We start from the raw sequence: 121896 nt of genomic DNA, 5'->3' as shown, positions 1-121896 counted from the left end.
TTACGCATAGTATTTCTTGAGGTTAGGGGTAGGCATAGTTTTACTGAGGTTAGGGTTAGTGAGGGTTTAAAATGCTCATGTTAATTGCATGGTTTTCTTTCTCTCAAGTTCAGTCTTCTATGTTTCTATGGCTTATTGTGCATATTACTTATCATTGCTTCTTTCTTTTTTCTTTCTGCATTCCCTGGCCCCGCTTATCGCTCCTTGCAGCTATAATTATTATTATCTGCTTCATTACTCCTTCCGATTTTATGCAATTTTCTCGCAAATAAGTACACATGATCTCTATAGTCATGTGATCAAGATGGATCTGTTTGATTTTTCATATTCCATCCTGATTGGCTAAGATTCACATCTAAAGTTTGCATTATTGGCTTGTTTTGAACAAAATTCCACAAATCATGAACGCACCGTCCGATTGCGGTCAAACTTTGCACGCACATTCACACTATGTTGAGGAACAACATTGGCCTTATAGCGCCACCAGCAGGTCTAATTTAGCAAAACAAATGTTTTAACATGCCTCAAATCATGAATGCAGTCAGTGTCCGATTGTCGTGCAAGGCCTAAGAAGAAATGGCACCCTTTTCACATTGGCCTATTATAGCGCCACCAGGAGGCCACAATAGCCCACCTGACCTGGCGGAGACCTGTGCTCCGAGGAGCACTTTTTCTAGTTCAGCATCAGATTCAAGACCTTAGTACGTAATTTGTGCCAAATACAATACTTTTAATTTTTTGAATGTTGAGCACTAATTTGTTGCTGGTCACCCATTCCATTACCGTTTTCAGTTCTTTGTTCAAAATATCAGTTATCTCACCGATTGTGGGAGCCTGTGTATATATTGTCGTGTCATCCGAGTACATAGAGACTTTGCTTTTTCAAGAGCTAATAGAAAATCATTTGTAAAGATTGAGAAGAGTAAAGGACCTAGTGAACTTCCTTGTGGAATTCCACTCGCAACACATCTAGCACTAGAGATACTGCCATTAAAGTATACACTTTGAGTTCTGTTATATAGATAGCTTTTCTAAGTAAAATTCTATGGTCTATCACATCAAAGGCAGCGCTATAATCTAATAGTACTGCTCCCACCATTTTCTTCACATCAATCTCTTTCATCCATTGATCTGTCATTTGTGTCTTTTACTTTTGGTACTTTAAGTAAATTTTTCTAACAATACTTTTGGACTTTTACTCTTTTTACATTTTGAATTCCGGACTTTTACATGTAACAGAGTATTTCTACATCGTAGTATTGATACTTAAGTACAGTACTTAAGTAAATGTACTTAGTTACTTTCCACCGCTGAGTAATATATGCAGTAGTCTTTTGTTGCACGCTGATGCTAAACAAGCACTGGACCTTGACTACGCCAATCGTTGATTTTGCTGTTATCTTCCTCTCTCTGTGGCGCAGATTGAATTTAGCTTAATCAGGTGACTGACTTCCCCGTTGACTGAAATATATAAAATGACATGGAGACACCAGAGATGTGTCAGTGAGCTGGTTCCTGCTGATGAAGCTTCATAGCCTGTCTTTATACTTCCTCTGTCTCTCCAGAACTACATCAGAATTTCAACATTGAAACCAGGTAAGATATTGAGACCCATGTATATAATGCCTTAAACAGTACAAAATAATATAATATATTATAATCTGCTCATAGCATTGTAAGAGGACTCATAAATACTCATAATGCTTTATAACAAACAAAAAAATGTCATGTAGACTTAGAATTTAAAATATCATAATACTTTATAATTACTTGTCACTTACAGACTTGTTTCTTTTGGCCAGGATAATAGTGTATTACAATTGTCATAGCTATAATCCATTATAAAAATGTCACAATGCATCATACTAATACATTGTTATAATGCCTTATAGGGTGATTATATGTCACTATAATGGTCATTGGGTGTTTTAAGTAAAGTAAATAAATATTAAATATATGCACCAAAGGTGCGATGCGACGCGTTGTGAGCTTGTAGATCGTCTATTTTCAAACATTTTAGTACCTTTTGAACACAGGCCTTTTACTTGTAACAGAGTGAGTTTATATTGTGGTATTGCTATTTTTACTTAAGTAAAATATCTGAGTACTTCTTCCACCACTGCCAAGCAGGTGGTGCTGCCTCAGTGAAGCCTAAATGTGAGACTAGTTCATATTACTCACTAACTTAGTTATTAAACTTATATCCACTGATAGGTTCTCCCTGCATTCAAAACACAGTTAAAGGACCACTAAAACAATCAGGAGGATAGTCTCATCATCAGGTCTCCTTTTCTTGTCTACAGGTGAGTGAGGAAATCTCAGTCAAGTTACGCATACCCACTTCATCAATACATGTCCTCTCAGTGGTTTAAAGTAACTAAGTACATTTACTCAAGTGTGTACTTAAGTACAATTTTGAGGTACTGTTACATACTGGAGTATTTCCAGTCGTCTATGCTTTTACTTCTACTCCACTACATCTCAGAGGCAAATATTGTACTTTTACTCCACTACGATTATTTGAAAACTTTAGTTACTAGTGAGGCCTACTTTTAGTACATTATAAAACACACATTAACCACTTTAGCCCCATTTTATATATTGGCTATTTGAAAATAGCCGATGTATACAGAACGTGTCGCATCGCGACGCGTTGTGAGCTTGTAGATCTGCTATTTTCAAACATTTTAGTACTTTTACTTTTGGTACTTTAAGTACATTTTGATAGCAATACTTTTGTAGTTTTATTCAAGTAAATTTTGAATTCCGGACTTTTACTTGTAACAGTATTTCTACATTGCCGTATTGATACTTTTACTTAAGTAAAACATTTGAGTACTTTTTCCACCACTGCATGTCCTGCAATAGTTGTCAAATCGTGCTCCACATTGATGTTGTATGTCAAGGCTAACATAAATACAATTGCCCATGAGCTAAATAAGACAAATCATTATTAGGAAATGGGTGAAGAGGCCTGTTAATGATGTTTTATTTGATGGTTTGACATTGTGTTGATAATGTAAACCTTTAAGACGTGCTTTCTCTTAGAGGACAACTCCCCTGCTTACAGTATAGAGACTATTACAACTCATTTGATTTTGTGATGAAAAACGGTTGCTATACATTGTGTTTAACATTATCCGTCTTATACAGTATGCAGATCTGTTATAATGATATCAACCTCTCTCTCTCTCTCTCTCACACACAGAGTAACACAAACTTCATGGCAGACATGAGTTCAAAAGGTACTGTATGTACACACACACACACACACACACACACACACACACACACACACACACACACACACACACACACACACACACACACACACACACACACACACACACACACACACACACACACACACACACACACACACACACACCAATATATTAGACAATGTTTTTTAGGAAACCTCTAATATGTATCATCCATAACCATATAATTTTAATCCACCAGCTCTCAAGACGAACGATGAAGAAGTTCGTATCGTGATGGTTGGAAAGTCCGGAGCAGGAAAGAGTGCCACTGGAAACACCATCCTGGGTCGTGAGGCATTTAAATCCGAATTCGCATTTGAATCCGAATCTCTGACAATGGACTGTCAGAAGGCCAGAGGTCTAGTGGATGGTAGAAACATCTCTGTTGTTGACACACCAGGATTCTTTGACACCAGATTTAGAGATGATAAAGTTATGAATGATATCAAACAGTGTATTTGTTTTGCTGCTCCTGGTCCCCATGTGTTCCTGATTGTGATCAAACTGGGAAGATTTACAGCAGGGGATCAGAAATGTGTGGAAATGATTCAGATGGCATTTGGTGACATGTCGAACAAATACACCATGATTCTCCTCACTAGTGGGGACCTGCTCAATGGTTATCCAGTTGAAGACTTTTTGAAAAAGAGTACAACATTTCAAGAAATGATCAGCAAATATGACGGTCGCTATCATGTCTTCAACAACGAAACCGAGGATCCCTCTCAGGTCACTGAGCTGCTGGCCAAAATCGAGTCGATGGTGGAGGTTAATGGAAGAAGCCACTACACCACTGAGATGTTCCAAGAAGTAGAGATAGAGCAGCAAAGAATTCTTGAAGAGGATGAACAGAAGAGACTTGAAGAATATTTAAGAGAGGATCTGATACAAGCAGAGACACAGCTGAATACAGATGATGTGCTAGAATCAAGAATTGAAGCTGAAAGAGTCTCCTTCCGTTCAAAATATGGGATATGTGCCATAGCGAGAGCTGCAAAGAGGGTTGCAGCGAATGTTGTTGATGTTGTTGTAGTGAAACCTATAGTTTTCTTTTTTTTGAAGGATAAACTAAAATAATCATCTCGTCTTCCAGGGGGTCCTCAGGGGAACAATGACAAAAAAACACATAACATTCGACAACAACGAAACATACACATGAGGGCTCTCACACCATCCCAGACCATTCCACATCTGTTACACATGTCATCTAAAAAACTGAAAATAAATAAATGAGAAAAAAACAAGAACAGTTAGATTTGAGCAATTCAAGCAAAGATATTGATTATTCTTGTTGATAATAATTTGTCTAGTGTCCTAACCTGCTTAAAATGTCATTTCTGATATAATAATGCTCCTCTAGTCTCCTATTCTCTCTATGCAAGGTCAAACTGGCTACAGCCTTTTTTTTTTTTTGCTATCTGTCGGCTCCTCGAGTTATGTCAATATTTCTAGTTAAGGAAGAACTGTTATCAGAACAATACTCTCTGTATATCTCGGTGTTCTCCCAATACAATAACAATTCTTTCAGTGCCACCGAGTGACCACTGACCAGTGACCGGTCAAAAGCCGAGGTCAAAGTGTTGACCCAGACACTCTGGCGCAGGTCACCTTCATCATTATCATCTACCATCATCATCCTCATCTGACGACGACGTAACATCATCACTCTCATCCAATCCAAGGAGTCCACCTTCGCCCGGAAACTCATCTATGTCACATGCTATGATGTCATTGTTTATGTTACCAAACTGATAACGGGTCCTGTAAAACCCAGTGCTTTTCTTGCTCTCATGGTGAGAGAGGTTCGACCGATGATGTGTGCCACCTGTGATACTGTAAACCTTCCCATTCTCTCTCATGTCTGACTAAAATACAATATTTCATCATACCCAATGGCTGCCTGTCTCCGTCTGCTTTCCTTGTCACCTTTCTGAAAGTTAGCGGTACTTTATATGGGTGATAAGGAAAAACAGCTCCATCAACACATTGGGTGCCAAAAACGTATATATATGTTTTTGCAAATACAACTGTTGAGTGCCAAAAACTTTTTTTTAATTTTTTTCCTTCACAGCACCAGGAGATATCATTTTTCGAAGATTTAAGCCAAATTCCAAACCCGAAAATCTCGGCCACTCGCTCACTCCCACTCGGTCACTCCGACTCCAAACCGGAAGTAGTCAGGGTCCAATTATTCAGTCGCTTCTTGGAGGAGGCGAGTGGAGTCGAGTGGAGGAGCCGAGGAGGCTCTCCACTTCCGCATTTAGCGAGTGTACATCAAGTGTAGGCTCGACCACTCTCCACAGCTCCTCCGCGGCAGACTTCCGCATCACGTGTTCACGTTTTTGTTTTTTTTCCCCTTCTCCCGTGACGTATACATGGTCCTCCTCCACATGTGGCCACACAAACAATGCTTGAAACCCGAAACCATGCCAAAAACACCGGCTGCCCCACCCCCTTCGCCCCCCCCGATCACTCGTTGCGCATCTCTCACACACACACACACACACACACACACACACACACACACACACACACACACACACACACACACACACACACACACACACACACACACACACACACACACACACACACAGTGTAAATTAACAGAAAAGACGCAACAAGCCACTGGCTTTATTGCGTTGTATGATATAAAGCATAATACAATTATATACATTGTAATATATTGTGCACACTTATTCTGTCTAAAGCTGATTGTTAATTTCTCTCCTTGCATCATGCCTCAATGCAGTGCATGGACTACTATAAATTACTGTGACAAAGATTATGTTTAAAATAATGTATTGTATTTATATATAGACTGAATATAGGAGAGGACACTTTATGCTTTAACTATAGCCGTACTCATTCAATTCTGAACCGATTCTTAAAATAAAAAATGCGTAGCTGTGAAGGGTCTTCTTTCATGTCTATCAGTCATGATTTATTTCGCTATCAAACAATATCAAGCAAAATCACAAAATCGTCTGAGTTTTTTTCTTTTTTCTTCGTCCCAGAAGTGGGGGGGATATCACCTAAACTCTCAAAACCCCGGACATTTGAAGGATTTTATAAAACCCCCCAGACAGCCCCCCAAAAGAGGATATGTCCGGGTAAAGAGGACGTATGGCCACCCTGCATGAATGATGTAATTCAGAGTCAGATATACTCTGTAATATACGGTGGCTGTTATAAGCAGCAGTGCCGTGCGGGACTGCTGCGGGGGGTGGGCGGTCTGGGGACTGTACGAGCAAAAAGAGGGACGGGTCAGGATTTAATTCATAAATGTAAGTTTGCTCATCCTGGCGCTTCGTTCACTATTTCAGGAATAAATGGCTTTGCACAAAATGTTAACTATAAAGATAACAATGTGGCCATCCACATTGATGAATTGTCTATTCTTATATTCTGTATTATTCTATACCTGCATATTATTCTATGTGTAACCGGGTGGAGTATTGACGTGTCATTTATTGTATTCCTACTAGTGTCTATGTGGGTGTGTCATTGACACCAACTAATCGCTTGTTAATGATTGCAGGTGTTTGTGGGTGTGGTGCCAGTGCTCTTTAAAAGCAGTGTTTTGGCACAAAGAGACTGAACATGGAGCGAGCAGAGTGGGATCCAGCGTGACCGGCAAGAGATGGGTTTATGGTATGGGGTTGATTTGTAAATGATGTGTAATGCTTATGGTTAAAACTGTATAAGTGAGGCAGCTTTCTGCGAAGGTGCGCTGCACTCTGCTCGCCCCGTGGTAAGTGGTTTTAGGTATTGCGTGCACGTAATGTTGACTTGTTGTTGAAATGTGTATTTATTTAACCTGGTAATGTTTTAAACCCACTGAATTAGAATGTTGGTCCTCCCTCCTTTTTATATGCCAGATTTTGAGATTGCAGTAAACCCTATTTGTAGTGCTGTGTGCTTTGTTTGCTGTGTATTTTATGTGTTTATTGAGTCAAAAGGAAATGGTAACTTATTGAGGAACACCATGACTAATTTATTGTGGCCTAAATTGTCACAAGCCGTTTTTAATTTAATGTGAATAAAATGTCATGTTTTCTAACTTGGTGTCTTTCCTGAGCCTCCCTACCCAGTTCTTTAAGCTCTGTTACGAACCTCCTTTTCTAAAGTTAAAACCTTAATTGGTTGTTGGTGAAATTCCAACTGGCGTAGTCAGTAGAGTTTGTTTTTAGTAACCCATAAAAAGTCCATTTGGTTACATTTGGCGTAAGTCGGCAGGACAGAGCACTGGGTGGGCGCTAGGTGAGGAACATCATGGTGAGACTGAAGGTGGAATTTGCTCTTTTGCCAGACCAGCAATGTTTTTAATTGGTTTTATCAAAGTAATGTGTATTAATTGTTTGCCCCCATTACCCCTGTGTGTGAGATGTGTTATCTAGGGGGAGAGAGCCGTTGAGGCGGTTGGCCTCTGCAGCTCCAGTGCGGGTCCAGGCTTTCCCATCAAGGGACTGGGCGTTAAGAGGCTTGATCGGGTTGGTTGCCAGTCCTTAAAGGAAGTTGGAGGTGGTCCAAAGGGACCACTTCCCTGGAGCCACTCCTTTCTGCAATGCCGCTGTGGCTGGGCTGTGAGGGGGACTGGGGTTCAGGTGCTATGGGCGATGGCCATGCGGCACCCGGTGGACCTGTCCCTGCCCAAGTTGAGTCGAATCGCCCATGAGGAGCAGCCACCCCATAAAGGGGGGACGCATGGTAGGAGTGCAGATGGCATGGAGCTTCCCCACGGATGGTGTGAGTGGTATGACTGAGGGGATGGTGTTGGGCAATATAAATTTGATATAAATGTTATGGGCAGGAATTAAATGTTGTGTGGTCTGGTGGGACTGTAAATTGCTGGTAGGTCCTGTTTTTGCTGTCTGTCTGATCCTTTAGGAAGGTGTGCTGCTGGGAACGGTATTGGAATCCAGGCGACCCCTTACAAGTCTGACCAATGTCGGTGTGATGTGACTGTCACTGACCAGAAGCAATGGAGGCCCCTCCAGAGAGCAGGACCATCCTGTAGCCTTGTTTATTATTTTTGTGAGCCATGAGGACATGGCTGTGTAAAAGTTGGGGTGGATGTAACCGGGTGGAGTATTGACGTGTCATTTATTGTATTCCTACTAGTGTCTATGTGGGTGTGTCATTGACACCAACTAATCGCTTGTTAATGATTGCAGGTGTTTGTGGGTGTGGTGCCAGTGCTCTTTAAAAGCAGTGTTTTGGCACAAAGAGACTGAACATGGAGCGAGCAGAGTGGGATCCAGCGTGACCGGCAAGAGATGGGTTTATGGTATGGGGTTGATTTGTAAATGATGTGTAATGCTTATGGTTAAAACTGTATAAGTGAGGCAGCTTTCTGCGAAGGTGCGCTGCACTCTGCTCGCCCCGTGGTAAGTGGTTTTAGGTATTGCGTGCACGTAATGTTGACTTGTTGTTGAAATGTGTATTTATTTAACCTGGTAATGTTTTAAACCCACTGAATTAGAATGTTGGTCCTCCCTCCTTTTTATATGCCAGATTTTGAGATTGCAGTAAACCCTATTTGTAGTGCTGTGTGCTTTGTTTGCTGTGTATTTTATGTGTTTATTGAGTCAAAAGGAAATGGTAACTTATTGAGGAACACCATGACTAATTTATTGTGGCCTAAATTGTCACAAGCCGTTTTTAATTTAATGTGAATAAAATGTCATGTTTTCTAACTTGGTGTCTTTCCTGAGCCTCCCTACCCAGTTCTTTAAGCTCTGTTACGAACCTCCTTTTCTAAAGTTAAAACCTTAATTGGTTGTTGGTGAAATTCCAACTGGCGTAGTCAGTAGAGTTTGTTTTTAGTAACCCATAAAAAGTCCATTTGGTTACATATGCATGTATATTTTCATCCACGGCTCTGGTCCAGCTGTTTGAGACGTCATAAGTGATCGCGGAATTTGCCGTCGCTTTGAAATGACGCTAAGTGCAGTCTGATCCTTTGACGGCAACCGCTCGACCACTCCGTCCTCGCAAATAATCCTCGGCTGCTCGCAGGGGCGGGGCTTAGGTGCGAGTGGAGGAAGCGAGGAGAGTGAGCGAGTGACCGAACTTTGGGGAATGGAATTTGGCTTTAGACTCCAATCCACTTCCTGGTTAACTTATGACTTCAAAAGCCTGTATCTCGGCTCCTGTGTACTTTTTTTTTTTACAATGTATGTTTAACTATTTTCAACTGGCTGCAACTATGGAACGGATTACCGAATGTTTTTAATTTTTTTCCCCCAATTGTACGAGACCTCTATGTGTGTAATGAGGGGATCACCGTGAGGACGGTGATCACTGAAAATATTTTGTGACTACTTGAAAAAGGTTAAAAAATTGTTAAAAATCCTGGCACTCAACGTATAATATTTTAATAAACCTCTGGCACCCCAAGTGTTAAGTAAAATATCTTGAGTACTTTACTAGAGTAGTTAGCAAAGCAGAGGCTTGGTCATCAGGGACGGAAAGACATATATATCAACAGACACTGCCAGGGTAATCATATCTCTAGCTCAATGAGAAGAAGGGCAGCCTATGAGTCCAGAGGTCACTGGTTTGATCCCTGTCCCCGACGATGTGTTGAGGTGATCATGATTTGGCATTCTTAGGCTTACGCATAGTATTTCTTGAGGTTAGGGGTAGGCATAGTTTTACTGAGGTTAGGGTTAGTGAGGGTTTAAAATGCTCATGTTAATTGCATGGTTTTCTTTCTCTCAAGTTCAGTCTTCTATGTTTCTATGGCTTATTGTGCATATTACTTATCATTGCTTCTTTTTTCTTTCTGCATTCCCTGGCCCCGCTTATCGCTGCTTGCAGCTATATTATTTATATTGTTTCTCTGTTATTACTAGCGGTGGTGGAAAAGGTAGTAACATTGTGTACTTAAGTAAATAGTAGCACACAATGTAGAAATACTTTGTTACAAGTAAAAGTACCAGTATTGTTACCAAATAATTGCAGTGGAGTACGTCTTGCTCAGGATCATACTGCAGCAATCGGGTCTTGAACCTTTAACCTTCGGCTCACTATGCAGCCACTCTATCCATTCACCTACAGCTGTTTCTATGATTTATGTGGATCTAAAACATTTTGAGGTCAAGGCCCCCATGTGAAAAGATGTAGTGTCATGGCCTCCCATGAGAAAGATTTATATTTAATAATTAAAAAGAATATATATTTTTTCCAAATTTGTTGATACTTTCACACAATGTCAGGGATAGGAATCAAACCTATAACATTATGGTTCACAGGCCAGCTAGAAAGTTTTAAATACAAATCTTTCTTATGGGGGGCCCCCCATAAGAAAGATTTGTATTTAAAAAATACAAATCTTTCGGAACAAGACATAGTTCACCCCAAAAATACTCATTTTCTATCAATTACACACTTCATGAAGCCTTGAATTCATGGAGATTTTTTTGTTTTTGAAACATTCCTGATCCTGAGCACAGACTCAGACATATTGGTTGGATGCATGGCACATATAATAGACTATAATCGCATTGTAGATTAGTAGGCGATAATTCCAATATTCACTATACACTCCTCATGTTTAAGCCTAACTGAATTATATATTTATGGACTTAATATAAATTGTATATATTTTTGGACGACTTGTACATTTAATTTGCCGGCACGGCAATACTTTGCTATGCTTTCTCCCTGGATCCATTTATTGCAGCCGTGTTTCCTTTCTTGCTTATTATACATTTTACTTCCTCGTATGATTCCGGGAGACATCAAATTTCTCTTTTGGGTCTTGAGTCAAGACCGAGGACATCAAATTTCTCTTTTGGGTCTTGAGTCTTGGCTCAAGACTCTTTTGGGTCTTGAGTCTTGGTCTTGACTCAAGACTCTTTTGGGTCTTGAGTCTTACTCTTGGGACTCAAGGCCCTAAACGTAATTCCTGGGAACGCCACTGTTCCATGAGCTGCTGCAGTGCTGCTGTTCAGCCAGAGAAGAGCCCCGCTCTGGTTTTGGGCTCCATGATTGGTCAAGTTCAAGGATTCTGCTATCGACTTTCATGGTCTTTTATAGGAATACGTGAAGCCTGGCTTTACCATCCTGGCTCGACACAGCCTGGCTTGACAAGGTCTAGCTCGACAAAGTCGCTCCTTTTCAGCCTGGCTTGGCGTTCATGGAACGGAATAAACCAGGCTGTACGGACCAGACTTTGTCAAACCTGGATTTGACTTAAATCCAGGCTTATTTAATTCTCCTTTCGTGTAATAGGCACCCGGTCATGGAGTTAAAGAGCCTAATTGCTGTTGGGACAAGTTGCAACAGTGTTCTTAAACCATTCATTCTAGCAGAGCATCGAACGGAACATTGCGACTGTTTTTCTGGCCTGCCAAGATGTTGTGGAGAGGATGACTCACATCGTCCAGTATGGCCTGCATCTTATTGTGTGCGCATCTCTCCACAACAGACTCCAGTGAGTCCGGCCTCTCACCCAGTACTGAGCCAACCAGCCTTCTTCACCAGCTTGTTCAGTCGCTCAGCATCCTTGTCCATCACACTGCCTCCCCAGCAGACTGCTGCATATAGAACAGGACACTTGCCACTGCTGACTGGTTAAACACTCAGGAAAGAGTAAGCCTACCCCATTTAACAGCTTCAATTTTATAGTGTTCCAGCTCCAATTTTGTCTGATGGTTTCTTTGTCCTCACTTGTAAAAATTGCACTTGTTTGTCTGTATTCTGCTGTGTGAGTTCTCTCTCCTGGTTGGATAAAATTGGTATCCTGAACTGAAAATGCTTTTTCTGTTTACTAGAGAGCTGGACAGACAGGGAAACCCATTACTGAACACTCTAGTAGTAATGACTCAATGACTTGGATCAGAAAATAGAGCTATTTAACATTATTTAAACAAAACAATATCACTTAGCCTACCTTGAAATTGAATGTCATTTGAATGTGCGATACGCACACGTTTCTGTTTTATGCAAATGTCATTTTGCATTGAAAATATATAAGCAATCGAATATGTCAGTTTTTCCATTTCACAAAATCATTCAATAGGTGTGTATAATTCACAAATGTGTAGCCTATGGGGTGTTTTATAGCTATGCAAGTTAAAGTTTGAATTATGGCCATAGCAGCTCATAAATCTCCTTTTTAAACAGGTTTTTAATCACCACTAGATGGAGCTCTTATCTCTTATTGAACCATTTTGATATACAAAAGGATGCAGTAACAGAGCAGATTATTTGTACCAATCAGGGGTGGACAAAGTACTCAAATCAACCCCAGTACTGATACTCCTGGTCAAATATTACTCAACTAAAAGTAAACGTTGCAGTCAAATTTATACTTGAGTTAAAGTACACTTGCTTTAAAAAATACTTAAGTATTCAAAAGTACAAATTAATCAAGGAAATGTACTTTGTTACTGTCCACCACTGGTACCAATACAGCGTGATTGTATTTATTTTGATTTTTTCCCAACCTCTACATCGTTAGTCCTAAATGACCATAATAGCTCCCGAATATCTGGTTCTCTCTGCAAGATGGGTGGGTAAATTAAGGCCAAACTGGATTAATAAACCGAGTCATATTGGGTATTTTACTTTCAGTACAACTGGTGATACAGATATTTATCAATTATCTGACCATGAATATGGGATTGGGTTATACAAATGTCCACCAGCAGGTTTCCCCCTAGGGGCCCCAAACGATTAAACACAATATCACCAATTAAAACTGCCATATGAGTTGAACACAAAAAAGCTGAAGATCGTTTCTATTGATGGTCCGTTATAAAACAGACAACACCCAACGGATTATACAAACAACCAAACAAAAACACAATTGTGTGCACTTGCCATGATGCATGCTGTTCTGGTCAAATCTGATATCCCTACCAATTCATGTGAAAAATTTCAAGTCACTTAAATTCCCATTGGCTCTTGTAGATTGGCTGTCACTACTAGGTAATGTGGGCCACCTTAGTGACATCATGGAAATGGTTAAATGGCAAATGACTCCGGCCGCAGCAGTGTAGTGGACAATGAGACGGGAAAGGTTTTGGGGTCAGTGACCCTAACAGACTCTGTGAAACGTGGCACTTATCGGTCAATTTGGTTTTGTGAGATTAGCCCTGAACACAGCGGCAAATGCAATCTCCCGCCTTGCCTTTGGCCTGGTGATGAGGATAGATCTATTAGTGGAATTGATACCTTTTTTTTTGTTAAAGGGCAAGACCACTTTGGTAGAGGTTTGGGTTGAGCAGTTACCTTGCCTTAATGCAACGCCAATGATGGACAAGAAATTTAAAAAAAAAATTGCTCCATTGATTAGAAATTGATCATTCAAATTAAGCTCCTCATTGACTTACATTGTACAGTGAAACAGCTCAGAAAGTCTCCCTTTTAGCCCGTAAACGAACACAAACAAGCTTATTCAGACACTATAGAACATCACCAAACCCAATACTGTTTGTTTTTTTCATAAAAATGTCAACTTCCTGTTGATTTCACTAGTTGAAGATCCGGATCCGCGGATCCAGTCCGGGTTTTCTTCCTAATAAAAATAGCGAAATCAACAGGAAGTTGACATTTTTATTAAAAACATAAATACTGGGTTTGGTGATGTTCTATATTGTCTGAATCAGCGTTGTGTCCGTTTGTGCTAAAAAAAGTGACTTTGAGAGCTGTTTCAGCGTACAATGTAAGTCAATGAGGCGCATATTTAGAATTTTCAATTTCTAATCAATGGAGCAATTATTTTTTATTTCTTGTCCACCTTTGGAGTTACATCATGGCAAGGTAAATACACAACCCAAACCTCTACCAAAGTGGTCTTGCCCTTTAAAGCTCTAGGCTATATGCTATTGTGTTTGATCAGTAAGGGGTCTCTCCAGGTCTTTTTAGTAAACAAAATACTGGTGCGGGTTTCCAATTTCAGCCAATCAGTAAAGAGTACCGATTTATCATCTTAGAATTTGTAGTATTCCAGTTCAATCACTATACTATCAGAATACAGAGCTATTTAACAATTTTTTTAAACAAAGAAATCACTTTAACGTTCATAGCTGTAAAATTACTTCAGCTATCATGTTAGACACAACAAATGAGACACCCTTTGGCTGGAGCATTTGGGGGTGCAGTGCATCAAAAATATTTGGCTGGATTGGGTGCATCTGTAACATTGATAGTTAGCTTTAGTTAGCTCGTGTTCACCTTTTATTAACACTGATTTTTCAATTAATTTACAATCTCTTAATTACACAATATGCCAATTTCTAGTCAAGGCAGCAAAAATATCCCTGTTGATGTACAATGAATTTTAGTTAATTTAAATGAGGGTGCATTTGGACAGGACTCAGTAATGAAGACAGTAAACAGATCATCAGTCATGTTTCAATCGTTTAGAAAAAAAAGTGTTGCAATTTAAGACTTTTGTACTACTTGCATTTCTAGTAAGATAATAAATTTTGAGTTTGACCCCCGTGACCCTACAAGATTGTGACCAAATGTAACCCCAGTTCAGTTTCTCCATATCAATTTAGGGGGGAAAAAAACAGTTAGATCAAAATAGTCTGTTAAAAAGAAGGCTTTTTCCGAGGGCTCTCATAAGTACATCCAAATAAAGGGCCACTTCCCAGATTTTACCCCAAATCCGATGTGAAAATATGACAAAAGCTCAAAATCCCCTCAAACACTCTGGGATCACCCAGCCAGCTTATTTAAATGTGGCAACAACAAATCTGCTCTCTGTTGGATGAAACATTTTACACAAATCGCTACATTTTTCCAGAGCGTTAGAGGTCGAGCTTGCGAGACAGGTTTTCAGTAAAATTTTTACATACAGAGCGACCCAGCACAAATGAGGCATGCAGTATGACAATTATTGTAGTTTAACCCAAACGCTTATAATCTTGACTAGTTCAAACCTTTACGATGACTCGCCTTCAGCCGTGTCAGGACAAACCAGCATTGGATTTCGAGATGTTTTTATTACAACATAGATTCTTAAAACAATACAAAGGATGCATACAGTTACCCTTTCGACCATGGAATACCATCAAGAATAAACCTGAAATGAAAAATAAAGCTATAGACTGCTAAGTTGTGAAGTCAAACACTAAAAGTACTTGGAATCACCGTTTTTGCTACTGAGACCCTCACCAACCATAGTTGGGGACGCAAGTCCAACAGCACCTAAGTGTGCTGTGAGGGCCCCAATCATTATCTACCAGGAAAATAAAATAAAAACATGTTTACAAAAAAGAAACTTGCCTTCGTAAAGAGTTGGTACGTTCATGCAACTCCAGCAGCTTCAGAAACAATAACCATATTTTAAACACACTTCACTTCTATGAACCTGAGTGGAACATAAGGGGGGGGGGGGTGGGTATCTGTATGTTTTCAGATCGGATTAACAAACAGTTGTCATCAAGTTGTTTGGGATTTGGAATATTTCCCATTAACTGTCCGTGTGTGTTGCAATATAGCATTTCTGTCTTCACCGCCATACAGCTCATTGCTTTGTGGCTATAGGTTTGAATAAAAGCACAGGATGAGAGAAAGGTGTTAACCTCCAAACCTAGTGAGGTGGCTCTCTGTTTGCCGCTTCAATACCGTCCCGCCGGAGACATAACCGGAGGCCTCATGCCCATGGGAGGACCTCCCTGGTAGGGCACCATTGGGGGGCCCTGCCCATATGGAGGCATCCCTCCGGGCATGTAGCCGGGCATGGCCTGGGGAGGGGCACCATACTGACCTGAGGAGAGAAAAGCAGGATGGTAAGGATTAAACGGTTAATAAATCCCATTTCCCATTAACCCGTTGAGACCTGGAACGCATATCTGTGTCACTTAAGATTTCTTTGGCTATTCAAAAATAGCAGATATAAAAGCTCATAGCGCGGCACCGAGTGCCGCCCTATGAGCTTGTAGATCTGCTATTTTTGAAAAATCTTGATTTTTTTTTTTTTTTTTTTTTAAACTGTTGGGATTAAAAAACGTTTTTAACACATTGCATGCCAGTCGCGTAGATCTACGCGAACCTATTTAAAGCCGCAGCGTGCCAGTCGCGTAGATCTACGCGAACCGCCGATTCCCATGTTAAGTGCCCCAGGTGCACTTTCCGAATTTTTTTGATCCATTTCCGTTTCCGGTTTCCGGTCGGAAACGGAATTATTCGGGTTCCGTTTTTTTCGATCGTATCCGCTTCCTGTCTGGGATCCTGTTTAAAACTCGATTTTCTCTGGTTGTTGTTTTTCTCCTCGCTGATCACTGTTTACCGTTGATCGGCTGTAGCTTCAAGATGGCGGCACGGATTTGGACACGGATTTCGCTGGCCGTTTCTCACGGATCCGCTGTGTGTTTAGAACCAAATGAACGCGCACTTTTAACTTATTTAGCGAGGTCTGTGGCGACATGAAAAAAAACTAAAAAACAACAATAAAACGCTGGCACTGGTGAGTACATTATGAGATTAAACTCTGGCATGGAATGTGTTAAGGATCGACTCAGGTCTTAATGGGTTAAAGTAACATTTTGGTGGCCAGTGAGGAAAGTAGATAATAGGGCTGGGCAATTAACAAAAATATAGCAAAACCAACATTTTGAACCAACAACTGACAACCAAGAAGCACGTTTTTTTGTCTTATACATTAACTCATTGAGTGCCAATGACGTCGCAGACGTCACGTTTTTCATAAGCCCAGAGTGCCAATGACGTCTGAGACGTCATTTTTTTGAAAAAAAAGGTTCAGAACCCAAGATATGATGATTTGAAGATTTGCTGCTCCATTCACTTCTTGTTTAACTTTTTACTGAAAAAGGCTGTATCTCGGCTCCTAAGCACTTTTTTTTTACAATGTATTTTTGGCCTTGGCACAGGGGTGATATAGCCAGAAATATTTTTGGCACTGAATGAGTTAACAAATCGACGCAAAAGTTCCAATAGATTTTATATAAATCGACCAAGTTGCGGGATGCAATTTTTTTTTAAATACTCATTAATCGTAATCGGGGCAAAAGTTTGAAATAGTCGGGACATTGGGATATTGATTTGTTGTCATGTCGCCCAGCCCTAATGGATAACTGGTGATGAAATTAAAGCCCTCTCTGTGCCACGCTCTCACCGTGCATGGGATGCCTCATGCCAGGTTGCTGTGGCGACATGCCTTGCTGTTGGGGCATCATGCCTCCAACAGCCGCCACGGGCGGGGCAGCCACATGGGCTTGCCCCGTCCTTGGAATGAGACGCTGGTAACGAGGGAGCTGGGCTCTTCTCTCCTCCTGTTGGCAGGGCACAACACACAAGACACGCCTTCAGACTAGAGACACACAGTGACACCCCCTCTCTGAGCAAGGGCCCAAACACTCAATACAAGCACACAAGATATTATTACACAGGAACCACTGAACCTTGAGATGGTGATAATAATGGTTCAAACTCTGCCCATCAAGTGCACCAGGTAATCTGAATTGAACCATCTTTTACCATTGGCAGAAGAAAAGATAACATTACATTATGAGATGTCTCAATACTAGAAGAAAAAAAACTACTCCATTTGGAATTTCACTGAACTAGCCATGAATATTTAATGTTACTTGAGTGACCATGAACGTCATTTTTTTTTAAAACCAAACATCATCATGACAGAGAAAGACGCTATTACATATATATCATATATTACTTACTGTGAAAAGTGCAAAATGCAAAGCTCAAGCAACTTACCAGAGAGATATCCTCATCAGGGTGGATCAACTTACTAGTTGCACTCGTGGTGGTGAGGGTGGCAGGCTTACTACTGGCCACTGTGGCTGGGGGCTTAGCCACAGTGCTGTTAGAGGGGTTAGAGGAAGAGGAGGAGGAAGAGGAGGCAGAGGGTTGGGTGTAGGCAGGGAATGTTGCTTTGGGAGGTTCGGAGGAGGCAGCCGTGGCGAGAGAGTTTGAAACGGCGGTTCCTGGTGCGCTCTGCTGGGCCTGTGCAAAGAGACGGACAGTTAGAGGAACACTCAAACTAATACGTCTTTCCAGTTTCAACAGTCTCCCGTTATTGTCAAAGCAGGAAATTGAAAGCAAACACAGATAGAACTACAGCTATTATCCCGTGCCACAATGGGCAATTGCCTCCAGTAACAATGAATTCTGGGTATTGTAGGGTCAGCTGCAAAAAACATTGCACGTGATCAACATGTTTTCACTTTGATCAACAGTTAATTTTGGTCGAAGCTAATGTCCTTAACTACTTTGTCAAAGTAGCTTAAAGTTAGTCACTATGTCAATGGTTGAAACCCTGAGATTTAAGAGCCAAAAAAAAAGGCAATTGTAGATTTCCTTTCACTTTTTTCAAATCTCAAATTCCTGTTTTCATTGTCAGCTAATGGTCATCCATACAACAGCATAAAAACCATCAGACGGGAGTAACATACACGGATGCCATCTAGTACACATTTCTCAATGTAGGAAATATTGACAAACGCATTCAATGTTGTTCATCCATATGCGATCAAAGTTGTTCATCCATACAAGGGCTTAAAAGCCTCAGAGGGAAGTAACAAACACGGATGCCATGTAGTGCTCATTGCCCCATTAGGAAATATTGAGCAATGCATTCAATCAATGTTGTTCAAGCATGTTCTCACAGCAAATGGCAACACTTACACATGGACCCATTCACAAACAGCGTGAACTCTGCCGCAAGATAAGTTCTTTCCAAACATGTGCGTCAATTGCAAAATCCATGCTTGTTAGGCAAGGTAGGGGGTGGATGATGCAACACATGCCTAGGAAGAATGAAAAAGAAAAAACACTACATGCTCGACAAAAAGAAAGCAGGGCAGTACAATGGGTTAACCAAATAATGCTGGACGTATTACATGTACTGTACCTCCCTACAAACACTCAGCCTCTTTATGGAAAAGCATTTACAGCCAGTCAACATGTAATAATGTACATGCTGCCGCCACAGCCTGGTCAGCGTACTTGTTGTGTGTTAGGGTACAGAGGCTGTGAGGAGGAGGAGGCTGACTGTACGTGGGCAGGTGGAGGGGAATCGGCTACTGTGCTACTGGGAACACAAGAGCCCATCTGCAGCTTGAAAGAGAAGGAGATTACGTTGATCTACACAGCATGTCTCTGACATACGAGAGGCAAACCTAGAGGGCGTGATAGATGCTTACACGTCTGTCAACATGCCAAAAGAGGATGAAACCCAATTAGACCGGAAAGGACGCAGGAACTAGAAAAAGAGGAACCACTAATGGAACTTAAGGATGGGTGGGGTAGCATAATAAAACCAGAGTCAAGGATCAGTCTGCAAAAAGCGCCAGGATACAAACCCAACTCCCCCCCTCAATGTAGCGTTAGTCACAGCTCTTGAAAGTTACAAATGTACACGTGTACTGATAAAAGAATAAATAAAGAGTGCAAGCAGGCATCATTGAGATTTCACGTCTAGTTCTATTAACTATTCACAGGCCACCTAAATAGGCTGCCAACTTCATTGATGACTTTGACAATCTACTGATTAAGTGAATTAAATAATCAATACAGATTAGTGCCAATGGCGCAAAATAACCATTTGCTATCTTTGACTGTTTCAGTATGTGAAAGGGCTGATAGAGAGCCTCAAAGCTTGTTTGACCTTGCCTTCTGATCATTTCTGTTTTCTTTCATGTCTATTACTGCTGACATTCAAATTAGATCAGATACTGGGGGGGAAAAACAAAAAAACAAGGGTCCATCAATGAAAACATTGCTGCACTGCACTGTTTACGATGGTGGTGATGTCACTATCACTAACCGCTACTTCAAAAGAAATCCAGAGAAGAACAAATTCATGTTGATCTAAATATTTGAATTAGGAAGAAGATCCGCTAGGTATACATCTGCAACCGAATAAGCTTTTGTTATTATGCATTTAAGAAACTAAGATGGTACCTTTATCAGTCATTGTTAACGTTCTGAAAACAAACGCTGAACCGGGTTTTGTAATATTTTACACATTGTCAGAATCCACTGACTATGTTCATTGTGACTTTGAGACCCGTTTTACCAGTCAATGTAATTTAAGTCAATGGGGATCAGCAGTTTTTAATCTACATAGCGAGTATTAGCGACTATTGAAGATATCACCACTATTTAGTTATAACATGGCAAAGTAACTACACAACGCAAACCTCCATGTTTAATTGTGCTTCAAGCCATCCACCGCTCCTGGTTTTATGCTCTGCCCAACCGTTCTCTTCTATAAAAAGGGAATTTGCCAAAGGATTTGAAACCTGCAGTTATTGAGACTATTTAAAGAAAGAAAAAAAGTCTAACCTAAATGCTTTGGTAATTATCAACTACATACCTACATCAAATCTACCCTTTATAAGCAACTCAAATAGTATTTTTTTCCAACAGCGTAGCAACTTTTTAATCATCAATGGATTACAATATTATGCGTTCCAATGATACTCGCTTTTACAAATAAGTGTTAAGCGTGTATATATATATATATATATATATATATATATATATATATACACACACACACACACACACACACACACACGCACATGGTTCATCACTAATATCCTGAAGATTAGTTGACCCTTGCAGACCGACACTCCTAAAACTGATGACCACGATAGTAGAGTTTAGAGTAGTTTACGACGGACATGATTACCAACTTCAAAGTCCACCACATTTTAAAGTGTATATAAAAATACTGATTGTTTTGTTTAGCAAAATAGCTGTAGTTTTCCCCATGTAAAAAGTGCTAATTTGCATATTTGACAATATATCTATTATATACGATCGTGGGATGGAACATACAACTAGTTCAGATTTTGAAGTGCAGAGAAGCACCCCTCCTCCAGTGGAAGAATGTGAAAACGGCACTCTAGTGGTTCTACACATACAGTATAATAATCTGTATAGTCAAAGTCATGCCTCCAACCCATTATTCACCACACACACACACACACAATGCCGTCGAAAAGCTACAGGAAAATCCTGGTTCTCCAACCCACCTGTGCTGCACTGGGGAACAGAGGTTTGCTGATGGCAGGTTGGGCTGCCGGTGCAGCCAATCGGCTGGGCATTCCTCCTGGTACAGGGGCCTGGGCCATGTGGGGCATGCCTGGCCTGGGAGCCATGTGGGGTGGCATTCCTGACAAGCAAGCAAAAAGTGAATATAACATTTTTAAAAAGCACAATTCTTTCAAAAACTGCTGAGCATAATTCTTTCAAAAACTGCTACTGTACATACTAATACTAAATGCCATAATTACATTTTCAGTCACTGGTACAGAGATTAAATTGATCCATTTGTAATATATAATTCCAGCAAAAATAATATTGTAGGCTTTGAATAAATGAATACATCAACACCAAATTATTGCACAATAATCTTGACTTGTTGGTGGAATACATTAAGAGTGTCTTTCAGAATACAATCAATTCTTACCTGGGGGCATTCCATGCATCCCTTGCATCATGGGAGGCATCATTCCTCCCATTTGCATCATGCTATGAAGACATCAAACCCAGACATTAATGAAAATGAACATTTGATTGAGCAGTACTGAAAGCATTGTTGAAACTTAGTAGAACCATGCGTTGCAGTAACCTGCCATAAGTTCTAAACGGGCACGAATTGACCCGGCCCAGGCCCGTTCCGAGCAATAACCAAAATTTTAAGCCTGAGAACGGACTGATGACCAGAGAAACAAAACATAAAAGCCAGTAGGCAGCACCAGTGGCTCAAATTATAGCAGAGTGTGAGAAAACAAACTTAGTTGGCGAAATGGCAGCTTCACATGTTCATACAAAACATGCAAAGTTGCACACAAAATAAAGTTAATTCCTCGTCACACTACAAGCCTAGCCTACTCTGCAATCCCTCTCTCCCCGACTGTCTCGGTGGCTACTGTTTCCTGTAATTTATACTTCACCCTACAACGGTCACACACCGAACACAACAGGTGGCATCCGCATCACATTCTGGGCTTGCAGATCTGCCATGTTTGGTGTGCAAAACCTCCATGGGACAAAGTACAAATCAGGCTATCGTCTGCTTCAGCCGTACTGATTTATGGCTCATTTAAGTAACAGATCTTCAAGTACACGATAGATGGTGACGCATTGTTAGCTTGTAGATCGAATGGCTATTCGGTGCGTCAGACCAGCGTGCAATTAAGTATAACTCAGGAAGCCGGGCCAGTGCAGAAACAACTTTTCTCTGCTGCCTGCCCTGTAGAATTTGAGAACTCTACTCTGCCATGTGCAAAACCGTCATCGGTTGCAGGGCTTAAAATAATACTTTTAGCACGGCTTAAAAAATAATACTTTTAGCACATTAATATGGTTTGGAACGCCCGACCAAGCCAGACGGTCCAACGTGGAGGATTCAAACCCCTAGTCTGCATGGTGGTGGGAAGGAACTTGACCCCTGCACCACCTGCAGACCCCATAACTTCAGCCCATCAAAGCTCAACATTGCTTGCCTTTAACCATAAATCAAAAAACATCCCAAACACAAAAACGTTCATTTCAACAACACAGGATTAATGGCATTTACTGTGACGTGAAGTGGGATGAGAAAAGACCTACCCTGGTGGCATTCCATGCATGTTAGGGGGCATCCCATGCATCATCGCTGGATGACCTGGCATCATAGGAGGCATTCCTGTAAAAGACACAAATTATCATCAACCAACAAATCAATAGTAAAGTAAACTACATAGCTTACCACACGCTCAAGCACATGTATGGTGATAGCTATGGTGTGTGCAGGACAAATAGCTAAGGACAGGACAAAGAAAAAGATAATACAAATACAATTTGTGTGTTAACCGATTTAGACCTGAGGCCGACAAATGTCTTCTAAATCGTAACATTAAAAAAGAAAAAAAAATCACATTTGATTTGCAGAAATTCAAGATTTAAAAAAAAAATTGCAGATCTACAAGCTCATAGCGCGGCATTCGGTGCCGCGCTATGAGCTTGTATATCTGCTATTTTTGAATAACCAAAGGAATCTAAAATGACACAGATGCGTTCCCCGTCTAAATGGGTTAAGGGTTTGTGTGTGTGTGTGTTTATGACCGAGTTGACTCTCCAAAGAGTCAGCTCCACCAATAACAACGTCCTTGCCTTGGTATGCTCCAGGAGGCATCCCTGGTGCTCCAGCACCAGGAGGAATGCCAGGCTGGGCCATAGGAACGGCATACGCTGCCTGCGGCTGCGGAGGCTGGGCTGCAGCTGGCTGTTGAAATGATGGGCCTGCCTCGTCGTCATCCGAATCCTCATCAGAATCATCCTGCTGTTTCTTTTTCTGGCTCTCTGGGAACAAACACAGTGACACATATTTGATAAGAGCACAATCACCTTGCATTTCTACAGATCCGGGTGGTACCCAGTTCAGAATGTCATTTAGATAGCATCTTGTTTAGACCGATGCCTACGTGGTGTCCTAGCTTTATTTGAAGCACTACTTCGCACTCTACTTATGAGGCTACCGATTGTTGTTGGAAGTGGTCGATTGTTGACTAGGACGGGTAAGGGTTAATGCCATTCACTCCAATATCGCACTTGTGAGACGCTCTGGATTATAAGAGTCTGCTAAATTGCAAATGGTTTTTGATGGACCCGGGTGGTAGCGTTTGATGGATTTTATGCAAGTTTGCGCTCGTTCTTTAAAGAAAAATATACTTCAACACCTTCACAGTAGTGATAGGTCGTTCATGATCTACTCATTCTAAAGAACTTTGCCGTGAACAGGAACCAACTAGTTCACCTCCTGAAACAACGTTCATGCTTTCGTTCATGCCCCCCGTACACAGGACGGGAGAGCGGGCTGTTCCCGCGACAGACAGCGGTTCGGTTGAGTTGTTTTTCACAGTATAGACAATATCGCTTGTAAAAACGTTGAATGAATCATTTGAACGAATCATTTCCGTGAACATGAGCGAAATTGTACGTTCACTGAAATGCTTTTCCCCCCACCAATACTTCACAGTACGATATTTACAGGAAAATGGGGAAATCACATTTGGTTCAAAAGGTTATTAGTTAAGCATCCACATTCATCTGACTATACTGCAGTAGATTCGGAGTATTTGCATATGTGCAAAAAAGACTGACACGCGACATGTACACTTGAAAGCCTGAAACCGTGTGTGTGTGTGTGTGTGTGTGTGTGTGTGTGTGTGTGAAAACACCTAAGCTTCATTTCTACTCCGTTGCATGATGGCGCCACTAGCCGTCAAAATCTGATCATCACGCCAAGTTCGCCAACACCACGTTGTAATAATAGATCTGAATATAAATGAGGAATTACTCACCTTGTGACTTCTGTTCCAACGTCCGTCTTCTCTCCTGCATATCTTTCTCTGGAATACCCTCCATGCCATAGATCTCCAGTTCTATGTCGACCCTTCCTGGTATGGCATTTGGAACACCATCAATGGTCTCTTTGTGTACCTGAAACACAGAGACGTGGGACTTTATAAGCCTGCATCTCAATCCATGCCTCATGTATGCTTCAACACACTTAATAAAGGACAGCTTGATGAGTGAGCAGACAGTGTGACACCCACCTGCATGCAGTGAATGGCCAAACCTGGGCCTGTGTACAACTTTTTGTGACAAATGTGGCATTTAAAGTGTTTGGCCTTCTGATGCTGGATTAGAATCTTCTCATCATCAAAGTCTCGATTACAATACCTTTACGACACAAGTTAAGGACTGTGACCACAGATAGGGAACAGAGACAAAACACTAGTTCATATGTCAACACATTACAACAGTGGGCATTACTTTAGGTATACAATCAGGAAAAGATTAGACACCGCAATTGAATATACAAAAACTGTACATAGTGAATTTCTCTCTTTTTCTTGGCGACCAAGTCGGGTGTCCCTTCAATTGAATTTCAGGTGTTGGCAACCTTACGTACAGGGACTCCCTCTTTCATTGATGTCGCCCAGGTTGCGCCTAAACCCTAACCTTTGACTTTGACACAAAAACTATGCCTAACCTCACAAAAACTATGCTTAACCTCACAAAAACCTATGCTTAACCTCACAAAAACCTATGCTTAACTTCACACAAACTATGCTTAACTTTACAAAAACTTTTTCCATATCAAGGTCCATTATTTATTCCACGGAGCACCATTTGATTAGATTTAACCTCAGACCCAAGACTTAGAATATTATGTTATCATCATTGGATACGATTTTGTCCGCAATTCCATGCTGTACATGGCCATAACGGGCCAACATTGATCAAAATAACATTTAATTAAGTAATACAGATGTTTAACAATAATTTAACTCTTGAGAGCATAAAATGAAAGCAAATGGACCTCTCAAGAGATAAAGCTCTACAAGAGTCCATTTGGTTTATGCCAACTCGCCAACATTTAGCTGAGGACCACCTGGGACCCGCTAAAGCAGTGGTTCTCAACCAGTGGTCCAGGGACCACCAGTGGTCCTTGAGGGGGTTCCAGGGGGTCCCCAGACAAATGAATAGTTAAGAACCAAATTGATCCTTATGTGTCTGTAACTCCGAGTGTACAAATGGAACCAAATGGACCAGTTTGTACACTCTCAGAGTTAAATGAACACGAATGCTGATGATACAGTGTCGATTGGGACCCCCAAGAAATCAAAATGGTTGAGTCCCTGGCATATCTTTTCAAACGGGGGTCCGTGGGCTAATATGTGTACATTTGGGAGTCCTTGAAGCGAAAAAGGTTGAAAACCACTGCGCTAAAGGACCACTGGCAGTCCGCGGACCACTGGTTGAGAACCAGAACCACTGCTATAGACGGACGCTCACGGCACAACAACTGGTCTCCACTCCACCAATGGAAAGATGAACGTTGTGTTCACATGATATAACGTCACATAGTGACATAGATATACAAAATAACAGCCAGAACATAATGAGCTCGGCTTTTCGATAATAACATGGGGGGGGGGGTAAGTTATTGCATTGGTAAGCAAAGGCAACACCGGACCAGTGACTGAACCCACACAGTTCATGTTATTACATAGCTAAAGATGCTAAGCGGTTAGCCCATGATGACTGGAGGAAGCCAACACAGAGGCCAACACCTCTGGGTTAGGCCCGTCCGGAGAAAACAGCAGATCTACCAGCTCACAGCGCGTTGCGGAAGACACGCGTTGTGAGCTTGTAGATCTGCTTGTGTTGGACACCGTGACGTCGGTGGAGCATAATTACATACAAGCGTTGTTTGTGACTGAAGCTAAATGCTAACGTGTAGCTAAGCTACTTCTTCCTCGTTTCACAGTGTAAAGGATACCAGCACCACGGCTTCATCTGCTTCTTCTTCTTGCGTCCCATGGTTCAAAAGATATATATTATACTGACAAAAACAAGCGCGTAAAGCGGTAATAATACTATTATTAGTGTGAGTGTTATCTGTGTGTTAACAGCATGCTGCTGTTGTTCCCTGCTTTTAGCCCCGAAATGGCGCTTTTATACCGGAAGTCTTCCGCGGAACGGATTACCCATAAGGCATTGCTGCTGAAACGTGCTTCTTCTTCTTTTGTGTTTATTTCCCCAGCATATTCTGGTGGCGATACGGACCCCTGCTGGTGAAAAACCCAAAAGACAAATTTCCTTCTTTAAAAAAAATTATATATATCATTTTCTGAAGTAGACCCCCAGGGGGCATTTATTTACAGATGACAATAAAGTGACAATTTAAGGACTTTTAAGACCTTTTTAACACCTAAAAAAAAAAGTGAAATGGAAAAAAGACCATTACCGCACCAAAAGTGATCAACAAACTATACTACAAAAACTGGTTAAACATTGGCCAAATTGTCAAATAATATAAGAAAGAGGCAACATTTTTTAAAATAGCCGATCTACAAGTTCACAATGCCGTGGCGTTGTGAGCTTGTAGATCGGCTATTTTCACAATATGTATCTGTGGGAATCGAGTCAAACTAAATGTAATGCCTCAACTCAAGTGATTGTCAGAGTGGGGGGTCTTCAGTTCAAATCTTTACTGTCTATGGTTCAAATATGATTATTTTGGGGGGTTGCGGCCTCAAAATTCTACATAATGTTGTTATCAGTATTTTCTTTTTGTAGTGTTGTTATTTTGCCCACTTTACCCGGAACCCCTCTATGTTCTGGAAGTCACTAAGAACCCAATCCATATCATTTCCACTGTGCATTCTCTTTTTACACTAAATTGGATTTCCCTCAACGTATTAGGATGTACTGGGTATAGGTTACACTAGAAGCACTGTTCTTCAATCATTACTGTGGCTATTACGGACTTTTACTTGTAACAGAGTATTTCCATTGCATGCAGCATTGATTGATAGTTTTACTTAAGTTAAAAATGGGAGTACTTTTTCCACCACTGCCACCACTGCCACCATGAAGCCCACACTGCCTTCTTTAACTCAGAACTGAAAACAGAAATGATTTAGAAGCCACCATAGCTGGATGTCAAGAAGAGGCGTCGCCATCCCAAATCCTCCTAGGATGCTAGACCAGGATCCACAGATCTGTGTTTGAAAGCCTCTGAAAGGCATTGGTGGAAGAAGTAGTACGTTTTGTTTTACTTAAGTAAAAAGTAGCAATACCACAATATAAAAAAAAAATCTGTTACATGATGTTACTAAAAATTTGTCGAACGTTTTCAAAAACCACAGATCTACAAGCTCACAACGTTTCACGATGCGACACGTTGTGTGCTTGTAGATCGTCTTTTAAAAAAATATAAAGTAGGGCTTAAATGGTTAATGTATGTTTTTAATAATAGTCTAAATCTGCAAAGTAACTAGTAATTGTAGTGGGGTAAAAAGTTCAATATTTGCCTCTGATATATAGTGGAGTAGAAGTATAAAATGGAAATATTCAAGTAAAGTAGAAAAAAATACCTCAAAATTCTAGTTAAGTACACTGCTTGATGCTTGGATAGAAGAGTTAACATTTGTTGTGGAAATCTACCAGCACGACCTCAGGAACAAAGACAGAGAAAAACAGAGACAGAGAAACAAGAACGTAGAATCTTAAAACATGAATCATTTGTAATTAAAAGTGTTACAACAATGAAGACAGACATAATTTGGTAGCCTACAAACTGACCCTCAAAAGATTTCTGGCACAACACCAGGGAGCTCCACTGATCTCGTTCAACCCAGATTCGGCACAAACATTGGGTTAAATTCATTCTACTGCCACCACAATTTAGAATGCCCTACCAACAGACATCAAAAAGTGTGACTTCCTTACACTCCTTCAAAACCGCCACAAAAGAGCACCGGTCTGCAATATGTAACTTGTAAAGTCTAAGCTAAATGACCCCCAACTGTTTACTGTACATACATTTTATTGCTACTAGTGTTGATGATGTCTTATTATTGTATATTATTGTATGTCTTTAAATGTCTCGATGAATTGAACACACATGGACTACAAAAAATACAAACATCCATTTAAAACGGCCATGAAAATAGACAGCATATTTTGATCCAATTTAATAGACTTTATACCAATTTGGATCAAAAATAAAACAGCAGCATCACGTGACACTATAGTGTCACATTCAATAGCACGATAATATTGATAGAACAAAAACGGTTGTGAATATGATGGGCCATTGTATACATATGTAATTGCTCATAACAGTGCTGACTTCTTTCTGGAACAAGAAGCAGTTTACTGTTTATGCCTTATTTGACTGGTAATTGTCCCAGACAACAACCAGCTGCAGACCAAATTGCCTCCTTGATAGCATTAAAGTTTTTCTAATCAAATCTTTTCTGAGACTTTTGCCTTATCTTCATTGTGGGGGCTGCGTTCTCAGTAGTTTTACAGAGCGATTTGAAACTAATTGAGTAATGAAGTAATGCGATTACTAAGGACTGAGGTTTGAGGCAGATGAGTTCAACTTCCCCTAACTTGAACCCTGAGAACGTGAGGGTGGAGCTTGGAAGAGTTCCACTTTTAGTCTTGCTCTCCACCCATCGCCTAGTGATACCTTCTGAGCGCTCCATTCATGCACGTCTTCTCCTCCGCTGATACCGTTGTCATGGTTTTTATCACCATTAATGGTCCTCAGACTCTCAATTAGCCACGATGTTAGAGATAATGAAGAGCCGTCTATATCTGTGGATATTGCTCATCACACACTCTGGACTTGGTACGTTTTTTGCACCTGCTGTGTGTTCATGTTTTGGGATTTACTGTGTTAATGTTTTGGGGTTTTACTGTGTGTTTGTATTTTGGGGTTTATTGTGTGTTTGTATTTTGGGGTTTATTGTGTGTTTGCATTTTGGGGTTTATTGTGTGTTTGTATTTTGGAGTTTATTGTGTGTTTGTATTTTGGGATTCATTGTGCGTTTATATTTTGTGGTTTAGTGTGTTTTTTTTGTGGTTTAGTGTGTGTTACTACATAACTTAAGAGGTCAGGTTCTGATAACAAATAGACAGGAGTCAGGAATCATTCTTATCTTTGTTTATTACTGCAGGCCTGCATGATTTAAGTGACAAAAAAAAAGTGTTATATCCAACATTAGTCTGAGAAACTTGATTTCATGTTCACAAACTCCTCCTTCCTACACATCTGGTATGCATTACAGAAGAGAACACAGATAGATCCTCACATGCTATGTCACCATGCACCTTTTAGATTGACGTTTACTCCGGCCTAGGTCAAATAAGCATTCCATGTAATGGGCAATGGGCATCCTGTACTAAACATGGTCTCATTAATATCTGTTCCTGGTCATTATAGGTAATGTAGAGTGAAAGAGTCCTTAAAAGATATAGTTGCAATCAAATATACTAACAAAACATACTAACAGTGTGTTTTGGTTTAGTGTGTGTGTGTGTGTGTGTGTGTGTGTGTGTGTGTGTGTGTGTGTGTGTGTGTGTGTGTGTGTGTGTGTGTGTGTGTGTGTGTGTGTGTGTGTGTGTGTGTGTATTATTATTATTATTATTATTATTATGTAGTTCAATCAGATCAATAAAAAAACACCTTTCTAATTCTGATAAATTGTATGTGTACATTTGTTCTATCTAGTGTGTGGTGAGGTTGAGTTCGTGGAGCAGCTTGTGGGTGAATCTGTGGTCTTTCCCTGTGTCTGTGAGACGCAGAGCCACGGCTCGCCCATTGGAATGTACCTGAAGCGCAAGTGGCTGCTCTCTGAGGACGTGCTGTTCATGTACACAAAGTCAAAGCCTTCGCTGACCAACATGAATGACGACACGCGCATCAGTGTCAGAGGGGACCCCGCCACCTCCCGGCTTAACGTGACTATTTCCCAGCTGAGGACCTCTGACACGGACCGCTACTACTGTGAGTTTGTCATAAAGGACATTCCAGAAGACCGACGGATTGCTGGCCAGACCGAATTCCTTCTCTATGTTCATGATGGTGAGTTTTAAAGGGTTCTGGGGATGGGGGGAGTTCCCTCGTTTCTTTCTGCCGCTGTGCTCTGTTTAGCATTCAGAGGATTGATTGGTGTCATTCTGAACCCTCCTCAGTGCAGATATACTGTATGTGAGGTCTGCAGTCTGTCTTACTAGGGGGCAAAACCATATTTCAGAACGGATTAAAATCAATTGAAGTACTTAGGATGCTCTTCAACCTCCTGAGACTTCACAGATAACATGGGAGGCAAAACTAACCATGTTCCCAATCCCATTATAATGCTCCTCAAACATCCAGTTTTTGTTCTGCTCATGAGTGTGACTTTGGCCTGTTATACTGTTGCTGTTTACATCATCTCAACCACTTTGTCTAGCTCCGCCAAGCCACACATTTCCTCATCTAATCACGCATCCTGCCAGTGCTTCCTCCTTGTCTGTGTTCATACTCCCCTTGTACCACCAAATACACTATAGCTCCCAAAGCTCTTTATAGTTACCATATTGTAAGTATCCATTTCTGTCATCCCCCCTTCCTCTTCTGGAGACGTCCCAGTGGTGGTTGAAATAGGGCAGATAGAGACGTGTGCCGGGGGCTCGGCCGTGCTCCCTTGCCTGCCCCCACATGGGGATGCCGCGGCCGTGGAAGGGGTGACACTGAAACGGAGGAAGGGCCGGGCTCCGGTGGAGACGTTGTACCACTCAAAGCACCACAACAACAACCACGCAGCCTCCTCTGCTCCCTCCTCCTCCTCCTCCTCGGTCCCTTCCTCTCGTTTCCCCTCCGAGAGGCTTGTGCTGTCCACGACGCCCGGCCCGAGGGGCATGGTCTACAACCTTACGCTGCTGCGTCTGCAACCAGAGGACAGCGCCTTGTACAGCTGTCAGCTGCTGGTCCCCGGCAGGCCTGACAGCAGCAGCAGTCTAGGGAGACGTGTGTTCTTTGTGTCTGTGCAAGGTGGGTCAGTATAGGCTGGACTCGTGGATTTGGCTTGATCACCGAAATCAATCACAGATGATGTGTTAATTGGAGTGGACACCCTTTTGTAAACTTCCTGTTTTCTTTGCTGTTGTGTCTTACTTGTTTTCCCTGTAACACACAGAGTAAAATCCGTAGTGTTAAATTAACCGTTTGCAGATCGGCTATTAACCATGTAAACCCCTTATGGGTAACCGGAGTTCCTCAGGGCTCAATACTACCGTCTTTTCTGTTTTCTGTTATAGTGGGGAAAGCTTTAGCTGAAAATAGCCGATCGACAAGCTCACAATGCAACGCAACGCGTCGCGTTGTAAGCAACACTCTGGATTTTGCAGTGCATCCTTGATCATGTCCATCCATCACAAGACACTAATCAGTCACACAAACCATTACTAGAGGAAGTGCTAATTTGCTCATCCTCCTTAATAACAAATGATTTTAAATATATTCTAATGCTAACAATGAAAATACTGCTGTTTCTCCTCTTTCAGCAATGATGGCTGGCTGCTCAGGAAAATATGGGGCTCATGATTATGGTTGAATCTGTTAAATAACAAGTAAATAAGATACTGTAGTACTATGTTTTACTAGCCTGGTAAACCACCCGGTCGCGGAATTCAATTTGGGTTGTTTACCAGACTAATGTTTTACCACAACAGGAACCAAAACTAAAATGTATCAGCTGCCCTCTGATATAAATATTTATTAAGACAACATATTTTCGAGAGAAAGCCAAAGTAAGAAGTTCTTTGGGTTTTTTTGGGGGGGCTTTTTGTTCAACTTCCACTTAACTGAAATTGTAACTTTGCCCTTGCTGTTGTCTTGTGTGGCTGTAAGCATCTAACCTTTGTCCACGTACGAGTAAAAAAAACTAAGTCAGAATAGCCTAGTGCAATATGAACTAACTTGCATGCATTGTGGAAATGTGGAAGATGTTACCTCTGCCTCTACAGGTGGCCCGTGCGGCTGTTCCAGCTATGAGACTCTGCTCTATGCAATGTCTGCAGGGGCGGCTCTACTTCTTGTCCTGATTGTAATGGCATTGGTGGCGGTTTACAAAGTGAGTGGACTTGCATTTAAATAAACAAAATAAACAGTGGTTCCCAAAACTCTTTAGCTCGAGAACCAAAAGAGAAATTTGATGTCTCCCCCGGAACCCAAACTCGTGAAACTAGCCCATCTTACAAGATCACAATGCGAGCTTGTAGATCTGCTATTTTCAAAATTTAGAATTTCTTTGATTTTATGAATTTCTTTTGAAAGATTATAGACTTTTTCTATTTCAGAAAAAACATTTTTTTAATAATTGTTTTGAAATAATTGTAAAACAGGACCCATACTCGCGACCCATGAAAATGGGTCCCGGCCCATTGTTTGGGAAACACTGCCCTAATAGTTGATAATATACAACGTTTTGCCACCGAAAAATATATGTAGCTATAACAGAACAGGACTTCCTCTTTCATTGGTAAACCTCACAGAAAACTATGCATAAACCTAACCTTAACCCTAACCCTAACCTCACAGAAATTCTGCCTAAACCTAACCTCAAAACCCTGTCCACCTGGGCAAAACACCGGGAAAATAGATTCTGCCTTAAAGGGATAGTCCCCCCCCCCCCCCAAAATTACTTTTTTTCACCCCATGGAGACTTGAATTCATGGATATCTTTTATTGTCACATTCCTAAGCCAATAATTTGATGACCGGCAGCGGTTCCGGTAGGAGACACAGACGAGTCTCCTTTGTGTCTCCTACCGGAACTGCTGCCTACTGGTCCGCTGGTCATCAAATTATTGGCTTAGGAATGCGACAAAAACAACTTTAAAATATCCATGAATTCAAGTCTCCATGGAGTGACTAATCGATAGAAAAAAATATTTATTTGGGGGTGAACTATCCCTTTAACAGAACTATTGTTAAAGAGGAAGTAATGATGCCTGTGAGCTTGCATTTGGGAGAGAGAGAGAGAGAGAGAGAGAGAGAGAGAGAGAGAGAGAGAGACAGAGACAAAAAGTGATTTATACCGGAATCGAGAGTTTCACTGTGTCTGCCTTCACTGATTCCATCTCTTCCGGTCTTGTCTTTTAAGGGTAAATCACGTGACCGTGTCAAACGTGTCAAACCACAGCCCCAGGGGGCCATCTATGAGGAGATGGTGGGGGTGCGGCCTCCCACTCGAAAAGTGGCCCCCTGCCACCTGGACAACCTGCATCTGGAGGAAACAGATTGTTCTACGTACTCCAACTCACAAGTCACGTTCCGCCCAGAGAACCACTACGAGAAGACCTCCAGCACCTGCAGTCCCATGGACGAGGAAGAGAAATGAGAAGGTCAGGGCTTAGTCATCTCTGAATGAAAATTAGCCCAACTGTAAATCTCACTCTACTTGGACTGCAGTTAACATTTTGTAAACTTTATTCACCGCACTGTGGAGTTTTTCTTCTAACGATTAGTCACCCCATTCAGACTTGAATTCATGGATATTTGTTTGTTTTTGTCGCATTCCTAAGCCAATAATTTGATGACCAGCGGACCAGTAGGCAGCGGTTCCGGTAGGAGACACAAAGGAGATTGTGTGTCGTGTCTCCTACCGGAACCGCTGCCGGTCATCAAATAATTGGCTTAGGAATGCGACAAAAACAAAAAAAATTCCATTAAGTCAAGTCTCCATGGGGTGACTAATCGATAGAAAAAAAGATTTTTTTGGGGTGAACTATCCCTTTAATTTCGAGGAACCCTATATATTCTGTTGGAACCAAATGTATACTCCATTTGTAGTATACTCTCAGTTTCAGACCTGTAAGGGTCCCCCCCAAGGAACCCTGAGAGTCCTTGGACCCCACTTTGAGAACCACTTAAGACAACTGTAATTAAACTTTTGGACATAGTGTCAATGGCATAATTTCATGCCACACTTTGCTAATGTAGCTATTCAGAAGCTTTTTTATTGTTTAATAGTCTAATACATCACTGTTTCCATGGCATAATTACAGGTGGTCCATGGGGGAATGTTTTTAAAAAACAATTGTGTCTTTGTAAAATGTATGGAAAATATGTTTAACTAATATTTCATAAGTCCATCAAATGTATGAAGATTTTTGAATAGACGTAGCTTGGAAATAAGCTTGAAATGAAATGACTGTTAAGGGCCTTGATAATACTTTGTTGCGCACTGAAAATAGCAGATCTATCTGTTATGATGACGTGTTGTGTAGATCTGCTATTAACTGCTATTATATAGATCTGCTATTAACTAGATCTGCTCATAACTTATGAGCTTGTTGATCAGCACCAGCACGTAACCAAGCATAAATCTGTCTTTAAGATCGTTAATGTTAAATATCAATATGAATAAATGACTATTAATAACTGTGTGATGCCTGTTAAATAGTTTCCAGTGTCCCATGAGGCCTTGCGTGAATTATGGGCATCTCTTGTCCGTCATTCAATTAATTCTGTGTCAGTCAATAATAATGTATGTGGGAACACAGCATGACAGAAACCAAGGAAGGTTTTGAAAGGAAGAGTTGTGCAGTCCGCCCTCTAGGTTTACCGTTCATGGGTGGTAAACTTCGCACTTTAGAAACAGGTGGTACGCAGGACTGTTGGTGATTTCCAAAGAGCCCTTCCAAACTCCAATGCTCCATGCTGCTCAATGTTTTGCCACTCAGTCTAGGTGAGGGGGGTGTGTCCCGGTGGAAAAGTGAGGCATGTGCATACTCTCTATTGAATGACTGACGACAGGAAGTGATGCCCATAATTGACCCCTTCTCCCCAGTAAGCCCCTTGGGAAACTGTGGGGTGTGGTGGTGCTTGAGGATTGTTCGAAATATGCTAGTGGTCCAGAGCTCAAAACAGGTTGAGCTACATGACGCATGTGTTGATATTCAGCATTGATTAAAGTGAAATAAGAATCAATCTGAACAACACACAACACAATAACGAACACGACACTCATGTAACAGCCAAGAAAAATTGCAATTTATTAATATAGTCCGAAAGAAGCTCCATAACTCATGGAAACAATGTTTTTTTTTTCTGGTGCATGTCCTTAACAATCACATTCTATGAGGAGAAAAGAAAAAAAAATAACGACATTAAAAGCCACAACTTTGTATCTCAGTTACAGACATTTTCCTTAATGTTTTTTTTTTCTTTTTTGTAAGTAAAGAGAAAGGCAAAGGCAAAGTACCCAGTCCCCCCCCTCCCCTTAAAAAACAGACAGCTTTAAAAGTCATGGGCTTTTTCTTTTTCAGTACAACCCACAGTGCTTTAGCAGAAGGATAAGCGCTCATTGGTTAAGGATTACACAGCATGGCGACGCAATGTAAAGTTTGCCATAACATTGGATGACAATGATAATGAGGAGGGGAGGAAGGGGGGGATAGAAAGTAGAATGTAGCAAATTTGAGCACAAAAAAAAAGAGAACCACCCTACCTAAAACCCTGAACCCCAGAGCACGAGTCGACAAACTCCCACAATACAACTGCAGGGGCTTGTACTCTCTCCCTCCCGCTTGTGCATAGATCATGATCTTACAAACAAACAAACAAAACAACCGCTTTATTCCTCCACTTCTGCCCGTCTCTGAAAAGCATCCGTTACATAGGAAATCTCTCGATTCAATGAATACCTGCCACTGGAACACAGTGACACTAACAGACAGGAAATGATAGAAAGTGTAGGCTAATGCACAATGTTCCTGAACTATACAGGATGGATCCTCAGAAACAAAACTAGTTAAACATGTAAATCAAATGCATGTCCTGTCACTGCCTTTTTGACAATCAAAACCACTGATCCTTTTATGTAAAGCAATTTCTACTTATAGATTTTACATGTAAAGCACTCCACTTTTTTTTCTAAAAAAAGTTGATTCTCAGTCCTTTATTTGGTAAATATGTAACTTGCTACAAATGTTTTTTTTGTTTTGTTTTTGTTTTGTTTTATAAAGAAACAATGGTATCTTATAATCTGTTCTATCCACAACCTTCAGTGCTTGCTCTGAGATTTAATTTCTCTGTTGCTTTTTTCCCCACACAAACATTAAACTTAAAAATGGAGTTGGTATTCTGGAATCCTGGCCTTCCTGAGACAAGATCCACATTTCTTTTATGAGTGTGCAAGATAGTGAGCAAATTTGCTTCGCATAAAGAAAACAATGTAAAACAAATATATACGTAGATAGTTTTTCCGACATAAGACAAATTCGATAAGACAAATTAAACTTGAAACATGACAACACTGATCAATCCCAGAGTTCTGAAAATAGCATAAATCTTCATTTTGCAAGTTTTCATGTTCATATTCATTTGTTGGAAGATGGAATTTGTCCTTTTTTAAATTCAACATTCCTGTTATAAATTCCTGTTTCCTTGAATGTCAGACAAATGAAAATGCTTGTAAACGACAGGTGGCTTTGCGAAATAAGAACAGATAAGAAAAGATAGGCACCTCTGAAATGAGTCCCGTAACAAACTCACCTCCCCACTATATCCCTTTCTATTTCTCCACAAAGTTAACATAGGGATTACTAGTCCTTCTACAACTATCTATGGCCACAGTTCGTTTTTATTGTATTTTATTTTATTTGTATTTTTTTTGTGCATTTTCAATTTTTTCCCTTTTTTTGTTTGTTTTCTTTTTGTTTAATCGGAACAAAATGGTGCAATACTCAATGATAATCCTTATATTGGATTATTCCACAATAAAAGCCACTATAAGGTAGATAAACATTTTACAGATAGAATGGAGAAAAACAAATCCATTAAGTCCTTGAGTAAACGTATACACATGAATTGTCACCATCTCCCCCTCAGTACTTAGTCTCGTGTGTCTACGATTAGCTGAGTGAGGGGTAGAAGACACTCAGTGCAACGTTAGAAGAGAACAATGTCTATCAGAATACAGTTTTTGACAAGCCCAAAAACTGACAAAAAACAACATACTGAGTGGAACATAACAGCAGGCCACGTGCCCTATACACACAGTTGCTTGCGTACACATTCATACATACCTCTGACTTTCAAGCACACAACAAAATGATTTTTGCTTCTTTTTTTTTTTACCCCTAGGATTTTGTATTCGTTTACTTAGATTTTGAACTGTCCTCTAAAAGCCTGGAAGTGTACTAGTCAGACAAAACAAAAAAAATACTTCACATTACATTATTGGCGCTCCTTGATTCAAGTATTTGTGTTCAATATTTTTGTTTTGTTTTGATATGTTTATGATTTTCTGTACTGGGTTAAGTATTCTTTAAACCAGGTGATTTTCAGGTTGGGTATTTAGACAGGCCTGACCTACGGACAAATACAAATACAGTACAAGCACTTCAAAAGGTACTGTAATATTTCATTAAAACGAGAACGTGCATATCCAACTCCAGATAGGAAAGATGAAAATCTTTCAATCAATCAAGTATCAGTTTCAACCCGACCCGAATCCTTTCCTTCGTATCACTTATTTGCGGGGGGAGGGGGAGATACATATTGCTCATTTTCAGTTGTATTAAACCAAGACCTTTTCAAGGACAACAAACAAAAGTTTCAGAGGTTATAGGATCCAAGGTGTATAAACGGTGTGCTACCGCACTCCGTACTGTCGACGATGATAAGAGCTGTGGAGAGGAAAGCCTCTCGATGCTGGTGCAGCAATGGATAAACCCCCTTCACTGTCGGGGCTCTCCAGTTAGTACAGGACGCTGGGAGGTCCTCGGCTATTGGGTCTGTCTGAGCTTGGATCAAGGCAGTTACAGAAACAGGCAATAGTGATTTTTGCTAGTGTGCTGCAGGACCGGGAGTCCCGAAAAAGGTAGCCTTTTTTTCTTACTGTTTTCTGGTTTTTCTTTTTTCACTTATTTTTTTTTTAAGACTTTGTACCTTTTGAAATGCACCCCATCCCCACCCCACTCCTTGGTACCGCTGATGCAGTTTGAGGAGAGTGGGGCTGATACAGTGGGCCCAAGCCTTCTGGGTCTGTGGAAATGTACAGTTCAGTGGACCTGCTTTGAGCAGGACACCAATATAAAAAAAAAAGAAAAAAAAGAAGAAACCAAAACAACAAAAAAAGATAAATACAGCATCCACGAAAAGGCACCCCGACCACCAGCCTTCCTTCCTTAGATGGTGGAATTAGAGCGGGTGACCGGAGACGTTTCAGCTAGAAGTGCAGAGCTTTAACATATTATAGATCTTTTTTTTTTTCTCCATTTAGGTTTTTTATCATTTTTTAAAGATTTTTATGTCAAACTTCATAAAAATGACGTTAAAATGCAATTTCATTTTTGGTTTTAAAAAAATATGTACCCGGGATTACCCATCATCAACTGTGCACCGTAGCATATTGGAACCCCCAAACGAGTAAAGATTTTTCTCCTTAACACAGGGCATTCCCCTCGAAAGCAAAAAAGAAGTCAAAGTAAACAAAACAAAAAAATAATCTCAGGCCGTTCAGGGTGAGGGTGTTGCCGTCCATGTGTTTGATCCCTCCTGTCCCCCCACTGCCTCCTCCACAAAGGGTTATCCTCCGAACTGGGAAGAGAAGTGCTCTCTCTCTTAATAAGGTAAAGTGTATGACACAGCAAAATTTTACATTGGCACAACAGGATCAAGTTGGCATCTCGTATACATAACGCGAAAAATGGGGCCTCTAAAACATTTAACATTAACAAGCAGGCCACATTTTTGGGGAAGGGGTTCATTACTAACCTGTCCCCTGGTCTCCAGGCATGAGGTTTGTGCGTCTTATTGCACAGATGGCCTTTTTAAGTGTAAGAAGAACTCGCTCTCACAGTAGAAAGGACAAAAAATGGAGAGCTGCATCTGTTATTCTTTTTATATGTCATCAACTCCCCTAACCTGAGATCAGACTGACAGAAAGGTCCTCAGCACAGAGAGAAAGGCATACTTCCAGTGGAGTGTTTTGGAATATTATATACATACATATAGGCTATATATATATAATATAAACACACACATATTACAGTGTTGTGGTGGTTTAGCCCAACTTTAAAAAGGAATGGTGTCCATCTATAAGTGCTGAAAGGAGCGCATGAGAGAGAAAGAAAGGAGTTTAAGTCGTTTGCCTCGCTCTGGGAGGAGAGCTTCATTCCTTGTCAGGAGTGGCATCATGCTGTAAAAGGACCCCAGCCTCTAGTCTTTTTGCATAGAAACAGAGCCGAGGGTCTGTTGGTGACTGGTCAAGGGGAGGGCTACTGGGTCTGGTATATAGGGTTCAACGGGGAAGAGGAGGTCGTAGCGTAGCAGCTAGGCGAAGGGCAGGGGGGGGGGCAGCCTGTGGGCAGGCGGAGCAGCTTGGAACAACAAACACACTCTCACCTCAACAGCGTCTGAGACACCCTAGTCGGGATTTCTTTTTCTTTTTTTTGTAACGTTTTTTTAAGTTTTTTTTTTTTATAACACATCTCAAAATACTACCTGGAAGTACTACAGAATACTGTCCAACAAAAAAAAGCATGATCAGTTAAAACTAATAGACAATCAACAACGGTCTGTAGTATTGATCCTCGTTTTGCATTCAATACACAGGATGAACATACAGAGGCACCTCTGACCAAAGTGTTTCTGCATATGAACAGTGAAGGGCTAGTTCAGCAGCCAGTTCTGAAGACCACTGCATGTATATGCATATTTTCATATATATATATATATATATATATATATATATAGTAATACACACATATGCATACACACACAAAAAAACCCACACAAATAATAGTAATACATCATAAATGGAGAAAGAAGTAAAACGATAATAAAAAACAAAATAACAACACTGGCAAATATTCCAGAAATACGACTGTTTCATCTTCCAGCTAAAGTGAGAAACAACTTATGAGTGCGCAAGAGGATGACAAGGAGGGCTGAGTGCTGGCAGGCGCAGTCAGAGAGAGAGAGAGGCCCTCGAGGGCCCGAGCGCTGTGATTGGCCAGTCTTAGAGGAGCCGTTTCTTGCCAGACTGGGGGGTCGGGAGGGGAGGGGGGCGGGACTTGTGTGCTGTGCTAGAGTCGCCATCGGACCAAAATAGGACTGACCAAACCGACCAAGTGACAGCCACCCAGGGGACCACACTGCAGGGAGGCACACAGTGAATCCCACTCCCCCACCTCCTCCTCCAAACCCCCCCCACCCTCCCTCCTCCTCCTCCTGACTGACCGTCGGTCGGACTGACTGACTGGCCGGCCGGCGGTTGGCGACTGGTTGACATTGCATGTCTAAGTGCCTCCAAACAGAACAAGGCTAAACATTTGGAGTAACAGTGATATTCACTTTGTTATTCTTCAAAGAGGAGAAACAATACACCGTAGGGACTTTTTCTTCCAAAAGTCCAATTAGCACATTTGAGTTTTTGTTTGTTTCCCTTCATTCTGCTACCAGAGGAACCACTTTTTAAAAACACCAGAGACATTTTTCCAAGGAATAGATACAGTACATAAAAGAGCAGGTTTTTCCGTTGTTCGTTTTTGTGTTCTTCTTCTCAAAGTATTCCGCTGCTCCTTTTTCTTGATTTATTGGATTGCAGTTGAAGCGATTTGCTCTTCGTAAGTGCTATGATAAAACCCTTTGAATTTATAAAAGTCTTAAGTCTTCCGTTTTTTTTGTACAGTACCAAATGCAAGGAACACTCGTAAGATCTACTGCATTAGGAGAAACCCCCTTATTTGGTATTGTGCCTGATACCCAAAAAACATTCCAATCCTGCTGCAGATTCAGTCTCTGTTGGGTGTGGCTGTGGCGAGCAAAGAGGAAGAGGTGCGGGCTGGTGTACCTAGTTATGTGCGCGCAGTTTCAGTCTTTCAAACAGTTTTTTTTTCCTCCTTTCTTTCTTTTTTACACGCATGGTTTAAAAACCCGCCTCTTCCTCTCTGCAGAGTTCACCCAACAGTTTCAGTGGACTGGGGGGGAAGGGGGGGGGTCCCTTTGTGGGGATCCAAGGTCAAAAAGGGGGTAAGATTTGTGTAGTTCCAAAAGTCTTTGCTGCAATCAACAACAGCGACAAAAGAGAGAGAGAGAGAGAGAGATAGAGAGAGAAGAGAGAGAAAGAGAGGATAAAACAACAAAAAAACATGAAACCAGCTCCGGTTGACTTTGAGTACGGACGGAAGAGTCTGTGGTGAATATTGCACAATGTAATTGTCACATCAAGGTGAAATGATATTCTAGTTGTCTCCAGAAACTGGTGGACTATACAAACTGCTGGGTTTCATAATGGAACGGACATTTGACAAATCAACCAAGAGGTGAATTATTTTCTTTTTTTTCCTTTTTTTTTCGAGCTGTAGACAGTCTTGCGATTGGTAGGTTCTGGGCTCGCAGACGTCAATGATTAGGTGCCACCGAACATATACACTCATTATACACAAATAAACACACAAAGCTAGGTCGACAAATAATCTTCTCTCAGCTTATGTTGCGATAGATTTCAAGAATGCGCTTGGATCTAGTAGGCCTACGAATAAAACAAGGAGTCAAAGCAATGACAATCCCTTTGAGAACACGTAACGTAATTAAGCTGATGATTGGTAGGGCCAGCCAACGTGGCCAGGCCGTCTTTACTGCCCAGTGACATGGTTGGTCACTATTTGTGTCCTGTACCACTTGCTGGCTCAGAGATGGAACTGTGCAAGTATTCAGCTATTTCTTCAGTTTTTGAAAACAAACGACAACAACAACAACAACAACAAAAAAGGCGGCTTGGGAAGGACCTGGGCCAGAGAGCACTTAAGGCTAATATTAGTGCTGAGACACTAACATGAACATAACTAGTAAAAGTCTTTGAACCACATCATTGGCCATGGACATGCTGGGAATGGTAGTTTTTAAGTCTTAATTTTGGGAGATTTGTTTTGTGTGTGTTTCTTTTCATTCTTTTTTTGGAGGGTAAAGGAAAGTTTCAAATGGCAGCTTTGATTGCTTCTCCTAAAAAAAAAAACACTTCACACAGAATGTGATGTATAGTTATGGAACAAATGAAGAAAAGAAACAATTGAAGGTTCATCTGTGTTGTCTTTTCTTAGTTTCATTCGTTTTTCTCAAACGCCTTTTTCCAAGAACAGAAACAAATTCCTTTTTTTTCCTCTTCTTCTTCAAAAAATGTAAACCAAAAAAAGGAAAGAAAAAGGATAACAAAGAGAGGGACTGGAGTCTGTAATCTTGTGGTGGTGTGGACCCCAGTCTTCTGATTCATGATTCACAGTTCATAACAGTTTAACTTGATACTGATTATCGCCACATGATTTGCTTGGGTTTTTGCTCCTGTTCGTTTCTTTTACATGTTTCTTTCCACCAGTGGACTCAAAGCAGTGAGACATAGTGGTGGTTGGTATTGGTTGGTTTAGTGGGGGGTCGTATATCGTATCGTATCATGGCGTCATCCTCACATGGACTCCCCACTCAGCAGGTCTCCAGGCAGCAGGGTGTTGATCTGTGTCGGGCTCCCGATCACGCGGGCGTCGTCTCCGCCGGGGGGGCCCCAGAGACTCGTGTACTGGGGCACTCCCCCCCACAGCAGGTCGCCGCCTCCGCCGGACTTGGATCCTCCTCCCATGCCACCGCCGCTGCTCCACTGGTGGCCAATGGGGTGAGACTGCGTCGTCCCGCCCATCCGGGTTTGATTGGGTCCCGGGTTGGCCTGCCAACTAGTGGTGGACCCGCCTAGTGACTGGCCTTGTGCAAAGAAGCGGTTCACCTCCTCCTCGCCGGCAAACTCCGCCAGGATGGTGGTGTTCCCAAGCACGCACCTTTAGGGGAAGAGGGCATGGTTAGCATTCACAGGTTCAAAAACACATTCAATCCGGGAACGCATCTGTGTCATTTTAAGATTTCTTTGGCTATTCAAAAATAGCAGATATACAAGCTCATAGCACGGCACCGAGTGCCGTGCTATGAGCTTGTAGATCTGCTATTTTTGGATTTTTTAAAAAATGTTTACAAATCTTAAGACATTTGTAGCTCAAATCTTTGCTTCACGGGGGTCCGTGCAACAAAACACCCATGTCAAGCATATAAAAAAACATATATATATTCAAAGATTTGCACACATTTCCCACGATTTTTCAAAATAATTGCAGATCTACAAGCTCATTGCCGCGCTATGAGCTTGTATATCTGCTATTTTTGAATAGCCAAAGAAATCTTAAAATGACACAGATATGTTCCCGGTCTTAATGGATTAACTCTCTACTACAAAGTACATTTTGTGCAATAGAGTGCTACAGTTTTTGTACAAACTCGATACGCTTTGCACTTGCAAAATACAACAATAGTAGCGAAATACATCAAAAGGAGTGACCACCCCAACCTATCACCCACACACGTCCAGAAAGCATAATAATAAAAAAAGCTCTCATCCACATAAAGCATCAATGACACCCCCTACATGCACACAAATAAAACAAACAAAAGTGACAATTTGTATCTTACATGTGCAGGGACTTCTGGGCCTTAGCAGCCTCATCCTTGGAGCTGTAGCGCACCACGGCATTGCCCTGGGTCAGGTTGAGGTGGAATGTGATCAGGGGGCCGTGCTGCATACACAGGGTCCGCAGAGTTGAACCATCGATCTGGAACCAAACACACACACACACACACACACACACACACACACACACGTGTTAATAATATACATTTTATTTTATGTTCCAAAACCTCTCACAGTTGCTCAGTTTACAGACAATGTCATTTTGACTGCATTTCTGTACGTGGTTATTGAAAGAGGTTGTATGTTTTTCTTTTGAGAGATCCTTGCAGAAATTGCAGAAATACCACGTTTAACTTGCTTCAATGTTATTGCAAGATTGCTCACCCTTTCCCCAAAGGGGAAAAACTGCTAGGAAAACCTTGGATTAGCAATGCGGCACACATGCAGAGTTTTTACAGTCCCACAACATGAGCGAGAGAATACTAACCTGCGGGGTGAGATTCCTCAATACCACACAGGTGCTGGTTCTGTTGGAGCTGTCGGTACTCCAGGTGGTGGCCTCTGTGTGTGTTTGTGCATGTGTGCATGTGTGTGTGTGTGTGTGTGTGTGTGTGTGTGTGTGTGTGTGTGTGTGTGTGTGTGTGTGTGTGTGTGTGTGTGTGTGTGTATGTGTTTGACAGAGAGAGAGAGATGAGGAAAAAAAAGATTCATCAATCAAAATGGGTAGATGCACAGTCTAATATGCCTTTGAATAATTTCTGAAAACACATAAATAAATGTCAGATGTACAAACTACCTCTTGTTAATTCCACAAAAGCAAGAAAAGAACATACTGTACTTGTCACTGCTGACCACCAATTATGTTCTGTTGCACGCAATCGTTTGCCTTCTGGGAAACTCTATTTTTGTTTACTTGTCTAGTAGTGTGCCACTTCAGTGTAACCTAATTTACACGTCAACGTGTCAAACTGAAGTCACAGGTACACCACAAAAACCTCAGGATGGCAGTTTGTCAACAGAATGGCACATCCTGGGAGGGCGTTATCCTACCTACTGTAGATACAAGCGTGTGTGAACACAGTGCGGGGAACTCAACAACCACACCTATACTGTGGCCTCCTAGGCTACACGTGAATGTATATTTTTCTTAACGGATATTTCCGTTCTCCGTTTAAAAACATGACAAAGATATCTCTGTCCACACGTAAACGCAGAAATGCATTGATCAGCAGCAGGTTTCAATTTTATATTAGATTTTATATTTACATGTATTTTATATATGAGGGGCAATACTTCTACAATTGCTACACATTGCTGCAAAACCGGTGATATCCAGTCATTTTGGGGATAAACAAGACATAGAAGGGTAAATTTAGGTCTGATAAAGATGTGCTGTGCATGTTCAAATCATATATACTTAACACAATCATTACATTATTAAATGCAGAAATACATTGATACGGAGCGCATTTCTGATCAGCAGCAAGTCAAGAACGCTCATCTTATATACAGTATGCTTCTCTTGCTTTTTCTACCTTGATCGAAAAAAGGGTTCCAGGAACAGAGATTCAACTTTATGTGATTTGTTGTTAAATAATTGTTCTTTGTCATAAACAAAAAAGATGGTCATAATATTCGGATGTTGTAACGCAATCTAGTTAAGTAGCGGTACATAAGACAGATTTGTTTAATAAGTGTTTACTCTTGGTCGTTCTGGTTCCTCGCAAGGAACTTTGCATTGTTAAATTACTCATTTTGAAAAAGGAAAATGTTTTACCAAAACCTGTGCTTTTGGTAAATATCCAAGTCATAGCGTCAGACGAATGCTTATAATGTAAATTATGATCTGTGGCAGGACAGACCCTTTTTGTATTGTAGTGAAAACACTGCTTTGCTGAGGTTAAGACCACCTACCGGAGGTGTAGGCGCTACTCCAGCCTTGTGCCAGGCCCAGGGAGTTGCCTCCCCATGTGGAGGAGGGCTTTGGGTTGCTGAGGCCTGGCGGGGGGCGGGAGGGGGCCGCGCCGCTGCGGGGCCCCTGAGGGACCTTCCACAGCTCATGGGACAGAGACGCCTGGTTATGGGAGATAGGGCCAGAAGACCAGGTAGACTTCATGTCGGACAGTTTACCTGCAACATAGAGGTGAGTATGAGATGCAAGTTACTACTGAGAGCACTCTGGAAGTGGTACTTTCTATCACACCAACATTTCTTCAGACTTATGCACAAAACCTGTCTTTTGTTAAAATAATCACAACTAACAGGCTCTAAATACATCTTACAGAAAAAAAGCATGTCACTGTGCTAGTCGGGTGGTTGCCAGTGGACGCAACACTCAGAGAGGGTTCGAGGAAACAGGTTTCTGGATCCTGCCTTTGAAAACCAGGGCAACGGATCTCTAGATTTCTTTTAATGTGACCTTTGACATAATGCTTGTGAAGGAATACTCGTGTGAAAAGTCAGAGAGAGAGAGAGAGAGAGGAAAAAGGAAGCGTTTCACTTTCGCAATCAGACATGGCTAAAGGCAAGTGTGTGCACACATCACGTAGAGTAAAGGAACTTCCTTCCTTAAATGGTTGCTATAGGGTCAAATGCGGTAGGACTTGCTCCCTTGGGTCTTTAACAAAGGCGTAGTTATGAGTTAGGTAATGGCTAGTCTAGCCGTCTATAAGAGTGTCGGTCTGTCTGTGTGTCTGGATCAGCCCCAAACGTCTTATGCACACTGCCACAGAAGTACCTACTCTATTTTGTAACTTTAATTTTATAATGGAAGTCAATGGGGCTTTGATCGGGCTGAAACCCTGTCCAAATTTGGAGTAATACTGTACGCGTAATAGATAAATGTCGGAAGTCATAGGCCGGCCATATGTGGTCCGAAATCCACATTAGAGCGACGTCATTCCCATGTAATTAAGATTTATTTTCTTCATCCACATGATTACATTGAAATATAAACTAACTAACACAGTCGGGTCAGAATGAATGGCTCTAATGGAGCTGGTATCGAGTGCTGTGACCCAAGTCATGAAGGAAAGAAACAACACCCTCATCAGTGGAACAGGGGCCTGCGATGCAGTTTGTCAAACACTAGTGGTTGTGACCATTTTGACCAACTGACGTCACGTAGGTTCATGGCTTAAGAGGAAGGACATTTGTAGCTTTCTTAACCCATTCAATCCGGCAACGCATCTACAAATGTCTTCTAAATCCTTTTCTGAAAAACTATTGTTGCTATATATCAGTGGTGTTCAAACCTTTTTCATGCAAGGACCCTCCAAAATTAGGCCTATATGTATTTGGCCGCGGACCCCCATCTCAAAATATTTAGTTCCAGGGACCCCCAGAAGAAAAGATTTGAGTAAACAATGTTTTATGTTCAAGATTTTTCAAAAATAGCAGATCTACAAGTTCATATCGCGGCACTCTGTGCCAAGCTATGAGCTTGTATATCTGCTATTTCTGAATTGACAAAGTATAAAATATGGATAAAGTGGTTACACAGATGCGTTCCCGGTTTGAATGGGTTTAAGACTAATATTTGTGGCTGTGTTTTCTTTGATGTTCATACCTCCATTCCTGTCCCTCATTAGGTATCGGTTGACATCGTGGATGTTGGTGTTCATGGTGGGCCCGTTGGGGACACTGCCAGGGGTCATGTTGGGGTCATTCTCAGGGTCGATATTCTGAAGGCCTTTCCATGGAACACCTGGGCAGAATTCTGGGGTGAGCAAAGGAAAAAAGACCAGCAGGTTTATTAAATTACTAACCAGAAACAACAGTCATTACATTTTAGTTTCATAACATAATCTCAAGTGGAATTGTACTCATTTATCATAAATGCTGTGCATTGCTTTCTGACTAAACTCGTGAACACCTGTCTTTTCAACGTTAGTTTTGTATTTATGTTTCATCTCATTACATGAAACTTAGGAACTTTTCAGAATTATGAAAAAAGGGTTTGCATGTTTGCATTTGGGGGTCCTAGAAATGTACCATGTTTGACAACTACCACTCTTCCATGGTTAAACACTGTCCTCACCTGGGGGCCAGGTGATGTTGGTCCCATTAGTGATCTTCTCGTTGGGGCTCTTGCCTTGGCCCCAGCTGTCTTGGCTCATCAGGGGACTGCTGGGGGACTCGGAGCTAGACATCAGATTGTAGGGACTGTAAGAGTCCTCCAGCTGGGGGGGCTTTCCGTTGGGGGCAGCAGATATGGCACCTGAGAGAACCAAATGGGAAGAGAACAGACTTTGAACACATAGCATCCATATTCTGGTCATTTAATATGGCTGATCTACAAGATATTTTCGGTGAAGAGATTTGGTGTAGAGTGAAATATAGAGTGGATACAGGCCAGGGTTTAAGTGGTTAACCCATTAAGACCGGGAACACATCTGTGTCATTTTAGATTTCTTTGGCTATTCAAAAAATTGCAGATATACAAGCTCATAGCGCGGCACCGAGTGCCACGTTACGAGCTTGTAGATCTGGATATTTTTTGAAAAATCTTGAAAATATTTGCAAATCTTTGAATACATATATTATTATTTTTTAAGCAAACATTTTTAACTCAAATCTTTGCTTCTGCGGATTCTACAAATATCTTCTAAATCCTAACAGTTTAAAAAAAAAAACATATGTTGCAATAATTCTCAAACTTTTCCATGTCAAGGCCCACCCAAAATGATGAATTTGGCCGCGGACCACCATCTCAAAATATTTAGTTCCAGAGACCCCCCCCCCCCCAGAAGCAAAGATTTGAGTTACAAATGTTCGCTTTAAAAAATATATATTCAAAGATTTGCACAAATTATCAAGATTTAAAGAAAGAATAGCAGATCTACAAGTATATCTGCTATTTTTGAATAGCCCAAATGATATATAAAAGAATGGTTAAAGTGGTTATACACAGATGCTTTCCCGGTTTGAATGGGAATCAAGTGGGGACCCCCCCCCTGGGGGTCCCAAACCCACTGGTAATGAACTGTACTGTTCATTGCTTACCATGCTTATTGAGGTTGTCCATGTGTGTGGAGTTGCCAGAGAGGTTGTCCATGGAGTTGGGGTGCGTCCACTGAGACAGGCGGGACTGGGGCTGCGGGGGCTCCTTCATGGACATACCTCCCACCTCCATGCAGTTTACATTCATGTTTGGATTCAGTCCAGCTGCAGGGTAGAGAGAGAGAACATATCTGTGTTTTATTAACTGTACTTGGATAAACTTTTTTCACTCTACACACCAAATCTCCACGCCAATAATAGCCGATCTATAAACTCAAACTATTTTTGACAAACATTTCCCCCCAGAATAGGGATGCCGGGGTTCAAGTGGTTAAGATTACTTTTATTTTAGGCAGTTGTTCTGCTTTATATGGATGGGACAGTGTTGAGAGAGAGAATGCTGAGAGTAAAGAGGAGGAACGACATACAACACTCTTGTCTTGTGATTATGCGGTTGACGCACTATACGGTCATCTACCAGCATGACCAAAACAGGTCTTTGTTTTCTAACTACAGAACAGAGGTCTGAGGGCTTGGGAATAGGAAACAAACTAATTTGAACGTGGGTTTTCATCTCCATGCCGTTTGCTTGTTTGCCTCTCGATTACAATTTAACAATTTAGGCATTTAGCAGATGCTCTTAATCCAGAGAAATTTACAGTAAGCAAGGACAACAAGATAATACATCAAATGCATAGAAATAGTAATCTAATAATAAAGTAATATATAAGTAAACCAATAATCTAATAATAACTAATAGATATGTAAACCAAGAACCTATCATCAGCCTGTACATTGAAACTATACACACTATAGGATGCCAGGTCAACAATGACCTGGCATCTGTCTACATAACATGCTATCTACGTTACATTTTAGCCTTTGCATAAGCCTGCAAGGTCGTTGATCGCAGACTCACAGAGAGGGTAGGTGCTGTAGCTGTTGTGGGGCGAAGACGGCGGCTCTTTGGTGTGCAGTGTGTCGGAGAGGCCCGGGGCCTGATGTGGGCCCGGGTAAGGGTCCAGGGCTGATTTACCGGGGCCACCGGCGGGGCCACCAGGGGGATGCAGGCCAGAGGAGGAGGACGAAGAGGAGGAGTGAGAGGGAGGCTGCTGCTGCTGCTTCATCAGCAGCGCCTGGTACAGCTGACGCTGGTGCTGCTGGATCTGCTGCTGCATGTTGGTGATTGTACGTGCGACCTGGAGGAAAAAAGCGGGAAGACCACAGCGTCAGTGTTGATTTTGACAGCAAATTTTTATTCAATTTTAGTCATAGTCTTTTGAATCAAATTCCATTTAGTTTTAGTCATATTTTAGTCATCTGAAATGTTTTAGTTTTACTCTAGTTTTATTCGACTAAATATCAAGATTATACTTATAAAATGTATTTTGGCTTGATGGCATCATAATGGCTGATTTTACACTTGGTTGCATGCTGAAAATAGCAGATCTACAAGCTCACAACGCGTCACACTGCGACGCGTTGTGAGCTTGTAGATCTGCTATTTTCAGGGCGCAACACCCGAGCGCAACCAAACATAAAATGACTTAGTTGTACTGGATCTCTTCTCCACTAGTCCCTCTAGACAACATATTTGTCTAGTTTTTATTTGTTGACGGAATTGTCAATATTATTTAGTCTTAGTTTTAGTCACCATAGCTTACTTTTTATTTCGTTTTTATTTCGTTTTCGTCAGTGAAAAAAGGTAGTCGACGAACATTTTTTGTTAAAGTTACTGTGATATAATGGAGACAACACAGGTATTATCACATTCCACCGAAGCTGCACTTAGTACATGTACGTAAGTGTATGCACTGACTGCATACACTTAAATGTTTGATATCTGCTAAGGGATGTCTCTACCCTGCAGAGACTGTGATTCTTTATCTGTTGCCATATATAATGTTTCTCTACCTTCTGTCTCATTTGATTTTAATTTTGACCATGCACTTTATGTGTATTTGACATTGTATCTTATTGTTATCTCACTTGTTTCCCTTGTTTCTGTCTTTATTACTTTCCCTTACAACTCTGTTCTTGAAACTGTAGAACATTGGGACCTCGTACAAAAAAGTATTTCTCTTCTGCCCATAAACTTGTGATGTGACGATAATAGTTGTTGTTGAAGTTGTTTTGTCTTTGTCTTACAGTGTTGCTATTGCGAACTTAATGTGGCAGCAAACTTGTGAGAAAGGAGAAGAGAGTTCACGGGATTTGTCAATTCATGACAGAACCACAAGTTCCTATATGTAAAGTATTTTGCACGCAAGCATACGATGTTAGCTTGTGCAACATCACTTTAGCAATGCATGTGACATGTGTGAGGTATTTGTTTTTTTGTTTTGTTATCTATCAAAATATTTCCCACCGTTAGGTTGTGTGCGCCAGTAGTCGTGTGTGTGTGTGCATGTGCGTGCGCGTGTGTGTGTGTGTGCACGCGTGCGAGAATGGACTCACTTGCTGCTCTTGTTGTCTGATGGGGCCGGAAACGTTGCGCTGAGCCTGCATCATCTGTTGTTGGATTTGTAAACGCTGGTACGCCTGGAAAGACAAAAGATGATTCATTGTATTATTGCATCAGTGCATGTTTCATTTCTAGATAATAAATTAAGGTTTGATAAAACATACTGCTTCAACGTTTGTCTAAAAACAATTATGTTGCTGAACTCAGTTTTACTCTCTCATCATTTATATCTAAAAACTAAATAAAGAATCCCACATTATTCGTCTCCGTGAAGGTTGATTTAATTTTCAATTTGGATTAAGGGCAGGGGCCTTCAATATTAAATCAGAAACCTTATCTCTGCTCGAGGCCTTTGTTGTAAGATCATGTCGTTCGAGGAAAGTATGTTATTTTCCTTGAGCTGCTACACCGTCGAAGTATGATTTAGGCTTAAAAGGTATAAGTTCTGATACTGAGTGAGAGTGAACAGCAGGCCTCTGACTTACCATTTGCAGCTGCTGAAGTTGGTACAACAGGGTCATTTGTTGAGGGTTTATTGGTGAGGTTAAAAGTGCAGGGTTCAGACCAATGTTTTTTGCTGCAAACTGCAAGAGCTGTGCTTGAACCTAGAGGGATGGCAAACATGAAGAGGACAGTCCATCAGTAATGCTTAATTTATACTTAATTGCACACTGGTGTGGCACACTGAAAATAGCACATCTACAAGCTCACAACACATAGTCTTACGACACATAGCTTCTATGACATTCCTAGGGTAGGGTTTTTTTGTGCTGTTTTTCACTGTGAGCACTTTCACTTCTCACGCTTTTGCACTGACCGAATGACCGACACTTTTTTGATTGGCATTGCACTGATAACTATTATTATTTGTTTTATTACAAGATACGGTGAGACACTTGAAGCACTGACTGTAATGGACACATAATTTGTTTTTATTCCGTATACCGTTGCTCTGTATTGTTGATGCTTCTTGTTTTTTCCTGTAACTCTGAAACATTAACTGCTGTGCCCCGCGGGATAATAAAGGTATCTATCTATCTATCAAGTATCAATCTATCTATTTATCCATCTTGTAAATAACCACATGCATTTACAAGAGCTTCTGCTGGCAGGAAAAAGCCAGTCAGTTACTATGTTTTTGCAAAGAAGGTGGAAAGAGAGATAACAGAGATGAAGGTGATAAAGATAAAAGAAAAGATTTCACAGAGTGTGAACTGAGAAAGGAAATTGTCAATAAGAGAATATATCACACTATGCAACTTCAAGGTTAGAGCTCTGAAGCAAGCTTGGGTGTGCAAACTACAGTATGAGAGAGAGAGTGTGTGTGTGTGTGTGTGTGTGTGTGTGTGTGTGTGTGTGTGTGTGTGTGTGTGTGTGTGTGTGTGTGTGTGGGGGGGGGTGTGTGTGTGTGTCTACCTGAGGGGAGAGAAACTGAGGCACTTGAGAGCGTAGACTAGGCTGGGAGCTGAGAGGTGGCACTGATGGCTGAGGAGGCGGCTGCTGCTGCTGCTGCTGCTGCTGTTGCTGCTGCTGCTGCTGCTGCTGCTGCATGGCCCGGGCTTGTGCTGCCCCGCTACTGCCAAACATTCCACTCTGCATCTACACAAACACACACACACAGCAGACAGAGAATGTAATAACACACATAAAATGGGCAGGGACACAAGCATGACAGAGGAACGTACACAAAGTACAGTCCAGTCACATTCAAAAAGGGAGCTGCATGTCCAAATTAAATCGATTTTTGTGACGACATTGTTTTTTTGCCCAGGTCGACGTGGTTTTGAGCTTAGCTTTAGGCATAGTTTCTGTGAGGTTAGGGTTAAGGTTAGGGTTAGGCATAGTGTTTGTTTGTGAGGTTAGGGTTAGGGTCAATGCGCCACCTGGGTGACACACCAAAGGAAGAGGGTTTGTGGCGGGACTGGGTGTGTCTCAGCCAATCACAGCCTCAGCTGACCGACCCATCCCCTCGTGCTATGGGGTCTAATGCAACTAAATGCAACTAGACTGACTCACTGAGTCGCACTGCAACAAGGCAGTGCCAAATCATGTTAATGCTGCTGCATTGCCTATTTCTCACCTCAAATGTTTTCAGATACATATTTTGGTGTACTGTTTACGTTTGTAATGCACTGTCCGGCCACTATATTGAATTAGATTCAGAAACAGAGTGGCACCGCCCTCTAGTGTCTCCATAGTGAATCGGCTGTGTGTGAAAGAGGGATGTGGAATTATGGGAATCACAGGTGAATGAAATCATGATTTTATTGGATAAAATTGTTTAGGACCTGTTTAGTTAATGTAATCACGCTTTACATTTTTGTTTGACAGGAGGTCATTAAGATTGAACTTTTTAGGGACATAAAAATACAAAATAAATTATATAACATTTTTGGGGTGAATCTATTGTTAACTCTCTCAGTGCCACGCCCCGAGATATCCCGAGTTTTTCCCGAGTACCCTCAGTGCCAGCACGAGAAATCCCAAGTTTTTACTTTTGACTGTGGTCGCGCTATTCTGTTTATTTTTCATGATCACTTTCGCTTCCTGACTCCTTCAGACTCATTGGGTTCCGGTTTCATGACGCAGATTCCGTTTCCGGTTCTAATTTTTTTCCCGCGGTCATTTTTGGCCAGAATAGGGAAAGTCACGGTTTTTCACACGGTATAAAAAACAAACGGAGAGGTCCACGTCTACTCTCTTTGGTCTGGGTGACGATCAGTCATCGTAGTCGTGTATCACATCGTAATTTAGCCCGATCAACGATTGTCAAAAATGTCAACATCCGGTTATGACCGGATGTGACGTGAGCCTGTTTGGGAGGGGGCGAGTGAGCCAGCGAGATCATCAATGTGTCGATTTGTTGCTCTCTACTGGTAGAACTGTATTATGGGTTTAAAAACCCAATCAGATCATTTATTTGAATGAAAAATTACAAAATTAAAAAAAAAAAAAAAACGCAAATTGCTGGCACTGGGGGAGTACTTTATGAAAATAATCTTGGCACTGAGAGAGTTAAATATGCCTCCATTCATTGTGACCACGGATATGCTCTAAAAGTGTGAAAAACATATTTTTAATTTCAGCTCATCTTTAACATAAATCGAATCGTTCTGCTTTGAGGTGCAGATTTGATTTAATGCTTCCCAGTGCGTTCCACGTTTCTGAGAGCTCGCGCTGGAAAAGCACAACCAGCTTTCGTTAAAGTCATCAGAACGTGTCGTTTTACATAGGCTGGCAGTGTTTCTTGCCGCAGGCACTCAACACAAAGAACGGCCCGTATAAGAACGATAGGATTATCGTTCAATACCAGTAAAGTTCCCCTTTAAGACGACACACACATCAGATGACAAAGTATCAAACCTACATTTACACATATTATGTATATTGTATTGTACATACTACAATACATAGCATACAGCAAATAGCCAGATGATGCCTAAGGTGTGAGGTGGAGACATGAGCAACCTGCTGTCAAGTCATTTGAATAATATTTAGTTCACACCAATGTACCCACTCAAAAAAAAGGAAAATAAAAGTAAAAACACACAAAAAGCACTCGTTGTAGTTCAGATCAATCTACAGCAATAGCAATAGAAAAACCATGACTCAAAAACCATCCAACAACGTCTTTTATCAGACGGACCAAACCTTATGAGCCAGCAAGAAAGGCAAGTGCAGAGGAGCATTCAGCAAGCAAAGCATAGCAAGTTGGATTCATCTAACACTTATTATTGGGCTTTTTGTCCCCGTCCTAAATGGCCTGGGGGTTATTGTGAGTGTCCTATTCTCTGCTGAGGGATAGAGGTGCTTCTATTCAGTCGCTGTAATACCAGGGCCGCTTACAGGGCCTTTGTTTGGGGCTTCAAGGACACACCGAGTTTTCTGGGCCGAGGTGGCCTCTCGGGACGACATTTGATAGGACTCAACTATCCAGTTTCAATTGTCACTTCAGGCAAGGTCGTCCGCACATAAAACACTTGAGTGAGCAATAGCAGAAGAAGGGATGTGGATGTGTGTGAGACGGAAAGAGTGGCTGGACTAATTCAGTTGATCTGTTGTTGTTCATTCACTGAATAGGCATTCAGCATTCAAATCACCATGCTCACAGCCGTAGATTATTCAATGTATACAGTAGATGATGTAGTGTACATAATGTATTATGTGCTGGTCATGGATTTTTTGTAACATCTCTTATGTAATATCGTATTCAAGTCGTCAGCCTGCCTCTGCACCAGCGCCACTGACTATTACAGTGCATTTATTGTATTTGACCCTTTAAGTGAATCTAATCAGTGCCATAAAGAACACTACTGTGAATTGCACAGTAAAATTGCCAAGTGTTAATTTATCGATTTATAACTCGGGAGAGATTAGAAAATATGTGACCCATACATTTGACACTCTCAGAGGATTTGGCTGTGTGTCAAGAGTCAACAGCTTTGTACCTTGATGGAAACCCTGACAAAAAAGTGTGTTTTCTGCAAAAAAAAGAAAACTAGTGGAGACTGGAGAGCTAGTTTACGTGTCCTGCGTGAGTTACCTGTCTGTTGTTCAAGTTTTGCATGGCCAGCCCCGGGTTGCCCTGTCCCAGTCCCTGCCCAGGCAGGCTGTTGTTGGCCAGGGGGAGCTTCAGGCTGGGGGAAGGCAGAAATGGTGAGGGGGAGGCGTCATCTGACATGCCCCCATCCTGGTTCAGAGAGACAGATGGGTTGGGAGGGGGGGGGGGAAGAGAGGTTGGTAGAGCGGAAAGGAGGAGAGTGGGGCGAGTGAGAGTAGAGAGAGAAGAGAGGTAGAGGCAGAATGAGAAAGCAAGAGCGAGAGAGAGAGAGAGAGAGAGAGAGAGAAAAATTGGGGACAAAAGAAAGTGTGAAATTGTGGTAATTCTTATAGGGACAAGATTGCGCTACAGTACATTGGCACATGTGTAGAATGTGTCCTCTGCATTTGCTCATCCTAACTAGTAGGAGCAGTGGCTGTCATTAATACGGCCCCCAGGAGGCAGTTTGGGATTAAGTGTCACTCTGACACATAGACAGGCAGGCTGGGAGGCGAACCATTGATTCCCACACCCAGTCAAATTTCAGCTGTGTTCCATTTTCTCTACTGTCCTTATCGTTCTTGACATGATGGCCGATGTACCAGGCCAGCCTGCTTGTCGTGAGCAGGTTGGTTTTCAGTGCCTTGCTCAAAGGACACTTCCGACACAACTGCAGGTAGAGCTGGGATTGAATCACTCTGGTTTAGAGCATTGGTTCTCAAAGTGGGGTCCGGGGACCCCCAGGGGTCCTTGAGGGAGTTCCAGGGGGTCCCCAGCTAAATGATGGATAGTTAGGAACCAAATGGACCCTTATGGGTCTGTAAATCTGAGTGTACAAATGGAACCAAATGGACCCGTTAGGGTCCACACTCTCAGAGTTAAATTAACATTGATTTTACGACATAAATTGGGGTCCCAGAGATAGAAATGCCATTAACACATTAACCGCCAAGAACGTAGTCCTACGGTCCGTTAAATCCAACTGTTAAGCGCCGAGACCGTAGCCCTACGGTCCACGGTCTTTTCGCGCTATTCACTTCCGGGTTCACTTTCGGAATTTTTTTGATCCACTTCCGTTTCCGGTTTGATGACCGGAAATAGAATTATTTGGGATCCGGTTTTGACGATCACGTCCGCTCTCGTTCTACAGACGAAACTGAAACTCAATTCTCTTCCTGTAGTTTTTTCTCCTCGCATTTCACTGTTTAACGTAATCCGCTCTAACTACAACATGGATACCCCGTTTGAAACGTGGTCTTCACTGGGAGATACAGTGGGATGTCGCGGATGTAAACAGACCTTGTACGGCTCAATCTTAAGGATTTTAACAAGATCTATGGCGACATGAAAAAAACTAAAAAACAACAAAAACACCTTGGCACTGGTGAGTACATTATGAGATTAACCTCTGGCGGTCGATGTGTTAAACGGGGGTCCCGCAGCCTAATGCATGTCAAACTGGGGGTCCTTGAAATCAAAATGGTTGAGAATCACCGCTAGAGCCCTCTCATGGGGGTCCTGGGCATATCTTTTCAAATGGGGGTCCGTGGGCTAAGAAGTGACAATTTGGGGGTCCTTGACATGAAAAAGTTTGAGAACCACTGGTTTAGAGGGTCATACCTTGTCGAGGAAGGGGTTGCGGTCGGAGGCGTCTTTGGAGTGGGCGGAGGGCCGACACACCATGGGTTTGTTCAGGCCGTTGCTGTAGTCGGACTGGGACATGCCCATCCCCCGCTTGTCCAGCTCGGTCTTCTTCTCCAACAGGGCGCCTGAGAGGTGAAAGGAGGGAGGAACAGGCATTGACACACTACAATCTAAAGACAAACAAATTAAACCTTTGCACTTTGTATACACACAGAAAATGGGATGTCCTCCATTTGAAAAAGTGACATCCACAGTATCCTTTACTACTTTCATTTTTGGGCATGTCATTATCGACGAACATTGTCATAAATCTTTTAAGATTTTCAAAAGATAGTGAAAATAGCAGGTCCTCAAGAACACAATATGTTGCGATGCATTGTTTGTCTGTGGGTTTTTATAAATAATTGAACCAATGAAAAGTCTTCCCAAGAGTTTTTGACTAAATAATAACTACATTGGATCCATTAGAACACAGGTTCTTCTTTCCATTTTACGAAAAGTAACCGCTTTATATGTACAAGGTTTCTACCCAACAGCAACGATGTGCACACAATAGGTAGAAACTTACTCATGGCCTGGTCCAGATTCATGTTGTTGCTCTTCAGAGCCTCCTCAGCAGGGTCTCTCTGTGAACACACAGACAACGTGGCACTGTCAGCTGAATTCTAACACAGTTCTTGTTTTGGGGAATTTGCCACCTGGTTTGTATGCTCTTGCACTTAGCAAAAATGCATTCGGTTTCATTTGTAAGAGTTTCAGTGTTTAGTGTGCATTTCTCCCGTATCTGTATAAGCAAGTGAACGGAGCCTAAAGGCCTTTACACACCGGGGGGCATGATGAATAAACGATACGAAAATGCAATATACTGGCACTGGAATATTTTTGCATGAAAACTATTCAAATAATTGATGCCTCATTCATAGAGGCTGATGCCTTTATTCATGGTGTGGAAGCTCAGTAGAATAGACCTTATTCCAAATAAAAATCCATGTCACTTTATCACCACGTAATTCACGTTCTATGTGAAATGTACTCCTGACACAAACAACAGTTTGGAAAACATTAATTGTCAGGCTTATTAGTTACACAAAAAATAGCCTCGACGTCTAAGGACATTAAGTGGGAGAGCGACTGTAATAAATGATGTGCAACGTTTCAGTTTCACTTCACACTCAGTCAGGAGAGGGATTTGTCTAACTTACTGGAAATCCCATGTCAGTGAGCTGTTTGATGAGACGATTCATGACCCAGGCCTCATCTGCCTTGTTGCCTAGTAGTTTCCCCTGAAAACAGAGTTATACATTGTATTATTTTCATACAGGTGTTATATTATTATGAAATGCATTACATTAACCCATTAAGACCTGGAACGCATCTGTGTAATCTTTAGATTTTAGCTAAAAAGCTTTATTTTACACTTTGGCGATTCAAAAATAGCAGATATACAAGCTCATAGCGCGGCACCGAGTGCCGCGCTACGAGCTTGTAGATCTGCAATTTTTTTTTAATCGTGAAAATGTGTGCAAATCTTTGAATATATATTGTTTTAAAGCGATTTTTTTTAACTCAAATCTTTGCTTCTGGGGGTCCCTGGAACAAAATATTTTGAGATAAAAATAAACATACCTGTTGCAGTTCTCTGACTTTGCTTGGACCCTTCTTGGGTCCGTTGCTCCAGGAGTTACAGCCGCCGGAGGAGCTGCTCTCCTGGGAGGTGGGGCTGCTCCACATGTCCCCATCCTCAGTATCCCATTGGCCGCTTGACATGCCCATCTCCTCCCCTCCGTTTCCCCAGCCATCTTGCATAGGTTTGGGGCCTGGGGGAGAGTGAGTGAGCCAAACCATTACAGAAGCCAAAGTGACAGAATGTACAAATAATAAAATAAGGTTAAAGCTAGGAAGCATCAAAACCTTCTTTTTTTTTTGTCTGGTGAGTATGATGTAATTCTCAAACTGACCACTTGGTGCCACTGTTGCCATTTGTCATGTCCCATTCTCTCTATGCCTTCCTACGTAACCTTTTCCAAATAACAGCACCAATAACAAAGACCAACTGATGCGTGGAATTGCTTTAATCTCTGCAACAACTACAGCCACACAAACAAGCACTTTCAAAATCAACACAGATGGAAACAATTCTGAAGAAACTGCCTGAATATGTTGTTAAGAAACAAGTCTACTTGAAACAAAATTTGTTACCATTTTCTTTGCCAGGTAATGTTGTATCCCCTTTGATGTAATGTAACGTTCGCCTCAACATTTTATTGTTGCCATCCTTCATCACTGAACCTCAGTGGTGTAAAGTAACTAAGTACATTTACTCAAGTACAATTTGAATTTAACTTTTACTTTACGCATCGCGTTGTGAGCTTGTAGATCTGCTATTTAAAAAAATGTCAGTACTTTTACTTGGTACTTGAAGTACATTTTGATACCAATACTTTTGTACTTTTACTCAAGTAAATTTTGAACACCAGACTTTTATTGGTAACAGAGTATGTCTACATTGCAGTATTGATACTTTTACTTAAGTAAAACATTTGAGTATTCTTTCCACCACTGCTGAACCTAGATATCGGTGGGAGTGTTACCTGGCTTGCAAGGTGCTGGGCCTGGGGGGCCATTGGCTCTGCCATAGGGTCCAGAGGGCTCGTGGCCACCGTGGCTCCCATCGCTCCACGGTCCTACGCCCCCGGTGGGCTTTCCCCATGCAGACGTGCCATTGTCCACTCCTGCAGACGACGGAGCTGCTGGCTCTCCCCAGGCAGGCTCAGGCTTGGGCTGAACATTGGGAAGTTCTCCCCAACCTGAGATAAAGATAATATGAGAGAGAGGGAGAGAGAGGGGGGAGAGAGAGAGAGAGAGAGAGAGAGAGAGAGAGAGAGAGAGGGAGAGGGAGAGGGAGAGAGAGAGAAATGTTTAGATAAACTCTAGGAAAGGAGTCATGCTACAGTATTTTAGTTTTTTCAGAGGGCTTGTAGATCGTCAATTTGCACATTTACAACACAACAATGGGAAGAGTTATAATAAATCGCTAAACTCGTCACTAGGGGTGCTCCACTTTATCGGCCACTGATTATTGGCCAAATTAGAAAATAAAAGCCCTTTTATTATGATTTATTGATTTAATTAAAAGAGGTTACCAAATTCAAAATGTATCACTTAGCATTTGTCTGATAAACTGTATATACCGAATAATAGTTGGAGGGCCTATTCATTATTTAATGAATGTCTAATAATGGGCAAACTTAATCAAGCCACGAGTCTATGCAAAGGCAGTGTCAGCATAGGGGTACAATAACATGGTTAAGACTATTCCTAGAAGAGACAGCCAGTACAGATACTGTAGTAGCAAAGGGTAAAACTTTTCTCCTCCTCATTTATTTAAGTGATGAGTATCGTCCCCCCAAAAATGCTGACGGGAGCAGCCCTACTCGTCACTCGCTATCCCTGCACGAACTCTGGAGTTCTCAGTGCTCTGGCTGCGTTCTGAAGCTCTCACTGGGGCTGCAGTGACATGTTAATAAGGGAGACAGCCTCACAGTAGGCCAGTCAGTTGAAACGCCGCCATGCCGTCTATATATAGAGGCCTTTCATAGCAAGCCTTCTCTGATAGCAGCAGGCCCTTGACTGACTGGCCCAGGCTGACCTGCCAAGCACTCGGTGTATGTGCGCGTTTGTGCGAGTGTGAGTGTGTGAGTGGGAGGAGAAGGTGGATGAAAGCAGTAACTCATGGCAGCCCAGTGCATGCCAGTTTAACTGCTGGCCTTCACCCAGACCTCCTCTGGTCTCCATAGCTCACTCAACAATCCTTTTTTTTTTTTTTTGCTCCATCTCAGCTGAACTCAGCAACCTTCTAAGTCCATCTCTAATTTCTCTATTTTTCTTGGTTTGACAGAAAAGGAACTGTGGTGTTTGCGTCTAGAGGAGCTGATCACAAGACCTCTTGGCAAGGTGCAAGACAGGTTTATAACAGCAGGGGGCACTGGTCTCATTTACAACTAAAAGTGATGAGAGAGGAGAGCCCCTGTTAAGCGTTGCTATACGTATGGTCTTTGTCTACACTCACTGTGGCTTGTTTGAACTGACCGCAGTGCAACTTCAGCCTTCACAATACTTATGGGAGTATCTGTTTAATGATGGCTGGATTAATCTGTAATGGATTTTTCCCCCTAAAGATTTATTTATTTTTGGGCATTTTTTACGCCAGCGGACCAGGCCAATCTGTAATGGATTTATCCTCATAGCTTGCCTCAGGGACAATGTTTTACTGTAATTTTTTCACTTTTTATAATGCAAAAACAATCTTGTGGTTCTGTCTATCCCCTTTGTTCTTTCAGCTTATGGTCACAACTGGGTCATAAGCTTAAAAAGCTTTGAATAAAACATAACAGATCAGATACTGGACCTTGTAAAAAAAGTGTAAATGTCTGAAAAAATGACAACTGTGGACTCTTGAAAATCATTCTATAGGTTTGAAAGAGTCCTGTCCTTATAGTGCAGGTCCTAAGAAACTAAACTGACATGATAATGAAACCCCATAATCATTCTCTCACCTGGGCTGGCATTGGCGATGGGGGGTCTGCTCTGGGGTCCACCACCCTGGTGAGGAGGGGCACTGTTGGGCGACCCGTTATTGTTGCCATGGTGCTGTGAGTGCGTCGGAGGCGGGCCGTGATGCGAGTGGTGGTGCTGCATGTGGTGGGGGTGATGGTGATTGTTGTTGCTTGGGCCGACAGAGTGATTGTTGTTGGGCATAACTATTCCACCATTTTTATTGGGCGGTGGGCCGTTGTTTCCTGGTGGGCCGTTGTTTCCTGGCGGGCCGTTGTTTCCTGGTGGGCCGTTGTTTCCTGGCGGGCCGTTGTTTCCTGGCGGGCCGTTGTTTCCTGGCGGGCCGTTGTTTCCTGGCGGGCCGTTGTTTCCTGGCGGGCCATTGTTTCCTGGGTTACCGTTACCGGCGCCGCTGCGGTCCCACATGTTGACACCACCAGTGGATGCCTTCTTGTTGGTGCCGGGGTCTCCCCAGGTGGACGTGCCATCGTCGATCTCCATCTTCCTGCGGATGGAGGGAGGGGAGGGCTCTTCCCAGCCCGTGGACTCCATGCTCTGGTCTTGTTTGCTGGCATTGCTGCTGGCATTGCCCCAGTTGGAGCTGTTCTGCTTCACAGAACCAGGACCACCCCAGGAACCCATGCTGCCACCTCCTCCACTACCTGTGCTGCTGCTGCTACTGCTTTCCTGGGTCTTGGAGGAGTCCCAGTTTCCCTGCACTGGGCCATTGGTGCGTTGGGTCTCCCGACTCTCCCGACTATCCCGACTCTCACGACTCTCCCGACTCTCACGACTCTCACGGCTCTCACGGCTCTCCCCCCAACCACCACCATTACCGCTCACAACAGGGGCAGGCTTTCCCCAGCCATTTCCTCCTCCGTTTCCTCCTCTAGGGCTGTCCTTCCAGCCTCCATTGCCGCCATTGCCGCCATTGCCGCCATTGCCTCCATTGCCTCCATTGCCTCCATTGCCTCCCTCACCTTCCCACATGCTGCTGGAGGAGCCATTCTTCTTAACTTCAGGCTCTCCCCATTCTCCTGTGCTGGAGCTGTTGGAGCCACCGCTGCTATTATTGCCCCAGCCAGGGGTGCTCTTGGGCCCTTCACCCCAGTTGTTGGGCTGGGTCTTGGCTGGCCTGTCGTCCCAATTGGGCGACTTCTCTTCAGACCCCCAGGATTGTTGTTGGCCTTGGCCTCCACTCTTGGGGCCATTGGTGGACATGGGCTCCCCCCAGCCACTGGTGGTGCCGTTGGGGGCCTTGCTGTGTGTCTGTGGGGCGTCACCCCATCCTGATCCTGTCTGGACTGACTGAGGCGGTGGAGCTCCCCAACCGGACGACGAACCACCAGAGCTGCTATCAGTCTTGCCCCCAGACCCAGGCCTCTGGCTGGGGCCGAGGTTGGGGTTGACGGTGCCTCCGTTAGTGGACGCAGGTCCCCCACCAGAACTACTGGAGCCTCCCCATTTGTCAGAGCTACTTTCACTCTTCTCACAGTCAGATTTAACTTCTTCCATCTCCCACACAGTGTGCTGTCGGACAGGCGTCTGTCCCCATCCCGAGTTACACAGCACCCTGGGGTCTAGGTCCTGGCGGGGTAGTGGAGGAGGAGCATCCATGCCGTTTCTGTGGGCCCCTCGCCCCTCGCTGCCGTCTCCGCTGCCCTCGCTGGCCGGGGCGGCGTTGGCCTGCTGGCCCCAGGAGCTGTGTTGCTGCTCCTGGCCCGAACTAGAGTTGCCAGCGTCGGCCGAGTCCCAGCCTTTAGGCCCGTCCCCACCACCGGAGGGCTTCCCCCCCCAGTCCCCCCAGCCTCCACCACCACCACCACCTCCGCTGCCTTGGCGGCCCCAGGCCGAGTTTCCCCCAGAAGGGGTCGAATCCCAGCCCGAGTCCTTCTGGGAATCGGCCACCTTGGTGTCTCTGCTTCCCCATACAGAGCTGCCGGTCGGGTCCCCGTTGAGCTGGGAGGACTCGGTGGGCGACTGGCCTCCCCAGCCAGGCAGCCCGTGGATGGGGCTCATGGGCTCCTGAACTTGCTGCTGCTTCTTGCTGTGGTTTGGTCCGTCAGTGTTATGGTTAGCAGTCTCCATGCTAAAAGACACGTTTGTGTTGGATGAAGGGTGCTGCTGATCGTTTCCGTCGGGGCTCATCATGCCGCCCCAGCCTCCCCTGCCTGGATCGCCTCCGCCCATGCTCCCGTTTCCCATGTTCCCGTTGCCTGGTTGGAGAGCTGCAGAGTTGGACGGTCCATTAGGCCCCATACCGCCCCCGCCTCCTCCTCCCTCGCCTGACTCCTGGCCGAGCACCGGCCACGCAGACGGGTTGGCGTTGGGGTTGAGGTTCAAGTTGAAGTTGGGTGTGCCCCAGCTGTTGGGCCCCCCGGCTCGACCGCCTCCGTTAATAACATCTTGTTTGCCGTCGGAACTCCAGCCTCTGCCGCCGCCTATGGCGTTGACCATCCCTGGGCCGGTCATCATGTTGCCGTTGGCTTTGAGAGAAGAGTAGTGGGCCTGCTGGCCTGCAGCCCCCGTGGCCATGCTCGTACAACTACTGTTACTACTACTACTGATGGTAGTGATAGCGGCAGTGTCTGGGTTGGAGTTAGCCAAGCCTGAGGGGCATTCTGGCGCTGCGGGGCGGCTTGTGTCACTATTGTGGCTAACGGGAGGCCAGGCCTTGGCGTTCCTGTCGCTGCTGATCACTTGGTCCCAGCTGTTGATGCTGGAGGAGGTGTCAGTCTGCAGAGAGGCTCCCCAGTGGGGGGTCTCATACTGGGCACCGGGGCCACTCCGGAGGGACACGTCTGCAGAGGGAGAGAGAAGAGATGGAGAGAGAGAGTGAGTGACAAGTTGGTGAGAAAGCAGCCAAATAGAAGGAAATAAGTTGGCAGGGAGTGGCAGTGGGAAATGAAGGGATGGATGAGCAGGAGAAGAACGACAGAGCGGGACAGAGAAGAGACAAGGGAGAGAGAGAGAGAGAGAAGGAGATTACACTAAGGAACACCATGTAATACAGTCTCCCCCACCCCCCCGCCACCCCCTTTCTCCCGCGGCTCCCAGGACCAATTCCATCTCCTTGGTTGGTTTACTGCTGGCTATCAGACTAACGTTAGGCAGGAAGAGATGGTCACACTCGCTCGCTTTCCCGCAATCCAACACATAATCAGAATGCACAGCCGAGCATGCTGCATGTCACATCAGCTATGGCAGACCCATATATCCTTCTAGCTGGCACGGCCAGCCAGACGGAAAACACGGTTAGATGAAGCTCTGCCTTTCTTCTTCTCTGCATCCACTCCCTCTCTCTCTCTCTCTCTCTCTCGTGTTTCTCGTGTTCCAACTGTCCTTTCTCCATTCCATTACGCCCCCAAATACCATCACCCCACTTTTCTTCTTCTCTCTGCTCTCTCTCTCTCTTTACTTCCCCTTCTCCCCTTCCACATTTGCTCTTTGCCCTCCCCATATGTCATCTTCCTCCCTTTTCTATTACTTCTCTCCTTCGCCTTCCATCCTCACCCTTTAGTGCAAGGGTCTTCAAAGTTTTTCAGGCCAAGGACCCCCTAGCTGAGAGGGGGATGAAGCAGGGACCCCCCCACAACATATTGTATTCATGTTAAATGTGTGTTTTCAGACATTTAACCACTTAAACCCTCAATACTTTGTAAACTTGACCGTTGGCTCTGTACTTGGGTCTGCTCTTTTTTTCCGTCTACCCCAAACCTTTTTGCCAAAAATAGCAGATCTACAAGCACACAACGTTGTGTGCTTGTAGATCTGCTATTTTCGGCTAATGTTCCCCTCAGAACTGTTTTCAGACATTTAACCACTCAATACTTTGTAAACTTGACCGTTGGCCCTGTACTTGGCCTGCTCTTTTTCCCCCCTAGTCTACACCAAACCTCTTTGCCGAAAATAGCCGATCTACAAGCACCCAACGTTGTGTGCTTGTAGATCGGCTATTTTCGGCTAATGTTCCCCTCAGAAAAAGGATGATAGGGTTCAAGTGGTTAGTGTAAAAAAAAAGTCCCTATCACACAAAAAATTGGCAGCCCCCCTGTAGTTACTCTGAGGACCCCCTAGGGGTCTCGGACCCCCTGTTGAAGACCCCTGCTTTAGTGTTTGGTCCCTCCTATTCCTCCCTTGCTTCTCTCTCTCTCTCTCTCTCTCTCTCTCTCTCTCCTCACCCCTTCACCTCTTCTCCTCTCTCCTCTAACACCCTGCCTGCACTGAGAGACCCATCCATCTCCATCGTGGCTCCCTGGCCGGGGAAGTGGAACGCTGCTCATTTATTGGAATGAAACCGGGACGGCTTCTCATCCATCACTCCCTTCGCTCCGGTGGACCAGCTCCTCCTCCTCCTCCTCCTCCTCCTCCCCCGATGGCTACAAGAAACCACAAACCTTTCTCTCCCTGTGTGCGCGCCAAGTGTGTGTATCATGTATGTAATGCTATCCTCGTGGATTAAAGCTAAATAAAATCTCACGACTGAAATACAGTATTTTATTAGGTCAATTAAGTCCTAATCTGCAATTTGTGAAACGGCATGAAAAGGAACCACCCCACACACACACACACTGGCTTTGTGTTTCATAAACAAGCAAAATATGTAAAATAATGATAATGTTTTGGTATACCATACAGCCAGCCAGTTGAAGAAATTACAGATTGAGGCTTTAACCTTCGCTCTTATGAAATATCCTAGATCAATTAGGGTTTTATTATGGAAGACTGAACGCATGTATTATAATCGCTAGTTTGACCACTTCAAATGCTCATTAATCTTTAAATAACTAATGACCGAAAATAGGCAATCTGCGAGCTTGTAGATTGCCTATTTTCGGTGAGTGACGCGCTTCTGGCTTCTATGGAATCCAAATGAAATCGGTCGTGGCAAATCCATGTATGGAACTTGAATCCATGTATCTTGCTACCTTTTTTGCGTTTCACCAACATTTGGCTGCTTGTACCTGTATGATAAGTGAAACCCTCTCAAATCTTGAATCTTTTGAATCCACTACCTACTATTTATTTAACCTGTTTCTCTTCTTATTGCTAACCTGACCAGCTAAATCAATGGATTATTTGCCAATTATGGCTGCACTTGTTCTGAACATGTTTTCAACTAAATCCCAGAATTAATACAAAAGTTTCATACTTGGTAAGCTTGCTGCAAAATAAGGCCAGTGAACTCCCATTAAAACCCAGAGAGAGAGTGCTTTTCACTACAATTCCCCACACAACATCCCACAATTACAAGCATCTCATTAAAGCACACAAGCAGCCTATATCAGTTGGAGAACTAATAATAGACTCGATTCGATGCTTTAAGGGTGTAATCAATCATTGGCAGGCAGCTAATCAATGCCTTATTAATGATAGCGGGGCAGAGCCGACAGTTTTATCGATCCAGCATGCAAACACCCTAACCACAGGGCTGGCCCTCAAAACAGGCCAGAAAACCAATAAGGGGCTCCTGCAATTCTGAGAATCTCACAGGCAAAACCAGGCTTATGAACGGAGAAAGTCACCCATTAATTCTTGGAGGAAATAGACAATGTAAAGCCTTTTTTTGGGGGTGTTTTTCTAGTTATTATACTTTACAAGCCAGGGTTTTATTGTTCATCCAACCTCTTCGCGAAGCCCCTATACATTCGTGTCCACACATAATAATCCATTTAATACAATCCACGCCTATTAACCTCAAAAGCTGCCATTTGAGACATCACATATGAAGGGAGTCAGATTATATAGGACTCAAAGTATCGTTCCTTTCAAAGTGAACTAAAGCCACCATACAGCTAAAATATGACTTACTAACCCTTAATTATTAGGCCCAGGCTGTGCGTTTTGTTAAATATATTAGTCTTGTTTGGTAACTTGGCTGCCTTAACTTCTATTAAACTGCCATTAGATTCCATCAGATGGTTGCAGTGATTTACATAATTGCTACAGTAGAAGTTATCCGTCAAGAGATAAAGGCCCAGTGGTCAAAACAATCCCACCAGATGAGGGGGAAAAGTCCATTTGTTTGAGGCACACACACACATGCGTTGACAGATATGTGGCTTTAAGATACTGCACAAACACACCACAGAGTGCCTGCACATGCAATTTTTCCCTCAGCGCACTTATCTCCCCTCCCCAGGCGGTCTTATCATAAAGGGTCGTCTGTGTGAGTGTAATGGCATTCACGCATTCACACACACACACACACACACACACACACACACACACACACACGCACAATGCTGCACAATTTATTTGCCGTTCGCAATCTGTTATCAGTTCCATACAGATAGAAACTACTAAGAGAAGCAGCATTATGCTTAATTTATATTACGCCGTAAGACGGTGTCGCGTGCTGAAAATAGCAGAGCTACAAGCTCAATATTCGGCACGGCCCCCAAGTATAAATCAGGCTTTAGAAATCCCTCACAAACATGTATACTTTCTTAACATCACCGCCTAAACTTTTAGTTTTAAGTAGGGTTATTGTGTCTATGGTCAGTAGAGGTGTGCATTGGCACTGCCCTCACGATTCAATTCGATTACGATTAACCAAATTAAAAGTGTGAATCGATTCGTAATCGTCCATGTCTGCATCGTGATAAATCTATGAATCGATTATTTTTGACACCACTAATGGTCAGGTGGAAGGCCACATGACAAGTCCATGACAAACAATGTTGTCAAAATACCAAAATGTCCACACTATCGCTCTCGCATGCTGACAGCAATATTCTTATTTTATTGTTATACACGCTGTTGAGAAGTCTGAAGTACTATAAGAATTGCACTGCCTATAATGCTGCTTTGTTGTATGTGTATGTGACAATAAACACATTGAACCAAAGGTGAAATGTATGGGAATATTCATCTAAAGTGTAAATAAATATGATTTGACAAGGATTTAGATGTGAAATTGCAAGATTACAATAGTAAATATACTACTACCAAACAATATAACATTTGTTCTGCCTACACGAACACTATCAATAACTGAGGTTGCAAACACAGAAGTGAAACAGTAGGTGAGAACAACGATCAATTGCAAAATCCACCACACTCTCCACCAAATCCACCAAACTCCTACGTATAAACAAAACAAAACAACAACAACAAAAACGCGTGACTAATCATACTTATCTGAAGACAATCATTGGAGAAACTTATATGAGTTTGTGTTGCAACCACGTTTGTGCCTGTTTAGCAGCTTGCATTTCACCACTGTTGGTTTGGCGCAGTTTCAGGTCCATTGTTTTGGTTGACGCCTGCTAGCCAGCCACCCAGCCAAATTGTACGGGCGTAAAGTAATACTGAGAAAGACCAAACAGTCGGTCTCTTTAGTAACCGCCACTGCCTTCTGTCTGTTTCTGTGGGCTGTTAGAGGTCTGCTTTTCTTTTACTCAGAGAGGAAAAAAACATGACAGCGCTGGCATTTCAAAGACAGTGATGTCGTTCTATTCTTTGCTTTTCTTCCACTCTGTCAGTGTTTTAGCCTGCAGAGAGCAAAGAGCGACGCCATTTTATCAGACCTGAAACGCAGCCAAGGAGCTCAGAGGTTGCAGCCTGAAGAAGAATGTCTTGCCTGCTCTGTTATTTTCCTCTGCTCACAGTGTCTATACCTTTCCTGTTCCATTTGCCTCATATATGCACTCCTGCCTCATACACAGCTTCTACTTACTTTCTCTGACGTGTGTAAAAATAGGTTTGCATGAGGAATTAAACGCTCAGGACAGCAGCCGCCTTTTTCATCAATGCTGTCAAAGATACTACATGTGAAACAAACAAACAATTGTTGTTTCATATGAAACAACAATTGTAACAATATAGAAAGGAGAAAGGGAGAGATGAGGCGGAGAAGAGCCTGCTGGCATCTGTGTCTTTAAAAACAAAAAAGGAGAGTCAGTCACGAAGAGAGATAGAGAGAGAGAGAGTGGAAAAATACCTGAGGAGAGTTGCACCAGTAGCATCCCGAGACAGGCTGAATGTGATTTATACCTAGTTGCCGGTGTTGCGTGCCTAAAATAGCCAAAAATAGCAGATCTACAAGCTGGAGAGCTAGTTGATCTGCTATTTTCGGTGCGCGAACTAATCACGCAACTAATCATAATCATTAAGCTTCACCTCGTTCAGCATAAGGATGGGGAACAGCTGCCTCCCTCCTTTCAATATGTCTGCTGCTGCAACACAGCACAAACACTGCAAAGAGGCTGCTGCTGCTGGCTGGCAAGGCTATACCTATATGTAGCTCAACCAGTGCTTACACGTGTGCCCATTATGCACTATATGCTGGATGAACACATGGATATGCTTCTGCAAGTGTGTGTGCCACGCCATGTGCATGACGTGTCTGTATTTATTTAGTTGTCTGCGTGTGCAGGTATGTGAGAGAAATACATTCACCATGTTCAAGGTCTGTCTGATTTGAGGCGTAGAAACATGGGCGTGTGTGCACGTGAGTGTGCGCGTGCACGCACATGCGTGTGTATGTATGTTGGGGTAGGGGTGGGGGGGATGAAGCAAGCTGAGCATGAAAAGCGGATAAAAGGGGACAATTATTTCCAGGCTTTGTTTGCAATCGTGCATCAATAACATGGTGCCGCTTTCATTGTGGCTTCAACTAGGAGGGCAGTCTCTGATTGTGCTTCACGAATGAATAGAGAAGAAATAAAAACAATAGGGGCCTCTATAGCTCCTTATGCTGCCTCTGCCAAGATGAAACAAGACGGCTTCATTTGATTGTGTGTGTGCGTGTGTGCGTGTGTGTGTGTCTCTACGCAAACAAGTGAAGGCAAGCGATCCGAAAACATCCCTACATACAGTAGCCACAAAATAAAAGCAAATATTCCTCCGGTGCCTCGTACGGCAGGCACCACTGCTCATGCTAAAAGATTGAATTAATTAAAAGCTAAACGTAAACGACAACAGGGGAAACTTCGGCATCGAAGCGAAGGGAGGGGGGGGACAGGGAAAAGAGAGCGAGAGAGAGAGAGAGAGAGAGAGAGAGAGAGAGAGAGAGAGAGAGAGAGAGAGAGAGAGAGAATGTGTGGACTAAGAGAGGTTTTGCCGCAATAAATGGACCCACTGTTTTGGAGTGTGAGTCATAGCTTTAAGCCGGTGACATTCTAGGCTCTGAACTGGACGCAGCCTGTCGCTCCTCTATTCAACTGTGTGACATTCAAGCCCAGACTCTGGGCATACGTAACGCCACAACGTTTAGTAACCTCATCATCGCCTCTCCAGCTCGCTTTCAGGAGACTTCCGCTCCCCCACTTGGATCAGAAACGGCACGTTGTTTATCCGGATGCTGAGACAGAAAGAAAGGGTGAGAGCAAACGGTCATGGGAGGGTTTTAGAAAACCTCATCCTTCATGTCTGTTTACCTCTGCTGAGAGGAGAGAATAGAAAGAGAGGGAGAGAGAGAGAGAGACCATGGTGGCTTCTCTGGTTTCCCTGGAAAAGCTTGGACTAATGAAGCCACTAGGGGGTTCTCTCACTGTGTGCTGAGTGCTCGCGGTGTGTGTGTGTGTGTGTGTGTGTGTGTGTGTGTGTGTGTGTGTGTGTGTGTGTGTGTGTGTGTGTGTGTGTGTGTGTGTGTGTGTGTGTGTGTGTGAGAGAGAGAGAGAGAGAGAGAAAGAGAGAGATGCACATCCTCTCACCCTGCACTGATGGGGCAACCTTTATCAGTCTCCAAAAATACATGTCTGGCATCATTAAGGCTCACTACTGTGGTGAAGATCTAAACAGAACAAATAACATTCATCTGCGGGCTTGGTTTGAGCTTTCATCTCAAAGCGTAACCGTTTTTAAAATGCAAGCCTGTGGATGTACTCTCTAAAAATATATATATTTCACAGAAAACCCTCATGCAAGCAGGATGCATTTCTGCAACGTCTACCACAGTATATTGCCTCCCATCGCCACCAGTCGTCTCACGCAACGCATTAACTTTTAATTACAAAAGAAAGACTTTTTTCTTTTTTTTTACATTAAGACTAGAGGCCAACCAGTGATGCATTTGTTACACACCACCCCTTTACCTACAAATCAAAAGAGCCTAAATGAAAGGGTCCAGTGTGTGTTAACAGCACCCTGCAGCATGCCTTCTGGCTACGACGCAGCAAACAGCTGTTGGACTGCCGTTCCCACAGTCTGCTCGTCTTAAGACAGACCCCCACTCTAGCACCTGCTCCCAGGGACCCAGCCTGGACGGCTGACTGGCTGGAAGGCAGCCCTCAATGGTCCCTAGTCAGCTGCGGAGGTGGGGGAGGATTGGGGGATTGGGGGGGTCTCTGTCTGGAGTTTGGGGGACATTATAAAGGGTTGGGGAGAGACACAATTGTGCATAAGTGGTGTGAATGCACTTGAGTCTGGCTGGCTGGGGGAGATGCCTTAAATTAAGACCATGGAGTTTCTTGGGGGGTGGTTGTGGTGTGTGGATGTGTGTGCAAACCCCATTGTAATGCTAGATTTGTGCACTGTTTGCATAAATCTAATGTTACTATGTTCTGTTCCACTATAAACATCAGTATGATTCTTTTTGATCCAAATAAAGGCTGCTAAGCAACGGCAAATTATGTCTGGTAAAAATATTTATTTTATTCCTGGCAGCAGGAATGAAACAATATAAAGCGGGGGTCTGGTTAAGAGTGCATGTGGTGTGTTCATGATGTGCGTTTGTTCCTCTAACAAAACTCTCAGCCAGCTGGCCTGCAGTATAGACACTACTCTGAGAGGACACATCTAGGTCAGAGCCCTGTGCTGTGGTTGCAGCACAATCACTGTGTGTACCGTGCATGTGTGTGTCCACAATCATGCACGTGTATGTTTCTGTGCTTAAGCTGAGGGGATCCAGAAGAGTGTGTGTGTGTCCTCACAAGCCTCATGCCCGATTTGTACCTGGTTGCACGTTGTGACGTGCGCCAAAAATAGCATATCTACAAATTGCATCGTGAATTCGATGAATTGAGTACAAACGTGCCATAGTAGTGCTTTCTTGGGTTTAAAATCCTCTTAACAGACCTTGTGTTGAACTGTACTCCCCTGTGCTTGTCTGTCTTTGCAAACTGTTAATATAAGTATTCAATAAATCCAAAAATCACATGCTGTGAGCTTGTAGATCTGCAATGTTTGGTGTGAGAAACCTGTGAGCAACTAAGTATAAATCACCCTTTAGATCAGTGGTTTTCAACCAGTGGTCCGGGGACCACCAGTGGTCCTTGAGGGGGTACCAGGGGGTCCCCAGCAAAATTAGTATAGAATCATCTTAACCACTTAGCTTTGGCTATTCAAAAATAGCAGATATACAAGCTCATAGCGAGGCACTGAGTGCCGTGCTATGAGATCTGTTATTTTTGGAGAAAAAAAATGTGTGCAAATCTTTGAATATATATATATATATATACATTTTTAATTCAAATCTTTGCTTCTGAGGGTCCCTGGCACAAAACATTTTCAGATGGGGGTCCGCGGCCAAATGTATATCAATTTAGTGGTCCTTGGCATGAAAAGGGTTGAAAACCACTGCTTTAGATCAAGCTTACTAAGGTCAAAAAGCATCTCAACATGACCTCCTCTCTCTCCCTGCGATCAAAACTAATCAGAGAATTACGTCACGCATGCCATACAAGTTGCAAGTTCACAGTTTGGTGTTGTTGAGATCTGTCAAAAATGTTTTATTTTCTCTCACCACTGTCATAAAGGAAATCGTATTCTCTGATAAAATTAAGCTGAGATTTACCCCGTTTTTGACAGCTGAGCATTGATTTAAACTAGAATGTCCTCTCCATGAATAATATATGTCACTGGTATTACAACAAGACGGCCAGCAGTAGCCCAGGGCTATTGTCTGAGCAAACAGGGAAAGAACAGGCGGTGAATGGGAAGCCCCAGGGACATGGAAGGAGGGGTGGTGGTGTGGGGAGCAGTGGGTTGGTCTGTACCCAGCTCGGGGCTTTACTGCTGCAGGCAATGTTGTCCTGAGAAGCCCTTGAGAGAGAGTGGAGGGCTAAATGGACAGCGGTGAGCTCCCCATACGGATATAATAGGTTAAAACCCACTGATCTAATAAACAACGCCGTATTTGCCTGTTAAATCAATAATAATTATAACTTCTTTTTAAATGATCTAATTCAGATAATCAATTAAATTAACTAAACAGCTGTTAACTTGCTAGCTAACCTGGATTGTTTAGGTACTGATTAATCAGTTAGATGGCAAAGCAATACCCAGTGGTGGGTAGAGTACTAGAATTCTGTACAAAGTACAATTACTCCCATTGAAATAACTACATGAGTACTAAAAGAAAAAATATAACATTAGAGAAACCTACTCAAGTTAAAAAACTCTTTTTTTTACCTGGTTAATAATTTACTCAAAGTACGGTACAAGTTACTTTCCCTTCGAATATTTAAATAACCTTTGTGGGCCTAATAATTAACCCACAATGTACATTATTTAATATTAAATAAAAACTTTGTGTGTGCATAAGAGAGGCTGCTCCAGCCAGCTCGTAGCCCCGGTGCTACTGCTATCACAAACATGGATACACGCTAAATTAATACCCACTTGTTATTAACAGACAACCATCCGGAATATTGTCATGTGATAAATGTATGATAAAGCACACATTGCCGTCATTGCATAATGTTTTACCAAATCCATTTCATAAGGTCTCATAACCGGATGCTACTCATCTAGCTTCAGTCAGTTACCAATATGGCTGTCAAGTGGTTTCAACCTCAGTGGATGTTCTATTATTATGGTAGCCATCCAGAGTTTATTATAGATTAGAGGTTAAAACATACCACCAGCAGTCCTGGAGGCAAATGAGAAATGTAGTCTCTTATAGTTATATGGGATCAGATACTTTACGAGTTATCGTGTGGGGAATTCATTAAATATAACTTTGGATAAGGACCCATCATTTGAGGGTCAAACTGAGAAGGGACATGACATCACAAAAGGAAATAAAAGTGTTATAGTGCATTTTGCCATAAAATGCTAGATAAGACAATTGACTGCAATAATCAAAACTGCAATTCATATAAAGCTTTTAGAGGCTAAGCCAAAATGGTGCCATGTGAATTGCTTTTTCAATTCCATGGTATAATTTAACAAAGGACGTGTTAATATAAAAAATCACTGTGAAACTTTGTCGAACACTCTCCCTCAAGTTGTCAATAGAATCTACAGTAACAGATTTATACCGGTATATCCAAAGTACTTCACAGTGCCTAGTGAAGCACCACTAGATATGTTAACAATAGGAATGCAGTAGAGATCAAAGTTCTAGGGAAAGCTAGACTGACTCTCACTCGTCCTACACCTTTTCTTTTTTACCACCTATCCATCAAAAAACGCATAAAATGATGCCAATTGTGTCAGAAATCAATATCAAAATCATTGAACTGGATCTTTAGACTCAATACTTTTGAATAACAATACATTCAGAGGCCAATATGTGAATGTGAATAAAAATGTTCCCCACAGAAATTTGTAAGAAGACTTTCAAATAGCAGGCCTTCAGCTGAATCCAAGAGAAGGTTGAGGCTAAGGTTACACAGTGAATTGAAGTATAAAAGCAATAACCACGGCCGAGACAGACAGAATGTAAACTAGACATGGATCATTTGGTTCTGCAATGCCCGGTGCTGAACCAAGGCTCTTGCTAGCCAACTAGTTAGCCTTTGCACCACAGCTGCTACAGATTTGTTTACTGAATGACTGGTGCTCTCCAAGCAAACATGTGAGTCAGTAATGAAAGGCAGCACAGAGCAAAAGGACGAACGGGACAGATGAAAAGACGGAGAAAGAAGAGAGAAGCGAAGAGCGATGCCAACAGATGCTCATGATATGCTTTGCTCGCATCTCCGTCTTCAAAGTTACAGTAGCCTATGTTATGTTTGTAACTTTGTATATGCATGGTCTTTCTTTTTGTCTTCTAAATTATTAAGCAAACACAATGCCGATCTGACAGAATCGTATGAAAAAGACCCTTTGGAAGGATGGAAAGATGTGAGGTAGACAGAAAAACAAAAATATGCATTGTGGCCCGAAAACTAATCCTGATGATTTTATTTTTTTAAGAATTACATTCCTGAGGAATGGAGGCATTGGAGATGGTGGTTAGCTACCAGAATAAAGCTATCAAGAACAAAGACACTCTGAACATGATGCATGAAACTACTAATAGAGTGTACAGAAGTGGAGCTTATCGCCCATCGCAGTTAAGGGAAAATAAATATAGCCTTAGCAACAGCATATTTACTAACGGCCACGCTTTATCCATAGCAACGTGTGTGCATAGTACACAGACAGACAGACAGACACACACACACACACACAGTCAATGAGTGCCTGCAGGCAGTCTCAGTGTAAGTGGACTGCTGGTGGTGAGTTCATTAAAAAGATACCGTAGGCTGTAGAGAGCAGAAAGGTGTGTGTGTGTGTGTGTGTGTGTGTGTGTGTGTGTGTGTGTGTGTGTGTGTGTGTGTGTGTGTGTGTGTGTGTCTAAAATAAAGGTATGGTGTATCAATGTGCTCTGAGGGATTTCCAACATTTGTCCTCGTCTTAGTAGCTTCTATTTGCATGAAACTGAAAAAAAAAACCAAAACACTTTGACGAGGGGTTTCCCAGGCTTGGGTGCCAGCATTGCCTCAGCCTGTATGGTTAAGCTTTATGAGCGGACTGCAGGTTCATACACTCTATGAAAGCATTCCACAACATTCACAATAGCCTCCGGAGACATCTGACCCTCAATCCTGTTTCAACTCCAAACATCTGCCTGTATCTCCAAACCCAGATTGAACGGTCCAATGATCACATCAACTGTGAGGCAGGGTTATTGTAATCTTAAAAGGGAAAACATTTTATATCTTTTGTTACCGGAAACTAAAATAAAAACTAAACTAAAACTAGTCAATTCTTAAAACTAAAACTACTTATGCACTTGTAAAAGTAACTACAAATAAAATAAAATAAATGCTTTTTCAAACTATAATAATAACTGATGTGAGGGTGGACGGTGGATTTACAGCACTGACCTGAGTGGCGTTTGCCTGCAGCGGATGTGGTGGAGTTAGTGACCACGCTGCTGGTGGTAGTCGTAGTAGAAGATGCTGATGATGGGGACGACGAGGTCAAAGAGGAAGAGGAGGAGGGGAGGATGAGAGCACTGAGGGCTCCCGCGGGCAGCGGCTGGCCTCTCTTCAGTAGCTGCTTTTGCTCCTGCTGGCGGAAGCGGGGAGGCACCTCTCTGGGCGGGTAGCGGGCGCTGGCAGAGGACGGCTGGCACGGCTGTTGCTGTTGAAGGGGCGTCGGAGTCGAGGGCTGGCCACCGGACGAGGCACGCTTGCCATTGCCGGAGGACGAGGACAGGGACAGAGTGGGGCTGGCGGGGGGGTGCAGGTGGAGGTGGTAGTGGTGTGGACCGGGACTGGGCTTAATGGGAGCAGGCTCTGGCACTGGACCGACACCGATGCATTCAGGACGAACACACACACACACACACACACACACACACACACACACACACACACACAAAGGAAGCAATGCGTTAATACCTCTGGAACTTTATTCACTCATCAGAACTTCTCTTCATGTGTCATGATAATAGACCAACGTGAAAAGCTTTATTTATACTTCACACACCCCTTTCAATAAATGTCACTCGACAAATGTTAATCTCAACTGGAAAGTATGTCGAAAATACGCCACTTCTGGAGAACCATGATGACATGACATTTGGATCCTGTGGTTTGGTAGGACCACTAGTGGTTGACATGAGGTCAACCAGTAGTGCATCTCCCAGCATGCCCAGACAGGCTTTCCGTCTTCGCTCCGAAGTAGAAATGCTGTTGCTCGTGCAGGAGAGCCAAATTCAAATAGTAGGATATAAATCCACGTTGCAGCTTTAAATTTCCATTCAAGATTTTGAAGTGTACCCACTTGAATGTTTACATGTTGTTCTATGAGATTTAGATTTTTTAAAATAGTTTTTTATCCTCTTTCCAGCCTTCTGTTGAACAGCCCAGTCATACAGGACAGGTTTGCGCGGACACACACCATCGACTCTGCAACAAACACACACACACACACAACACCCCCCAACTCTTATGCACTCTCTCCCCCTCCTACACAACACATGCCAAACAGGGACGTTTGCATACACACACATTGCTTTCCCCTGCTGGTTTGGACCAGCCCCCTGCCCGACCCTTCCCTGTGTTTCAGTGACCAGCCAGCCGTTTAATGGAGCGTTAGCATCAAAGCTGTTATTATTAGCGAGACCCGGCCAACTAGTACTGCTGTACCCAAGCAGATTAGCTTAGCTGCTCTGTTGAGCTGGGAGGTTAAGGCTGCACTATAGGCTAAGAGCTGCCCCAGGCCAACATGCTGAATAAGGCTTACTCAGGAGATCAGGTTAGAGTGTGTGCATGTGTGTGTGTGCACGCGTGCGTTCTCACAAATGTGTTCGCGTGTGTTTGTGTGTAAGTGTGTGTGAGTGTGTGTTTGTGTGTGTACAATAGTGCACAGTATAGCATATAGATGGAAACAGCATCAGCTCTGTATGTGTCCCCTTGATACTGAGACTCAAGGTTTGTGTGTGTGTGTGTGTGTGTGTGTGTGTGTGTGTGTGTGTGTGTGTGTGTGTGTGTGTGTGTGTGTTTATGTGCACAGGGGAGTTGTGCACGGTTCAGTATGGTTCTCTTTGTTCTGTGTGTGTCTTGGAGGAAAGCCCTGCAGCCCAGGAACAGCTGCGTCGTCCATACATTCAATAGCTGATGACCCATACACGTTTCAAGCGAATTGCAGTTCATTGCTCCACAGGCAAAAACATGGGAATAATCGGATGTTTTCCTCGCCGGTCCCTAGGTAGATGCGACGGTTCTAAACAACACCTGAGACAGTCGGTACTCCAGGGAGGAGGGGAGGGGGTGAAAGAGAGGAGGAGAGGGATATTTATACCAAGACCAAGTGCAAGAGAATATGGAGAGAAACAGAGAGAGAATAAATAGACTGCCAGGGTCTCTTCCTGCATCGATCTATTGTGATTTTGGAGATCATACAGTCCTAAGCTCCACGTTGTGGGTTAAATTGAGAGCACTGAGGTTTTTCTACTGTGCCTGCCAACAGATTTTCCCAATAGCATTGCTAAAAACAGACACTCTAAATGAACGCTGTACAAGACCCCCCTCCCCACCGCCCCCTCCAGCAGTTCCTGACTGGCGGTTGGCTCGGAGCTGCAGCCTGTGTGTGACGCACATTTGATTAAATTCAGCTCGGCCCGCCTGACGCCTCCCTCGGCCAATCGGGTGGCAGGACAGCGAGTACACAGTGCCCTGCCCCCCTCTGCTCTGCTCCTCTCGCTCTCTCTCTCTCTCATATTCCACCCATCCCTCCCTCCCCCTCTCTTTCTATCCATCTATCTCTGGGCTGTTCCTTTAACCCCGTAGCTCTCTCTCTCTCCTCATTCTCGCCTTGTTTTTATCTGCCTCCGAGTGTTTCACTCTCTCCGTGTTATTATTCTCTTTTTTCTTAAGAAAAGACGAAACCGTCCACGTCGGTTCCCTGTGCATCTTCCATCTCTCTCTCTGCTGTCAGTGTGTGTTACAGACAGGAAGCAGATGGCTGTGCATACCGTACAGCACACCCCACACGGCTCTGCTTTGACACAAGCCTACGTCACAGAAGCTCTGATTCAGACAGCTAGCCCGTTTGTGATGCGTGTAATTATTGTTGTGGTGGGTAGCACAAGTGCATCTTATACTATCTACCACTCCCTAATGTTGGGAGAAAAGAGAGAAAAGAAGATCCCCTGCACCGAAAATGACATCCTCCTGTATAAAAATTGCCTTCTGGGTTCTGGGTGGACGTTGTGCGTCACAAACTTAACATGCCCATATATGGAGCCTATTCTGGAACAAGGGCAGTTATATAAACTTGCTGGTATCACTGATGATGTCACGTTCTGACATCGCACTGTGATGTGTGCATGTGTGCATGCTTATCTGTCCTTTGCGTATCTAGAGAACCGTTCGACTGACCGACTTTAAAAAATGAATCGCTGTGTGTGTCGCCGAGAACCCAAGTGAGTGTGGTGCCCAGACAGGCGGTTGTCCAGATCCCATATATGGGCGTATGCTGATGACATCAGGGATCTCCACATATGGGCATAAAAGGCCCAAGCAGAGACAAACACATAGGTCTCCATATATGGGCATAAAAAGGGACCCAGACAGACAGGCGGGTACAACGGGCATCGCTTAAGCGGATGAGGGATGCATTCCATACTTGCATCGCTCCCGAGTAGGCCGGTGCCCTTTATAAATAGCCCAGTGATTGCAATATCCAACGTTATTAGTGCTGGCACCGCACAGGGTACTTGGGTACAGCGAGTACTCTCCGACGACAGGTACAACGGGTATTGCATACAGTAGTTGGGTGGGGCATGCATTTCCAGCTTGCATCATTCCCTATTTATATCGTTCCCAGCTTGCATGGTCCCCCGAGTAGGCTGGTGCCCTAAGGGCACCCGGTCTAGTTTCTTCAAAATAGACACACTTGTCACAAGAGGAATAGAGGATTGCTTTGTTTATCGAACTTATTGTTCCCCAAAAGCTCTGTTCCTCCATATGTTAGTGCTGGATATGAAAATGCTCTCACAATGTTTTAGTATGTCTAACTATGATTGAATCTGTACTTGATATGTGCATCAGTGAAAATGTGGAAGAGAACATGTGTACAGTATACATGCCACAGTTCTTTGGGACAGATCTGTGAGAAAGAGAAAAAGGGCTGGGAAAAAAATTGGGGAATCCCAAAAATGAGAGAGAGCTACTAGCTCCAATAAAATATTAAATGACTTGAGTCACACAAAACTATTCTGGGTTTGCTCACTGCCACTGAAAGGGAAAGAAATCTAAACAGTAGATTAGTGAGGTGGCAGGCGTATTGCCTCTCAACATAATGGGTTGCCTAGCAGCCTGGCAGAATAAACTGACTTTTCCCTGCCTATTAAACTCCAAGGCGGCTCACCTATTTATTCATTTTCTGAACACTTAATAGACCGTGTCAAATATTAAACATATTTTGCACAGGACTATTTTCCTTGAGGGAAGACTTTGAACAAATATGAATACCAACTCGTCCTCGGTTGGGGCTTTCTTTTTTTTAAAGATTCCGCTTTCAGAACTATCAAGTGGTATTAGCACCTTGAACTCTCTAAAATCCAGGAAATCCCTGAAAAAGTCTCAGATTATAGCTTTAATTCATGCTTTACCTTTCACGACTCACCCTTTGGCATTAGAAAGAGAGAGAGAGAGCACACAATGTGTATGAAGTCACAATGTGATTTTATCACTCATTTCACCTGTATAATCTGATGAAGGAGCGAGAGCTCTTGACCCGAGCGACACCTCGACACTTCAAAAGGCAGATTTGACTGATAACAGGGGGAGAAAATTAAGTAATTGAAGGGCTGGTGAAAGGATGTCCGTACACATTGGAGTGGACAGATGTTTAGAGTGTGAAGACAACAATAGAGCTAGGATCACAGATGGATTCTGCTTGTGGCAGAATAGCGCTGGGCAATATTGATATTACTGTATATTTACATCATGATATGAAACCAGATATGGTCTGGGATTTTGCATAACGTAATATGGCATAAGTGTTGCCTTTTCCTAGTTTTAATCGCTATTAATGCCTTCAAAAATGGTCAAAAATGGCAAGAATTGCCTATTTACGTACAAGCTCTCAACATGTCGAGTTGTAGATCGTATTTTCCTTACTTTTCACAAGAAATGTTATAATATCTTATCCTCACAATACGATATTATCATCACAGTATTGATAGAGGTATTTACTATTTAGTTTAAAATATTGTGATATTTGATCCACGCTGTCCAGCCCCATGGCAGAATATGGCTACACAAATGTACATTAGGCTGAGGAGGCACCAGAGAGAGTTGGTTTTAGGAAGTGACCACAAATCCTTATTATGGCAGTGGTCTTAAAACCCCTAATTGAAGTTGAAAGGGGGAGCCAATTAAATAAGCATTTGTAACGGGTGCACTGCAAATTCCATTAAACCCTCCGACTGAGGCGCTCTCTGCAGCCATCCGCCAAACTTATAATTACAGCCCTTCCTCATACTCAATGCTTAATTACGCACAACCAGAGAGAGAGAGAGAGAGAGAGAGAGAGAGAGAGAGAGAGAGAGGATTTTTGAGAACAAGGGCATAAAAGAAAATTAGACAAAAGTGAAATTTCTCAAACAAGAAAAGAAAAAAGATCATTACTGCATCAAAAGTAATCAACAAACTATACTATAAAAACTGGTGAAACATTGGCCAAATTCTCAAATAATATAAGAAAGAGGCTAAATTTGTGAAAATAGCCGATCTACAAGCTTGCAAGGCTATTTTCACAATATTTATTCTGTGGAACCGAGTCAAACTAAATGTAATGCCTCAACTCCTACAATTCCAAGTGCTTGTCAGGGTGGGGGGTCCCCAGTTCAAATATGATTATTTTGGGGGGTCCTCCGTTCAAATCTGATTATTTTGGGGGGTGTCGCGGCCTGAATAGGTTGAGAACCACTATAGTAAGGAACCACTGTGACTGGTTGGGCCTGCCTAGTAGTGCCAGGCGGTGCAGGTTCACACAACTCCCATGTCCATTGTCTGCAGAGCCACTTTAATATGCAGCTACTATTTATAGTGGGGGAGGATGGACACAATAGCCTTGTGCTTTATAGTCACTTCTAGACCCTTATGCTACCACACCAGAGTCCCTTTATTAATCCACTAAAAGCTCAGAGGAATAGGCAGGATATAAACCCTGCCTTTAAAGTGGTTTTATATTGATGTACAGTAATTTTATATACACCATACACGTTACGTTGTGTGGTCCAATACTTTTATATTGTATGCTTGCAATAGGGAGGTTCACCGTTTTCCCTTTTCTCATGCAAACAGTGCCAAGAGGTCAGCAGTAAAAAAAAAAGGGAAAATATGTCCACATCGTAAAGTTCATTTCATACTGCAGTGACTGACTGTATAAGATACACTGTCTGTCAACTCTACTCAATTCTGTCTCCCAGGTAATGGGATGTGTATACAGTGCTTTCTGGCATGCTAAGCATCAGACCGGAAACTATATAAAAATATAATCCTATTTAACATCTCTGTCCAATGAAGTTAAAACATGAGGCTTTGAATAGTAGGAGAGGGGAGACTGTTTCTGAGCTGGATGTTGATTGACACAGAGTTGATGCCTGTTTCAGAGGGGTAGCAAGGAGAGGCCCTAACGTGTGTGTGTGTGTGTGTGTGTGTGTGTGTGTGTGTGTGTGTGTGTGTGTGGGGGTGTGTGTGTGTGTGTGTGTGTGTGTGTGTGTGAGAAAGAGACACAGGGTCAAGTGGGTGCATCTCTATAAGGTCCCATCTGTCAGTAGTAGTCCAGACAAACAGATCTCTCTCACACTCACTCATACTCTCTCTCTCATACACACACACACACACTCTCTCTCTCTCATACACACACAATAAAGGCATGGTTTCTCACCCCTCAGCCTTCCCAGGGTAAGATGTTGCTATGGAGACTGACAGTTGCCTAACGCACCTCCGTTTGCCTCCTGTGACCCCAGTTCCCCCATGTCGAGCTCCACACACACACACACACACACACACACACACACACACACACACACTCTCTCTAATGAGTCTCCTTGTTAATCTCAGCTGTGCCTCTTCCCGTCTGTAGGGACTGTGAAGGGGGTTGCCCCTAGAAACCCCTTTGCCTTTTTTTAGACCTAATCGTTACTAACCTCTGCTATGGACAATAAAAGGCTCCAACAGGATCACTTTATGTCTCAGACGCACTTTGATGCCTGAGGGCGACAAGTGCCGGAGGATACGATCAAGATCATAGAACACGGAAAAGGATTCTTAAAACTTGATAAGCCTGTGAACCCAAATGAGAAGAATTACGTCACCCCCGAGTCCCGAGCTCATGAACCTCTTTCAACCTGCCATCCCTATTTTGGGTGTGTCATTATAGGTGAAAGTGTTGATAGCAGATCTACAAGCTCATAGCGCGGCACTCGGTGCCGCGCTATGAGCTTGTATATCTGCTATCAAATATTTTCACAAATAAAAAGAAATGTTAACATTTTCAAAATGTAAACAAAATAATGTGAAAACAGCCGATCTACTAGCTCGCGATGCATTGTGAGCTTGTAGATCCGCTATTTTCACAATTCTTATATAGGGCCTAAGTGGCTAAAGCAACGACAACTCTTTGTCACGTGGGGACCACAGTGGGACTGCAAACAATGTAATGTGTCTCACAAGGCAGGTTATAGGGGATAAACGTATCTCAAATAAAGGAGATTAAAATGATATCATCTCATTAAAACAACACTGCTACAAATCATATCTAATTCCTGAATAATGATGGTGTGTGGATACCGTTTTCTTGTCAATGTTTAACTGCTGCTTGACAATGGCCTGAGGCCAGTGAGAAGAGCCTCTTGGTTTAGGCATACTGACACACACACACACACACACACACACACACACACACACACACACACACACACACACACACACACACACACACACACACACACACACACACACACACACACACACACACACACACACACACACACACACACACAGCATCAACTAAAACGTCAATTCCTATCTGCTGTGCTGCATCCTATTAATTAGTAGGATATTTGACATGCTGCAGTTCAATGGCAGTGGAGGTGGTATTGAATGGGTTCTCATGTCAACAGTGTGTGAGTGATCATAAAACATAGAACACATGCAGTGAGGAGAGCATTGTTTAAATTCAGGGGACCCCCCCCGACTCCCCCTTTCCTTCCTTTTCCCTCTCTACCCCCTCGCTCTCTCACACACTATCTCTCTTTCTCTTCCGCCACTTGACATGCACGTAGGATGAACAGAGAGGGGGTCGAGGAAAAACAATTACACACGGCAGTCATAAATCCACAGGACGTAATTCAGAGCCCATTCACTGTTAATTCATTGAGTATTTATAAAATGTGGTTAACAGCAGAGAGAAGCCGCCCCAGCTCCAAAAGTAAATTAGCCTCTAATTAGATTGCGATTCATGAGAATTCCTTTTCAAAAAAAGTGTTGACGCAATTAATTGCATGTAAAATTGCAAATTAATACAATACAGATTTATACAGTGCACTGGTGCGGGTATGTGTCACATCAAAAAAACCTCGAGGGGAAAATAAAAGAAAATAACCGAAAAAACATGAAATAAAATGCCTACAGACTTGGTGACACTGTGTGGCGGCCATATTTGATGCGAAAAAGAAACAAGAGGGAATGGAAATTGCGTGGGTAAGGAGAAAACCGAAGGACTGGAGACTGACATGCATTCCATTTGTTCTTTAACCCCTCTGCAGAGAAAAGTGCGTGGGCAGCAGAAACGGAGCGGGATGGCTGATTGTCTGATTATCGGCTTGTGGGAATGTGACAGGCGTATCGTAGCTTTACTGGAGCGTTCTGCCCCTGCCTGCCGCCACCTGTTTCATGAATTGCATTTGCATCACTCCCCACTTTGGGACGTGCTTTCTCATAACTTCATGGAGCTCTTTTTTTTCTTCACCTGTGGTCCGTGTGACACTGTAGTGTGTGTGTGTGTGTGTGTGTGTGTGTGTGTGTGTGTGTGTGTGTGTGTGTGTGTGTGTGTGTGTGTGTGTGTGTGTGTGTGTGCGCGTGTGAGTGTTTTTGTCAGCACTTACACTGGTGTGTGTGTGTGAGTGCGTGCGTGACTGTGCGCTCGTGCACACTTGTGTGTGTAAACAGCAATCATAGCTAGCATATTATTGCCACTGCTGTTTTGCAATTCCATGATGTAAGCATTTGCTTCACTCACAGTGAGAATGGACTGAAAGCCTGCAGGTCCACTCTCTCTGTGTGTGTGTATGTGTGTGTGTGTGTGTGTGTGTGTGTGTGTGTGTGTGTGTGTGTGTGTGTGTGTGTGTGTCTGTTTGTGCGTGCGTACGTGTGTGCACGTGTGTGACTGAATATCACTGGGCGAACTACGGATATATGCATCTTGTCCAATAAGTATTTTTCTGAAGGAGTGTGTGCATATGTGTGTGCATTGTGAGTGTGCATGCATGCATGCACTGTATATATAGTATGGAGATTGGTTGGTGCGTATGAGTGTGTGTGTGTGTGTGTGTGTGTGTGTGTGTGTGTGTGTGTGTGTGTGTGTGTGTGTGTGTGTGTGTGTGTGTGTGTGTGTGTGTGTGTGTGTGTGTGTGCAGCAGTCCAACCGGCTCTCTGTGAAAGCGGTGGATGGAGAGATGGGGTGGGGAATAATCAACGTCTCCCTGCCCTCTGTGGTAATGGGGATCAGGGACGGAGAGTGGGAGGCATGGGGTAGGGGTAGGGGGGGGGACTAGGCTGTTCGCTCTGTCTCAAAGGTCCAGCTTGTATGTGTGTGTGTGTGTGTGTGTGTGTGTGTGTGTGTGTATGGGGGGGTCCGTGTGGCGCACCGGGCTCTCGGAACCCTGTGTCTCTCTGGATCTCCAGGCCTAATGGGGGGCAGAGAAGTTAATTCCACAGCGACGGCGCTTTATCTCATTTTCATACATATGAACGCGCCGGGCGAAGATCGATTACCGCAAACAAATTGAAATGCTGGGGACCGAGGCGGGCCTGCAACAGGGGGAGAGAAATGGTGTGGGTGATGGCCGTGTGTGACTGTGTGGCTGTGTGTGTGTGTGAGTGAGTGAGTGCATAAAGAAGGCGAAATGGAGAGACACCATCATCATATGGAAGGAAACGCACAATTCACAGCTGCATATCGCTTTGCATGGAGAGCGTTTTGCGTCTTGTCCTTTTTTAGTGTCATGGATGCGAGCTCAACTCATTCCACTTTAGAATATGTGATAGAGAGATTTAGAGATATATCTGCATGTGTGTGAGGTCATAGGCCACGTTGCACAGGGCAAGCTGACAAACACACAGTCACTCTCTGCTGCCCTGTCCATCTCTCTCATTACAACATATCATGAAATAATATCCATGTCATTAGTCCTGCACTATAATGGCACTGTCATTGACTCCAACTGTCATTTTTGGCACTCATCTAAGTGCTCATTGCTTCATTACCTTCTTTCTTTCCTTCCTTTCTTTTCTTCCCTCTTTTTTATCTGGCACATTACAGTCTCTCTCTCACTCTTTTCTTCACTCACAGTTTGTTGTCAACATAGCATCTTCCTCCTCCTAAACCGCCTACTTTCACCCATTGTGCAGGCCGGCCACACACACACACACACACACACACACACACACACACACACACACATACACACATGAAAGGTGACAGATGCATATGTACGCATATGCATATGAATGTCCATGCATACAATATAAATTATGCATATCGTTGCCGCCGGGCAGAAACCTTGCATCTCCACATATTTTTACTTCTTGTTTTTTTCATAAATGAATGCCCTACTTCATTTTGCGACGGTGTCACGCAAAAGTAGCAAAAAAAATCCGATCTACAAGCTCACACCGCGCCACATCGCGACACTTTGTGAGCTTGTAGATATTTTCATTTTTTTAAATTCTTTATGAGTCAGCAGTGTCTCTCTGTGGGTTATAGACACTGTATATTGAACCAATAAAAAGTATTAACAATAGCTTGTGACAAAATAATAACTACATTGGATCCATTGGAACACAGGTTCTTTTTTCCATTGTTCTGAAAAGTAACAGTTTTGGACATACAAGGTTTATACCCGACAGCGACAATATGCATATTATTGTTGTATGTGGCACAACAAACACCACACAGTTGTACTATAATAACGGTGTATGTTTACATGCAGCAACATTCAGGGTGTTAATTTAACGCTGACAGTGTAATTAACACAGGATGTTACTGCGTAGGACAGCAGGCAGAGACTCTTTATTGGGCCAGACGTGTAGACACGCTCGAGGATTACCTCCTGCATCCAGCTTTAAAGAACAAAACAGCTGGCTTTTCCAAGTTTTATGTGTTAAAACTGCTTGTTCACTTTTGTTCTTATTTGCTTCAGTTTCTCATTGAAAACACGTTGCAATGAATCTTTTGTGCTTGGTTGTGAAAGGGTTTGAAACTTCTTTCTCTGGGTATCAGCATTTTCAAGCCATTTCCCCCTAGACAGAGTGACATGTTAGGAGCTAATTAAAATGAAGAGCGCTAAACTAACACCCACACAAAGTGACACATTTCTCAAGAGCAACCCTAAGCGGCTAACGCCGTACACAGCCTTCAAAACCGGGCTAATAGGCACGGCTCACAGACAGGCCGGTGAAACGGAGAGCGCCTAATTAAAAACGGCTAGGTCAAGGGTCGAGGAAACCCTTGGTGACCTTAGTTAAAGCCCCAACGGTCACACCCAGATGGTCAGGTTGGCGCTCAGACTGGAGGAGACGGAAACACGCATCCACACACACACACACACACACACACACACACACACACACACACACACACACACACACACACACACACACAAACACACAAACAGAAAAATCTCTCTACACATACTCTCCATGGAGAAGTGCTGACTAGTATTTGCAAAAGCCTGGATGGGCTGTAGACCAGTGGTTCTCAACCATTGGTCCTTGAGGGAGTCCCAGGTGGTCCCCAGGTAAATGATGGAAGAGTTGGTAACCAAATGGACCCTTATAGATCTCTTGAGAGCATAAAATGAAACCAAATGGACCTGTTTCATTTTACGCTCTCAAGAGTTAAATTAGTGTTAAACATCTGCATTACTTCATTAAAGAATTGTTATTTTGATCAACGTTTGCCTGTTATTATCTCTCCTATTGGTACAACATCAATACAGCATGGAATAATGGACAAAATCGTATCCAATGATAACAAAATATTGTATATTAATTAATTATATATGAATATAAGTCTTGGGTCTGAGAGGCTAAATCTCATCAAATGGTGGTCCGTGGCTCAAATGGCGAATAAATAATAGACCTTGATATGAAAAGGGTTGAAAACCACTGCTGTAGACTGACCCAAAGTCCATCTGCTGCACCCTCGTCTAATGTAGCTTCCGCCTACCAGTACGTTTGGTGACATCTACATTCAATGTAGTGGCTAGAACTGGGTGGAAACAATAAAAAAACAACTACTGTACATAGAGTACCAAAGTCCTGACGTCACTCGTTCATCCTCTGGGTCAAGGAAGTCATTTCTCTTATGGAGAATAACATTGGGTCATCTTAGAATCGTCTTATATAAGAATTGTGTCCAAAAATAAACAAATTGTCCCGGCGCTATTGTCAGGGAGGAGGTTCTGTATCGTTTATGATAGTCAGTCACTCATATTTGATACAGTCTGTTTCTGGCGAAAACTGAATTAATTCGGCGGCGGTAACATTAGCGCTTTCTCGCCGTCAGTTAATGCTTCATATCCATAAATATTAATATCATATCCGTGCTCATCTGTTTATTTTTGGAGCACAGTTCTTATATTACGTGATGTTAAACACGTCTATGGGAATTCAGAATGGGGGTGGAAAGAACGTGACCCCGGTAGGAATGCGTAAATTATGTAAGACTTCGGCACTCTATTGCAGAACCAATGCAAAGACTTTAGGACGGTCCTTCACATTTGGATGCGATTGGTTTTAGTAGTCATAGGTTTTTTTTCTCCACTGTCCTAGACAGTCTTAGATTTCCCCAGACATATCGGTATGTGGAGATTCTCCGGGTCGTCTGGCGGCTACGCGAGAGTATGTAGCTGCACCCAGGTACTACAGGGCGAATGGAAGCCTGGCACACGTGGACACATTATGGATTCCTCAACAAGCCACTACATTCCTGATACTGCTTGGAATTACAGGTGACAGAATCACAGAGGTCAGCAGCACACTCACATCAACACACACACACACACTCACATCAACACACACACACACACACACACACACACACATTGAGGACAAACTATTGCACCTCATCAACTTAATGTCAGCTGGAAAAAGTCAGAAAGCAAACTGGAACAAATTCAAGCACAATTGGATAATAGGGGCAATGTTGTACCAGAGGGGTGTGTGTGTGTGTGTGTGTGTGTGTGTGTGTGTGTGTGTGTGTGTGTGTGTGTGTGTGTGTGTGTGTGTGGGGAGGGAGGGAGTACCATTTTCTGTCCAAACTAATTTCACAGCCAATACCATGGGCACCACTGCATGTAGCACCTTTTCTGAAGTCCAAGGGCACGTGAGGACACTTTACTTCTAGCCACACTCCACCGTGCATTTAAAACTGAACTCTACGACCTCCTTTATCCTGCCCTCCCCCCCACCACCCCCCCCCCCCCCCTCTCTCAGCTCCTCTCTCCACCCCCAGATCGTGCCAGTGGTGTTTCATTGCTGTAGCTGTCAGGTGCCTTCATGCTTCACTGCTTGGTACTGCCAGCGTGTCAGGCATGGGGCATCACTCTGTATTAGGCTACACTGGACTGGCTTCTGCTCCGCGCATGTGTGTGTGTGTGTGTGTGTGTGTGTGTGTGTGTGTGTGTGTGTGTGTGTGTGTGTGTGTGTGTGTGTGTGTGTGTGTGTGTGTGTGTGTGTGTGTGTGTCTGTATGCGTGTGAAATATGCATGTTATCTGCATGAAGGAAAACAGCATGCGGTCTGCAGGCAATACTAAATATATGTTAAGTCTCAGTGTGCATCTCTGTGTGTTTCTTTACAGTCATATAATGCGTGTAAATCACAGCTGATAACAGGCCTGTACAAGTGGTTCAGAGCAGCTATCTTTATCTGAGGGTGTAGTTTATGTCATCATCATTGCACTCACCTTTGGTTTTCGGATCAGCAGCCTGGGGGGAAAAGGGGAGATAGAGAGAGAATTAGAGGGAGTTAAAAATACATCACAGGAGGAGTGTTCCATTTAGCACCAGTAGGTGAAATTAAAATGGTGTTAATTCACACTGGGAAATGGCTCACACGATAAGAGGAAAACAACAAATGCTACTGAGGTGTACACGATGCAACCGTGTGTTCATTCCATCGCTCATGTTTGCCGTTGAATGGCGGCCAGTTGGAAGACATACAGTCGAGCCGTTCGGCCGCTTTCTGCACGCGAGGCGCTTTTTGCTCGCCACAAATCTATACAAGCCCCGGCCTGTGCTGTTAAATTCAATCAAGCGAGCTGTGAATTTACCTCAAGGACTGGAGTCAAAAGACACAAACTCCATAACTGTGTTTACGTGGGTATATGATGCAGAGAGAGAGTACTACTAGGGAGGAAATTGATTACAGTAGCTCACTTGTTCTCAACGTGTGGTGCGGGGACCCTCCCAGGGTCCTTGAGCTGGTTCCAGGGGGTCCCCAGCTAAAGGACTGATAAGATAGGAACCAAATGGACCCTTATAGGTCCCTCATTCCAAGTGTGTGTAAGAGAGAAAAGAGACAAAAAGAGAGAGAGAGTGAGGGGAATTTTCAGTCTCACCTTTTTCGGAGCAATGTCCTTCTTCGTCTTTTCTTCGTGTTTCTTCCTTCTCTTTTCTTCCATCAAATGGTTCTCTCTCTCCTGTTGCTAGCTTCTCTCAGCTGTAGAGAGAGATAAAAGAGACACTTTAGTTCAACAGAACCACAAAAAAACAAACATCGGGTGTGCAGGTGGGCTCTCGACGTACACATACACGTGTTCACAAGTAATGACACACGTATTTGTACATGCGTGTGAATATACGTGCGAGCTTGGTGCTTGTACACATACACAATGTAGATCTTTCTTTACCAATCACTTTCCTTTCATCTGTGTCTGCATTGGGGCCAGAGTGCACTTGGTGTTTTTAGAACAAATTCTCCAATCTCAGTCTGCTTTTCATAAGCACAGCTGGACCTCTAGTTACTCCTTCTGAAGGACACGCTCGCGAGATATTGAGGAGGAGAAGGAGGGAGGGAGCGAGGTAGGAGTCCAAAGACGAAGCAAAAGGAATGCAAAGTGGCAGAAGTGGCAGAAAAATAAAACAGCGTTGAGTGAAAGCTGTTGAAAGGAGGATGGTTCAAGAGAGCAGGAAAAGGAGAAGGAAACAAGAGACTGGAAGGAAGGAGAAAGGAGACTGAAAGACATTAAATGTGAAGCAAAAGACCGACAGAGAGACAGACAGACAGACAGACCGACAGACAGACAGATTGACTGAATAAGACCCAGAGGTCTGTGTGTCTCCACTGGGCAGAACGCCAGGGCTCCGCTCTCTCCGAGGGCCGGGGGGAAACTAAGTGCTTCACTTCAGTATTTATTTCCTTTGGCTCAACTCTAGTGACAGCTCCTGGAAACTATTAGATGCATGAGCAGGACCACAGAGACGAAAGACACTGTGTGTGTGTGTGTGTGTGTGTGTGCGTGTGCGTGTGCGTGTGCCTGTGCGTGTGTGTGTGTGCGTGCGCAGTCCCCGTGTAAGTGCAATTGATATCGGTGGATATTACTGCAGTGTGTCATATCGAATCAATGAGCTCTCTCTCTCTCTCTACAACGTGCTCTTATGAAAATAGTCTCTCGTCTCCCTATGTGGCTATAATAACTGTTGATTCCTCTATGGCAACCATCTTGGAAAGCAAGGACAAGCACAGACACACATGCACACAGCCGCACACACACACAGAGGCCTACCCTGCACAATAAGCCATTGTGCTGCATGCTGAGCAACTTCAAGAATTCTGCCTCACAGAATTGACAGTGATAGTGATAGTGCTGAGCCATGTCACACTCACACATAGATGTGCATGCACACACACACACACACACACACACACACACACACACACACACACACACACACACACACACACACACACACACACACACACACACACACACACACACACACACACACACACACACACACACACACACACACACACACACACACACACACACACACACACACAGCTCATGACCCTAACTAACCCAGACAGGGGGAGATCAATCCATTAACCACTTAAACCCCAGCATCCGTATTGTGGGGAAAGCTTTCGCAGAAAATAGCAGATTAGCAGAATAGCAACATTTCTCCACAATTTGTGAGCTTAATTTCTCCACAATAACAGAGAATACACTAGTTTGGAGCCCTGAGGAACTCCGCTCAACCATATAGGGTTTAAGTGGTTAAAGGGCAGTAATATTTTGAGGGCTAGAGACCGAGACTGACAGGAAAACATCGATCATTTTAAGCAAAAAATAAAAATGAAATAAAATATAAAACAAGATTGCAGAGTGAATGATGAAACTTTATATGATATGAATGGGATGTTTATTATAAAGAAATATATAGACGGCATCCAGACAGACAGACAAATGGGTAGGCAGGAAACAAGCAAGGACAAATCAGCCAGCCAACCACACACACACACACACACACACACACACACACACACACACACACACACACACACAGGGGCAGGTGGCCAGCCGGTGCTGTCCATAGGGCCCTGGATGTGAATCCAAACAGAATACAATCACAACACTCCTAACAGGAGATTAATGATGAAAGGCCTGCCTCCCACTGGGCTGCCAATCACGAGGACATGGATGGCAAACCTGGCAGAGAATGACATTGAGCACGAGAGAGAGAGATAGGGAGAGGGAGGGAGAGAGAGGGGGAGAGGGAGAGGGAGAGGGAGGGAGAGAGAGGGGGAGAGGGAGAGGGAGGGAGCGAGAGAGGGAGAGGGAGAGCGAGGGAGAGAATGGCCTTGGCAGCAGGTTTTTAATGAAAGACAGTAATGTACAACTTTCACCCCATCGCCCGTTTTTCACTCATTCCCTCTTTCAATGCTTTACACATACATACACACACACACACACACCTCATAATGAGAACACGGTGTGTCTGAGACATACTGCCATATCAGCAGCCGGGGGAAGGCAGTCCTCTGGTAATAATAAATATGAGGTTGCTCTCCCTCTGTCTGTGTCTGTGTGTGTGTGTGTGTGTGTGTGTGTGTGTGTGTGTGTGTGTGTGTGTGTGTGTGTGTGTGTGTGTGTGTGTGTGTGTGTGTGTGGTTGTGTGGTACATGCATCTGTGCATTTGTGTGCTTCTCAGTCAGTCAAAATCTACAAAATCTGCATTGTGAGCTTGTTTTGAAAAATTTTGAGAATAGAAAATAGGGCTCAAGTAGGTAAATACAAATATAAATAATAATTGTCATAACAGAAAAGACCAGTGGCCATTTATGTACCGCAAAAAGTATCTGTTTTTATTTGTCCTCCATGTTAAGCCACAGTGCTCTGCTCTCAGGTGTTGCAGCTATAGCGGCGAGCTGGCTGCTGCTCCTGTCGTACAGCATGACAGCAAACCAGGGACAGAGGAGAGGAGGGAGGCACATAACAATGGCATCGTTTCCTCCCCCATATGGATTTATTATCTACCTAATTTGGGCAAGCTGATACGCAAGGGAAGACATGAGGATTAAATGGATACCGGCTGGAAAACAGCCTGGAAGCCTAGTAGCGGTAGCTACTAGCTAGTATGTGAAACATGAAGGCATAAAATTATAGCGATAGCTATGATGGCAATGTAAGAAATAGAGAGGCGTCGGTGTCCGTTTTTTTTTTTTTTTGTCGATCCCTCTTTTCTTTCCCAGACTCTTATGCCTCATCTATGTTCTGTCATATGACAGTGTTACAGACTGAAATAAAATAACTTACGTGTTGCTATTGCATTATTTTGTATGATACAGTATAAAACTGAATTTCGACTCCTCTGATTCCTTTCCTACTTTCTTCCCTCCTATGTTTCTCTCTCTCCTGCTCGCTGAAAGCCTCTCCAAAGTGACCCCCCACTCACACCCCCGGGTGCCTCGTGTCCTGGGTATCGGTGACAGGATTCCCGTGCCGGATGGCAGCGCAATACTGCAATCAGGCAAAATGTGGCCTGTTTTTAGCCACTGACCTACAAGTGCTTTACTCCCTCACTTGCACTTGGAATCAGCCTACATTACACACTGCTGGCTGGGACACCAGGGGATGCTCTGGGGCGACCAAACCAAACCACAGCTAGTAGCTACGGAAGATGCAGATTCCCCTTTTAATAACAGGGGGGGCCCAGCCCACATCAGCTCTGGGGGCTGCACAACTCCTGATCCAGCCTTTTATAAATAAATAACATGACTAAAGCTTGATTTATGCTCGCTGCAGAACAGGCTTGAGGCTTCAGATGTGTGTCTGAAGTTTGGAACGATTACATTTTCATCCCCCCTCAGATGACTATTATCACTTGATTGATTGAAGTGAAAGTTTAAGTAAACTCATGTCCATCGAAGCCTTCAACAGTTAACGCGCAACTTTACCTACAGTATGACCCTATTTCTTGTTTATTCCCCCCCGGTATTGACGGCCTCCAAGACTTCTAGCACCTCCTTCATACAGTATGTAAGCGTTCTGAAGAACCATAAAACAGTGGTTCTCAAACCTTTTCATGTCAAGGACCCCCAAATTGACACTTATTAGCCCGCAGACCCCCATTTGAAAAGACGTGTCAGGGACCCCCGTAAGAAAAGATTTTTACCACTCTAGCAGTGATTCTCAACCATTTTAATTTCAACAACCCCCATTTAATGGCATTTCTATCTGTGGGACCGCAATTTATATTGTAAAATCAATGTTAATTTAACTCTGAGAGTGTAAAAATGGAACCAAATGGGTCCCTTTGGTTCCATTTGTACACTCTCAGAGTTACAGAGTCAGACCCATAAGGGTCCATTTGGTCACTTAATTATCCATCATTTAGCTGGGGACCCCCTGGAACTCCCTCAAGGACCCCTGGGGGTCCCCGGACCCCACTTTGAGAACCAATGCCATAAAACATCAGGGATTTTAGAAGTTCAGATCGCACGGGTTTCAGACTAGTAAATGCATGGAGGCCTTCAGAGTCTAACACCCCCACTAGCGGCCACCAAGAGGCTGTGTTGCTCCTTAACACCCTTATGTGACCAAAGTGGTTTTGAACCGACCGACCGAGCCATCACCGGCGGCCCGGTCCTTGGAGCTTGGCGGTAGGAACGCAGCTGGAGCGGATGAGCTGTGGAGTACATGACTGAATAGGAGAAGATGACTCAGTCAGCGGGAAGCTGGAACCACTGGGGAGATTGTGCAGAAATTCAACATCGTACAGAGGAAGAAAGAGCTCGGCAACCAGAGGGGAGACGAAGGCTGAGCCATTATGGAAGGAACATGCTGTACAGGAATGAAGAGGCTGGGAGCGTGCACACACTCACACACACAGGTTTGATGTGCACTGCACAGGCAAAGAGTGAGTCCGTCTGATGCCTGTCGTTTTCCACCAGGGACGCGGGCTAGGGGGTTCGGGAGGAGGAGGAGACTGGAGACGCGAGAGTGAAGGGGGAGAGAGAGAAAAAAACACGGAGCAGAGGATGAAAGGAGAGGCAGAGCAACACCAATTAGAAACGACAGCAGCCAGAGAGGCAGACAGTGTGAGAAGAGAGAGAGAGAGAGAGAGAGTCGAGAGAGAGAGTCGAGAGAGAGAGAGAGAGAGAGAGAGAGAGAGAGAGAGAGAGAGAGAGAGAGAAAAAAAGAGCCACTATGAAGGGAGGCCTACGGAAGCTGCCAGACTGAGGAAGAGGAGGTGGAATACGAAGAAGAAGTATGGGGGAGGAGGAGAGGAAGCACAGGGAATAGAGGATAGAAGAATACCAGGACGACAGAATGACACGGCAACACTAGGGCTAATGCTAAGGGAAGTGTGCAGAGGAGAGCACACAACATAATAAAGCAGGCCAGGGAGAGAGAGAGAGAGAGAGAGGGAGAGAGCGAGAGAGTTGAAGGGGAAGGGAGTGAGAGAAAGAGATTTCCTGGCGCGCGTCCAAAGCAGCCATGGCCGCGAGGAAAACACACTGCCTCGGCTGTTCTGCATGACCGACACAGACCACAGACACAACGGCAAACACAGCAGAGGAGGCGAGAGCAGAGGAATGAGGACTGACTTCCATGTCTCCGAGGGGGGGCGATGCGGTCAAGCCCCTTGCCGCTGAGTGTGGTAAACCTACTGCCCTCCACCATTACCAAACACCCACCCACCCGATCCATCCAGTCGGTCCCTCCACCCACCCACCCATCTCTCTCTCCCATCTGCCCCTCCCTGCAGCAGTATCCAAGCCACAGGTCTCACCTAAAGCATAATCAATGTCCTGTATGGCCAATAAATTGAGAGTAGGGTAGGAGTGCAATAATGAATCAAACTAAAAATTATTTAACTGATAATAATACAAAATTTATAATTTAATAAGATAATCGATTATTAATCGAACCCTATTTTGGGCACGTCATTATAGGCGAAGTTTAAAACAATGTAAAACATGTAAATAGTGAAAATAGCTGATCTACAAGCTCATAACGCATTGTGAGCTTGTAGATTTGTTTCACTTTGTTTTCACTTTTCACAAAAATTGCACAACGCTGTTAAGCCGCAAGGCTGTTAAGTGGTTAATGAATTTGTTCATATATAAAAACATTGCTGAATTTAAACAAAGATAATAATAACAGCCTTTCCGATTATTCAATTAATCCAAAAAGATGTCACAAGAGTAATCGCTAAGAAAATAATGGATAGTAGACTTGCAACTCTAAGTGAGAGTAATTCTGGGAATACCTGCCACTAAAGAGTGTGTGGGTGAACATGTTTATTTGAACCAGATCTGCTTGGGGGGAAAGAAGGCTGTAAATTCCATAGCTGATAAGCGGTAATAACAAGTGCTGCGTGTCTCTCTCACGTGTGTAGACATACAAACACAAGCTGGTTGCTTTGTGAGCACTCTGTTCATACCAATATCCAAGCTCAGCAGGTGCAGATTCACAGAAGACGTAGGAGCAGAAGTCACACGTGTTGAAAATAGCACATCTATGAGCTCACTATGAGATTGGCTAGTTTTGCCGTAAGACATCATTGTACAACTAATTATAAATCAGGCTTTAGTTTGGCTGGCTAAACTCGGCAGCGTCGGATCAGGAACTCCTCAATGAATGCAATAAACAGTTGCTCCATCCTGTATTTCTATGCAGAGATGCAGAGAGTGAGATATTGCTCTTGTTTTTATGTATGTAATTTTGTTTTTGTGTTATGTCAAATGTGTGTATATGTGTTGCGTACATGGCTGCTGGGTCGCAAGCCAAATTTCAGTGTGAGCTGACAATAGGCTCTATGCACAGCAGCCTGGAAATAAATTGGGCCCCTTTCCTTTCTTACTTCCTTAACAGGTCTTAACAATTATACTAATGAAGGCTCTGTTCCATTCTGGTCAAACAGAGTCAGGGTGCTGATATTGTGCATGTTGGCTCGCTGGAAACAGTTCTCAATGTGTCCTTGAGGGAGTTCGAAATGACCCCCTATGGGTCTGTAACTCTGAGTGTGTACAAATGGATTTGGTTACATCCATTTGTACACTCTCAGAGTTATGATGGTCCTTGAAATAAAACAGTTTGAGAACCACTGTGCTACACTAAATGGAACAGAGCCTTCGTTAGAATCATTGGTAACACCTGTGAAGGAAGTAAGGAAGGGGCTCAATTTATTTCCAATATGGCTGCTGTGCATAGAGCCTATTAAGTATTATCGTATTGTATCGTAGATAGATGGAGACAGACAGAGAGAGAGAGAGAGAGAAAGAATGAGATAATGAGAGTGAAAAGATAATGAAAGTGAGAGTGAAAGGAGTGTGGCTATAAATAACATCTTTGAAGTTTGCCTGTAAAAAATTAGCCCTCAGTGTACTGGCTGCTTCCTCAGCCAAGTCGATATGAAACTTTTTACGTGCTGGCAGCTCATTAAATAGGAAAGCAAAGCAACACAATGCACAAGGCCACACCATGGCCCTGAACTCAGCCAGCCAATAGAGATAAAGATAGCTGAACACAAGAAGCTGTGTTGTTGTGGGTGTGTGTGTATATCTGGAGTATGTGCTATTGTTCATGACTGCCTTGTGTTTATGAGTGCATTTATCTAGGCTACATACGTTGGCGTCATGTCATTTTCAGCGAGCGACACCGAATAGAGAACTGTTGTAGAAACATTATGAAGTAAATAAAGCTATGAGATACAATTAGCATGCAGTGATATAACGCTAACCACCATTAATTGAATATTAGCCATTGAAGAATTGCCTAATAATGCTGAAAGGGAATTCTGAGTTGGATACCAAAATTAAGTAAATTCTCCTTGGGTTTCAGGCTCATTAAGACTTAATACTACACGTATTACTATATTATGTGTGGCTCTACCAGTAGCAGTTTACATAACCAGAGGTTTAACAAAGATCTAATGAATTGATCGTCCCAAAGCATCTCTTTGTTTTGTTGCACGCATTTTCTGTTTTGTTCATTGTCAAAAATAATTTTATTGAGGCTTCTTTGTTTTATACATAAATAGTACACTGAAAGTAGACCAGTCTGTTGGGACACACAATTCCAATAACAGTGTGCTATGAATCACATTTTGAACCCATGCAATCACGGTAAGTGGTCTCAGAATTAGCTCCGTTTTTGTGTTCATCCATTTACGGATCGATGAGGAGACTGACTCGATGTAATGTAAGCAGGGCATGTAAGTGACGTTCAAGTCCACACACAATAGCAGCCAATAGGCCTGAGTGGTCCACTCTCCACGAGCCAGCGTACGCTGCTGCGATCCAACTGTCACAAGACATAAAGTCGAGCCGAACAAAAATGACAGCAGAAAGGGATGCACACACACACAGTGCAATAGACACGATCGACTGGACCTCACAACCTCAAGGTTGCTTTGACATTGAAGGCTTTACATTGTAGAGACTAGAGTGACCCCCCCACACTTTCTCACACGCACACACACACACACACACACCCCCACACACACACACCCACACACACACATCAGTCAACAATTCCCAGGCTGTCAAGAGCCCAAGCAACAACACATGCCCTGAGATAGCAAGTGAGAGAGAGAATAAATGCTGTGTTTAGTTGAGGGAACAAAGGATGCTCTGATGTAATAAAGACAGAGAAGAGAGCAAGAAGACAGTCAAGAGAGAATAAACAAACAAAACAAAGCAACAACATGCACGCTCTGAGAGAGATATGGATAGAGAGAGAGAGCGATAGAGAGAGATATGGAAGTGATTGGCTGCTTTCCTGTGCAGCTGTAGAGAGGAGGGTGGGTAAAAGATGGCTCCTTAAAGGGTCTACACCATGAAAATCACTTTTTTCTTGGTTTTTTGTATTTTTTGGGGTCCCCAGTGTCTCTTGTACCCCAAAAAATGATTTTTTTTTTAATTCAGTCATTCCTTCTCATTTCATGGATTTCCAGAATGGGCGTGTCTGAACAGGCGATCTCAGAATGGAAATGTTTATGATGTCATAAACATTAATGATGGCAAACCCAATGTTAAATGAAAAGTGCCCGAATCGCTCCGAAACTTTTTCTACCCCCCCTAAGTGGGGGTCTACGAACAAATACTTCGGGCTCGGATTTTGGCTCCGCCCCCCGGAAGTGGGTGAAACAGGCACCTCAAACACTTGGTGGAATTGTTCAAAAATGTTCAAAGTGTTTTTTTTTTTATTTTTCTTAGATGCTTCTTTTTATGCATAATTTTCCCTTTTTTTTTTTTTTTTTAATACATTTTTTAAATATTTTTTTTTATTAACAGACAGAATTGCTCAGTAGCCCCCCCCCTGCACAAGAGGACGTTTTGGTATTGCAGCTGAAAGTGCTGTATAAGCCAGAGACAATTGACTTGGGATGAGTATATCTGAGTGATGATTTAGGCTCAAACCTTTTGAAAAAGGTTTGAGGGACATACACCATATGATATTAAATATCAAATATATTTTTTAAATTCATGGTGTAGCTCCTTTAAAAACTGAGGACAAAGAAGAAAGAGAGAGAGAGTGGATTTAAGGTGCACTGAAACAGACAATTTAGTTTAAAGCAGTCTCCTGGTATTCGAGTAACACGGATGTGTTTTTGTTAGCATGCGAGTATTAGCGAGAGAGAGGCGTTTTTGCATGCTGTTGTTCTGAATGTAGATCTAAATATGTATTATCAGACAGAAAGCCAAATGAACATTTTGCTCAGGACCAAAAATACTTTAAGAGCCGGCCCTGCTTTTAAGTCACAAAACTCATTGCACAGAGCATGAGACACTTACATTTAGATATAACATTAGCTAACAGAATGCTTTTCACATGTTGCATAATGTGCGCTAACCTCCTTGACATTACATTTGTGTAAATCTCTTGGCATACTGAGCGGGAGACACACTCGGGACGGTTTTGCAGTGTTTAATCTAGGCTGCATAATGCATAAAGATCGGATACCATTTCTGTGCTTTTTGACGAATCCTTCCCGAAGATCAGTCAGTGCTGATACAACACAGAGTAAAGCCCTAAACACTTGAACTCTGTTGATTGTTTGTAGCCGACTTGAGCAGATATTAATTGGATAACAGAGCCGGGAAAACAAACAACAGATGTCGGCTTACTACTCGCTTAAGCAGCGGCCTCAATATGGGGCCAGAGAGGGAATGCTAATACTATTTACATAGCCTTAACCAAGAGCTTGGAAAGACCTAAAGGACCCATGACATGTCCCATTACATAATCAGTAAGACTGTCTAATGTTGGTTTGGAATCAGGGAAAGGGCACAGTGTGTGTGTGTGTGTGTGTGTGTGTGTGTGTGTGTGTGTGTGTGTGTGTGTGTGTGTGTGTGTGTGTGTGTGTGTGTGTGTGTGTGTGTGAGACTGTCTCTGTCAGCTTCCATGCCATGCCTTTCCTCTCCCTTTCACATCTCCTCAATTAGCCAACATGGAAGGGGGAGTTTACTGAGACTGAGCACAGTGGACATTCCCCTGGACCACGGCCAACACACACACCCACCCACACACACACACACACACACACATCTTCCCTTTGCTCACATCCCAGCCTGGTTCACCCCTGCTGGGCCTCCTAGCCCCTCCCCCGGCCTCATCCACCCCTCCTCTTGGCACCGAGGCCAGGAGAGGCCAGGAGCAAGGGAGCACTGGTTTAGCTGCACCGCCACCACACACACTTCTGTTCCGTTACAGAACCCTTACATCAGAAAGGCCCTGACCCAATGACAAACTTCAGCCACACACACACACACACACACATCACAGAAAGCGACATGGCTGTCACACTCCCGTTGAGCACTTGGGAGGGTTAATGATATATTGATTCTGTTTGTTTTCAGGGCGATGTCTGTCCAACAGCCGAAGTGGCTGACAAGTGTGGCTGCCGTTACCAGCAGTAACAGAGTAAAAATTGTTTACATGCGTTGTACATGCACACATGTTGATTATGTCTCGTTTATTATTGCCTATTATTGTACGTCTTTAAATGTCTTAATGAATTGAGTACACAAGACCACAAGGTAAACAAGCACCTAGGGCTATTTGTGTTATCCTTTTAACAATCATTGTAAATCGTGCCTCTGTACTAATTACAAACAGTTAATAAAGTATTCAATCAATCAAAACACACACACAACTTCTATAACAACACACTACTTCTAGTGGAGTATATAGCCAGTGGAGCTATCCTCCACTGGCTAGCCAGTACAGCTTTGCCAGTACATCACTGTTAGCCCTCACCAGACACAACAGCTGTCCGCATGTCTTTACTCCCCCCACTTGAAAATAGCCCTCCATATAGATGAAGGAGGATAATGGCTTTTGACAGAAAGCCCCCCATCGAATCCAGTTGATTCCCCCCTGCTGGAGCAGTACCCTGTAGGGGTGTTAACCACTTAAGCCTTATATTTGTCATAGGACAAACTACATAGGGCTTAAGCATCGATGTGATGCGTTGTGAGGTTGTAGTTCTACTATTTTTGCCATTTTAAAAATTAAAATATATGTGTATCTGAAATTCTTTGATACTTTGCCCAAAATAGGGATGCCAGGGTTAATGTGGGGTGGTCAAGGATGTTATCTATTAGCACTAGGGGTGAGCGATATGGCAAAAAAATATCATATAATTATTTTTTCTGTCAGGATCACCAATATCACAATTATTTTTCATGTTAGTTTGTAAGACTATTTAGCATTTTACTGAACAGTAAAACCAAACACATTTCCCTATTTAAAACACTATATCCTAAAACAAAAAAGGGGGGATCTCCAGCTAAATGAGGGTTAGGAACCATTTGTTCACTCTCAGGGTTAAAATAACTATGAGGATTTGATTGTGTAAATTGGGGTCCCAGAGGAAAAAAATCAAATCAAATGGTGGTCCGTGCATCATGGCCTCATGCATAACAAACTGGGGGTCCTTAAAATTCAAAAGGTTGAGAATAACTGCTCTAATGCCTTCATTAGACCTGTTTGTTTTGGTCATGTAGCTGCATAGCTAGCTGCAGCTAGCTGCATAGCACAGCTAGCTATGCAGCTAGCTGCACTCACTGGGAATTCCTTTGACTGTGGTTTGTTTTGAGGTGGTTCGTCGTGCACCTTGCAAATAATACTTAATTTCAGTCTCACACCGAAAGTAGTCAATCTATCGGCTATTTTCGGCACGTGATACCGCCGTATGACAACGTATGTATATCAGGCTTAGCTGTTTTGGAAAATGCAAACCAGAAAATCTACACCAGTTTCATATTACCGATGTTGAATTATTTTAAGGGACCAACTTGTATCTCATCTGGGTTGTTACTTGTCTTGTCACCCATTGCTGCTACACTGCCGGTGCAAATAAAAAAATGGGAGGGAACATTGCATGTGTCTGTGAGCAAAACAGATCTACAAGCTAACGTATAGTATCACACACATGGTACTAGTCTTTTTTGCAAGCAACACCGTTGTACTAGGGAGTAAAAAATAAGGTATAGAACTCCAACTAACAGAATGTGCACTGCAGCATGAATCACGATAGTAACGATCTGTCTGTAAAGGCAGATCGTGTTGGACATTTTAATCTTTCATGATATAATATCTTCATATCACACCAAATCAGGACTGCGGCAGTCGTTTCCTAAAAAGTCTCATCATAATTAATCACAGGCTGAGTAACCACCACGGCCAGGGCCGGCCTAAGGTCAATGGCTGGGAAGCGGGATGGATGGACTCAAGTTACTCGAGTTGCATTGAAATTCAAGAAATGTTTAGGCTATTTCTTCAGCCCAATGAGTAAAATAGGAATGTATACAGCAGTATACAGCAACAATATAGAAAATAAATAACAGAATCTCAGGGATGTTTTGAAGGAAACCGACTGAGAAGGTCCAGGTCAGGAGTCATGTTTGACGCTCTGGATCAAGCCAAGCAAACGACAGCAACCTGAGAATTAGAATAGTGCTCATGTTTTGCCTTGTATTAGATATTGTGGAAGTCGGACAAGTGGAGGCAGCCTTGGCTTTGCTTTCAAACAAATGATCCTGAGCCATTTACTGATAAGCAACGGCAGATAGGGTTACTGGCCGGGTTTCGTCTCGTGGCTTTGTTTGCAGGGCACTCTAATCAAAACAAATGTGTGGTCGACCCCGCCAGCGGCCTGGTTTCCAAAACCGTTGTTTTGGCACCAAACGGGATGGATCACAGCACACAGGTCCAATTTTGCTGGTGCACTGTCAACATGGCAAAACATATTACCATGGTTTAATGAGTCTGGTCCCAAAAGAGAGGCTACATTTCTCTTTTCGGTGCCTTCATGTAAAACCTGTAGAGATGAGGCTAGTTGACAAAACATCTCATTTAACTTCATTCAGTAGCCTGAGGGTTTTCCCCACTCTATGAGACACCGCACACAAGACGCTTCAATGTATTCTCTTGCAATGTCCACAATGGCATAGTAGTAGACACATCACATTTATTTGCTTTATATCACTTTCTTCTTTATCCATTGACAATATCAATGCAACATCGTTTTTTCCTGACATTTAAACTACATTTATATTTCCATGATAATAACAACAGTTGACCATCACAGCAATCCTTGAGCTAAACTTATTTTTTACACTGAAAAACTTAATTAAAAAACAAGTTCCACATCTCCATTTGCAATGTCATGCCTAGCCTTCAAGTCAGCGCCCAACCCCAATGACCTAATGTCCAATTGCACACACACCAGAACACCCAGTACTGATGCCCCATTGTCCCCAATCTGTCCAGCTGGTGAAGGCGGTGGGACAGTGCCTGATGCAGTGTCTCTGGGAAGGGAAAGTCTCTAACCTTTTATGACACACAAGCTACCAACCAGCTGTATCTTTGTCCACTAACCTTAGTGGACAAAGATACAGCTAAAGATACAAAGATACAGATGAAGCATTCCTCTCACCCCGTTCATGTTACTACAGTACATATGCATGGACACAAACAAGAGGGCCACAGCCAACATCATGGCTGGCTCTGCTGCTGCGCCCCTCAGTGAAGATGGATGCATATATGCTAGGCAGGACCCTTGACCCGCTTGGCAAGAACAGGGCAACTCTGTGTGGGTATATGTTTGTGTCAGCTGGGCGTCAGAGGCCAGGCAGGAGGCGTGTCCTGACCTGATTAACAACTGCAGCGCATTAACCAACTGCCAGGGCCTTGAGCTTGACATTAATGGTCACACACTCCCACAGCGAGCCTGTTAAAAGAAGCGCTCTCATCCTCTGTGGATTCACCGGGCCGCCCACTCTCACAACACAGGCACACATATAAACATGCATGCATGCATACTGATACATGAAGTCACACGCACGGAGTAGACACACAAATTCCCCAACCTCCAGTCCCCAGTGTGTGTGTGTGTGTGTGTGTGTGTGTGTGTGTGTGTGTGTGTGTGTTGCATGGTGCATTTTTCATTTCATCACCGCACTGGTGTGTGACGATGGAGATAAGACTACGGTGACAGAGATGTCAGAGAGGGGAAGGAAAAAGGGGGGAATAAATTGAACGAGGAAATTATGTACTTCAATTAAGACACGCTGAGGAGATATTAAAAGCTATACTCCACTGGCTAGGGATAGGACGCAGGGAAGGGAGAAGCAATGGAAGACGACAGTTCAATCAGAATCGCCGGCTTCCTAGCTGAGCAGGGGGGGGGTGAGGAGGGAGGGAGGGAGAGACACAGCGTAGATGCCTAATAATGGATTTGATAGTAGTGTAGTGGTATGCTCTCGTTTGCTCTGTACTGTGTTTTGGGCTGAACAACAACAGTCTGGGCTCTGCCACACTAAAGGCGTTGAAATAGAGCAATAAAGCCAACCATAACCAACTACTGCACACACCAAACATGGCTCACAAGATAATGATGTGGGATCTGATGTTGATCACTGTCCCTTTAACAAGAAAATGGTGTGGGCATAGTGTGGCAAAGTGTTGGCTTGAAGCCAAACATTTAGCAAAACTAAGCAATGCATTCCTAATGGCGGAATAGCCTGCAATACCACTGTGTTGACTGAAGTATGTATAATCAATGTTACCACTGTGTAATAGAAAGGCTAACTCTGTTTGTTACCAGAATTAACTCAAATCAAAACGTTTCAAACTAAATCCTGCTCTTATCTCAGTAGTATGCTCACATTACACACATGCCTTGGCTCTCATCCAGTCCAACTAAGCCAATCATAAAGAAGCTATAACTAACTCTCGCCTGTCTGATTCATTGACTATTCTAAAGGGAGGCAAGGGGGAATGGTATTAACAGAATAAGATTTTAAAACACAAATGAAATGTGCTGAATATTTTAAAGCCATTACTAAACTTTTCCTAGCAAATACATAAAGAATAATTATGATTTTCCCTGAACGTTATAATGTGCAAACGAGGTTATGCCAAGATTATGAAATTGATAATAACATAATAATAACACTGCTGATATAAACAGGACCCCAATGGAAACAAGCCATAGTGATGTCTTGGGTTTATCCTTTTTGTATGGAACTGTACCTCTGTGCTTTTTTTGCAAACTCTTAAAGCATTCAATCAAAACAATATTAATTGTGCAGCATAGTAGTTACAGCAGTAAATGACCCCTTGAATCCATTACCCTTCATTCTACACATTTATAGGCAAGTCTCCCCCGGCAGTCAGTCAGTCAGTCAGTCAGTCAGCAAGCAGACACTCCTCTAAATAAGAAAAATGACAAACGCTATTTATTCAAACTTACCTGGCGTAATAACCAGAGCTTTGGCAGCTTTCAGTGAAGAGTTGGTGCATGGCAGAAAAATATGCAGAAAAGCATTCTGGATTATGTCTTCTTTTCTTTAAAGTACCCGTAAAGAAATGGATCAGATATTTCAGTCGCAGTTAGAAGAGCCAGACTTGGTGCTGCTAGAGCAGCTTAGGTGACAAAATACCGAGGTAAACAATGGCCAGTCAGCCAGATATATACACACAGCAATGTATATATATATAGAGTCAAATGCAGTGAAAATAACACTCGTTTGAAAACAGTTCGTTAAACGTCACGATATAATAGGGGAGGAGAAAAAAAAGAAGCACTGCTAACCAAAAAACAAAAAATGCACAGGAATAAATGTACTCTTAAAAAGCAGCTAAAATCGTGTTAGTTTGCAAGGTTGGCATCGATCAGTCATCAGACTGTAGCAAAGGTTTTTGCAAACGTAATTATAATTAGGCAGTTTTTTCAATTACAATAAAAAAAGAAAATGCCGATGATGAGTTTCGCATAGGAACAGTGTAGCCCCGATGTCGCTACACTGTAGCACCCAGCCAGCCAACTTGTTTTTTAAAGTGCAAAAGAAACAATGTTTCCGTTGGGGTCTCTGGTCGCCGGCGGGCAGCAGCTGGCAGCGGTACAGCTGCAGGTTAAAACCCACAAGAATGCAACGTGAAAAACCGATCCGGCAAAATACATTCTCTCTGGATCCAAATGGAGGAGAGGAGGAGGACAGTCATAATACGCGTTCAGTCAGTGAGCTCTAGTTGACAGTGATCCTGCAGCCATTTTGTTCAAACTAACAACACTGAGCTCTCTCTCTCTCTCTCTGTCGCTCCCTCCTTCTCTTGCTCGCTCGCTCTCGCTCTCTCTCTCTCTCTCTCTCTCTCTCTCTCTCTCTCTCTCTCTGTCGCTCCCTCTCTTGCCCTCTCTCTCCCTCTCTCTCTCTCTATCCCTCCCACCCTTGCGCTCTCTCTCTCTCTCTCTCTCTCTCTCTCTCTTCCCAGAGAGAGGTGGATGGTGGTATGCCTGGATGATTTATTCTTGGTCGTACGACGGTGTAAATAGCCCGATCTGTAAGCCCACAACGCGCAGCGGAAGCGACGCGTTGTGGGCTTGTAGATCGGGGCTATGTTTGGCGCACAGCACCGCCATGCGGCGTAGTATATAAACCGGGCTGAAACAATCCCCCCCTCTCATCCCGTCGCCCCCGTTGAGCCATCCATCCAACCAACCAACAAAAACATCCTTAGCTCCGCCCCCTCCGCCTCCTCCTACCCTTGACAACCAGGGCAGGCAGAGGCAGGCAGGCAGTCACATCCAGCCTGGGAGAAATGATGGACAGGCAGATCATATTTCTAAAGTAATTGCTGAGGCAGGGAGCTAATAGTGCTTGCTGATATGAGCAGCTTTGTGATGTTATAAGACTAATTTGTTGGGCCACAAAAGGCGCTCTGCCGCTCTCTCTCTCTCTCCATCACACACAGTTTTTTTCCCCCCTCCCCCTATATCCGTTTGTTTGTGACTGGTACAATTTATGAACGTCTCAATTAAATGCTTAATGTGACCGAATTAACACCAACCGCCCACATGTTCATAAAAGTTGCCTGGTACACGGTCATGTGAATGAAATAAAGCATTGTTTGAAAGCAGCAGTTTTATCACACTGCATGGCAAAGTTCAATTTACTACATTTATAAAAGTAATGGGTCCCACTCAGAGTGGCAAGAGTTTTTATTATTTCTTACATGTCTCTAAAATGAACAAACGTTTCGGCTAGCCAGCCCTCCTCAGTGTGCAGAATTAGGGGTGCCTGCTTCCTTTTCAGGAAATTCAATTTACTCAAACCAGAATGAATATTCCTTAAAGGGGGGGTCGCCAAGTTCTGGTACCTAAGATAACCTTCCTAAAAGAAATATCTTGATCACATGATGTCCAGAGACATGGGGGTGATAGTTCCAGGGTATTCAATGAAATGATGGATGAGGTCGCCCCAGTGCCCCCTGAACCGCGTCTGCAGCCGTCTCAGAGAGAGAAAATGTGGCCCCTGTCCATTCTCTGCGCTCTTTTCTCATGGAAATGACCAGCGCGAACACATACACACGCGAACACACACATGCACATTCTGTGGTGGGAACAGGTCAAGGCTGTGGCCCACAAAGGGGATGGCTGACCAGTAAGAATACTTTGAGCCGAGCTGTGGGCTACCATACATCACAGGCGGAGACTGTTAATGAGAAAGCCAGGGGCCGCGGCCAAAAGTTTTTTTCTTATTCAAGGCGAGGTGCCCAGAGCTATTAAAACGGCTAGCTGCGACTGAATGGAGAAAGCAGATGTTCCGCATTCGAGGTTAAGAGAGGTGAGAGCGTGGGGGAATGCCTTCAGAAGTGCCTTGAGGGAAATGTTGTTCAGAGTGAAGAGGGTCCACAGGCCTCAACATCAAAGTCTGAAAAGGATGATATTCATGTAGGAATTTAAAGTTTGATTGTTGCTTGAAATATTTGTGTTTGTACAGTATTTGGTGCAGTAATGGTCCATCTATATAGCGCCAAAGCGCTTAACAAATGCACATACATTAACCCGTTCACGGCACGCACCAACGGGGAAGGAAACAAAGCAAGGCACCAACCTGCTCAGTGATTCGGAAGCAGTTCAGTGTCTTGCTCAAGGACACTTCGACACTAACCCAGGAGGAGCCGTGCATTGAGCCCGGGATTGAACCAAGAACCTTCTGATTCCCAAGAGGCTGCTCTATACTCCTGAGTCACTGCCGCCCCATGTTATTAACATGTTACGAACATGTTACATACGTGTTAATGTAAAAACGAAGTACCCAACATGTACTGTAGGTAGATTCTCTCACTGCTAATGTAGAGCATTGGTTCTCAAAGTGGAGTCCGGGGACCCCCAGGGGTCCTTGAGGGAGTTCCAGGGGGTCCCCAGCTAAATGATGGATAGTTAGGAACCAAATGGACCCTTAGGGGTCTGTAACTCTGAGTGTGTACAAATGGTACCAAATGGACCCTAACGAGTCCATTTGGTTCCATTTGTACACTCTCAGAGTTAAATTAACATTGATTTTACAATATAAATTGGGGTCCCAGAGATAGAAATGCCATTAAATGGGGGTCCGTAGCCTAATGCATGTCAAACTGGGGGTCCTTGAAATGAAAATGGTTGAGAATCACTGCTAGAGTCGTAAAAATCTTCTCTTATAGGGGTCTCTGGCATATCTTTTCAAATGGGGTCCGCGGGCTAATTAAGTGTCAAGTTGGGGGTCCTTGACATTAAAAAGTTTGAGAACCACCGGTATAGAGAACATAAGAGTCAAGGATATGAGACGAAAGTGATAATGCTAATACATAATCTTAGAAAACAAAGGAATGAATAACTGTGCATGCGTGTGTGTGTGTGTGTGTGTGTGTGTGTGTGTGTGTGTGTGTGTGTGTGTGTGTGTGTGTGTGTGTGTGTGTGTGTGTGTGCGTGCGTGCGTGCGTGCGTGCGTGCGTGCGTGCGTGCGTGCGTGCGTGCGTGCGTGCGTGCGTGCGTGCGTGCGTGCGTGCGTGCGTGCGTGCGTGCGTGCGTGCGTGCGTGCGTGCGTGCGTGCGTTTTCTCTCCCCCTAACCTCGCGTCACCAGGCCTTTACGCACAGCTATGGGGGTGGCCTATGACATCAGAACCCTCCCCAGTATGACGTAAGAGCAAAATGGCCACTGTGTGAATATCATCAATTCTTTCTTTTAGGTGACTCAGGGATGTTTCTTTGCCTCTGACTGCATGCCAATTTCCCTAATTGCTTTCACATTTAAGTAGACTGCTGACAGGCAGCCGATAGGAGAGGTCTGCCTGCCATTCTGATATGAACCAGCCCAGATACAACAAGCTCCAGGACTGCAGCAGAGGCATTCGCAATACACAATACACTTATCTTCCTTCCTTCCTGCCTTTTCCTTGCCTCTCTCCTTTCATGTGTTTTTTCTTCTTCATTCCCCATCTTTTGCCTTTCCTCTCTCCTTTATTGTGTTTTCTCTTCTTCATGCACACTCTTCTGCCTTTTCTTTTAATTCCAGTTCAATAATGAGCAGCGTTCCGCATAAGGTTTTAATTTCAAGCCTGTCGCTTGAGTCTGCCAAACACACGTGCACCTACACACACACTTGTGTAGTCTACACACACCACACACACACACACACACACACACACACAGGCACTTACTTACATACATGCCCGCAAAACCCACAGTCTCAGACATGCATGTTATGTGATGATGTGGCTACATGTATATTTAATACATGTGCGGTGTGGCTACATCTTATATTTAAACATGGCTCCCTTGGGAGAAAGTATCTCTGTCCGGGAGTATTAATAATATCACACAGTCATAATCTGAAAACAAATCTCTTCATTGTTGCTGCGAAAGTCAGAAATATATTTCAGATCATGTTCAGCAGTTTATTAACACACCCACCACCAGTGGTGGAATAAATACTCAATTTTTTTACTTGAGTAAAAGTATCAATACCTCAATGCAGAAATAGTCTGTTACAAGTGTCACTTGAGTAAAAGTGCAAAAGTATCGGCATCAAAATATACTTCAATTACCAAAAGCAAAAGTACTAAAATGTTTGAAAATAGCAGATCTAATAGCCTATGTATAAAATAGGGCTAAAGTGGTTAATGTATGTTTTATAATACAATCATTTATATCTGCAAAGTAACTAGTAACTAAAGTTGTCAAATAATTGTAGTGGAGTAAAAGTGCAATATTTTCTTCAGAGATGTAGTGGAGTAGAAGTAAAAGTATTGAAAATTGTCAAGACTAAAAAATACCTCAAAATTGTACTTAAGTACAGTACTTGAGTAAATGTCCTCTTCCTGTACAACAATCAAAACTGAATACTCAAAGCCAAAGATCTGCTATTTTCAAAAGATTTTCATACATTTGAAAACTTGTAAAATGGGACATTCTGCATAATGAGTACTTTTACTTCTGGTACATTTTGATACCGCTACTTTTGTACTTTTACTCAAGTACATTTTTAATTCCAGACTTTTACTTACTTTTACTTAAGTAAAAAATGTGAGTACTTTTCCCACCACTGCTTAGAGGAAGATCTTTCTAGGTTGATGCTTTGCTGTCTGGTGACGGCATGATAGATGAGACTGCAGGAGGGCCAGTACTATGTGGTATTGATTATGAATTCACAATCACCCAGTGCAGTCTGGACTCTATGCATGTACGTAATCAAAATGCAGACGGCGGGCTACCATCAGTGCCGCTCAAAGTGGCACTTCCAAAGCCTTGACTTGGCATAATGCAAAAGGAATGCTAATAATGATTAGTGTGATATTATGGACAGAATTGGGAGAGGGGGTAGTGTGGTGTGTGGGAAAACAAATGCACAAACTGTTCATAAGAGGAGACTTGCGTGCAGTGGTGGAAAAAGTACTCAAATATCTTACGTAAGTAAAAGTATCAATACTGCAATATAGAAATACTCCGTTACAAGTAAACGTCAGGAATTCAAAAGTTACTTGAGTAGAAGTACAAAAGTGTTGGTATCAAAATGTACTTAAAGTACCAAAAGTAAAAGTACTAAAATGTTTGAAAATAGCAGATCTACAATCGCGACGCATTGTGAGCTTGTAGATCGTCTATTTTCAAATAGCCTAGGTATAACATAGGGCTAAAGTGGTTAATGTATGTTTTATAATATAGTAATTTATATCTGCAAAGTAACTAGTAAGTTTTCAAATAATTGTAGCGAAGTAAAAGTACAATATTTGCCTCTGAGATGTAGTGGAGTAGAAGTAAAAGTACTGATAATTGGAAATACTCCAGTAAAGTAAAAATTGTACCTAAGTACAGTACTTGAGTAAATGTACTTCGTTACTTTACACCACTGCTAATCACGCTATTTCAAGTCAAATTTTATGTGTGGGTGTGTGTGTGTGTGGGGTATAACATTACTCAACTGTATGAGTGTAGCTTTTTGATCTGGTCTTGCTTGAATAACAACGTGATTGCAGTGCTTATCTAATAAACACTAGCATGGTGTGGTAAAATGTGAAAGAGTTGTATGACAGGCTGTCATGCAGTTTCATCTCCAAGGGCCCGTGAGCATCGTAATGAGAGACGTGTGTGTGTGAGAGAGAGAGAGAGAGAGAGAGAGAGAGAGAGAGAGAGAGAGAGAGAGAGAGAGAGAGAGAGAGAGAGAGAGAGAAGGTAGTATAAGCCAGCATATCAGCCCATACGAGGGGGAGGACTGCTTTTCATTAGCTCTCATTAAGATTAAAGACTGAATCACCCTGAACAGAGGATGGCCAATAAAAGCCTGGAGATAGAGAGATAGACACGCGTGTATGCATGTATGCACATAATGCACGCTGGGCATTTTGCTTCCTATATAGTGCTGCACACATCTATGGTACACTTTATAAGGGTAGCACAACAATGCAAAGAAACACGTTATAGAGGGATTGGTATAAGAATGCAGAGCTCGGGTGGAGTGGTTGCTATGAAGTCACGCTCTCTCTCTCTCTCTGTGTGTGTGTGTGTGTGTGTGTGTGTGTGTGTGTGTGTGTGTGTGTGTGTGTGTGTGTGTGTGTGTGTGTGTGTGTGTGTGTGTGTGTGTGTGTGTGTGTGTGTACGTACGTGCATAGGCACAGTCCTGCACATCAAGCTTACATGTGATGTCTGTAGTGAGTGAGAGTGAGAGTTTGTGCGCATTATCAAGAGCATGCATATATGGTTGTATGTATGCATTATGTGCGCATTTGCATGCATCCATATTTGTGGGGTGTGTGTGTGTGTGTGTGTGTGTGTGTGTGTGTGTGTGTGTGTGTGTGTGTGTGTGTGTGTGTGTGTGTGTACATGCATGCTGTATGGCAGAGGGAGGGAGGCAGGGCAGAGTGGAGCGTTGCAGTGGAGTAGGACAGCGTTTCTGAGCTGTGGTAATTTCCCCTGAGACGGCTGAGCAGGTAAAGGCCAGCGAGGGAGAGAGGGGATGGGGGATGGGGGGGTGTGGAGGGGTGGGGTGGAGGGGTGGGGTGGCGAGGAGGGGAGGAGGGGAGAGAGTATGCCAGGGAATAATGAGTAATGATACAAGCAGTGGTAGTGGAACAGAGGCAGAGCAGATTCGCCCAATCAATGCAGACACTGCATTAAAAGCATCCAGAGGTTCCATATAGCAGGTGTCATTGTCAACACATTAACACTAACAATTCTATTTTCATTTCAAATGCCCCGTCCTATTAATGAGCTTTGTGCGTCATTGTTTCTGTAATGTATTCATCTATTAATTACAAGCACAGCTTTTTCCTGATGACCTTGCTTTATTTTGTTGTGGGCTGTGGACCTTAATATTAGCATACATTAAGCCCTAGCTTACGCCTCATCCTCAATCGCTAATACGTCGAATTATCGCCTGAAAAACTGCAACAAGCACAATGGTCGTTTGCATATCCGTGTTTATGTGTGTGTCTATCTCTATCTTTCTGTGTGTGTGTGTGTGTGTGTGTGTGTGTGTGTGTGTGTGTACGTGTGTGTGGGAGAGATCCTCGCATTATCCCCCCCCCCTCTTTGCAAACTCATTACCAGGGTATAAGACCTGCGTGGATTTTATGGTGTTTTGGGAACTGACTGGTTAATCAGATTTATTGCACACTTAAGCTTAATTGATTGCCTTTATGGATTCAAATGAATAATTAGGTGCTAACAAGACTAGTTTCTGTTCCATCAACCTGAAATGATGATAATGACCCACAGAGAGGGACGGCAGAGGGACTGTCAATCAAAGCATGCTAACATCATAGTATTCTTCTTTGTGCCACAATTTACCTAATCGCCTTAGCCCAAGGTCATACAAATAAAAATGCCAGTTTACAAATTCCCCACTTACTTTCTAATTCCCAAGTCATTGGCTAAAACACATGCAATTTCAACCCCTTTCAAGTCAACCTGGCGTCCCTATTTTGGTGTCATATAGGCAAAACCTGTTTCAGGCAACAACAAAAAAACATGAAATTGTGTAACAACGTTGTATGATGAAGTATAACATAGGGCTTAAGTGGTTAACAAATTATTCAAAAAAATGTAAGGGCTTGAAGGACTGTGTATGTGAAATGTCTATTAGAAACGAGGTAGAATAAGATAGTATATAGTGGCGGTGAAAGGAGAGACAGTGCATTAATACCAAGACAGTCCAAACAGAGACAACATATCCTGACCTTCAGATGATCTTCACCAGATCAATACTATCATCAGCACAGAGGAACGCTCGCAGATTAACCCAGCCACAGACACACACGCACGCACATGCACACGCACGCACACACACACACAACACACACACACACACACACACAAACACGCATGCACGCACGCACGCACACCAGCTTCAACAGGAGCTCTGGCTGTATTGATTGGTCTCTCTATCGACTGACACACACAGAGTCGCGACAAGTACACACTTGCTTGTTGACTTTATTTTTCACTGGCTGCCTGATATTGTGTGTGTGTGTGTGTGTGTGTGTGTGTGTGTGTATGTGCTACTGTACCTCCAGGGAGGGAGAAGGGGCAGGGAAGAGATTTAGGACAGGGAACATCCCTATGGAAGGAGCCACAGATTCCCCAGAAATCAGACACAGTTGAATGGATGTGTTGTTGGCTCCTGAAACAGAATTTATAAAGTCAAGCTCAGGATCAAAAGATACACAAGAACAACTTTAGTGTTAAAGGGAAACTTCGCTGAGTTTGATCTTAAACTCTGTCATTCTGATGTGAGGAGATCATATACAGAGTGTGGGGGAAAATACCCTAGATGTCTCTGGAAGTGTACGCCTGTGATGTCAAATTGTTTCCGTTTATTCTGCAGTGTAAACATGGACCCGATCCTCAGTATTAATGTAACTCAGAGTGTAAAAATCGATATCATCCTCAGCATTAAGGTTAAGGCTGGTGTACTTTTACTTTTTTTCCTTATCGTCAACATAGCCTTCCAAGATCAAATGTTGCATGCATTTTGTCAGAATAACTTGATTGATTGATTGATTGAATACTTTATTAGACAGAAATGTAAACAGCACGGGCGCAGTCAGACATTTGAGCTAAAAGGATAACACAAAAAAGTACCGGGGACTTGTTTCCATTGTGGTCCTACTATAGCTCATAAGTCAGAGAACTCAATTGTTGTAAAAAAGAAAAAAGAAAATCATGTGGATCTCGACATGGCACCAATGTAGTAGATCTCAGAATGTGGCTAGCCAATGGCGTCAGTCATCAATGTTCTATGACATACTGTATCTATGATGTATGACTCAACATTTTACCCCATTGACTTCCATTATGAAATATTTCAAAAAGCATAACATATATGTGAAAATAACAAGATGATATATAGATATGGCAATATTATTTAAATACCATAATCCTTCCACATTGCTACAATATAAGGTACTGTAGGCAGAATAAGCAAGTAGGTTTATAGTATACACACATTGTTAGATTAGCCTTCAGAATAATATATCAGCAATGTGTGGCAAGAACATTTGTCTGGAAAATGTGTCTCCACCTGAAAATAAAGTTACAAAATAACTGGGCTACAGTAGGTTGCGTGTTGACCTGTGACTTTACACATGGCAAACACTGGGGGGCTCGGCTGAGTACCAGTGGAATATGTAGATTCACTATCCCCCCATGGAGGACCGATGGACTCAGTCAGTCCTTTGTGCTGGTAGCCATGAAGCCATACAATGATGCCAACATTCACTCCACTACCCAAGCCCCCAGAACCCAGTGGTTTCATTGAAGCCAAATGGACATGCTGGCCATTTGAGGTATTGCAGGTGTGGCCAATGTATATGAACGAGCCCATGGGCCCCAGTGTCGTCACTGAGGACCCAAATAGGCCGCGCCCATCACATTTTCCAATACGTTTCCAACCCGGAAGAAGGGGTGATTTCGGCCCATGCGCTGGGTGAGCAACTCAATGCAAGTGGATGGGAGGCGATATCCGGTGCCCTCTCTATTATTTTTAACTCTATGCCACTACCAGGTGTTGACCAAAGTGACTCTTGTTTATATGACGTAATTTTTTGGCCCTCTTTTTTATCTCCTCAGTTTTTACCTGGCTGGCTATCTTGTGCTTTTATCTGTTGTGTTGTGTTGTGTTGTGTTCTTTTGTTTTGACTGCTGTACCTGCCATGGCAACAGAATTTCCCTAATGATATCAATAAAGGTCTGTCTATCAATCAACTGTGTGTTTTAATGTAAATAATGACTGCCCCCCGTATTTGCATTTATGTTTGACATTAGAGAAAAGGGCAGGATAAAGGCCATACTAAACCACACAAACAGCCCAACAACAAACAACAGAGGCCTGGCACCAGATGTTATTTTTCTTCATTTCATTTCTCACATATACCCACATTATGTACGACACTATACTGTATATATATTCACAAATATCCATAATCGACTCCCCATGAAACATTTCCATAAAATATACACCAATGCGTACAGCAAAACAAGCAAATCAATAGCTACATGTCTGAGACCAGCCAGAAGGCATCTAACTCATTCTCTGTTCCATGTAAATGATGGTGGCATATCCACGGGCTACGGATGATATTTAGGAGTCCATTAACACAGGGCGGAGATGGGTTAATTCACTGTTTGTAGCCTGAGATCCAGGGAGGGTTCAGGGCATATAGAGAGAGAGAGGAAAAAGAGAGAGACAGGGAGAGGTGGAGGGAGTGAGTGAGAGAGAGAGAGAGAGAGAGAGAAAGGTGGAGCGGCATGGATACAGAAAGATGCAGACACAAAGATAGCAAGAAAGCAAATTAAAACAAACAACAAAACAAGAACAAAGGAGGGGAGGGGGGGAAACGATAAAATAAGAGTGAGAGGACAAGCGATGAAAGGCAAGGGAGACGACAGAACAGGGGACGTGATTGAATCAGAGAGAGAGGGAGGAAGAATGCAAATCAAAAAGAGGAAAGGAAGAGGGTGGTGGTAAATACACAGGAAAATCCTCAGTGTTCATATCAACCCTGAGACCCGTAAAGGGTTCATTTTTACACTCACAGAGTTAAATGAACACTGAGGATAGTGAAGGTGGTGGTCTGGGGTGGGGGTAGGGGGTTGGTTGGTTTGTTGTGAGCGTTGCTGCTGCCTGCTATCATCCGCCTCAGCCCGGGCGTCAGTTTGATTAATGCTGCTTTCCTTCCACTGACCTCCAAGGTCAGTGGAATAGTGGGAACTCAGCCTCTCCCATTCGCCGCTGCTCCAGAGGGGGGTAACGGCCGTATAATACACTCCCCTGGAGGAAAAGCATCTCTCTCTCTCTCTCCTGTCTGTCTTTCTCTCTCACTGTCTGCCTTTGTCTGTCTCTTGTTCTTATTTAAACTCTCTCACGATCCTTGTGTCTTATACTGTATAATTATGTCTATCGGTGTCGAAGGTTTCTCCACTTTCATCTGTATTATGTTTTTCCCACCATTGCATTCTCTCTCTCCCTCCCTCCCCTCTCCCTGATCTGAAATACAATCACAAGTGTCCGTAATGCAATGTGTTTCAAGATACAAGAATGACGGATACCAGAAGGGGTTTTAGAACACGCACGCACACACACACACACACACACACACACACACACACACACACACACACACACACACACACACACACACACACACACACACACACACACACACACACACACACACACACACACACACACACACACACACGTTTTAGCTGCTACCTTCTTATCTGGCAAGCGGTTCCACATCTTCAAGACCAGTAGGCTCAGGCAATAGGCCTGTGAGTCATTCATAAACCTGGTTGTCTGGGGGCAGTAGCTGTCTGCCTACTATACATAACCACACACTATAAATTTCATTAATTCATTGCGCAGGAAATAAAGAACGGATTACAATAATTTAACATTCTCTATAATCAGCAACATGTTGGTAGTTCAAATATGGTTTGTTGAAAGGCAATCAAAGGCTAGAGCTTATGAAGCAATCATCGGACATTACATATTGGAGCGCTTCAGTGCGGCTGCAGAGGCAGAGGTAAACAGTGGCACGTCTGAATTAAGTGATTGTGATTGTCATTACAATTTTACTGTAATCCAAGTGAGTGTCAATTCCTTGTGTCAATTGTGTTTATATAAGACGTTAGTCTATTCAAACACAATGATTTGTGCAGCGCAATGCCATTCGCTTCCAACCACACTATAAATTTCATTAATTAATTGCGCAGGAAATAAAGAACGGATTTCAATAATTTAACATTCTCTATGATCAGTAACAAGTTGGTGATACTTATCTCCATCAAATATGGTTTTGTTGAAAGGCAATCAAAGGTTAGAGCATATGATGCAAGCGCCGGGTAATGTCCATATTGGAGCGCCTCATTGCGGCTGCAGAGGCGGAGCTAAACAGCGGCACTTCTGAATTAACTGATTGTGGGCTCTTAAAGGCATTTATTTCATAGGATAATAAAATATTTTGTATTCAAAGAATGATACTTGGTTTTCTCGATGGGCCCTAGTAAATAAATAAATAATATTCTTTTAATTTTCAAAATATATATTTAATATCGTGAAATACCATATACTGTGGTATTTTGTTTGATACCATACCATACCATACTATAAAATGTCATACCGTTACATGCCTACATCCAACACACACGCACAATATTATTTAAACACATCTCACACAGGCTCCAGTCATGTTATATATAAAGAAATGCTTACATACTGTATAAATACTGTATACGTATGTATAGCACCTTCAAAGCACCTCAAAGTGTTCTATGGGTAATGTGTGCGATGGTTAAACAAGCTATTTCTTTACCGTAATGTATTTGACAGAGGCCTTACTACTTGTTGTTATTCTTAATTCTTTCTTTTGTTATTATTCTTTTTGTTGCTACAGTGCTGAGGAACGGAAACCAAAGAATTTGACTCATCTCTCTCTGAGATGTAACAAATACAATTGTAGGTCTTGAAGTGAAACATTACACACAGCACATAACACATGGCAACACTTCACACAATATTGTGTGTTTTTCAGACAAATTATAGTCTACGATGTACTCCTGTTCGGCTTAGACACTATTTCATCATTACATTTTCAAGGAAACCACCGCTCCACAGTAAAAATCCTCAGTGTTAAAGCGGCACTATGTAACTATGAATAAAATGTAATTTTGTCACATTTAGATCGTGTCACCTATAGACACAGGATCTGACATGAATTTTGACCTGATGGTCAAGATTCAATTTATCCCCCGAGCAAGCAGGCAGGCTCTATTAGCTCAATGGTAAGAATTTCTAGCCTGGTAAACCCTCCCTCCGGAAATCTCATTTGTAATTTATTTCAGGAGTGAGTCTGGCATGATCGCCCATTCTGCAATATTGGCTGTGGGCTGGAGTTGGGCGGGAGTAATACCGTTGACTGACAACCCCTTCAGCCAATGATCGTTGTTCCCCTTCAGCCAATTGCAGTGCATTTTTACCACCTCCAGACTAATGTGACGCAACGGGACTTTTGAGATGGCCATGCCCAAAATAGGTTTGCCTTATTCGGATACATGCGTGTCACTGCCCACCCCTGCCGGTTCTCTGAATTTTTATTTTTAAATAGGCTCTGTCATGATTAATTGACCACATATATGAAGTTAAACAACTAAATTCTATCCAAACGATATCTTATAGGTAAATTCCATGCCTCAAAAAAGAACTTTGAGAGCGTTTTAAAACCGAAAATAAAAAGTAGAAACTGCCCACAGAAACAATGGCTTCCGTTCGTGTTTGGTCGGCTGCACTCAGGCTGCACTCGGGTCCATTCGGGCTCACTCGAACTCGCCACCTGATTGGCCAACTTTTGCTGTCAATCACAGAACGATGAGCGACGACGCTGATAGGCTCGTTTTTTTGGTAATGCGTTAGAAACGCCCAGACAAGCCTTCAGGCCAGACTCACTCCTGAAATCAAATGAGATTTTCCGGAGGGAGGGGCTTTACCAGGCTAAAGAATTTCAGCACTTGCGCAGGAAACCGGGTTCGAATCAAATCCGGGGTAAAAGAGGAAAGTTACATACTGTAGTGCAGCAGCAGCTTTAATTCAACTCTTTGCAACACAAAGTGTGTGCAAATGTAACCAAATGGACCTGTAAAAATGTAAACGTGTCCCGTATCACGCTGCGATGCGTCGTGAGCTTCTGCTTTCTTCACCCATAATGATGTTGGAAATGTTTCTGTGTACAAACACACCACACCCTCCCCTCTATGTAAGTGAGTCACTCAAAGGACACACTGCCAAGGTGAAGGCTCATGAATAGAGTCATCCTGCAGGATAGACGCTTGGCACTCGCTCACTTCCTCTCGCCACAGAGGCTCTTAGCAACTGCTGCCCCT

General features: G+C 43.1%; 3 protein-coding genes across 4 annotated transcripts; 1 reads left to right on the top strand and 2 right to left on the bottom strand.

The window, feature by feature from the left end:
* Nucleotides 1–15209: 15209 nt before the first annotated feature.
* On the bottom strand, nucleotides 15210–26748 carry znf207b (zinc finger protein 207, b). The gene is made up of 10 exons (XM_080451694.1): nucleotides 26554–26748; nucleotides 24821–24947; nucleotides 24566–24704; nucleotides 23376–23564; nucleotides 22833–22908; nucleotides 21688–21749; nucleotides 21251–21390; nucleotides 17964–18212; nucleotides 17365–17521; nucleotides 15210–15996 (listed from the first exon to the last, which is right to left on the bottom strand). Exons 1-10 carry the CDS (start codon nucleotides 26592–26594, stop codon nucleotides 15848–15850), a joined length of 1329 nt encoding a protein of 442 aa, XP_080307820.1. The 5' UTR covers nucleotides 26595–26748; the 3' UTR covers nucleotides 15210–15847.
* Nucleotides 26749–29271: 2523 nt separating this feature from the next.
* On the top strand, nucleotides 29272–34998 carry cd7al (cd7 antigen-like). Of its 2 annotated transcripts, none has more exons than XM_080451707.1 (5): nucleotides 29272–29418; nucleotides 30301–30654; nucleotides 31195–31605; nucleotides 32580–32686; nucleotides 33718–34998. In XM_080451707.1, exons 1-5 carry the CDS (start codon nucleotides 29355–29357, stop codon nucleotides 33952–33954), a joined length of 1173 nt encoding a protein of 390 aa, XP_080307833.1. In that variant the 5' UTR covers nucleotides 29272–29354; the 3' UTR covers nucleotides 33955–34998. The 2 variants fall into 2 exon arrangements, with proteins under 2 accessions (XP_080307833.1, XP_080307832.1); XM_080451706.1 differs by having other exon boundaries at nucleotides 32559–32686.
* A 589-nt stretch (nucleotides 34999–35587) lies between these two features.
* On the bottom strand, nucleotides 35588–108295 carry tnrc6c2 (trinucleotide repeat containing adaptor 6C2). The gene is made up of 22 exons (XM_080451663.1): nucleotides 107454–108295; nucleotides 91799–91899; nucleotides 91145–91166; nucleotides 77318–77737; nucleotides 62276–65074; nucleotides 60311–60526; nucleotides 59346–59536; nucleotides 58922–59002; nucleotides 58288–58345; nucleotides 57696–57844; nucleotides 56079–56225; nucleotides 52952–53134; nucleotides 52021–52140; nucleotides 51529–51612; nucleotides 49991–50270; nucleotides 49075–49236; nucleotides 48110–48289; nucleotides 47639–47788; nucleotides 45985–46200; nucleotides 44558–44631; nucleotides 44073–44212; nucleotides 35588–43390 (listed from the first exon to the last, which is right to left on the bottom strand). Exons 2-22 carry the CDS (start codon nucleotides 91859–91861, stop codon nucleotides 43027–43029), a joined length of 6099 nt encoding a protein of 2032 aa, XP_080307789.1. The 5' UTR covers nucleotides 91862–91899; nucleotides 107454–108295; the 3' UTR covers nucleotides 35588–43026.
* Nucleotides 108296–121896: the final 13601 nt, after the last annotated feature.

This window comes from Gymnoscopelus braueri, assembly GCF_963280865.1.
Source record: "Gymnoscopelus braueri genome assembly, chromosome: 2".
Classification (NCBI taxonomy): domain Eukaryota; kingdom Metazoa; phylum Chordata; class Actinopteri; order Myctophiformes; family Myctophidae; genus Gymnoscopelus; species Gymnoscopelus braueri.
The sequence above is the reverse complement of the archived record's forward strand: the minus strand, read 5'-3'. Positions and strand labels throughout refer to the sequence as shown.

What these genes read in the sequence shown, in the direction of transcription:
- znf207b (XM_080451694.1), bottom strand. Translation starts at nt 26,594, where the DNA reads ATGGGACGCAAGAAGAAGAAGCAGATGAAGCCGTGGTGCTG. An exon ending in ATGCATGGAATGCCACCAGG is followed by an intron (nt 21,750 to 22,832) that starts GTAGGTCTTTTC and finishes ATGTCTTCATAG; the next exon opens with CATGATGCAAATGGGAGGAA. An exon ending in GATGCATGGAATGCCCCCAG is followed by an intron (nt 21,391 to 21,687) that starts GTAAGAATTGAT and finishes CTTGCTTGTCAG; the next exon opens with GAATGCCACCCCACATGGCT.
- cd7al (XM_080451706.1), top strand. Translation starts at nt 29,355, where the DNA reads ATGTTAGAGATAATGAAGAGCCGTCTATATCTGTGGATATTGCTCATC. An exon ending in GTTCTTTGTGTCTGTGCAAG is followed by an intron (nt 31,606 to 32,558) that starts GTGGGTCAGTAT and finishes GAAATGTGGAAG; the next exon opens with ATGTTACCTCTGCCTCTACA. An exon ending in CATTGGTGGCGGTTTACAAA is followed by an intron (nt 32,687 to 33,717) that starts GTGAGTGGACTT and finishes TTGTCTTTTAAG; the next exon opens with GGTAAATCACGTGACCGTGT.
- tnrc6c2 (XM_080451663.1), bottom strand. Translation starts at nt 91,861, where the DNA reads ATGGAAGAAAAGAGAAGGAAGAAACACGAAGAAAAGACGAAGAAGGAC. An exon ending in TGCTGATCCGAAAACCAAAG is followed by an intron (nt 77,738 to 91,144) that starts GTGAGTGCAATG and finishes GTGTCGGTCCAG; the next exon opens with TGCCAGAGCCTGCTCCCATT. An exon ending in TGAGGAATCTCACCCCGCAG is followed by an intron (nt 44,213 to 44,557) that starts GTTAGTATTCTC and finishes GTTTGGTTCCAG; the next exon opens with ATCGATGGTTCAACTCTGCG.